Source organism: Ammospiza nelsoni, chromosome 6 (assembly GCF_027579445.1).
Source record: "Ammospiza nelsoni isolate bAmmNel1 chromosome 6, bAmmNel1.pri, whole genome shotgun sequence".
Lineage (NCBI taxonomy): Eukaryota > Metazoa > Chordata > Aves > Passeriformes > Passerellidae > Ammospiza > Ammospiza nelsoni.
In genome coordinates this window covers 26,933,851-27,075,755 of record NC_080638.1, presented here as the reverse complement: position 1 = coordinate 27,075,755, position 141,905 = coordinate 26,933,851, and the positions used below count along the sequence as shown (strand labels likewise).

General features: G+C 44.4%; 6 protein-coding genes and 1 long non-coding RNA gene across 9 annotated transcripts; 3 read left to right on the top strand and 4 right to left on the bottom strand.

Moving 5' to 3' along the window:
- Positions 1-22,418: 22,418 nt before the first annotated feature.
- On the bottom strand, positions 22,419-31,693 carry VPS18 (VPS18 core subunit of CORVET and HOPS complexes). 2 transcript variants are annotated; one of them, XM_059474413.1, is made up of 5 exons: positions 31,599-31,693; positions 28,538-28,679; positions 28,260-28,351; positions 25,685-27,304; positions 22,419-24,978 (listed from the first exon to the last, which is right to left on the bottom strand). In XM_059474413.1, exons 3-5 carry the CDS (start codon positions 28,296-28,298, stop codon positions 24,250-24,252), a joined length of 2,388 nt encoding a protein of 795 aa, XP_059330396.1. In that variant the 5' UTR covers positions 28,299-28,351; positions 28,538-28,679; positions 31,599-31,693; the 3' UTR covers positions 22,419-24,249. The 2 variants fall into 2 exon arrangements, with proteins under 2 accessions (XP_059330396.1, XP_059330395.1); XM_059474412.1 differs by having other exon boundaries at positions 25,685-27,555; positions 31,599-31,689.
- An 8,994-nt stretch (positions 31,694-40,687) lies between these two features.
- On the top strand, positions 40,688-47,330 carry RHOV (ras homolog family member V). Its single transcript, XM_059475089.1, has 3 exons — positions 40,688-41,002; positions 44,144-44,202; positions 44,525-47,330. The coding sequence occupies exons 1-3, from the start codon at positions 40,807-40,809 to the stop codon at positions 44,963-44,965; spliced, it is 696 nt and encodes a 231-aa protein (XP_059331072.1). The 5' UTR covers positions 40,688-40,806; the 3' UTR covers positions 44,966-47,330.
- An 18,224-nt stretch (positions 47,331-65,554) lies between these two features.
- On the bottom strand, positions 65,555-84,176 carry SPINT1 (serine peptidase inhibitor, Kunitz type 1). The gene is made up of 11 exons (XM_059475199.1): positions 84,064-84,176; positions 83,412-83,884; positions 75,641-75,792; positions 74,103-74,241; positions 72,832-73,002; positions 72,133-72,159; positions 71,092-71,217; positions 70,151-70,201; positions 69,184-69,354; positions 68,466-68,522; positions 65,555-67,435 (listed from the first exon to the last, which is right to left on the bottom strand). Exons 2-11 carry the CDS (start codon positions 83,839-83,841, stop codon positions 67,239-67,241), a joined length of 1,521 nt encoding a protein of 506 aa, XP_059331182.1. The 5' UTR covers positions 83,842-83,884; positions 84,064-84,176; the 3' UTR covers positions 65,555-67,238.
- An 8,654-nt stretch (positions 84,177-92,830) lies between these two features.
- PPP1R14D (protein phosphatase 1 regulatory inhibitor subunit 14D) lies at positions 92,831-99,462 on the top strand. The gene is made up of 4 exons (XM_059475196.1): positions 92,831-93,013; positions 97,109-97,204; positions 97,382-97,414; positions 99,394-99,462. Exons 1-4 carry the CDS (start codon positions 92,831-92,833, stop codon positions 99,460-99,462), a joined length of 381 nt encoding a protein of 126 aa, XP_059331179.1.
- Positions 99,463-104,264: 4,802 nt separating this feature from the next.
- ZFYVE19 (zinc finger FYVE-type containing 19) lies at positions 104,265-116,256 on the bottom strand. The gene is made up of 11 exons (XM_059474322.1): positions 116,054-116,256; positions 115,369-115,490; positions 112,879-112,932; positions 112,210-112,370; positions 110,861-111,006; positions 109,867-109,981; positions 109,108-109,317; positions 108,533-108,612; positions 107,720-107,830; positions 106,181-106,323; positions 104,265-104,792 (listed from the first exon to the last, which is right to left on the bottom strand). Exons 1-11 carry the CDS (start codon positions 116,105-116,107, stop codon positions 104,720-104,722), a joined length of 1,269 nt encoding a protein of 422 aa, XP_059330305.1. The 5' UTR covers positions 116,108-116,256; the 3' UTR covers positions 104,265-104,719.
- A 223-nt stretch (positions 116,257-116,479) lies between these two features.
- On the top strand, positions 116,480-123,683 carry LOC132075096 (uncharacterized). The gene is made up of 3 exons (XR_009418712.1): positions 116,480-116,685; positions 118,598-118,667; positions 121,417-123,683. It is a non-coding gene; the product is annotated as an uncharacterized LOC132075096 (long non-coding RNA).
- Positions 118,647-133,712, bottom strand: LOC132075095 (embryonic protein UVS.2-like). Of its 2 annotated transcripts, none has more exons than XM_059475271.1 (11): positions 133,588-133,712; positions 133,083-133,107; positions 132,036-132,173; positions 130,645-130,762; positions 129,916-130,094; positions 126,244-126,325; positions 125,203-125,330; positions 123,373-123,488; positions 122,744-122,969; positions 121,535-121,653; positions 118,647-120,968 (listed from the first exon to the last, which is right to left on the bottom strand). In XM_059475271.1, the coding sequence occupies exons 1-11, from the start codon at positions 133,699-133,701 to the stop codon at positions 120,738-120,740; spliced, it is 1,476 nt and encodes a 491-aa protein (XP_059331254.1). In that variant the 5' UTR covers positions 133,702-133,712; the 3' UTR covers positions 118,647-120,737. The 2 variants fall into 2 exon arrangements, with proteins under 2 accessions (XP_059331254.1, XP_059331255.1); XM_059475272.1 differs by lacking the exon at positions 133,588-133,712 and adding an exon at positions 133,271-133,388.
- Between the last annotated feature and the right edge of the window lie 8,193 nt (positions 133,713-141,905).

The following is a 141,905-nucleotide window of genomic DNA, read 5'->3' as shown; positions in this document are numbered from 1 at the left end:
TGTCTTCCTCTGCCAGGCTAGTGTCTGGCCTCTTCTCCCTGTTTAAATACAGGCAAGATGTTTTTCTGGTAGTTATTTTGTAACAGTTTCTTAAGATATTTCCTGTTTGGTTGGGGTTTTAAAATTTTTTCCTTTTTAACACAAATTGGGTTTTTATGCCTGTGCATTCAAAGCCCAACCCACAGGCTAAAGGGCATCTGTCTTGTTTTGCCAGGTGCCAGAAACAGCAACTGGACTCTACTCACAGCCTGGTGGATGGCAATATTCTTCACCGTTTCTACAGCACTTCCAATTTCCAATTTTGTAGAATTCTCTCCAAGTCTGCTGTATAACACAGATACTGTTGCAAATCACTCTGACACTGATTTAACAACTTTAGTCTTTAGTGCTAAAGTGATCCAGGGAGCAGAGGGTCATGCTGGCAAATTTAACTGAGGCTTGGCACAGAAAACACAAAGACCTTAATTCAAGACTTTCAAACGAACCTCGGGACTTCACATAGTAAAAGGAGATGTATAGGAACATCTGTAATTCTTTCTCTTGCACCCTCTCATTTGGAGCCCTCCAGAAAATCTGTGCCCAGAACAACAAATATGGCCAAATCCATACTGCAGTTGAAACTATAACAAACCAAAACCAGCAGCATAAATTTCTAACCAACACTCATACAAAAAATCCAGTTCTATCCCAAAAAAAATGGACAGAGAATTCCTTGAGCCTTTCTACTGTCACAGAAACAGGCTGGTGCTCTGGGTCTTTTGTCCTCAGTGGAATATGGGGCCACTGCCTTCTCAGATGCTGGGGAGGACAGGCTTTACAATGTGCATAAATTAGAGGAGAAGCTGGAAGATGCACCCTCTGCACTCCATGTGTCAGGCAGCACTGAATCCTACATCCATAAGGGGACAGCTCTTTCACAATCATCCATCAGCTCTAGGGCCATGGAATACCACAAGCCAGCAACCACCCAGCACACGTGTTAGGGCTGCCCATGTCTCTCTGCGCTCCTTTAGACCCTGGAAGCTGCTGCTGTTGCACTTTCCACATGGACAAGCAAGAGTTTGCAGTCTACAGTTTTGCTGCAATCCTGAAAGCAGCTTGAAACTCTGGTGGAAGTGGTTCAATGTAAGTGTCTGCAGCGCACAAGAATCCTTTGGATTCTTGACAAGTGACAAAGCTTCCGTTTCGGCATGAGAAAAAGATGAGGGAGCATCGCAGGGCTGGAAAGGGATATTTCAGATATTCTTATGCCATCCCTGCCTATTTTTATCTGCCTTACAGGTGCTTAACTGCTGATGTAGCCCTTTAAAGCTCTGTGATGCTTGGGTCTGTGTTTTTTAACTTGTGCCATGTGTTCAGCTCCAAGGTGTCCCCTTTCGCATGGCAAATCCATCAATAAGAAAAATTTGAAGACATCTGTAGGATGAGGACTTAAAACTGATCTCAGCCCCATTTCATCAAAGTACTTCAATGCAAGCACTTTAAGTGGGGCCATAAATCACAGTATAGTAAACTTCTAGACTGATCCCTGTCCAGTGTAACACTGCAATGCCATTTTGATATGCACATTGATACACGGCATTAAGAACTTCAAAGATTTTAAAAAAAAGTGGGGCACCTAAACTACTGATCATTTCTAAGCCCAAATAACTAAAATAAAACATCCAAATCTCTGTTTTGTTGCTCTCTTAATAGTATAATTGTGGCCAGATGTATGGTGCCTATTTTTTTCAAAGTAAACTGAATTTTAGAGGGAAAAAAGCTCATTTCGCAATTTGCTGATGCAGTACCTCAAGCTGATGCCAGACAAGATTTGGCTGACATGCAATTTTTCCAGTTCATGCATCTTATGGGTAAATTATCATATTTATGCTTCTATGCTTAGTTCAATACTAGAAACTTTTCTACTGGGTCACTAGAAAACTTTGTAGCATGTCTGAAAGGAGATTATGCGATGCACAGTGCTTTCTGCCACTCGAGTACTGCATTGCACGTGTGTGCAGGTACAGCTCGGTACCATGGTGCTGGACACAGAGCTGTGTCCCACCCAGGACCTCCAATGGGAACCTCAAACGTCCCAGCAGGGGCACTTAGTAGGAACCTGCCTCTGGAGGGGTGAATGAACTACAAAAGGGGTAAAAGCATTCCCTGACATTACACAGCTGCAACAACGTGCACCTGAGCAGGCCCAGCCAGGGAGGCCATGGAAGCCCAAACAGCCTTGAGCTGCAGCAGAGCTCTAATCCCAGCTGCCCCTGTGGCAGGTGACAACTGAGGCAGAGACGGGTATTTTGTGTGCCTGTCGGTCATGTGCCATCGCCACAAGAGCAGATGGGGCAGGCACGGCACGCTGGGACCTGCCTGTGCGACGAGTAAATACACAGAGCTCATTCAAGGCTCTTGCCTTGAATACGCTCACTGGTTCACCCTCAACCCAGTCCCGCGTGTGGGCAGTCGGCAAATTTGGCCTCAGGCCCAGCCTCGAGGCTGCTCTTAAAATTCAGTGTGGCTGCAGCACGGAGTCAGCCTTGGCACGGCAGGGCCCAGAGCCCGGCTCCGGCGGGCACCGAGCGGCACCGCGGCCACACTCAGGCCCGGCACCGTGGGCACGGCCCTGCAACCGCTGCTGCTCCTGCAGGGCCGCAACAGCGGGCCAGAGGGAACCAGACCCTTCCCGACAAAGCAAGCTGCATGGAGGCAGCGTGTTCGCTTACCCCAAACTGTGAATCACTTCTGAAAAGGCAGACCTGTTCCTGGTGTGTTTATACATATAGGGAATCTGCATAAACATGCCACATGTCTAAGCACATGGGCCCAGCCATATGCACCCATGAATACACACACGCTTCCTTCCGTGTGTGTGCATGTGCCTATGTATCCCTCTGCCAGCACCAGATTTCTGGCAGGAGCTCCTTCTGCCCTTGCCCCACAAACAGCAGGCACTAATTCTCCCATCTGCAGGCTTCACCCTTTTCCTTGCCTTGCTTTCTTGCCTGCCAGCAGACATGCCCTCTCTTTACCTAGTCAGTCTTGCAGTCTCCCCACCACTTCCTAAACTGGTGCTTTTTATCAAGCAAATTCTCTGTTGAAGCATGGTGTCGTCAGGGGAAGAGCTGCAGGGGCCAAATGCTGCAGAGATTAAGACAGCATGATGTGCCAAAGCCTGCCCACACCCCTCTCCGACTGGCACCCCAGAGGCACAGCTGGGCACACCTGAAAACCTTAGAACCAGAGCAATAACATACCATTTATCTCTGCCTTGGCTCGTGGTGAATGGTATTGCATACTGAGGATAAAAACACAATAGCAAGAGATCACAAGGAGAGTTTCAAATATGCTGATTTCTGTTTTTCTTTTGTTTTCTAAATTTGTCCATAGGTTATTGTAATTCTGTGTAGCACAGTGATGCTTTGGCTTGAAGCCAAAGGCAGTAGAATTTTAAGGCAGTTGACTGAAGGGTTAGAAATTGGGTTAATACATTTTTAAAAACAGCTTTAATATTAGGTGGTCATCTGCTTTCCCTATTAGATCAGTCTTTTTAATCTTTAGCTATGCTATTTAGCTGCATGCTGTTCATGAGATTTCACAGTTATTTGAAAACCAGACTTTGTCCCGGCATTCTATCTTACGTGTTTCGAGAGACATCTTCAAATCTAGCCTCATCCACTGAAAAGATGAAACCTTCCTAGAGAACTGCCTTAAGTTTAATTAAAGTAGAAATGCAATTATACTTCCTTATCCTGACTCTTTACAGAAGTTTTTTTAAACCCATACAAGTGTTAAATTCACTCTGAGGTGAAGCTGGTGAGAATATTTGTTCTGCATAATTGCTCACTTTTTACCACTTTCAAATAAGAATGAGAAATTTGAGAACAAGTCCTGTAATATTTGTTTTGACAGCATTGCTGAATTAAGAAAGCTTGAAGGACCATCCTGATATCTCTTCAAACCTCCTTTGTATAATTTTATCAGACATGAGTACCATGTCTCTTCCTAGCACCATCTCCTTAAAATAAACAATCAGAGGCAAAGGAGGCTAAAAAGAAAACAGAGGAATGTGTAGATGAAGAAAACTTTTTTGTTTTTCAACAAAACCAGCTCCAAAGCTGGCCAATATGTGTCTCTCACATGTTTTATCCTCTCCCCAGATCCTTCCTAGGTTGTGTCATTTTAAAAACCTGCAAGCTGGGACATCAAAGAGAGTCTGGGCATAAGAGGAAAGCAAGCATGGAGGCACTGTAAAGAATTAATACACAAAGACCTGTGGGATTAGTGCCTGGAGATTTAGGTCTGTTCACAGCCACAGTGGATACTGTGCAGGCAGGGCATGAGAAAAGATCTGCCTTGAATATCAGAGTTTCCTGGTCAAGGGTTTTTTCAGCTCTGCTTTGCAGGATGGGAAGGCAAAGTCAGCACAAGCAGATCTACACTGAAACAAGAACTGAGTTACTGCTACTGCCTCTACTCAAGATCCCTTCCTCGCAGTCAGGGCTGTCACAAAGGCAGGTTTGGTTTTGTTTGGGCAGTTTGTTTTGGTTTTGGAAGGATATGCTTTGTCCCTGAGATTTTTTCTTGTTGGACAACCAACATTTGGGGCAATGCCATAGATTCCATCAATGCGGGAGCCTGCTGCGCCTTTTCTTTCTAGACTGAGCCCCCAGCCTGTGAGACCAGCATGGTGTCTCTTGATCCCTCCAAATGAAATTAGGAAAATGGGCTGGCTGACTTGCATCTGCCCTACACTGCACGAAACGGCATTGCAGAGAGGGCGCATTTGCTCGGAGAAGTAATAAATGTAATTTCCTCCATGAATTAGCTGTGCCACACTGGCTCCAAAGAGGTTGAAGGGAAAACAAGAAAAGAGCCACTGTCTGTTAAAATACCAGCCCCTGACTTATCAAAGGAAATGGGATATCAGGTCATACTTCAAAACCTAATGACAGCAGTTCAGGGGATTTGATCAGACCCATTTCCTTTACCCAATTTTTACGGGGCACTGGCTACCTTAGGGTGAGCACGGAGCCCTCTGTGCCTTTGAGGAGAAGGTGACTGAAGGATTGACCAAAGGGATGGAGGGGAGGGCAAAGCAGGGCACCGGGTTGTAACCAACTGGCTCTGTTGGTGCCTAAAGTGACCTTGTGTAGAAGCAGGAAGAATTTCAGGTCGGCAGAATGTAATTACTTTGGTTGGAAAGTTGCCAAGATTCTGGCATTAACATCCCCATGCCCCTAAAAAATGCCACAGGGCCAGAACTATAGATTTCTCCATGACTGAAAAACAGCACTGGAGAGGTAGAGGAGCCTGTAAGCTTTGTAAGCAGCTTGAATTATTATATAGTGGGGATTGCAAGAGCAGTTAGGTTTTTCAAATCTCTCTTTTAGCTTAAAAAACATGACTAAATGAAAGTAAGATGGTGGATATTCCCTTCTACTCTCCATCCCCCAAGCCCCCCTCCCCCACCCTTTCCTCTCTCCAAGGAAAGCAAGAAGAAATTCCCATAGAACTGTAGCAAATACAACCTGGTAAAACAGCACACATGGATTATTTATCTTCCCCTCTTCCACCAGTGTCATTGCTTTTTGCAAATCAATCTCATTCAGGACAAAGTCTATAGCAGACAGAACAACACTCAATTCTAGCATTATCCTAACACCAGCTAAAGACTAAGAGCTACAGTGCCCCCAACAACACAAAGGTGAGGGGTTTTTTACTAAGCACCTCCTTCTACTTTGTGACAATTTAGAGGAAGCCAAACTGAGTGCCCTACGCTTGGCCAGAGTTTACCAGGACTTTCTGTAGCGCAAAAGGCAATAATACTATTGCAGAGTATTGAGTCATGCTTGAAATTCACTGGCCAGCAGAAACACTTTGTACGACCAGGTGTGGAAGTTTCCTATACAGGTCTCCAAAATCCAGGGGCCCACATCTGGTGCCAGAGGAGAGGAAGTGACACACGCTAGCACAACAGCTGTATTGGATTATATTAATAATTCTCAGAAATGTACCGAAACACTTTCCAGCATGCAAACACTTGTGCTTCAGGATTAGTCTTGAAAAGGCAGAATCGAATTCTTCCCTTTCCTGGCACTCTCCTCTTGACCCACAGGGGATCAATCAGCTTGCAAGCTACAAATGAATATTTGCACACAATAAAGATTCTTTTCAGATACACCATTTGGCAGCAGCTCATTAGAGGAAAAAATGGCACTGATTTAGACAAGGAGTGGCATTAACTTTTCTCCTTGCAAAAGGCAAAGGATATCATTTTCACAGAAAACAGACATGAAGTTCTGAGAACAGGACCCAGTAGAAAAGCCTGAGTGACTCTGAGAGCCCTATGGCATTGCCACAGACTGCATGTGCAGCCATGCCATGTGACAAAGTTGTGAATATGTACTATGTCTTCACTTTTGGGTCAGACCTGTGTCTCTTTATGTGAGCGTTGTACAGAAGAGCTTGAAAAAGCAAATTGGAATAGTCACTGTGACAACTCTCACATCTTTCTTTTCAGATTTGTTTTAAAGCCCAGGCTCTGAAAGAAGACAATGATGAAATATTTGTATTTTCAAAGTTAGCTTCTGTCCTTCTCTGCTATACAATAATGTCCAAAAAATGCTGGAGGCCCAAAACAGAAGCAGCAGAACTTCATTTTGTAAGTGTCAAAATTTCTTGGACTCATGCTCTCTAGCTGGCAAGCTTGTTTGAAAGCCCTGAGGGCTTCTTCCTCAGGAGCTTGCCTGATCTGCAACATCTAGACAAACATGCAGGAACATATCCTTTCATTGCTTTCCTACAATTTTTGCTCCTATAATTATACATATTTTATGAAGGCTAACAAGAGAGGTGAATAGTCTAACTCTCCATGAGGGCTGTGTTTTTCTGAGGGGAAAATCTGTAAGTTTCCACAGTATTGTTGCTCTTGTTTGGACCTAAGGGCCTAATAAAAGTTAACCACTCCTGCACAGATTTTTGGTGGAAGTGCATTTGCTACTTTTTATAACAAGGAAAAACAGAAGCAGACTGCCAAAGAAACTCACGTGACTGACTAAAGTGAATCACCCAGTGCTATTTCTTGTGTATGCATAAAGTTTTTCAGTCCCAGCATGCCCAGTCCTCAGAGAAGGGTCTCCCTCTTACTCTATTTTGACTCACAACAATTGCATTTCTTCTATAGCATCAGCCCAAATTGAAGCCCAAACTGTTCTGCGTGCCAGAGAGAATAATCCTACTGGCCACATTTTAAAAGGCAGTCATGGGATGTCTCAGATTATGCAAAATGATGCCCTGATGTAATCCTGATGTAATACAGAAAACTACTCAAGAAGAGGGTAAGTGGAAAAAAAAAAAGCTAGAAAAACTGACCACAAGCCTGTATTTTAGGCAGGGTAAGGGAGCTCAGCTGGTGTCATTCCAGTATGGACCAACTTTGTTTCACAATTTAAAATGTGTTGTGATTGAAATAAAGCTGTCTATACAAGCATTGCCTGCCTCAGAGGTACTCTGTAATTCTAAGCCCTGGTGCTCACAATTGTTTGATAATGTTTAAGCAATGTATCTGCACCCTGAACCACTGCAGGCACTTCTTTTATAAATAACAATTTTCAAAAACTTAAGTATGTATTAATCAAGGTACAATACTGAATAGGTATATTGCCCCCACAAAGTATTCCTCAGTTCCAGAGGAACATGAAGCAGGAGCAGCAAGAAATCACCAAGGACTTCCTAGGTGCTCACTCTAAGGTCACTGGATTGCAATGAGATAGTCCCAGTGGGACATTAGGAAAGAGTATTTTCTTTTTTAGAATGACAACAGTGTAATTTCCTGGCCTCCCCATGCATGATTGGAGGTCTCGCATTTCTGGATGATCTGGATTAGTGTAACTTTAATCTGTTGCAGCATTCATTCCATCACCAGCTCTGGCAGCAATCCAGGCAGAGGACAGAAAACCTCCAACAGACTTTCTTTGGGAGCCTTCTTTTCCCTATCCACTTCACAGACATGGTGAGAGTGCTTTTTCTGACTCAGAAATAAGCCTGTCTTATAGTCCTGTTGGCTTTGTGAGCCTGAGATAGCCACACAGCCATCTGCCACAGGTATCATTCTTCTTACTTTATCATACCACTATGTGACTCTCAAACCACAGAGCAGGCAAGTGGCAGAACCAGGAAGATGTACTTTTTTTACACCTTCAAAGAACAACAGCATTAAGCAGATGGTAGCTTATCATGAACTATTTTATTTGGTTCTGGTTTGCACCAGTTTTAAGAAAAAGGTGTTGACTGCATGAAGAATCCACTGTTGTATACTGTGATAAGAGGGGAAGAGAAAAAAAGCAGTGCTCAGTTAAAAATAGACTCTCCCCAAAATAGGCTTTCTTTTGGTCAGCCCTGTAAAGTGAGAGCAGAAAATGAAGCCCTGCTGAACAAAACCTAGAATTGTGGTACTTCTCATGTGTGGTGGCAGATTAAACTGTAATAGTTATGGAACAATCCCCCATCTCTTCCTGCAGCCATCTGCCATGTCTCCCTCAAGCAGGGAGCTGCACCCTCACTGCAGGATCAGCTGCAATCAGGTGAAGTGCCATAGCAGCTCCTGTACCACCATCATGTATCAAAGCCAAGTTCACAATGGGGTTTCTTTTGCTATCTGCTGCTAATTATCAAGGGGTAAGATACTCCTCACCACCAGATCCTCTTTCCTACTTAGCAGAGCTGTTTAGGCTGGTCCAAGAAGAGAAGTTGTTCTCTAAGAGTGTGAGCACTGATTTTTCTCTTCTACTCAGATCTTCCCCAGCTAACACCACTGCAAAGCAGCCATTTTGGGAAGGGACAGAACAGCTGAGGATCCTAATCACTTCAGATATCTCAGCTTAATCTGTTGCTTATACACTACCTGCATCATCCCTACTCTGCAGCTCTTAGCACTTCTCTGGAGCTTTGCAGCACTGACAGACTTATGAAGTGTCCTGCCTGATGATGGCCTGACCAAGACTCAGGATGTATAGCAGAGTGGAATGCTTTGTGGAGGACCCAAAAACTTACACCACTCCATGGCTGCAAATCTTCCTAGCTCTTATTAAAGATTAGTCTTTGCAAGTGTCCAGTCCTCTCTCAGAATCACCCACCATATGACACAAGAACACAATCAGTTTCACTCTAGAGTTGGGGCTGCTATGAACAAGCCCCTTTAAAGATGAATTAAAAGTGTGCCATCTGTAGATAAAGCAACCTGCACTTGTGAAGCCAGACATCTTCACTAGGAAGAAAGGCTCTCAAGTCAAAGGCAATAAAATATCTCAGTAGGACTGTTGCAGAGCTAAATTCCCTCTTTGAAGTAGCACACAGGACTGTTGTTATGTGTGCTAATGAATAGCTCAGCATTCTCAGACTAGTTAGTTAAGCACTACAAGGAATTAGAAATGCCTTGTGCCAGCCACTCTTTTCTATGGAACCACTGGCAATATTTTTGTAGTAGTTTGTCTCTGAAGCCTTAGAAGTGGCATTGATGAGGCTTCCCAGAGAAGCAGGGAAGGAAGAAAGTGAAAGCAGGTGTACTGGATAAATAAAAAAACCCTGCAATTTATTTCCAAAAAGTCCCAAGATGCAATTTCAGCAGCAGCAAACACAGGTGTTCAGCAGCACTCTGAACAAACCCATGCAAATTAGGATGAGATAAAGACATGTAGAAATGAGAGTTCCCTATTCCCTCTTAGTCCTTTTGGTTATGTTCATCTGAAAAAAGACTAAGGCCAGAGAAAGCAGTTAGATATCTGTAATGAATAACAAATAACTGCTTTTGAACAGCAAACTTTGCACCTCTCTACTGTCTGAAAAGATAGTGTATGGGGCATCTTTCACAGGAGATGCACAGTATTATTATGTGGACCAAAGCCAGGAGTCAAAGCCAGGATAGCAGCAGAGAGAAAATAACTGTGATAAGCTATTAACAGCAGTTCAGTGGCTCCTAAGCTTAGACTCACTTTTGCCAGCAGGGAAGGTCCTGAATACTACTTCATTGAACATAACTGTCTTAAGCAACATAGCCTCATTTATTTGAGCATCTGTTTCATCTGCTAAAGAGAAGTGGTTTTGGTCTTGTATAGGCTTGAAGTGACAGCAGCCTTGAGAACACTTTCAAGGAAACTTATGGAGAGGGAGGCTCTTAAAAACATTAAAGCCCCTCTGCTTTTATTTCTGTTTTCCAGATGCACTTCTATTTGTCCCCTAAATAAACCCTCACTCTCTCAATTTCTTGACTCAAAAGATTGGTGCAGAAGTCCCAGTATCTCTGTGGATCATTGTAACTAGTGTGACAGCCTCAATCTATGCATGGTCCCTGGGAATTCAGTGGCAGAAACAGTTCTGTTCAACCTCCCTGAGAAGGAGCAGGCTCAGCAGCATTATCCTCTGCCAGCAGTCAAGGAACTCTGCTCTCCCAGCTAACAAATGCAGCTGTCTTTGCAAAGATCAACACATCTGGGATGGGGAGAGATGGACACAGTCCAGACCCCATCTCTCCTCCTGGAAAACCCCCTTCCCCCCATGCAGATACCCATAACCCAGCTAAAGAAGTACCCTTTAAGCACAAGGGACACCTCCCCAGCCTCTGCTGCCTGACAGAGCTCTGCCCAAGAGCTCTGCTCATTACCAGCAGCCTGTGCTGTCACTGTCTCCCAAGTGGCCTGTGCAGACCCAAGTCCTGCCCCAGAGTGCCTCTGTTTCCCATGGCAGAGAATACCTAACCCTGCACCAGCACTGCACCTAAGGTCTGCTCACTACTGCAACCAGCTAACACCAGGCAGGGCCCTGGGTAAAGAAAGATGCATTAACATACAGTGCTCTTTGGGAGAAACATAAAACCCAAAACCAGCTCCCCTCCACCCCCCACACACTTGTTTTTACTTACACTCTGATCAGTTCCAAGAAGTCTGTTTTTCACCCAGCATGCTGCTGTCAGGATACACACAGCCTTGCAGTTGACTCCCATTTGTCATGATTATTATTTCCACCAAGAGAGCTCCTGTCTTGGCAATACACATTATCTTTACATATCCAAACTCTCAGCAGCCTGAGACACAGTAAATTAAATAGCTCACTGTTACCAGGAGATGAAAGTCCTTTCCCCTTTTCTCACCTCTTCTGTCCCTACACATACCTTGTCAGATCTTATTGCCCACTGGTGTCATCCACAAGCCAGAAGAATCAAATGCCAGCTCAGATGCACGTGAAGTCTCTGCCTCAGGCTTTTCTCTCTCCCTGCAGGGCTTCTGGGCAAGACCCAACTTAATCAGGGGTCACCTGTTCAACAGAATGGCTAAAAGCTCCATCTTTCTTTACAAACATCACCCTCTAACACAGGACATGGTTCAGTCATTCTCTTTCCGGAAAATAAATAGAACATGTTAATAAGTGTCCTGCAGGCATGGATGGTCAAGGATGGTCTGTAGGGTTGCAGTGGTGCTAAATTAGGACAGTCATAGACAGTCTCCGAAAAATACAAGGAACTTGGGGTTTTTCCCTCACAGTGACTACTGGGGCTAGTTTTCACTAACGATTGCAGAAGTCAAATTAAAGAAGATAGCTATTATATGAATTAGCATTTGAACTCTCATGTGTCTAGTAAGTTCCAGCATCAGAAGCATTTTTTCCTCTGGCCACAGCCTCCCCTCTTTTTCTTTCATATAGATTCTCTAGTATCTCCAATTCTGAATGTACACCATGGGTGTTGTCTTAGAGTCATTGCCCATCATCTATGTTCAGGAAACTTACAGTAAGTCAGTAACTTTAAATGTATGTCTCAAATAAAATTGCACTTGGCAAATAAATTCAGAAAGCATAGAGAAAAACCACAGACAGAGAAAAAAAGGATATAACAAATGTGCACAAGCTCAGATGCCCATGTATTGTTTCCTTAGAAACCAGGCAAAGGCCAGGAAAATCCTGTAACCAACAGCAATGTCTGTAGCAAGGCCTCAAGACTTAATAGTAAAGCCTTGTCCTTTAGAGTATGAGCTCAAAAAAAATCCTCCCTCTCCTGGAGAGGGAGGATACAGCTGCAACACATGGACAGGAGTAGATAGTGATTGCCTTGTAAGGTTCAGATGCTAAAATTAATAGTGACAAGTGATACAGCTGAGAATGTAATAAATATCATCCTTGCAAAGAGCTGACAGGAGGCTGCTGCATTAACAGCACCCAGAGTAAACAGAAAGGTTTATCAGGGAAAACATCTGCATTTACTATTCTATGGAATCAAGTCTGAATTTCAGAAATCTCCATCTAGATCTTAAAGCAAGGAAGGGATTCCACAAAGTAAAAGAGGTTTGATGGAAATTTGTCTGTCATGTCTGCCAGTCCACCTAGAGAACAGCCCAGCATTAGCACCCACTTGTGTAAGGCTGTTTTTTAAAATCCTTTGCCGAAAGTCACAGTAAATGGCACCAAAATGATTTTTGAGTGAGTGTTATAGGGCTCATTTCAGAGGGACAGTTAGAGTCCAAGCATCCTGTAGATTTCAAACAGTGAAAATCTGTACTACAGATCTGGTGCAGCACAGGAAACTGGTGTTATAAGATATACCACTCCAATAACACTGTTCTAGAGTGTTCCAGAGAAGACTTCTTCCTGCAAGGACTCTGGAGTAGATTAGATGTAGACTTGTGTGAGGCTGTGTCAACATGCAAAGCTGTAGAATTTGTTTGAAGAACTCCAAAACACAGGGAATTGGGAAGTCTTTCTTTCATACTAGGTATTAGACAGTGTAAAGTGATGTTGGTCCAAGGGAGATGGGGATCTTCTTGCCTTGTGGTACAACTGAGGGAAATTGTCTCAGAAAACAAAAAAAGGAAAGTATTTCTGACCAGATTGGTCAGTTAGCAGTCTTGATCACAAGAGGACTGAGCATTCATTCCTAATACTCTGGGTGCAGCCTCTGACTCTGGCTAAAATCCTAATCTGTGTTCTGGAGTGTGTGTGTACCTCCAGAAATCTTAACAGTAGCCGGAAGAATTTGGTTCCTCCCTTACTCTTTCTTTAACTCAAGAGAAGGTGCTGGTTGTCTGACAGTGCAATCTTTGAGCCAGTGGAAATGGAAAAAACCATGAAACCTGTTCACAAGCTGATTATTATGCAGATCAGCAATCATTATCCTTTCTCTCATTACCTCAAATGCTTTCTGCCATCTGTTGGTAACAAACCTGCATCTGGCAGATTACCAGAGGAGCCCTAATCAATGGGTAATTGGGGTAGAGGATTGTGTGGACAATCCTGGCAATGAAAGCACAGAAAAACTTAAGAGTGGGAGAAGAAAGTTGCCCGTTACAAAGGTGAGATCCTATACCCAGCATTTCTCTACCATTCTGACATAATTCCTTCTAGGTGGGAAGTGTGTGGAGGGGTCAGACAGATACTTGTCACAGGCAATGGGATGAATTATACCAGCCTGTGTAACAATACCTCAAGCAAAAGGTTAATTTCTGACAGATTATGCCAGCAAGTGCTGCCAGGAGAGGCACAAGCAGAGCAAGCACAAACATGCATGAGTTTGCATTTCCACAGTTGCCTTTTAGAACCATCTGTTAATGAGACACAGAGGATGCTATGGACTCATTCAAGTAAGGGCTCCTAATCTAGTGCCTTCTGATAGGAAATGCAAAATATGTCCACTGCAGGTTTTCCTTCTCCAGCCATGCATTCAGGGTTCTGCTCCATTCCACATAGTCCCAAGCCTTGATTACAGCAGCTCAGATCTAATATTCACATTATTCCTCTGGCTTCCAAAGGAAACAAAGCTTCTAAAATCATATTTCTGGTGCTGAGCTCCCAGAGACATACTGACAAATTTTAACTGAAATTTCAGAATGAGGCAGAGTTACCAGATTCCTACAATTTTTTGAGGGAAATGACATCTGAGTGAAACAGAGAAACCCAGACAGAATCACCAGCAAGGGAAGGGAAAAGTGAATTTGCTGCTCTGCATTCCCCAGCCAGAAAATGCTTTGGGCTACTCTGCACACGAGGACCTGTCAAGCAGCCATCTCTGCTGATGTCCTTCTCTACCATGAGTACCTAGGAAGTAAGATGAAACTTCAAGTGGCAATTGTAAAGATTTCTGGAAGAATCAGATTTTATTGATTCACCTTTCAAAGAATGGATGAAAACAGAACCAGTACAGTGCTGTTTGAAAGTTCCACCCTTCTGCCACTCTGTAGATCCAGAGGAAATTATCAACCATAAAAATGTTCAGGGCATTTGACTCTCTCTCCATCTCTAACCACATTGTAATAGCGCTTGAGATGTCAAGATACTTGAGTTTAATAATGACACAATAAATCAACAAGGCTAAATAATCTCCCAAAACTAGATCTAAGGGTGTGAAAAAGGTGGTACTTTTTTTTTCCCCTCAGTGCCTTTCAGGCCAGTGCTGTGCTATGCCTGTTTGCACTGGCCCTGGCAGCTGGGAAGGCATATACATAACATCCTCTGCCCAGACACCACCCTAGAAGGGTTGCATTCACCAGTGCATGGAAGAAATCAGAAATTCTTGTAGTAAGAAAGCGGCCCAAAGAAAAGAAGGAAGTAGAAATCCCTATAAATATCCAAGTGCTGCCAATGCCCACACATGCTGGGCTGGGATCCAATCTCACTGTTTTGGGGTGATAAGAATCCATATTAGGCACCTGAATATGGGAGAGGAACACCAACACCCAAATTAAGACATTAGTAAGACTGTGACTAAAAACCAACACCCTCAAGTGATCTAAAATCCAGGCTGAGGTGACTAAAATGTGACAAGGTGAATTTTTACTATTCAGAGGGACTAAAAGGAGACATAGGAATGCAAGTGAAAGTTGGTTTTAGAAGCATGTTCCCAAGAGATACAGATCTTATTTCCTTCCTGCTATTAAAGGAAGGGGGCCTTTGATATGTACTGGACTACATAAGGGCAGAGAGCAACACCCCCATTTATTCAAATCCAACGACTTTGCTTTTTTTTTTTTTAATTCAGTTTTTCAGGGACATTACTGCAATCTCCATCTAACAGCTGCAGCCTGCAACATGTTGCGTTTACGTCCCCACTCAGAAGGCATCTGAACACAATAACTTCTCATAGGCTACCAGCTTGGACTGCTACCAAAAGCCAAAGGTTTTGTACTGCTTGTAACCCAAATTAGCTAACTTAAAACTTTCAGAGAGGGAACAGAAATAAAGCTGGTTGAGAGAGATTTGCCACACTGCTTTTTTGGAGAGGGCTGTTTTTGTTTTCAAGGAGATATTTTGTGGCCCATCTTGAAATGGGGAAGAACAACTCAGTCACTTCTCTGCAAGATCAGATTCCTGATTGTCAATGGGAGGAATAGTTTCTCCAGCCATCTTGAGCCTCCCATACTCATTAATAGTATAAGTCAGAAAGATGGAAGCACAGTGAAAAGCCAAATCCTCTTCACATGTCATTTGTGGCACTGAAAAAGCAGTGAAAAAAAAACACCAAAAAAATCCAGACTCAGTTCTTCAATATGACTATGCTATTGTGGGCAATCTCTGCAGACTTAAATCACAACCTTTGCTAAAACAGCAATCCCATTGCTTTGCTACTGAGACATCTCAGCACAGCTACCTGGACATGCCAGAAGTGGCTTTAGTTCAGACAGGACACTGAATTGTCCTGCTGACACCTCAGGAGTGACTCAGCTGGGCAAGCATCTAAGAGCATTTTAAAGATCCTGAGTATTTCCATATATACACAGTGTTGTTTAGGAAATAAAATCACCTAAAAGCCAGCTATGATAACAGCCTCTAGAAGAGCTGTTTATACACCCTCTTGAATCTAAAGTATGCTCTGTCCTACTCTTTAACTCCTCATTTCATTAATAAAGGAGGTTTGTAGATCATCCTCTGTGCCCGCTGCAAATTATAAAATCTAAAACTCTTTTCTCTTCACAAATCTGTGATGTTCCTGTCTATGATTCAGAGAAAAGTAATACACTCTTCAGAAAAGAGAGACTTGCCAGAAGCAAGAATTTTCACAGCTTGTACTAATTCTGCTGTATTGAAATAAGCATTGCAATACACATCACACTACCCTGGCACAGCTTTGGTCTGTATCCCACGTTTCATCCTTCTGAAATCTGAAACCCAGAGGGCCTCTTGTTACCTTCTTCATATAATTCTCTTCCTTTCTTCCTTAATTTTCAAGCTTAGTGGCAGGGAGCTTCATCACTCCCCATGTATTAATCCTTCCTCTATTTATGCCAGAATCAAACAGTTCTTTGCTGAATCAATGAGCAAAGGAGGTGAAAGAATTAAGTGAGAGACAAAGGTGTCTGCTAAGATGGTGCCTGTCCCAATGATAGAGGAATCAATTAAAATGATTTTTTAGCCATCACTCTTGACTCAGGGTCTCAAATGAAGGTAGTCAGCTCCACCAGTGTCCTAATTTCTGAAGAACAGGGTAAGAAGACAGCACTTTGAACCTCTGCTCAAGGCCCTACCTACAGATTTTTGTTGACCTACAGAGAGTATTTAACCTTGCTCTGACCTAAACAATGCAGATGTGCTGAAGAACTCACAGCAATATCTATGCTGTGTGCAGAAATTCTTCCTCTTTCCTCATTTTAACATGAATTTCTCAAATTGTTGATTTCATTCAGAGCATAACCCAGAGCAGGACAAGGTGCCTGGCAGGTAAATAACCCACACCTTTACCTTTGGTTCAGCTGCCACAGCATCAAGCAAGCAACTCACAGCTGCTAAAACACCATACTGAACCACTCAATTCCATAAGTTACCACTTTCCAGGCAACTTCTCCATAAGGGTACAAGGGCTGTTCAAGATTCTTCTGGAAACTCCCTTCTGTTTCTGTCACCATACTGCAGAGGAAAGCAGCCTTCAGGGAGAAAACTCTGATTCTACACCAGCAAAGAAACTACTGCCAGAGCCCAGTCTTGCTGCCTTCTGAACACTGCTACACATTGTTCTACTACACTATCTCCTAGGACTGGCTGTAGGTACCAATATTAGGTGCATCCAGGTCACAAGACATTTCCCAATCAACAGCCAAAAACAAATTTAAGAAGATGCTACTTATAGACAGAAAAGTCCACATTAATTGACTTGCACGCTCTCAGGTTTACAGAAGATGACATTTCTGTTGACCTTCCATTAGATGTTTCCTGTACTAAAATACTTTTTGCTTTGGAAATCCTGCCACTGCAAGTCTTTGAAGCATATATTGAGGATTACCATAAGCAACTTATCAGAAGAACATAGAAAGATAACATGGTCCTAGTTGTTCCAATCTTGTTAACTGGGCAAGCAGACAAGTGTTTGAAACAGACTGCAGAACATAAGGAAATGTGTTTCTCCCCAAAAGGCTGCTCAGCAGAATGTACCACTGTGACACAAATGCAGGTGTCACTCTGAGACAGTCATACTGTGACACACAGGCAAGCATTCAACAAAGAACTGAGGCATCCAGGAGCATAAGCCTCAAGTCTCTCTCTCCTCCTCACCCAACCACCGTTCAATTCTCTCAAACAACATGAGCTCATCTAAGTCTACAGTCCTGTTATCAAGGATGGCAAAATATTGTTCAGCTTCATGTGGAATTTTTTATTTAGATCAATGATACTGTTATCTTGATAGCTACTGGTAGTGGTAATTAGTCAAAGAGCAATTTTTTACTACCCTTGCCTTCTAGGCTCTTAGCAGAGAATAAGTGTCTTGTTCACATGGTGAAAAACACGCAGCAGCCATCAAACACAGCCAGGGCAGCTGCTAATAATTGTCATGCAGAGTCTGTAGAAAAGAGTCCTCAAAAACTAATCCATCAGCCTTTGTGCTCCTCTTTGCCTGTGACATTCCTCAAAACCACACGGTGTACCTCACTTTTAATAAACATGTGAAAATAAAAGAGAATCTTTAGATAGGAACAACTTCCTTATGAACCCAGTTTCACAGTAATAATTTGTTTACTAGAAAATCTATTCAGCATGTGCACACAAAGAGATGAAAAAAGACTGTTGAATAACTGACTAATTGGAAAACACAGATGTCTGCTTAAGCAGAGTCCAGCAGCCTCCAAGTTCAGGCTGTGTTCTGAAGATCATGCCCCATGCCAAGTGACCAGCACACATGACGTAGGGAATGTCTGGTTTTGGATACCAAACCAGTTGTTCAATGCTTTTCCTCTTAGCCATCACCTGCAATGAACCATTCAGGATGGATCATGAAATGAGGGGCAGGCTATAGTTCAGCTCCTGTGGAACACTTACACTGTAATAACTCTACCAAAAACTAGTATTCTCAGTTCAGATGAAGCAAACAAACCATGTGTTAAATGAAAGGCTGTATCTAATCGTCTTCTGAAGACAACACAGCCCACAGCCAACACAGCAACACAGCAGGAATATATGAACTCCTGCAAAGTAGGGAAATTCCTGCCTGTCTCACATCAGGTATGGCCTGTATGGCCCTTTATAAAGCAAGGGTATTTCTGTGGTGCTAGGAGGCATATGATGGAAAGCTCTGTGCAATGAGGCAGCCTGATATCATACAGACTTATCAGTTGTGCTTATTCCCACACCTACCAAGCTCTGCAGCTCAAGTGTTGAATTAGAACAGCTCTCCCATCAGCACAGGGACCTAGAGGCACTGTAGCAAGTCTGAACCCAATACAGACATCCTCTACTGAGCTGCCCCTCCATGGCAAAGACAGTGTATAGGATTAGTTAGAGATGTACTGTAACCTTAGAATGCTCCTGTAGCTTCCCTGTTTCTAAGCAACCAGTTCTACTGAAACAAACTGCCTCCAATACCTCTGGCCATGACAGAGAGGAAATGCCTGAGCCCCTTTTTCTCTCCATCCCAACGAGTTTCAACGAGCAGATCTAACAAGTTTGTCTAATCCTTTCCCCCTTCCTTTCACCTGAAAGCAGTTGCAGGCCAGGTCGCTTTGAAATTCATACCCTAAATAAGTTGCCTGATGCCTTTCCATGAGATCTGGGAGTGAAAAAAACAGTGAGTTGAGGGGGAAGTATCACAAGTCTCCAAAATCACAGTATTACCATAAAATGTAAATCCCAAAGGATTCAGAAGGTGTAAAGTCAGGACTGGGCATAATCAGAGATAGCAGACAGTTTAGGAGCTGAATGCATGCATAATTCACAATGAATTTAAGGAATGCCTGTAATGTCCCTCTTTAAAGCCCTAAGCTCTTCAATTTTAACAAAGTCCTTATTTCAAAGGAAATTATTTTTCTTCTTTATCATCTCAGCATGAGAAGTACAGATCCATCAATATCACAGTTTCACTGCAGAAGCTTCCCTGAAGTCAGAAACATGAAGTTTGGCCAAATTATTTTACAGAAACCACCATTCCCTTTCCCTTCTAGTGCATCACTTCCTTCATGTACAAAACCAACAGAAGACCCTGGACAGCCCCTCTCTTCTGTGTAGATTCCATAAGATTCTCTCATAAATACTACACATACCACAGTGAATCACATCTTACTCCCTCTATTCTAGAGAAAAATACTTAATCCATCTCAATAGTAAAGACTTAAAATTCAAAAACACCATAAATCTTGTACATTTCAAACCTCAAACTTCAGCTCAGCACACTTACTGTAAGTAAGAAATATAGTTTTGGTCTGTCTTCCCACAGCTCAGTATAGAGTTGCTGGACGAAGTGAAGCAAGGAACAGACTTCCCATGAAATCCCACTAGAAACTAAGAATTTGCACTTGTAAACATAGACAATCTATATGTTGGCCTTGACAGAGCAGGGGTGAATGGGAACTACCCATTCCAAGAAATACATGCTAATACATGACGACAGTCTGAGTCAAACTACATCTTATTTTGATAGAGTACAAGATGTACCTACTCCCACTTGCTGTTTTATGGGGATTATGATGCTACAACTCCAAAGGAAAAAGCAAACATACTAGCTTATCTGTTTGTGCAAGTCAGTGTCCAATGTGACATTACAAACCCAGCTTTACTGGTGCTTTTAACAAGACTAACTAAAAGTGAACTCAGGCAACTAAGGAGCTGCTGTCATGAGAATATGAAGAAGCAGCAAGCAAAGATGACCACAGACCCAAGGCCACCAGATTTTGCAACTCCAAGCCCAGGGATGATCTCTTTGCAGTTTACTAAATCAGCCAGGTCTAAAGGGAACTTACACTAGAATACAATTCAACAAAAGAGGCCACACCTCAAATCCCATGTTGAGTCTCAGGCCTCTCACTACAAGACAGATACTGAGGTGTTGGAGCAACAAGGGTCTGGAGTTAAGAGTGGCCGAGGGAACTGGGGTTGTTTAGACTGGAAAAAAGGAGGCCCTGGTGGAATCTTACTGTCCTTTACAACTACCTGAAAGAAGGTTGTAGCAAGGGGCCAGTTGGCCTCTTCTCCCAGGCCACAAGTAACAGGATGAGAGGAAAGGCCATTTAAGTTGTGCCAGAGGAGGTTAAGTTTGGATATTATGAAACATTTCTTTAGTGAAAGAGTGGTCAGGCACTGGAACAGGCTGTCCAGGGAAGGGCTGGAATCACCATCACAGAAGGCATTTAAAAGGCATGTGGATGTGGCACTTGGAGATGTGGTTTAGTGGTAGATTTGGCTATGTTGGGTTGTGATCTTAAAGGTCTTTTCCAACGTAAATGATTCCACAATTCTATGATACTCATTTATTAACATAGTAAATCCAGCTTTTGATGTTCAAAACATTAAAATCAGTGACCTGTGAGCTGAAATTGCCATTTAGTTAGAGACAATTTTTTAGCATCTTTACCTCAAATCCTTACACCAAATCCAAGCTACCTTACACCAAAGGCTGTGTCTCCAAGCACCCAGCACATCCCCTCAAAAGCACTGAGATCCTGCTTCAGTTCCTCACTTTTGTGCCATTCTTCCTTCAGCTACAGAACGCTTTCAGCTCTCTGCAGCAAACCCCAGTATTTAAATGGACAGCAATGACATCTAGTGGCTGCTTTAACAATTTGCCTTTCTAAATTCCCAGCCTGGGCATTCGTTTTTAGAAAGGAGACAGAACCTACTGCTTTCAGCATTTCACTTAGCTGCTGCCAACTACAGGAAGTGCACCCGAAATTCTCTACAAACTCTTTCAAAACACATACCACTGTCTCCCCCAACTCAGAGCATTTCCCCCTATCCCTTGCTCAAAGCCTAGGAGAGGCCATGTAGTAGGCACAAGTTTGCTTTAGGCCTTGCCTGCACTACTGAATTTCTTCAGTGTAGATGGAGCTACAGATATTTGTTCTGGGTACACAGGGCTGGGGCTTCCCCACACCCTTTTGGTTATGCTGTTCTTCAGCTGCATAAGGCTAAGTGGTAGGAGTTATTCACACAGACAAGGACAAGACCCAAGGCCACAGTTTTGAACAGCTGGTCCAGTTCATTCATAGTTTAAAATACATACAAAGGACTGTAAGTTCTAAAATGTAACTGTGCTGAAGTTACAAGGAGAAAAGATAAAAATGCTATTCTGAATGCAAAGAGGAAGAGATCTTGAAGATTAGATTTATGGGAGAACAGTAAGCAGTTCACTTCCCTCCACCACCACAAACCCACCCCACCCCTCCCAAGAAAAAATAAACCCTCTTACCTTTTTCACTGAGTGATGTTGCAAAATTGCCAAGAAGCACAGGTAAGTGGTTACTGAAACTTTTTGAAGCACGTGACAATGTAAATAAAGTTTGGAAGATACCTTTATGTACCTTTTTGTATTACTGCCACTAGTCATTTAATCACTACTGCAGTCTTTGCCAGCAGTAACACTCTCTATAACCTTGACAGCAAATCAAATCATTTTTCAGTTAACAATGGTGAGGAAGAATGAGATTTGTGGTACATGTATCTGGTGCTTGTGCCTACAGCCCTCAGAGAATATTGCATACTAGTCATTAAAAAATACATACTTCTAGTTTTGTTAACTGAGATCTATTAATACCCATGACTGGAATCAGAGGCGCCTTTCCCCACCACCCAATCTCAGGCAAAGACAAGAGGGTTTTTATTTACTTGCTATGCCTCATTTCCCACAGCTTCTTCCAATACTCTGGACAAGCAGATCACCCTGCGATGGTCTATTTAGTGATGTGATTTCTCTAGCACAAACAGGCAAAATAATGGAAGACTATAATAATTCTAATATACCAGGAAAGCATTCTGTAAAAACCCAAAAGAGATGGAACAAGTGTTAAGAACATGTCAAAATAATGTGAAATTACCCCTGCATCAGAATGAGCTGATACACATGTTCTGCTAAAGGGCAGAAAAAGAGCCAGTTACCTTTGACCAGAAATTGGTTTGGGTGGGAGGCTACTGTTGGTTTGCAATGACAAACCTTAAATATCACACCGCTTACAGGAAAAGATGATGATTCACAGGAATGGCCAGTTATAACAGGTTTAATGGTAAACTTCAAAAGACATCACATTTAGGTCTCATCACAAATCCTCCTGCCAGACCCACCAACTTATTCAAAACAAAAGGCTATGCAAAGCCAAAGAAAACTACAGCATGTGGGTTTTCTGAAAAAGTGCTTTCTGACAAGCCAGCAAACACACACCACGAGGTGCTAATGGGACTGCCTATCCCATGGCTCCACCAAAGAAAAGAGGATCTTGAAACCTCAGGTCTTCCTAATTTCATTTCTGTTTTTTATTACTCATGTCATTTTACACAGATAAAATTAGTTCGTTCCAGGCTGATGCTCCCAACAAAAACATAAATGTTCTTCTGAAGTTCTGAACTCAGAATTCTTAGGTCAGATCCTTGAGGAAACCAATACATATTCTCCTACAATAACATGAAGACCCATTTCTACAACCCTACAAGCAGGGTAAGGGGTTAGGAGATTGAGAGAGGTATTCAAGACAAGCACACATATTCATGTGAAAGAACTGAGGTGGCTTTTCAGAAGACAGTATTTTCTATTGCCTTAATTACAAGAATTGTATTTTGTCTTTTAGAACATTCAATTCTTCTGCCAATCACTACCTTTGTGATTCAGTCCCAAACAGCAAAACCTAATTAAAATCTTATTTTCCTAAAACAAAACAAGGAACCCTTGCTAAACTGTTAATGACAATTTTTTCTTCTCTCACTCACAACATAGTGATTGCTACCTTCTGGGAAAAATTTTCCAAGTTGGAGCAATAGATAGATGCATTGACATGCAGCCATCTCCAAAAAGTGGAAGGCAAAAGACTGTTTAGGCACAAGGTACTAGCTTCAAAGGGCAAAGCAAATTTCACATCAACAGAACTTTTCTGTAGACTACCCTCGAGCAAACCCCTGACTAGATCCTGAGTCTAATGCTCAAGTGCAGAAGAGAACCACAGCAAGATACACAAACAGATTGTGCTCCTGCTTGCAGAGTGTCAGTTGAAACCTTACTGCTGCATCTATCAGTTTTGGTTTGGGGTGAAGAGAAAACCAAGACCCACTACACAAAGGCAGTAATAGTAGAAATAGGATGGGAAGAGGAGTGGTGAACAGGCATTTTGAGAAACAGTACCTACAGAAAATCCAAATGTGCCTGGTCTCATGCATAAAGCTTATGACAAAGAGAATTATACACCCTAAATTGCACGCAAATTACTTTTATAATTTTCCTGCAAGATTGTATAATTGAATAATTGAAAATGATACACATTCTTGTATCACATTGTGTAGAAACATGTATTTGTGTAGCATGATGTTTACAAAATATTAATATGTAAGAGCTTCTGTCCTTTCACGTTCTTTCTATGTATGTGGTTATAGACTCTCAACAAAAAGGAAACAGAGGGCAATTCTAGCTTTGAAAATTATGAATGAAGACTACTTTGCTTAGTGGCCTTCACTGCCTTTCTCTTTCAGCTCGTCTTCACCAAAACAAATACCACACAACAGGGCAGATAAATCACAGGCTGTTCCCAATTCCTTCTGGACAACAAGGCACTCCATTTAGCTTCACACTGAGAACCTAAGAAGAACTGCAAGCAGAAACACCTGCTAAATATATTCCAGTTGGTTAGCTCTAAGTATTGTTAAAGTTCTTAGACAGCCATAGCTACATCTCCCCACTTCTCAAGACTAGTTCTCCCTAACCCTGGTAAAAAGACTGCACTACCCTTTGTTTAGAGTTGCACAGAAGTCACTGTGTTCCTGCTCCTGGAGGTTATATCCCCAGCACAGAAGCTTCACAATTTGTTTGACAGTTGAAGATTTGGAAAATTACAGCCAGCTTTGCATCTCCTCTTCATATTTCTGGGGATCAATAAAAGGCTTGTCAATGGACCGGATCATCAGCTCACCACAGTACACACACTCAGCTGCCACAATGTCATCAATGTCAGCTTTGATCTGTTCCCGGCTCTGCTGCCCCTTCCCCAAGCTAATGGTGTCTGCATCCTTGGGACGATGGTGGCTCTTGGATGGCTGGCTGGTAGCTGCCAGCTTCTTCTGAAGATCTTCAAGTTTTGCCTGCTTATAGGCAGGAAGGTTAGGGAAAACTGCTTGAAGGAGACAGTCATAGTGAAACATGTGACCACAGAGGAAAAGGTAAAAAGGGCGGTTTAGAAGAGGAAAGTCACAAGCAGCACATTTTTCCTGAGGCTCCACAGAGCCATATTTATTTCTCATTTCCTGGATGTCCTCTCGGATCCTCTTGGCACTCTGTGTGGCTTCCTCCATCTCCCTTTTCAGCTCCTCGATGTGCTTGTTGTAATCCTCCAGGGAGTTACAGATTGCCTCCTTGAAATGGTCAATAGTGACAAAGTCTGGAAAGAATGGCAGCACATCCTCAATCTTCAGCAGGGCACAGCTGGAGAGGCAGGCCATTGCCTTCTTGACATCCTTCTCTTCCTGGACAACATGGCGAGCGATCTTCAACCACAGCTTCTTCCGGAGCTCCTCATCATCTTCAGGAAGATCTGCACAGGACTTGGCAAGATCAACATCCACCTAGAAGTTGGACAGACAAGGAAACAGAGTTAAGCTTCCCTCTTTGTTTATCTACCATTCAACTTCAAAGCCTGTTGTCCATTTTAAGAGGCATTTAGAAAACCTCTATTGCTATCTCACTGCCTAGGACAGCACTACTGGCCCGCTCCATGTTTCCATGGCAAACACCTCTCCTCTCCACCAGCACTCCTCACTGAAGATTAGCTTGCTACCCAACAGCACAGAAAGGGCAAATTCATGTTATAGTATCTTTGCTGGCCTCACATTTCAGCGAAGACACAGCAATTCAATAGGAAAAAAATCCAGCATCTCCCTGAAGGTCAGACTAAGCTGACAAAGACTTCTGTGATAATTACCAAAGCTATGAATAGGTAATTAGAATCCTTAACAATAGCTATACAAATCTTGCATAAATGCAGATATGTTAAAGGTATTTTATGTCAGAGACTGAGCTTGAGACAGACAGTGGTCCTCCTTGTAGTATCCATACCTCCACCCTCAGTTATGGCTTGCCAGTCAGCTGCCTACTTGAAACAGTTGTGAAAGCACACAAAAATATTAACAGAGACAGGTCTTTTTTCCAAGCCTCAGCTACACTGCTTTGATACCTGCGGGTCCGTCCAGCTCCTCTCAATGCTCTGCTGTTCAAGGAAACTTGAACAAACTACATTCCCGTGTACCACAGCATGCACAGATACACACATACCTGTAAGGCGAGATCCACAGCCTCCTCATATAATTCCATCACTTTGTAAATGTGGACGCATGCACGGTGGTGCCCATGCTCTGCACACAGGCGCAGTGCATACTTCAGGTCGTAGTGGATCCTGTTTGGGTTGGTTCCTGCTTGCTCCAGGTATGACAGCAACGAGTCTGGCCGACACAAAGCATAAAGAGACAACAGGTAGTTGTGAATGGCTTGCTGGGTTTCCTCCAACTGGTAGACACAGAACTCCATATATCTGATGGCTTCATTGATCTGCTGGGTGCTGGCACTCTGGCTGTAGTTAACAAGGGCTGGAATGAGGTTCCTGGCATCCAGCCTAGAGCCCATAGAAATCCAAGCATCAACCACCTTCTTGGGAATATGCTGGATGAGAACTGGAGAGAACTTGTAGAAGAGTTTCTCGTCTCTGTGCCTGGACAGCACATTTAGAGCCTCATCGTACTCGTCGTGCTGGCAGTGGTGAGCTACTACACGCTCGTAATCCTGCATGATGACTGCAAAGTAGACCATGTGCTCTGTGTCGCCATGGCTTGCCAACAGTTCATAAATAGATGCCCGATTATTAAAAAGACAGTCTTTGTTTTTAGGGCTGCTCAGGAAAGTGCGGAACTTCTCCCGTGTATCCAAATAGAGATTTCGCTGTGAGAGATCTCCTTGCAATATGCCCAGCCAGTTCAGGTACAGCTCTGTCAACCACGTGGTCAGCAGAGTAGTCTGTGTCTTCTCCGAAGGCTTTAGGTTACTTAGCTTCTTAATCAGAAACTCCATCAGGGCCTCCTCTTGCTTGGCTTCAATGAACTTCAGAGCAATTTCCTCAAAGTAGTTCTGGGTCAGCGCATAACATTTGGCACTGTCCAGATACCTCTTATTTTGGAAGCAGTGCTCTGCCTCTTTGGCCAACACAATGTCAAGACACTCTGGACGGTCCTTACAATACTCTTTTGCTAAATCAAATTTGTTCATATTCATATACATCTTCCACACATCTCTGGATTCCCGCTGGACATGGTAGCGGAACACTACTTTCTCAGTGTGGATCCATATCTGCTGGACTGTGGGATCTTTAATCATGCGTGTCAGCAAGCCAAACTTCTCCAGGAACAGATCCTGAAAAACAACCTGTCCGTTCAGAGTGCAGACAGCCTTCACCCGGTCAGGCAGCAGCAAGAGAAAGTGGAACTGGGTAAGCACAATGGATATTGGCTTGTTCACAGTTATGTCGATGTCAGGAGGATAAACCCAGACCCGTTCATCACTCAGAATTGAATCAGGACGACTGTAATCCAAGGTGCCATATAGAACACCGTTTCCCATCATCCAGGCAAAGGAGCGTGGGTTGGAACGCAGTTTCGGAGTGTAAAAGGCAATCTCGCTGAAACCCAAGTTGGCTGGAAACTCCCGAAAGCTGGGCAGATGGTCAGCATGCACAGCAAATATGGAGCTGAAGCCTTGCTGCTCTGTCCCTTCAGGCACCTTGCCAACAAACTGAAAGAGTCTCTTCCTGGTGGTGGCTATAATAAAAAATTTCCCTTCTAGCCCTCGTTCAATTTCCAAGCAGCAGACTGGGGCAGGTCCAGATTCCTCCTCCAGAGTGTAGACCTGTCGGAAGTACTGGTCAGGGTTAGTGCTGAAGAGGCTTCCTTCGCTGACAGAGATTTCAGCCTCATAGATCTGCCCCTGGGATGTCCCCACCAGGATAGGCCCTGTGTTGGTTTCTGAACCAAGAAATTTGTTCCAGCCCACACTTTCAATCAAGTGTCCTTTCCAGCGGGAGAGTGCCCGCACTTTCTGAACACTTCTGTTCAGGTAAAGGCATTCGCTGGTGTTCAGAGCAATCAGGAGATGAGAGCCTGCCAACAGCAGAGGGGTATGGGAGGGAGAAGGAGAGAACTAATCAAGACTGTGCCTAAGCAAGCCAAATTCCTGCAGCTTCTAATCTTAACATTTGATAAATTCCAATATCAACATACTTAATCCAAGACTTTCCCAGGCATTCATGGGAATGTGGGGGATTTCCATGCTGGATCATAACAGTAGTCCATATATTGCAATGTTAAATAACTGGTACCAGATGCTTTAGCAAGAAGGTATTCTGTTTAAATAAATGTTCTAAGGATAAACACTTCCCAGAGTTCCGTCCTATCCCTGGCAGTTGGTGAGAGATATGAGCATCTCTTTCCAAATTTTTGTTCAGTTTTTTTAAATCAGTCTAGGCTACAGTGAACTGTAGACGTTCTATGGCCCTTTTTAAAAATTCCTATATAAACCATACAGCAGAGAGTGACTACAAACCTTCCTTTGATTGGTTTTAGCCTAGCTCAGAACAGCCTAATTGCATGTGTTCATTTCAGAGTCTGAAAACACAACACAGGCACAAGCCTGTGCTTTACTAATAGCAAAAGGGCAAACCAGTGGGCAGGGGCCCTGGAAAAAGACTCTGGCTCAAGCAAGATTGGTCTGTTCTCCTTATGCACAAAGCAGAAAGATAACTACTTCACCAGCACTTGCTCTGCTCTGTTCACTGTCTGTAAATATCCATCACCCACTGCCTCACCTGTGTGGTCCAAAAACATCTTGTAGACTTTGGCTTCATCTTTGCGTCCCAGCTCTACCTGATTAGGTTCATCTGGCTTTCCAAGATCAATCCTGCAAAGAGAAACCACAAAAGCATGCTGCCAACAAAAGTTCACATACTGTAACTCCTCACCTGTTTTCCATATTGGGCTTGCGGCTTTTTATCCAGTTTGCAAACATAAGCTCTCTAACAACTTAGGGGAAAAAAAGAAGGCAGGGGAAAAACAAACAATAACTTCAGGATTCTGGCAGCATTACCTGAGAAGGGTGTCTTTCCCAAGGCTCATACAGAGCTGGTTAGAGGAGACCACTAAGCTGTTAATTTTCTCAGGAGGAGTAAAATCAATCCTCTGCTTGTTAAATATTGGCGTTTCCTTCTCCAGTCGTGCATTGACATATCCTGGAGAAAGAATGTGAACACTTAGAAACTGAATAAGACAAAACCCCATAACAACAACCACAAACTACATCAAAATCCAGCCTAAAATACTAAGAGGATTGTGTCCTGCTCCAAGTTTTACTGAAAAGGAAGTGTGCTCCATGGAGCAGGAATACAGAGGGAAAAAAACCTCTAATTCCAGCCCTACTGGTGTTGAAAAAGACAATGTAGTAATGGAAAGTAGCCTGCTACTAGTAGGCAAGTCCTTTAATTGTCTGTTCTACCAATGCTTTCTCCTTGCCTCTGCCTCTCCTCTAGACCAGCTGCAGAATCCTTAAAATACACTTTTTCCAGAAGAAGGTGCACATTCAGGAAGAGACAAAGCAATCACAGCCTGACTAGGCAGCCTTTTGCATGTGCCTTTTTCTTATGCATTGATCCACACCTTACACACTACCCACTTACACAAGAGTGCATTCCTTTATTTCCAGTTAAGTAGAACTGATGTTCTTCTTTTCAGATTAGGGAGCTGCAATGCCACAGTTTAAATTCGCTGGTATGAACTGCAGTTCAAAACATGTACAAAAAGCTCCCAAGGTACAGATTCACATGATATCACAGCTAACCAATAAATACCTATTTACATATATATATATAAAAGGGAAGGATTACTCTGGAAAACCCACATGTTACCAGATCATCAAGTCACATTCATCCAGGTAATCTCAAATTTTTTTCAGACTGTCACCTGGCAAAGCCAGGTTGACTCAGCAAAGAAACTCAGAGGCAGGAAGGAAAGGGAACAAATAGTACCTGTACAGAGGTAAGGGTTTAGAGTTAAGGAGAAGCTGTTTATGGTTTAATTCTGTCATAGTTCAAGCCAAAGTATTGGATTTCAGCATTCTGGGCTCTTTAGGCCTGTATCCATTACATTTATAACATCCACAGGATCATCACCATTAACATGAGGATTTTAGCTATTGTCCCTAATAGGAGAAGGAAGAGCTTCCTTAATATACAGTTCTCTATACAAAGGACATGTCCATTTTATAACATTCATTCCTTTCAAACAGTCTCCTCCCTCATCTTGCCCCCAATGTCCCTCTTCTGTTTAACCAAGATTCTACTGCATCATTTCACACCCTGATTTCTGGGCAAAGCTACCTATTTCCTCAGACCTTTTAATCTGTCCAAAGATCTAAGATCACCAGTACGGTCTAGTGGGTCAAAGCAGGCTTTTCGAAGCTAGAGCTACAGTACTTTAAGTTCCCAATGCAGCAGGACTTCAGGTTGGATACAGAGTCACTGCTTGTTTATCTACAACCTTGAGAAACAGTACCTGCAGTTAAACAAGCATAAGGAACACTTCCCTGAAACTGAGGAATAAGTTTCAACATCTTCCAATACTGCAAACCTAACATTAAGGACTGCTTTCGGGAAGGTAACTATTGTATCTTTTTACAACATAAATTTACTTACACTTCAGATTGCCCACAACTTTTACCAACCCAAATTTTATTAAAAATTGTCTGTGTGGCCTAATTAAGAATAACTGAAATCCTGATTAGGCTGTGCCTTTGCAACTAAGCAGTTTCCCAAACCTCCTCTGCCAATATCAACTGTGAGCAAACAAGCAGATTTCTCAAGTGTAAGACAGCCATGACTGAAGACAGTGTTCCAGCTGTCAAGAAGAAAAGCTGAGTCCTAAAAAATTTATTTTCCATGACACGACTTGTCCTAACACTGTTCTGCACAACACCTATTCAGGCCACTTATTCTATATCTAACATTGCACAATGAAATAACCAAGCATGTCAAAACAAACAAGGGGAACATACCTACCTCAATATCTAGACTCAGAGTAACTGTGCCAATGTATTTATACTCCATACTATACATAGTATGGCAGAATTTTGATAAATTCTTAGCACGTAGATGAACCTCACAACTTGGTTTCCCTGAAAGTTACCAGTGGGCAACACTACACCAGGAAAAAAACTTGAAAGAATGTGTCCATGTATTTCCAAACTTGTAACCCAAAACCACCAGCTCTGCATAGCAGTTGGTACTACCATGAAAATTCAGGTACAACAGAATTCTCTCATACCATACATTTCCCTGGCACACCGAAAAAACATTGAGAGGTGACATCTAGTAGAAAATGGTTATTGAACCTAATAAATATTGAATTTATCATGGAATAATAATGAAATAAATTTCGCTGACATGAAAGAAAAAACGGACTGGTCATCACACCATTACTTGACACTGATGGGATGCTACACTGAGCAGTGCAGTATAGCAAAGCCTCACACCCTTTGACAGAAAAGTGTAGCAGTGATAAGGACTGCTCTGCTGGTCACCTCGCCATCGTGTAGTCAGCCTAAAGGAACCACTCTAGACAAACGAAGTCCTTGGTAAACTGAGCCTGGGTTAGGAAAGGAGCTCCGTGCAGGAACAGCTGTGCACACATCCGTAACACGGTAAAGCGAGGCTTCCTCAGAGAGGAGCAGAAAGGAGAAGTAAAGTGACGGAGCGTTCATAACCCTCTGGCACAGCTCTAGCTGCACAGGGCTGAGGTATGGCTGGGTGTAATTTGTGACACACAGGCACCTGCGACTCCACGCACCCTTGAGCGTTTGCTCCCGCAGCCCCTCCGGCCGCAGCCTCCCACACAGCACGGCACGGCGGGTTCGCTGGCCTGGCCCGCACCAGCACTCTGCCCAGCCAGCAATGGAGCGCTCCCCGTCCCCAAACACCTCCCACAGCAAGCCGTAGCAAAGACAAGCCGCAGCCGAACGCTTTGCCCCACACGCACACAGTGACACACCTCTTCCAGGCAGCACAGCCTGGCGTGCCCTGCTCCCCACCCGGAGCTGCCGCCTCGCCTCCCCCTCTCGGTAGGAAGGCCGCACGCGGGAGGCCCCGGGGCACACGTACCGGAGTGCGGGATGCCCACGGTGGCGCGGCTCTGCGGCACGGACACGGAGCGGTGCAGCGAGTCCTCGTACTCGTCCAGGATGGACGCCATGGCCCAGCGCGGCGCGCTCAGCTGACCCGCGGCACGTGCGCCTGCGCATGCGCGGGCGGGGCGGGGCCGGCGGCGGGGTCGCTGCCTCACAGCGATGGCGGCGGGACTGGGGTGGCGTGGGTGTGTCCCGACACTGCTGTCCCCGACACTGCCGTCCCCGACACTGCTGTCCCCGGTGTTCCCCCGAAACTGTCCGGTCGCCCTGTGCCCTTGCTGCCGGGCCTTGGGCTGCGCGCGGTGTCCGCCGCTTCTGCTCACTGCCGCGGGTACCGAAAGGCTTATGTCGAATTAAGAAAGGGCCCACTCGAATAAACAAAGTCAGCATTTTTATACGCCAGTAGTAACCAGAAGTTCCTCTAGGTGGGATGTACGCTCTGAGTTTGTTGTTGAATATAACATCACAACTTGAATTTGCCACCAAAGAGGGCTAAAAAGAAGTAGGTTAGCGTCCCACACGACCACTGGAGATCCCTCAAATGACCACTAGAGACCCCTTCCCTGATACATAAGTATGGTAATAAGACCTACACAATTAATCAGCAGATGTAGAAGGCTGCTTGGAAATGGCTGTAAACTTCTTGGAATGTAAATACATATTCATATAAAAAATTGTATGTAGGTAATAGAAATGTGAATCTTAGTGTGCATAACAGGCAGAGAGACACCCCTACGCCCCATTAACCTGGCACTGTGACAAAGTAGTGGTGGCTTTCCAATCTGTAGCTCTGGTTTGAAGGTTTTCTTTCCCAGTTTTCAGTGACACTGTCCTGTTGTGTGCAGCTACATGTGTGAGAAATTACCTCATTAATGCAGCAGTGTGCCCTACTAGAATCAGTCATGATTGCCAGAGCAATTCTACTGACTGCAACTGGGAATTATCTGGTTTAAAACACTCTGTAAAAACTCCTGTGTTGTGGCTCTCGTGTAGCATTGGGTGGCAGAATCTTGGCCTTATGACTAGAATGATCATTGAGGTGCAGCATAAGGGGATCCAGCGTAAGGTGCTCCTTGAACTACACTAGACTTGCTCTGCAAGTTTATCCCAGGCTTCTATGTTGGACCCAGTTTCTGTGTCGCTAAATACTATTTATAACCTGGAGTTTTCTTATGTTCTGGTATACCAACAACTGTTATTTACAGTTTTACCCTATAAAATGAGCAGAGATGTATATGTGTACACTCTATGTGTGCTATACACCATACTGTGACTATACTGTATACTGCATATTAGATACAATCTTCACTTTCTGGAAGCAATGGAGAAATGTCTCTCAGGGTACAGGACAGCTTGCAACACAGAGGGATCCATTACAACACACTAGAGGTCTTCCCAAACTTAGTTTGCACATCAGGTGGCAGTGAGGCACCACAAGCAGCCGTTCCATGTGGTTGGCCTCTCACAAACCAAGTTACACCTCCTTTTGCTCTGCTCTTACTGGACACCACACCCTCATAAACTAGGGCTGTGGTCTGCATCACTCAGCCTCAGGCCTTCTCCCCAGTGCTGAGCCAGACATGCAGGTCCCACGCTAGCTGGGCTCCTGAGGCTCCCATGGCACGCCTCCACAGGGTCACCTCTGCCTGCTTTGCTAAAAACAGAACACAGCTTTTGCTGACCTAGCCTGCCTGCAAGCACCAGTCCCAGCCTCTGCTGTTTACCCTCTTTATGTGGCAGCTCTGAGCCAAAATAGCAAAACCACATTCTTTTGCTGTCTAATCATCCTGATCTTCATAAGCAGCGACTGTTCTCTTTCAGCATCTCAAAAGGCACAAACAAATTACATTAGGTTTAGGGTAATGAGATAGGAAGGGACTTCTTGGACTATCAGATCCATTCTCCCACTCTTGTAGATAACACATCACATAGTAGTCCTTTCTCTATTCCTGTCAAGCTCTGTCTGATAGTGTGGGCATTTTTCCCCTGACTGCTCTAGCTCATAACTGTTCCAAACACTCCCATGATTTCGAGCTCTGATTTCTAGTCTAACATAAGCTGTGGCTAGTCTGAATCCTTTTGTTCTTGTTCAAACACTGATCTTTAGTATACAGGACATTACTGAGCTTTCATTTCCTCAGCAAAATCATCACCAATCATAGCCTTCATTTGGAGGTATCAAATTCAGGATTTATCAAACCAAGAAGTTCCTGACTTCTCTTAAGAGGAGGTGATTACTTCCTTGGAGCATCCTACAATTCTCTACATTGGTTGCAGCTTCAGCTCATGTTTATGTCACAGGGGTGAGCATAGTTGACCCCTCATTTGAGATGAGGTCTCCCCTTGTTGTCTTCAGCAATGATGCTTCTACTTTTCCTCTTTGTAGTCATATTTTAGCAGTAGAAAACTGAAGGGTTATTTGGTAAGAGGGAAATAAACTGTCTTGAAATATATCTGGATATTAGGGTAAATTGACATTAGTGCACAAACTTCTCAGCGTGCAGCTCTGTGGGCTGTTTCAACTCAAAGCCTAGATCAGGCCATGCTTTATAAGTTGTTTATTTCTTGGCCAGGTCTAGAAATGGAAGAGATTTTTGTTCTCATTCTGGCAGATACTATTGCCGTTAGGGCTAATACCTCATGAGAAACCTGTGTCTGATTTTAATTGGTTAAATTGGAAGCCAGATTTTCACCTTATTTGGAAATAAAACATCAGCCTACGGCTAACCCAAGCCCACAAGCCTGCTCCATCCATCTGCAGTATCATCTGCTGTGATTATTTAATTTACAAACATGTGCAATAATTATATCCCAGTGCTACATTCACAGATCTGGTATTCTGAAAAGAAGAGAAGAGCAAGGGTTGCAGAGGAAAGATTTACCAGCTCTTTGATTCACCAGGAATGTGTGGAGAATCAGGTGATTACATTTTGTAGCAGTGGTGTAAGTCTATAAGAGGGACTTGTGTGAGAGAATTTAGGAGATTTTGGTGATATGTTTGGGTTGGAAACCTAAATCCTTGTCTTGCTTTGGTACGGCTGTGGTCACAGCAGCAATTTGCAGTAATTTTCACTCAAACAGTTAACATTTTCTCCAAGCTGTGGACACAGCTATCAATATCTAGGGCTTGCATGGCATGTTATTCTCCTCAAATGCCTAGAGAAACAGGTAATTCTAGATAACTACATTGATAAACATACAATGTGTCCAAGGTTCAGACTCCCAGGAGATAAACCCTGTCTAAATCTGGGCTTCCTCAATGCTGTCTGTGTCATTCCTGCCTGCCGTGTCCAACCCCCTCTTGGTGCACAACAGTTTGTATATGACTGCAGAGTGAGACAGTTCATTGCCCTGCAGCAGATGACTCTGTTATTCCATGATGTAAACATGAGTGCTGGTGCAGAGGAGAGGGCAGGAAGATATGGCTGTGGAAAGAAGTAAGAGCAGAATCTAGTGACACAATTAAAATTTGAATTAAACCCTGGACTTCCTCACAGATTTCCACTACAGACGGTACTGATCATCACTCCACCTCACTGTATATAGAATATTCCTTCACAGTGATGAGCATAACAAATACCCTATGTTCTTAGAAGCCGTAGGCAAATAGGTGTGTAACCCCCTAAATGCACCAGCCTCCATTAAATACTCACAAAGGTGTAACATGCTCCCAGGCTGTGAGACACCCCTGTAACTGCTTTGAGGAGAGTGCTGCAGATACCTGTGTCCCCCACTCAATAAAGAGACCTTGTCCCAAGAGAAGGGACAGCATTTCTGAGTGACCTTTTGAATGCTGTATAAAAATTTAATGCAGTAAACAGAATTTCAGTGGCTGTGTACCCTGGGTATCGCAGTTACCCATGAGAACCTGAACTGGAATCTACACGGGGAGGCATAGGACAATTAGAATTTACCCTGGAAGAGATCAAAGCTCAGAATCTTGCCAGAGCCCGCCTCCTAACAATTAACCAACCTCCCAAGCTCTTCAAACCCATTGTCAGAAACAGACTCCTACAGACCAGTAAACACTGGGTGGAACTGTATTGTGCCCGAGCAGCAATTGCAGACCTGCAGACCGCGGCTCCCCTGGCACTTTGTTTTCCCACAGGTGAACTACCAATGTCTGTTGCTGTTACATGTGCATTCTAGAGCAGGCTGCCCTTTGTAAACCCACCGAGTGCCCCCATGGAAACCCTAGGACGTAACCCATCTGTCCTAGAGTGTGAAAAAAGCAGGATGGGAACATGCTTTTGCAGTGAGAAAACCTTTTTCCCATCACCAGCACCCTGTGGCTAATCCCTCAGTTTTGATCCTCAACGGAGAGCCATAAATGATAAGCCTGAGAACTGAAACTGATAACTTGGCAGAGACAGTGATCTTAGAGCATTTTATGGTTTTCCGATCCCTCTTAAACCCAGCCCTTCACTGTTTAGTGTTAACTGCCTGCCTTTCCTTGCTTCCCAGGAGGTATGTGAACTTTAGCACCTTTCTCTTGCTAATTCCCTCACCCATTCCTGTTAAACGTTAGCGCCTCTTTTGGTTAAAACGTCCGATTGAGTGACATAATTAAATTAAGCTCAGAGCATTGTCTTCCAACCCGTCTTTAGTCTGAAATTTGCTGTTTCTCTTTCAGATTTAAACAAAGTTTTGAACGCCTTAAACTTTGCCTGTTCTTTCATATTCAGCAGTTGATGTATTAAAATATGTACTTTCTCCAGCAGATGGCAACACACTTCTAAATTATTCACAGCATGTCTGAGAGGTAGGACTAGTTCCTAAGCAAGTCAGGAGATGAAGTAGAGTTTGAGAAAGGGACTTAGTGCAATATGGTGCTTGTCTCCCATTGGAACGTTCAAGAAAATATTTTTGAAGCTAGCGGCATTGTTATTTCATTTAAACTTACTATTCTTTAATATGAAAATGTAGTATAATACTGTTCTTGTGGTTCTTTGCCTCCACATTTAACAAGAGTGGCAGTGAACAGGTGAATCAGAACCTCTCTGTGCATCTCTGACATTGCCTTTATTTCCAAAAAGCAATGAACTAGTTCAGAGGCCGGGACAGTGGGAGCTGTATTCTAGTATTGTTTCTTTCTCCTTTTTTTTTTTTTCCCCAAAGGCATTTCGAAAGCACACATCTCCAGTTCACAGCAGAAGTATCCATTAGCTGCTATAGAATTGTAAAGCATTTTTATTGCTGGAGACTCAGAAACTATGGAGTTCCTATTAATCAAAATCTCTATAAAGCAAAGAAAGTACTAGAATGATTCTTCCTTAGACTTCTCCTGTCATATTTTTTTCTATGAATGGGTACAGCCTGATGTTTCACTGACTTTGTGTTGTATCTGTTTCTGCCTCAGAGAAATTGATAGAAAATGATACAAAGAAGCGTTTGACATCACTTCCTGAAGGTTACAGTAACTAGACAAGGCACACCACAAGGGAAAACCAGGCTCCAGCTCTTGTCTTCTCCCTTTTGTCTGTCACTCCTTTTAAGTGGTAATTATAGTTAGCTCGATTTTTCCCAGGGAGGAAGCACACTCAGGTGCATGACAAACACTGGGTGACTCAGAACTGCTTGCAATTGTCATTGCTTGCAATTACGCATTCGACCAGCTGGGCAGCGGCTGCGCCTCGATTTCTTCAGTGTCTCTTGGCATCACGGGATCCAGTTTGCTCTGGCACCTGCACTCCAGTTTAGCTCCCCTCTCAATGCGGATCCCCACCCACCTGCCCTGTGTGTGATGGCCTTGTTGCCTGTTCTCACTGTGCCCCCCTTTCTCGTTGTTTAGGTTTCTCTTGTGCAGTCTGTGAACAGACTCAGGGATGGGATCCCAGGGCACCATTTGCTAAGGAGCCATATTGACAAATGCAGCCCACTTGTACAAATGCAGGTAATGCTGAAGGCTGGGTTTGCTCACTGCCATGTTAGGAGGGGCTGATAATTTTTTTTCCTTTCCCTTGGTGAGAAGGGAGCTATGCTATTTTTAAAACTGCCACCTCCCATAACATACGATGCTTTTTCTGAGGCAATATGAGTAATTTGCTAAGCTTTGCAAAAATGAGAATGGCTTCCACTCTGTGAGTTTCGGACAAGACTGGGAAGCAGAATATCATCCAAGGAGGCAGAACACAATGATATCAGAGCAACAGAATACAAGGTTGTTGGAGGTCAAGTATCGCTCAGGAGCCACTAAAAGTCAGGACCACTATCTGCTAAAAATCCCAGTGTCACCATTTCCCCATATTATAGTACTGCACTTCAGAATGGAAATTATATGGAATAGTTTGAGCTGATCTGTAGTTTCATCCCCACAAGGGACAAGCCCATGTGTCCTCCTCATCCAAACTGGCTTATGTACTGTTCTTGATTTGGTCCATAGATGGACTTCTCCTGCCTCAGCAGTGGTGAGAAAAGTTATTATAATTAATAGGAATGGGCAGAAGTGACTTCCTCTAAATAACTGAGTTTTTTAATAACAGGACTTTGTACAGATGTATAAAGTTACTTTGGTGGTGACAGTCACACACTGCCTGAATATAGAAATCTATTTCCACTGTAAATCACTTTAATGGAGCAGCCTAGATAGTGCAGCCCAGCTGAGTAATGGCTACAAACTAACAGGACCTGAAATCTGTATTTGATCTGCCTGGAAAGAGTTTGATCTTCTGCACTTAGTTCTTGGTGGATAGGAATTCACATAATGAGAAATACCATCATAATTTGTACTAATTATACTTCCTGGGAGTGAGGCCAAATACAGCCTTGCAGACTGTGTATTTCCCACTCAGGCACAACTGATTTTGGCAGAGGAGCACGTCAGGCAAGCAGCACACAATGGGGCTCTCCTAATGTACCTGCTGCCTACATAGGCAGAGCCAGTCCCCAGAACTGTTGGTTCAGCAGCTCAGGGAATGGCACAGACTTTCACTGCAAAAAAGCCAGAACTGTGAAAAAAAATCTAGCAAACCCAAAATATCTGACTGCTCTCTGCATTGTGAAACTAAACCTGCATCCACTGTTAGCTGTCAGGACCAAGGAAAGACCTGAGAAACGAATCCACGGGAGCGGCCCTGTTTGTTTGCTTAATCACTTTGTTTAAATATAGATTAAAAATCACTTAAGCTCATTGACAAATTAAGTGTGTGTCAACCAACGGTTGTCAGAAACTGCAAGGAAAAAGGAGCGTAGTCCAGAAGGAAGAGATTTTAGGTAAGGAATAAGAGAAGAAGGGCTGGATCCGTGTGGAGTGGGGCAACAGTGTATCTTCTTAAGGGAGATACATTCCTAAGCAAGCAGCAAATAGGGAACTTGAACTGTTCGACTTCTCTTCATCTCTTGTCCCTGCCAACAGTGAACAATTTGGTGAATAATCCCTCATTTACATTCATTTCTTCTGATTAAATGGAAATGTCATAGTTCATAGAAAGTCAGCCAGTCTGAAATGCACTGGGAAAGCTTTGTAAGATCCTTGTTTGGTGTGCTGCCTGTCCCAGCTGCAGTGTAGCGTGTCCTTGCTGGTCCCGTTGGAGGCACTGCCACAGCTCACACACTGCAGAGTATGGCCTGCCCCAGTGCATTCTGCCTTTTCTGGAGCAGTTCAGCTTTCACCTGGCTCTGAACTAGCACTGAGGAGCATGGCACTGGAAAAAAAACAGTCTAATGCAAGCCAGTCCCTTGAGATAGCAGCCACTTGCTCTAGCAAGACTACCTGGCACATGTTTTAGCAGCAGCCTAGTTTCTAATACCATCCCCATTTTTTGTAGCTGTAGAAATTCAAGGCTGTGCTATGTGTAAAAACATATAAGGGGTTGATTCAAACAAACTGCTAGAGAAAACTGTAGAGGAAAAGCCTTCTTGCAGTTCCCAGGAAGCTTATTGGCCATCTCCAAAGAGAGCACATGCTTTGTCCACTGAACCTGAAGGGTTACAGTGCTCATGACTTTCTGTCACCCACACAGAAAAGTACTCTAGACTGTACCTGACTTAAAGATTTCTTCTCAAGTTCAGCATTAGTGTAGGTGGAACACCTTTGTATATTTCTCAGCATGGATGCAAACTACAGCAAGACAAACTCACCAACTGCTAATCAGCAGCTGCTTGCAGCAGAGACCTGCCTAGTGCAGACAGGTCTGCCTTGCTGAGAGGACCCTGAAGGACATCATGGTAACTAAATGAGTATTGTTCATTGATAGCCTGAGTCTAGCTCCTCCATTAGGAGGCAGCTCCACATTCAAAGCTAATGTTGCAATATTGGGTATTGCAGGAATTAATACTTTCCCTCCAGTGTTTCCAATCACTTGGAGGTGCTACACTGGTGTGCAGTGATGGCTGAGATAGTGTGGTTGTGTCTCTCCTTTTAAGTGGTGTGTTCCCACTCCTGTGTTTAGTCATACTGCTTTAGACGGCGAGCTCCTCAGGGCAGGGATGGAGCTGTCTTCTTAGCTGCCAAGGGCACAGTGTGGTGTGGGAGCTACCAGAGGTGAATATGAAAAACAGTCAGCAGACTGGGAACTCCTGCACTTGTCCATGCAGCTGGGAAAATACACTTTGCAGCTTTTGCCAGCAGGTAGGAACAGCTTGGCTGGGCCCCAGCAACCCAGTAATGCCAATCATGTAGTTAACAGATGGGATGACTTTTGGCCATTTGTTTTATATTGTCCTTCACAATATTGACCAGCACTGTTGGCTTTACTTCTGTCCTGATTTCATGGCAGAAATCACAGATGCCCCAAACGGCACAGTGGAGCTGCTTCTCTCAAAAAGCAAGCGGGAGCGACTCGGAAGGAGCGCGGCTTTCCCGTGTGTGCGCGGCTCAGAGCCCGGCGTGGCACCTGCCGAAATTCCGAGGGCAGGCGCCGCTCGGGGCCCTGGCGGGGCATGGGGCGCCGCAGCGGGACCCTCGCCCGCGGGACGGCGGCGGGAGGAGGCGGCAGAGCAGGGCTGGGCCCGGCCACCTCCCGGCGGGGCGGGACAGGGCGGGACTAGGGAAATGGGGGCTGGTTTTGTGCGCAGGGCGGCAGGTGCAGTGATGAGGAGCGAAGCTCGGCGGGCTGGAGAAGGTGGCCCCGCACGGCAGCTCAGACAGCAGCCCGCTCTCAGGAGCATGGCAGCGGGCCTGCCGCGCCGCTCCCCACGCTGAGCCCTGTCGAGTCCGCCGTGTCACCGTCAGTGCCATTGCCATGCCTCCCCAGGAGCTCCTGGATTACCCGCCCGCCTTACGGAGACACAGCCCGTCCCGGGGCAGCGGCCCGGAGCTCGGAATCAAGTGCGTGCTGGTGGGCGATGGCGCCGTGGGGAAGACCAGCCTGGTAGTCAGCTACACCACCAACGGGTACCCCGACGAGTACCAGCCCACCGCCCTCGACACCTTCTCCGGTAGGTGCCCGCCCGGGCTGCGCAGGGCACGGGGCGGCCCGGAGGATCCAGTCTGGAGCAGCGAGACCGCGGGAAGCTCGGGAGGAGCGGGGCCCCGGCGCGGGTGGGGGCGAGCGCTCCCGGGAGCACGGGCTGCGCACCGGGGGCTCTGCGGGCACGCAGCCTGCGGGCATTTCTGGGACTCGGACCGAGTCCCTCCCGCGTTTTGTGAGGTTTAGCAGGTGGAGGTCCTCCGTTCTGCATCTGTGTCAAGTTGATTTGCAAGTTCTATGAACTTGGGCATCTTCCTGGTTTTGTGGTGTTGTTATGACTAAATAGAAGGGGGCTTAGATGCTTTTTTTTTTATTGTTAGTGGTGGGTTTTGCTTCAGAAATAGTCTACAGTGTAAGGCTGTGATTTTAGCTTCAACTGATACTCGGGAAAACCATCCTTTTCTCTCCATGTCTGGTGAAGTTTGCATTGAACAGAGGTTGTCAAAAAGTTGACAGGTTTTATAAGTCTGGCTAGAATTGCAAGTTGATGAGCTCTCATTAGTTTCCACTTTTGTAAATGCTATCTTTGTTCTTGTTCTACACTCCTCTTCCTTTGGGCTCCAATTTCTAATATAAACCCCAGCAGAATACAAAGCCCTTTGAAAGACTTCTTATCTTCATTTGATATGAAGAAACACAGCACTACTTGGCAATGTAGATTGGTAGATTAGAGATGTGCTCAAGTCAAACCAGGAATGAGACATCCAATGTGTCATAGTCTTAGGGGTGCTTAGAAGGAGTGTTTTGTTTCAATGTCCCCCCTCAGTTGCTCACGCTGAGAGCTGTTGATTTACCTTCTCCAAGCTATTCCACTGTTACTTGAAGGAACTGGACTGGGAACATGCTGCTGTTCATGGTCCAGAAGCCCTTTGTGAACAGATGTAAGGAATCATCAGTCCTCCAAGGGAAAGGTTACTGCACTCTCTGCTGTCTTTGCATTAATGTGTATGGATTGGACTAAGAGAGGCTTAACATTACTGTAGTTATTAGACTGCACATTTTTGGAAGTGCAAATCTATAATAAAATGGTCCAGAAAGGTGAAGGCAAGATGAATGCAGAGACTTCCTGATTAACAGCAGGTATTCTGAAGATAGCTGCACATGGGTTTAGTTCCAGTCTGGATGTCCCAGTACTGAGTCTGCCTTCAGAGGTTCATAGGGTTTGTAATGATATAAATCAAAAACATGAAAAATGTGTCTTGTGAAGTTCACTTTCTGCTTATTGGGAGGAAATGGAAGAACAGACAAGTTTCCTTTCCCACTCCTACTCTTACCCTGGGTAAGCCTGAAGAAAGTCCCTTTCTGGAGTCAATTATTATGCTTCAGGATCCAGCTCAGAAATTTCAATCCAATTCCTTCCACTTTTGGGGAATACCTACCATTGAAACAGCCTGCAGAACTCAGCAGTTTAAATTCTAACCTTAATCCTGCTCATGGGACTGTGATGCCAATAACAAGATAGGAGAAGGTGTTGCGTTGTCAGGGGGACGTCTCTGGGACAGCGACCCAGCCACATACAGATGTAGTCTGGCTCTACCTCCTGCTGGGTGTCGCTGCCAGCTAGAGCAGCCTTGAGTGAAATGTGCACCCGGTGACCTTTCTCCACCAGGCTATCCTGTTCTGCCAGCCCCTTCGCTATTGTACCATGATCTATCCTCATCCTGAGGGTGTGGACCTTGTGAGGGCGGTATTTGGAGGGCTGTTGCAGAGTTGCTAACGTAGCTCAAGCTAGCAGCAGATGGGATGAAACTCTGTGCAGATGCTGGAGCAGTAGGTAATATGTGTGGTGAGTTTCTTCTGAAGATGGCGAGACATTTCAGAGATGCTAATTCCTTCTCTCAGTGCACTTGTGAGACAGAGAAAACCAGATACTAGAAAGTCAAATGCCTGCTGCCTTGAAGATCAAGTCAGGATCTAGCAGGTTCTTTGATCAGGAACAGGTTTCTCTTCCTCCTCTGGGGCAGATATGGTAACAACCCAACTGTTTCCCAGTCACACGAAGCAATGACTTTCAGCTACGCCGCGAGGAGTGGCTCTGTGGTGGACGCACCCACCCCTTCTTTTTTCTTCCAGTCTTGATCTCCCACCAAACTTCAGTTCATCTTTTTGTCTGTGTCCCCCTTTTTTCCCCAAGACTGTTTTCAGGGAGTAGTGCTCTCCTTCAAAAGCTTGTTTTAAACTGTCTTCTGTCACTTCTCACCTGACGAGTTACTTCAAGAATCACAAAAGATTTATCTTGCTTCTGGTTGTGAGATTTTTTTCTGGGTTTTGGGGGGCTTTTTGGTTTTGTTTCATTTTGGTTTTTGTTGTTTTTTTTTGTTTTTTTTTTTTTTTTTTTTTAACAAAAAAACCAATAAGGCCTCCTCCCTGCACACAGCCCTGGAGCTAACTCATGTCAAGTGTCAGCCATTGTCACCTTAGCCATGATGTCTGCCTCTATTCATCCAAGCACAGCCCCATCCACCTTGTCAGGACTTTTAAAGTGATTTTCAGCTCCACAACACTTTTTTCCCCCTCTCCTCAGTTCCTAGTCTAATCTCTGTGGTGTCTATGCACTTAAACATCTAACAGTTTCATTCCTGATTGCCATCAGAGGTCCTGCCAGCTCTCAGGCTGAGTCAGTTGATACCACATGAAGGCTTACTGTGATTAGGGAGTGAAATGGGAGCAAGCCTTACATGTGTAACTCAGCAGTTTTTTGGTGTGTGGATAGTCTGAAAGGGATTTCACTGATCACTGTTTCCTTAATAGCTTCTTCATTACAAAGGTGGGTTTTAAGTGGTTCTCAGGGAACTGTTTGGCTAAGGGCTCTCCTTATCCAGAGGAGCAGTTGTCCAGTAACATGGAACTATTCTTTCAGAATTCTGGAGACGAGCACAAAACACGTGAGAGCTAACAAAACAGGTCTGCTGCAGTTCTCTTAGTGTTTCCAGTGTAAGCTTCAAGTCTTAGTGAGGTTTGGGAGGATGCTCAGCTAGGAGGAGATGTGAGTGACTTCAGTGAGTCTGTTCAGCAGGGTATGAAGCAAAGTGCTCAGGAAAAACCTTCAGTGTACTTGTGTATGCTGGCCAGCTGCTTTAGACTCATCCTTATTCTCCTTCTGCTACAGTTCAGGTCCTCGTGGATGGAGCCCCCGTCCGAATTCAGCTGTGGGACACTGCTGGACAGGTAAGCTTTATCAAAGCAGCTGTCTACTCTGGTCCTGTGGGACAGGCATTGTTTTCAGGCTTTGAGGAAGGAGGTGTTAACTGGGAAGAGAGGAAAGGCACTGGTCCAGCACCAGCCATTTGCTGGTATGGCAGTCACAGACAAGTGAATGACAGATGCCCACAACTCTAAAACTTGTGTCTGAAACATGGCATGACCATGAAGTCAGTGCAATGCCCTGCCTCTGTTGCTATCCTAGTTAACTTGTAGAAAAGCTACTGCAGCATCATGCTGTTAGAAGAGCAGTCCAGTGAAGATTTTTTTTCCCCTCCCTTTTCTACAGGAGGACTTTGACTGTTTGCGCTCGCTTTGTTACCCTGACACTGACGTCTTCCTTGTCTGCTTCAGTGTGGTAAACCCAAGCTCCTTCCAGAACATTACAGAGAAATGGATCCCTGAGATACGAACTCACAACCCGCGGGCGCCAGTGCTGCTCGTGGGGACACAGGCAGACCTGCGGGACGATGTCAATGTCCTCATCAGCCTGGATCGCTACCACGTGAAGCCTGTGCCCCGGCCTCAGGCAGAAGGTCTAGCTGACAAAATCCGGGCTGAAGCCTACCTGGAATGCTCAGCACTGACCCAGAAGAACCTTAAAGAAGTTTTTGACATGGCCATTGTCAGTGGTGTTGAGCACAAGGCACGTCAGGAAAAGAAGATGACTGCCAAAGGCATCAAGACTCTCTCTAAGTGCCGCTGGAAGAAGTTCTTTTGCTTTGTCTGAAGCTGCTTTGAGGGAGGGGAAAAGAAACACCCAATGCCAGAATTGGCTCTGCACCTTCTTGGAGTGACTGCTCCTATGGCCCCAGCAAGGAGGGTATGATAAGCTGCTGGGCTTGGAAACCTGTCTCTTGCTGGGTACAGTATCATATGCCAAGGAGACATGAACTAGATTTCCATGGTGCTGAGATGTGGAATGGTCCAGGCAGCTGAAATACCTGCTGGACGCGTCTGTAGTGTCCCAGACTAATGGGAGCCGTTTGTACATCAAGACTCAGTACCCCAGAACAGGCAGGTTCCTTACATTGTTCAAAATGACCAGTTTTCTGGTTGAAACTCACACACTTTCAGAGTTCTGATGCAGCATAATAAACATGAGGGACTTCTGAAATCAGCCTGTGTCTTGGCTGATTTACAGGCGTGGCAGAGAGTAGGGCAGGGGCAGTTACATGCAACTGCAATGTGGTCAGGCATGGGGTGCAGAGTTTGTAGCATGAGACTTGGGTTCCCCCTCTGATTCCATTTACCAAAATAGGTAGAATTCACTTGGATGTGAAAAAGCAGCTCTCTTTCTTAAAGGTCCTGTACTAGGAGTACTCTTGAGAAGTTGTTTCCTAAATAAAGGCCATTAGCAGGCTGAAGAGAAAATGCACTGGGAGCTACAGTAATACTTTGAGCAAAACCTTCTCTGAGAGGACTCTCTAGTCCTCTGGGTGCAGATGTTACAGTCCTATCCTAAGAGGTAGCTGTGGACTTGGAGACCAACTTTGAAAGGCCTTTTGTGTGTGTGGTGTTTCAAAAGAAAGAAGAGGTGAGGAAGAGTGAGGTGTGACTCTGTCTAGCAGAGAAAAAATTGGGTCAGCAAAGGGTCAAATGTAGATGGAGGGAGAAGGAAGAAAAGGAAGCAAATAGAATGGAGAAAGATGGAATGAAGAAAGGTAGAGGGAGAAGGAAAGGAGAATGAATGTAGTTAAATTAAAGTTGTGATTCCACTTAGCTGAGATGCTAATATGCAGGGCAACCTTTAGGGACCTGAAAATTTTGCTAGTGATATGAATTTCAAAGTAATATTGTCAATACATTCAGTTCTGAATCAAAAGGAGGGGGTTGTAGTGAGAGAGTTTCTCTTTATTAGTAAAATCTTCAATTTCAGATCTACACTGAAGAATGGAATTTACCTTGTACTGCTTTTCCTGAGGCTGCAGAACAGGAACAGAGGACTCAGGGCTTCTTTCTGTTATGCTTCCCTTTTTTAAAAGCCACTGCTTGATCTGCTGAAATCAAAAGCAAAGGAAATCCATGAAGTTTTTACTGGAGAAAATAATTCCTCTGGTTTCACTCCCTTCCCCTCTCACCACTTTCTCAGGGGATTAATACCTCAGAGAGTCTATTCACATTTTATTATATTTTATTACAAAACTTGCAGCAATTTCTAAATGTTCTTTTGCAGAGACATTTCATCTTGGTTTATGTAGCAGAGAGCATGACAGGTCTGTCAAGAGATGCTTTTGATACTCAGGGGGTTCTCTGCATCTGGCCACAGCCCATCGCTTTGAGGACACTCTGGAGTAATGTGACAGAAAGAGAACTAGCTGTGAATGGTTTGCCCTTGGCCAAAGGCAAGCACAGGTGAGCTGGTGAGCCTGTAGCAAGGCAAATGTGACTAATGCAGTCTGGCTCCAAGCAAATGCCTCCCAACAGCTCTCACAGCCGGCTGGTTTTGTATTGCCGCTTATGTAGTTCCCAGGATGTGAGACAAGACTGCTGTCTCCCTGGGCAGTATTGCAGGATAAAAGAGATGAAGTGTTCCTGGGAAAGGAAGTGGCCCACAGCCTTGGAGCTGCTTCTAGGGTAAGGCTCAGAGACCCGATAAGGATGGTGCAGCAAAACAAGCTGAATGTTGAAAGGACTCCTCCATCTGAAATGCCATTTGGGTCCATGAGGAGTCCCAAGAGATGGTGAGCACAGAGACAGTAGCTAGAAGTGACATGTCTGACACAGGTCTAGGTAGGACACCTGACAAAACTCTCACTCAGCAATGCATCCCTGTGTGCATATCCTACCTGTACAGGCACCTTGCTGCATCACTAGTTCAGGTTGTCTGTTGGGTCTTTACACATTTCTTTAGCCTGTGAGAACAAGGGCTGTGGTGTGACCTGCCAAAGAGCATGCCACATCCCTGTGGAGCAAAGCCACAGGTGGAAAGAACACCAGCCTCCTTCCTGCCAAGGACAGCAAGAATTGTCCTGCAGTAGCTTGGTATGAAACAGGGGTTATTTCATTCTGGAAAAGAAACTGTACTGAGAGCTAATTTCATTCTATGTGATTGTGTCTAAAATTTGTTCAAATAAATTTTTTAATGTCCACAATTTGTGTTCATAATTTTGTCAGTGCAAATTAAGTTGGACTTTAATTTGGAGAGGGAGTTACTCCATTTTACTGACAAAAAGCATAACAGGGAAATGGCCCCACTTCTCACTCTGTGTCCTAACCCCCACTAGCAATGGTAAAAATCCCCTCATAGCTGAAACTTTCCAGGTTCCTTCTCTTACCTCAGTTAATCTTTCTCGACCTCAGCAGCCCCTCAGTATGGAGGCTGCTGAGGGGGATGGAGTAGCAAACATGCAGGATTTTCAATGCCTCTCCCCAGAAGCCACTCTCTAGGGACCGGTCAGGAAGCCCTCCCAGCCCTCACTGGGCCAAGCTCATGCAGGACTTGCATTTGGAGCCTTGATGACAGCATGCTGCTCTGTCATTAGGCTGATGGGTAATTTAGGACCAGCTTCACTTCGCTTACCTTGGCAGTTAAACGCAGCTCAAGTGCTGAAAAATTTTGCCTGTGCCACATAGGATGCAAAGGCTCCATCCAAGACAGCTCACAGGACTAACACTTTTAGCCTTGTCTTCAGTATTACAGGTAGGCCAGGGCTCCTGCCTGTCCAGATGTGGGGCCCCATAGCTGCTCCAGAGTCAGAGGGCTGGAAAGTGAGGTTGCTGAGGGCGGAGTATGGTGGATCAGCAGAGAGCTAGGAAAGAAAATGGACAAAAATCAGAGTAGCAGAGGTAATGGGGAAATTTAGAAATTAGAAGGGAATAGGAAATCACTACCAATACAACATGATTTGGGAACTTGTGGTTTGGGTGAGGAGGTTGTTGGGATTTTTAGGATTTGTTTGGGTTTTTTGGGGGGGAGGGGGCATGGCTATTTACCAAGTCTGCAATCACACTCTCCTTCTACAGACCCACTGTTTACTAGGTGTAAAGTAACCTATGGGAGTATTTGGAGCTGGCTCCCAGCTTTGTAACTTCCTGGCACTAAATCTTACAGAAGCACCTGTGAATGGAAATAGCAGCAAAGTGTGAATTAACTTTACAGGGAGTGAGTCATTCTACTGAGCCATATCCTGTCATATGCACAATAAGCACTCTAAACTCCCTGAAATCCGTGAACAAAGCTGAACTTCTGGGTGTGGGGAGGTGAATCTATCTCATTAAATGGAGCTTCCTACCAAAGCCACCTGAGGTGTCTGTAAAGCCTTGCTCTCATCCTCTTACGGCTCAGTACTGGATCTGCGCTACTACCTGGCTTTGGTAGAGTCTGGGCTTGTTTCTGTCTTGCAGCGCTGCTTGACCAACCTGTATTTTCAGATGCTGCTGAGAGCTCAGAGGAGTTCCTGGGAAACTGTTGCTAACACAAGCCACCCCACCAGGCTGGGTGAAGTTAGCCCAGTCCATTGGTAGGCCAGCACAATTCCTCACAAGTGCTGCTTAGCTTCTTCCACAAAGGATTCTTATGATTAGTTGATCTGACTTGTTCCATAGCAAAAACTCAGCATCAAATGCTAAAAGCACCAACATTTCCACAGGGTAGAAATTTCCTAATACCTTCTTTCTTGCTCAGGGCTTTGACTTGGATCCTGGGTAGTAGACTGCTGCATATCCTTGCTTCCCGCAGAGTAACTGATAAGGAAGACTGTCCTTACTTACTGGAGAATGCTGGTTGAGACTAACAGTACAAGTACTTCAGTACAGGTACTCACCATGCTTTTTTAAATCCTCAAGAAGCCAGTGTGCTTGCTGCCGTTGCCAAAGGACCTGAGCTTGGATGTCAGCAACAGAAGGGACACAGTATGGAAAGGACCCTTTAGTTTCCTTTTTCTGTAGGTATTGCACCCTAAATGGGCTTAGCTGTGCCAAAAATATTTCCAGCTAAAACACTTCCCTTAGCTTCCACTGAGCTCTGACTGGGAACTAAACCCCAAAATAATACCAAGTTTCATCTGACTCAGCACATCCTCATTCCAGCACCAAAAGGGCAAGTCTGAAAGTCCTTCTGGAGATGTTTATGCCCTGTAGGTTACATCCTATTTATTTTGAAGGGACAGGCTGAACTATTACCAGGTCAGGAGCTGACATGAGCCCAGCAGGAGGAACCCTGCTGAAATGCAATTATCTGGGAATGGCATCCTCCCCCCATTTCCTGAGAGGGTGTGATTACATTGACAACCTTATCACTTTCTTAACACTCCCCAATTTAATCCTCAGGTGCTAACTGGCTTTTTCTTCAGGTTGCTCCAAGTTAGGTCCAGCTTGGAAGCAGGGTCTGACTTTTCTCAGCTCTACTGGCAGATAAGTAACCTGCTTCAACTTTGCTCCTAATGCATTCCTACTCCTAATTTGGCCTAGATTGGTCCTTTCCCATGGTCTTTTCTGCAGTCCCTCAAAGAGCAGTGTGGGAATACCACAAGAGCAGAGGCACTGCTCAAACAGATGCTGTCACCACAAGGCATGTTTTTCCTCTCACAGCCTGTGTGCAAACTGAACTGCTGCTGTTCTGTTCTGCTGAGAGTCCTTTTTGCCCAGGATGCTGCCCTTGGCCACACGGTCTGCTTGTACATCTCGAGTCAGTTTACATCATTGCCTCTCTTTGACCCTGCTAAATCACTCTGTAGTGAGCCTAGGAAATAAAGCATTTCTCCAAAGGAACCACTTGAACTTTACAATATGGCTCTAAGACTGTCCTTCCTGTAGTGGAGAATGCTGGTTGGGGCCCAGCACTTGCTCTGCATCTGCTCCCAGAGAAGGAATCAAAGAGCTGGCCCAGCTGGCACCTGGGCCTCCTGGAAGCTGCTTACTCATGCCTCTGCAGAGTCCAGCCCTGGGCTCCCCATTCCCACCGTATAAGTACAGCATTGTACTTGCAAAGACCTATTGCACAAGAGGGCAGGGTATGTCTCAACTTATCCCTGAGACAGGTTCCCTCTGCTGCAGCCCCACGTGATCCTGGTTCCCAGGGTGACACCATGCCCTTTCCAGCTCCCAGACTGAGCTGCTTGGCATCCAAACTTGCAGGACTTGTTCTAGAGGAGCAGGAGATGTGGGTCCCATCCTCCCCCTCCAACCCCTTATCCTCAGCGCTACCCCTAGGGCAGTGTTGTGAACTAAAATACTCTGGTTTCTGCTGCTATGGAGGAACATCAGGTGCAAAGAAATTTGGCTGTGGGACAAGTTTCACCACGAGTCACTGAGCCAGGCTTTTCTTTCCCATGAGATAATCTTGGGCGGGGCAGACAATCTCTTAAAATTAAAATACAATGAAAATACACGGGCTTCCCAGGGTCTGGGGTAAAGCTCTCTTTCCTTGTTTTCTCAGAAAGTGAGCCAGGCGCTGCTGAAACCTTCCCCAGGCTCTCAGGGCAGAGGAAAGCACTGCAGCGGCAGCCTCAGAGCCAGGCCTGGTGCCTGCTGCTCCCCAGCTGGCAGCAGGAGCCCACCCATGGGACCTGGCTCTGCTGGTCCTGAGGGTGGAAGAGCTCGACCTCCTGTGGAAGAGAGCCCAGTTTAGCGAATCAATCACACACAGCAAAGTTCCCTTCCTGCGGCTGCACTGTGCCGCTGGCATGGTGGAATTTCCTGGTGGGGACAGCACTGGAGATTCCCAAGCAGTTACCAACATGTGAATGGTGATGGTGGTGCCATCACAAATATTAAACTCTGCAGGGAGCTCAGGGCGCTCAAGCCGTGGGCTTGTCCCTTCCTCCACCATCCTCATAAGCATCTCACCCTGCCACAGAGCTTAACTCTCTGCTTCTCCAGGTAAACACCTGGTTACATTGCTCAGTGGCAGCAGGGACACAGGGATGTAGCTGGAATCTGCCAAGGATCTAGCTGGGGTCTCCCTTGAAAGGTGGGTCAACACCTCAGCCCTACACACTGGAGATCCTTTCTCCTCCAAAGGGGAAAGTCAGCATCACCTGCTGAAGGACAGCTCATCGTGGGAGGACTTGGTTTTCCCGTCAGAGGCTGCATCCCTGCAGGGCTGGATGGGAGAGAGGCTGGGAAAGCGCTGCCCAAGCGGTGCCCATGGGTTTCTATGGTGTGCAGAGCCCTCGCTGCTCGCCTGCAGGGAGCCCTTTGCCCCTCCTGGGGAGCGGCTGTGCCCGGGGACAGCCGGGGCCTGCGCTGGGACGGCTCTCCCCGTCCGCAGTGAGGCGGCAGCAGGAGCACGCAGCTACGGGCAGAGCTTCAGAACGAGCGCATTCATCTTCCCTGCCAGCGGGGCAGGGAGCGCCCGGGGCAGGCTGGTGACGCACGGCACACCTGAGATCATTTTCATGGGAATAGACCCGTGAGAGACTGAGAGAGGAAGAGTCAGGAAACTCTCCCAGCGCTTCAGTCAGTGTCAGCATTCACAGGGCAGATTTCACAAGATAAACAAAAGCCTTTAATAACCGCAGTGGAGGGAGACTTTGAAACCCTGTGAAAGCTCTGCCAGGAAAGGAGAGCAGCAGGCTTCTTGCGGAGTGCCAATGCCACCGGCCAGCCAGAGGCTTGGCAGGCACTGAGAAAAAAGGCTTGCAAAACCCAAACCATAAAGATCCAAGTGTGGGTGCCCAGGCTGTATTCCCAGCTGTGAATTGTTTTACACATGGTGCTATACATAGCACAGAGGAATTTTCATTCCGCTTGCTAAGGGGTTTTAATAACATAGAGTAGATGAAAGATGTCAGCCACCCTGGAATATTATCTGGACGGCAATGTCTAATTTGAAGGGAGGGTAGGAGAGGATATCTAGTGTTGTGATATCTTCTGCAGGATGATTTGGTTTTTTTCTTGTAAGCCAAATAGATTTGTAGAGCAATAAGTTATTAGCATCTAACAGTAAATCTTATATGTACAAAACTCCTGTCAAAGGATGCTGAAATTGAAATACAGGGACTCTGTGCAAATAAATAAAATACATCCATACTTTGGGAGGAAGAGGACTTCTTGCAGTACCTGCCTGCCTTGTGAGTACCAGTAATGGCAATATCATAGCTTTACATGCAGTGCACTTATTCACTATCTCCAAACATCTCTTTTTGGATAATAAAGATAGTGTATTAGGTGTTGAGGGAGAAGATAAGTCTAAATATAATTTAGGTCATCAGAAACCTGGAAGTGCTATCCCAGGCTTTAACATAATTTCCCTGTGCAGTTTTGGGTGAATGACTTCCATTTTCCATTTGCAAAATGGAGTTCCTTTCCCTTTTTGGGGTATGATAAACATTTATGAGCTGGTACACAGACGGTGCCATAGGAGGGGAAGGGTTATTGCCAGGAACAAGACAATGCATTTTTTCATGGTCCTTAAAATGAAATAAAAGTCCTAAAATGTGTCCATTATTGCCCTTCATGAGTTTCCAGAGAGAACTGGAAAATCAAACCCTCTTGGTTATACCTCTAGCTCTGAGAGCAATTATCTCCAATATATCTTTATAATATGTATATTATAAAATTATATTATCTTTATAATATTATATATTTATAATATCTTTAGTATTGCTGAAGGAAACATGAATCATATGGTCTGCAAAGTTAGGAGATATTAAAAGGAAGCTCTATGCCTATTTGCTACTCAATAGTGCATATTGCACCTTGGTGATGTGGTGGGAGAGGAGGAAGACTGAAACGTGATGTCTCCACGCAGCTATCAAGTCCCCAGATAAAATAAAGAGATGGGCTCAAGAGCAGAATGTGGGACATTCATGTCTGTTCTGCTTCTTCCATGTGATGCCTGCAGCACAGGCAGAACTATCTGAGGACAGCCACAGCCCATGTGGATGAGAGGACACCACACAGGAAGTCCAGGAGCCCAGCAGCAGCAGCAACTCTTCCAGAACAGGAGTCTGAACTAGCTTTAATTATGGGTGTAGAAACGGCATCCCATTCTGAGTCTATCCTTTTTAGGAGGGGCAGAGGAGGAAGAGGCATTCTGAATACTGAGACACCTCTGCAGGCTTCAGTAGCCAAGAGCAGCTGATGAGCAGCACAGGCTTCCATGCAGGCCAAGGTCTCTGGGTAAGCAGCTGGTGCCCGGGCAGTCATGTCCAAGGCCACACTGAAGTCTGTGCTGCTGTCACGACACTCAACGTGGCTGGACAATGTGAGCTCAGCACCTCCAGGCTCCCACCACACCTCCTGACTGAGCTGCAGACAGATGCACCCAAGGGGCATGAAAGCCTTGTGCTGCCACTTGCTGTCAAGTATGGCTTGGACCATTCCCCTCTCCCTCCTCCAGAGGTGAGACCAGAGTGGGGCTGCTGAGCACCTGGGGTGTTCATCAAGAGGAAACAGCACACTCTGGGGGCAGCCTTCTTCCTGCCTCATCCACATAAATAGCCAGTAAAGATGTAGTGTTTCCTCTGCTAAATATCAGTGCTGACTTCACTGATGCTGCCCTTCCATGTTTTATTGGCATCCACTGGAAATCTCTGGCTACCTCTGTTGTCTAAATAATTACAGCCTCTGAGCAAGAAAGGGTGAGGGGGCAGCACAAGCATTTAAATGCTACAAATGGGACTCCACAGCAATCCTGGGTTGCTCTTCCCTAAACTCCTTTCTATACATCAAGGATCACAAAAGAGTAGGAAGACACCGAGTCCTGCTCTCAACCCTCTAGTCTAGAGCATGGCTTTATTGGTAATTAAAAACTACATCTCAGCTTAATTTTCTTCCCACACTTGGCTGTACTCTATCTTACCCCATCTCAAAGAGGCATGTCAGTCCTTTCATATCCTCATTGGAGTTCACAGAAGTTTGCCAGCATTAATCAGAGGCAATTACCTTTGCCTCTTTGGGCAGGGATATCAGACCTAAGCCGAGGGTGACTCACTGCAAGATCGCTTCCCCCTGCAAGGTTCTTCCAGACATGTCCTTTGACTGGAGTCCTCAGCTGTTGCCTTTGGTCATTCTACTCTTGGGAAACTCTCCTGGCAGGGAGCAAGCACCAACTACTACACAGCCTCATGTACTCTGCATACCTGTCTTTTCATCTTACACAGCATGACTGATAAAAGGGTTACAGGCTGGTACTGGCCAGGAATTATCTAATCAACATTTTCACATTTTGATCAAGTATTTTTTTCCCATAGATTTGTGTATGGAACAGTCCCATTTTGGTGATAACCCATTGCAATGCAACCAGGGCTGCTGGATCACAGGCCTGTTCTCAGCAATGAACCCTGGAAAAAAGCCAACCACACTGACCATTCCTGATTTGGTCATCTTCTGGATTCTTGGCTTCCTGCTGAAAAGAAACAAGTTGCACCTTCAGCCCTTGCAGCTCTGATACCATCAGAGCCCTGGCTGGAAGGATATCTCTTTCAAGATCCCTTGTGTCTGTGGGAAAAGAGATCTCTCTGAGGTGAGCACACCATGCTGCCTCTTTCATTCATGAATGAAAGGATTCAAGGTTTCCTAGAGGGGAAGTTTTCTGTCCTACAGAAATCCTGGGGTTCAGTGTAGCTCATAACAAAAATCTGCATTGGAATATTTGCCAGAAATATTCCAAAGCAGTATGAATATATGCCCCAGAGAAGAAATCCAGTTCCAGCAAGCTGCAGCACTTGGAAGAAAAGTGAAAATTAGTACTATGCACAATATGAAGTAGATACTATGTTACTGTTAGTAACTAATTCATGTTTTTGTTATTCAGCTCAGCCTGCCAACACACACTCCTGGATGCTGGCTGCAGGCTTCCTTACAGCTGAAGTCTGTGCCAACCTCAGAGACCCTGACTGTAGATAAACACTCAGGTGACCCTGGCCTACCAGCCTGCCTGTACCTCCAGAGATCCCAGCAAGCATTTGCAGGAGAGCAAAAGAAGCCTGGTGGTTTAAAATTGCACTTCCATCATGACTTGCAGCAAAACCTCTCTGGCTGGTCAGGAAGCAGAGCATTTCACATCACACCTGTCACGCTATGAAATGAGGTGTTAGGAGGAAAAGTACAGGTGTTAGGAGCCTGCTGGGATAGCTCCATGAGGATCACTGCCCTTTTATTTCTTCTCTTGCCCTCCAAGCAATCCATCATCTAGGACAGAATTCTGCTCTTCTGCAATAGCATGGATGCACTTTCTGTAGCTCTGGCTGCTGTGTAAATACACTGCTTTGCTGTTCTGGGGCAAGAAGGAAAAATGAGCAGGAAGAAAAGCATCTGAATGAAAATAAACCACATCCCAGAAAAGAGATGGAAGACTGTAAGGGATAATCTAGTTTTGTGTACAAGGGTCAGAGTTCTAAGAAACCCAGGGAACTGGAAAAAGGCCTGCCTTTCACAAAGGCTGGAAAGCACCTTGGAGGGACTCATTCCATATGTGAGGTGCTGCACAGAGGGTCCTGCCTAAGCACTGCTGAGTGAGTAGGGCATGAATGCTTTACACAAAGCATTCCTCTGCAAAGTAAATACTGCTCTGGGTATAAGGAAGCTGCCCAGTCATAATATCCATGGCTGGTTGCAGAGTTGCACAAGAAGAAGCTGGTTCTGACATAGGTGAGAGCAGCTCTGAGAGCACCATGGAATGGCAGGGCCTGGCTGGGCAGCATCTCACATCCCACAGTTTCCCAGATGATGCTGAACACAGACTTCATTTCAAAGGCAGAACCTCAGTGAGCAAAGAGGAAAAATGGACATGAGGAAAAAATGTAAATGTCTTCTGCACGCTACTTAATGACATGCACAGATGTGCTCCACTGCTGGCAGCAAAGGCAAAACAAATGAGCTGTCAGTTCCATCCCAGGCACTGCTGGTGACAGGGAAATCCTTTGATAATAGGGACAGATTTGCAATGAGAAGAACATTTTTTTGCTTGGCACTTCCCTTTTTACTAAGACCTTTTTTTCATCTCCTTAGCCAGCAGGTACACCCCTGGCTTCTGTTCTTAAAAAGTGGACAATAGCCTCCTTACCAGCAGGAATTACCTCTGTGCTGTGAAGAGGACAGGGACATCAAAAGCAGGCTTCTCTGACAGGGCAAGTCTTTCCTTCACAGCAAAACACTGCAGTGCATAACAGGCTACAAAACTGTTTTGGTGCCCATTGTTCCTTTGCATAAAAGCCTTTGAACCAGAGTCAGTAATTATGGGAGCCGCACGGTGCTCAGCTCCTCAGCTGCTGATACGTTTATCAGCAGAGCATCAATCTGACTTGCTTCCTGGAGGTTTAGATGGCATGGGGTCATGCTTGCATCAGTTAATAAACTCCTCAGAGCTGGGCTGATCTCTTTCTTCTGTATCTGTGAAGCAGAGAGCATCAATGGAGTTCCTATTCCTAATTTAAATAGCAGTCTCAATTCAGCAGGGACAACCTGCAAGGCTTTAGGCTTGGGGACTGGAGAGTAAAGGGGTGGGGTGCTTCCTGAGAGTCTGGGGAGGTTGAAAATGGATGGGCTTTTAAACTAAATGAGCAAACAGGTCTTGCTATGTTAAAATATATTTTGTCATGAAAACATGGAGGTTTTCTTTCCTCTCACTCTGTCTAAACCTTGGCCAAGTATGGCTGGCAAACAAGTGACTTGGAAAGAGTCACTGGCCTTGGCAGAATCCTCTTGGACACCAACCCTTGCCTGAGAGGAACAGCGATGCTGGGATAGCAGGGTAGTCCCTCTAATTTGTCCTAGAGGTGATCAGCACTCTTAGTTTCTTTAGACACCCCAAGAATTTCTGAAATCTCTCTAATTTTGTGAGATTCACTGCTAATACTATGGAGCCAGGAGGTCCATGCTCTAACGATTACACACTGCAGTTTGGGACAAACTGCAAGGAGCAGTTGAGACATAGACACTGGATAACCTCATCATGAAATTCTCAGCCTGCTCATGCTAGGAATAGAAAAGAAGATTTATAAACAAAAGAGCAATTTTGGACAAAAATTAGGTGGGTATGAGCTGGACAAAATTCAAGACAGGTTAGAAAGCAGATTTTTTTTTTCATCACAGACCCTGGAGGTTCTGGAGAGTTTAGCAGATGGAACACTGTAAGGACAACCCCTTCCCTGGGATACCAAACACGTATTGTTTGTGAAAACTACTAGATGACGAAGTTGTCTAAAATAGAAGGTAAGTGGACATGAGTCAGGAGGCCCTTTCCAGCCCTGCACTAAAAGCAGTTTCAAAGGACTGCCATGCCTCACAATTACAATCAGGCTGGGGCTGGCTCCTGAGCTCTGCCCAGCTCCACAACACTCATCTCTATGAGAAATTTGGACTGTACCATATGCAACGTGTATTATTCCACTCTAATTGCAGCACAAACGAGCATTGACCTGGTTAGGAACCAAGCATGGTTTGTCTCAGTGCTTCCAGTGGTCACTTTTAAGATGCACCATGCATCATCTTTTCCCTTGTAACAGCGTCCTTAGTGAGGAGCCTGGGCTCCTGATTTTCCAGGAAAAACTGGGCAGAGAGCTGATTTGGTAACTGCTTCAGCTGGGGCAAGGAGTCTGCCCCCCAACAGGTTTGGTCTCACAAAACTCTACCCAAGACACCCGCAGCACGCTCTCAGCAGACAGCCCCAAACCTGTGCCACATAAGCAGCAGTCAGGTCACAAGGAGGTGGCTAGTCAAGCGCTGAACATTTTAAGGAGGAGTTGTTTTGTCTTCTGCTCTAAGAAGAGGAAAGGCACTCTGGAGGCACATTTTGGTTTGTATTTGCTGAAAAGCACCGTTAAGCTGGATGAGAGAACAGTCAGGTCATTTTTATCTTCACACGACTGCTGGACATTGCCCACAGATAGGAGCTGGAGTGTGTGTCCATTGTGGATATACTGGGGTGAACATTTCCTTATCTTGAATTTTGCTGTTTACTCAACTGAGGTTGGCTTTCTTCAAATCAGAGGCACTTTTTTTTTTTTTACAGACAGGTGTATTTTCAATCATTAGGGTTCCCATGGAGATTTCTGCAAAGTTTGCAAGTGTCCCACCCAGACAGCTATTGCAGTGGTTTGCACAGTGCCAAAAATCCCCTTAGTGGTTCAAACTGGGAAAAATTATTATAACTTCCTTTTTTTGACACCCTTACATCTGGTGCAGAAGGTTTACCATGTCCAGGAACATACAGAGAGACATGGGACTTCTACACCTTAGAAAGATGCTATCTCCTGCCTGATGCTGTGATATTTACATTGTGCCACACAATCTGGCAGTTCCAGACATCTTGCAATGCATATCAGAAGTCTCTGGGGGAAAAACAGAAAAACAGGAAAGGAGGGTGTGCTGAGAGTCAAACAAAGGTAGAGTTTATGGGAAAGTGAACGGGAGAGGGGCAAAGGAGCAATAGGATGTTAAGACTTTGAACAAGCCCAGTCATGACTCAGGTACTGGTTCTACCTGTCTGCTGCCTGACCACAGCCCAGTCTGCCCAGTGACTGCAGTGGCAACTGGGGTGCTGAGCAGCACAGAGCATGGGGCTTGCTTGCTGGTTGTGTTCCTGTGGGGGAGAGGTGGCCAAGACACCCTGCAATGAGTGTGCCAGTCAGCTGGCAGCCCTTGCCACAGGTTCATGTGCAGGAACCAGAAATGGCTCTGGAGAGGAAACACTGATCCAGGTGTGGCATCTCCATTGCAGGACTTGGGAAGCAAGTGGATGGTGACAGAGGAGGTTTCAGTGATCTCTGCAGTCACCTCAAGGTGCATATGCTTGCTGAAAGGGATGGCAGAGGAGGCCCTGGCTACAGGACCAGGTAGATTCCCAGTCATTGCAGTTTAACATGATCCTCTCTCCACAGAAGACAAGTGACCCTATCCAGAACATTTGCCTTTCTCCTACCCTACAAAGTACAATCTTTGCATGGTCTGACCAAGCTCTGAGTTTGGTAAGAAGAGGCAGCACTCAAAGCAAACAGATGGGCACACAAGCTCTTCTCCATTTTGAAACAGAAACAGCATACTCCAAAGCCAATTACAAACTGAGATTAACTGTTCTGGATTTCATTAATTACATATCAATTATGCCATCTCAGAAGGAAAGCTATTAGGAGCTATGAAGTGGAAAGGGCATTAGGAGGACAGAGTCAGGAAAGACAGTTATCTCCCAGGTTAGGACAAGCATCCTGTGCTCTCTGCCATCCTCATTTCCTCAGTTTCCCCTCAAGGTTTGAAGCCAACCACTACGCATTTCTGCTGTGCTTCTGCTGAAGACAGCAAGTAAAGGGAGACTCAAGAGCCCAGTCTGCAGGTTTTCTGAGATTTGCGATCAACTCAGCCACAAAAACTTCAGGAGGAACTTTATTGAGCACAGGAAGGGGAGCAGGGACAAAGGGCTTGGTTCCCTCCAGCCTAGAAACCTGACAAGCTCTTCAGCACTCCCGAAAAAAAACCAAAAAGGCTTTTCTCCTGACCTGCTGATGGTCACACACACAACCCTGCCAGGAAATATTTGGCCTGCTGTCTCAGGTGACTTATGCAAAATCACTGGTCGCTTTTCTCCCAGAGACAGGTTCTACTTGACACTGCACTCCTGGGCGTTTGTAGCCTGCTCTCCTGCTGCAGAAATCCAGGCTCAAGAGAGAAGCTTTTGCAGTTTCATATGCAGGTTTCACCACCACTGTTTCCTGGCTCTTCCCTCATGGTTTCCTTGGAAAAGACAGTCAGAGGAGTTTCCAGCCCACAGCTAACTAATCACGCCCAACATAACATAAACCTGAATGTAGTGGGGGAAAAAGAAAGCTGGGAAAGCCCCCTTTTCTCAGCAGCTGGATGAGGCAATTTGCAGAAAGCCCGGAGGCATGGGGGAAGCAGGAGCCTTTCATGAGGTTGCTGCGGGTCCATGTGAAAGGGCAGATGAGGGCAGTTTAGGGCAGCACTTGGGCTCCCTCAGCTTCAGTGCTGTGGGCCAAAGCAGGACAGCAGGGAACACCAGCCTGCCCAAACACCAGCCTGCCCGAACACCAGCCTTGCTACAAACGGTGTAGGGGAAAGCTCTGAACCATGGGGAGGGCCAAGAGCAACATGACAACAGACAGAACCTGGATGCAATTTCCTGGAGCCTCAGTCCAGCACTGCAGAGCCAGAGCATATGGGGCATGGGGGGATGTCAGGACCGATGGGTACAGTTTGATGTTTATGGGTAGCTTCCCTCAGAGATGCTCTCCAAGCCATGCTCCTGTGGGCTCTCTTCTGCCAGCACTGGTGCTCAGCTGGTGCCCTGGGGTATTGGTTCAAGGAGCTGTACTAGAAGAAAACAGATTCCTGAAAAGTGAATTGCTTTTTTCCAGGATGTTTCAGGGACAGCAGCACTAATGTGAGGAAGGCTAAATGAGTGCAGAGCTACTCCTTCAGCAGGGGCTAGCTGTAGGACAGACTGAGTTGTAATGCTGAGCTGCTCCTTTGGACTCGAGTTTTACCATCAGCTCTGCAGGCTGCTGCTCACCCAGGGGTCCTACCCTGCCCTGCATCCTTGGCTGGAGGCTCCCACCACACAGAGGGTCAGGACAGCCCCGCAGAAAGCTCACCCAGCAGAGAAACCATGTCCCTGCAGCCTGTCCCACCACGTGGACCTGCCTGACACTTGGCAATATAAAGACTATTGCCCATCTGAAGGAGCACAGCTCGCCTCCAGTGCACAGAGACAAACATGTTCTGGAAGAAGTTGCAGTGGATTGTGAAACACCAGCTGTGAGGCACAGCATGTCAGGTCTTAGATCAGTTCTTTGAATCCAGGGCCTTGTGGAGAAAGAGGGGCCTAGTGGTGAAAAAACACTGATGAAAACAAAAAGCTATTTTCTTGGTACTTGGACTTCCTTCTGGACCTCACCCACTTGCCCCAGGGTTTGCCAACAGTGGAAGTTGACCCAGTACACAACGCTTTAATATTTAAATTGCAATGTCTGGTACATTGACTATTTCCAAGCAGAGCCCTCCAGATGCTTACTCATTTTGTGATGGCCGGGTATTTGCATGGGTTTTACAGCCTTGAATACTTAAGACAGTGGTAATGTGATGGGAATGCAAGAGAAAAGAGAGAAGATAAAGCCTCTCTGGCTGAGAATGTGCATATACAAGGGGATGGGAAGAATGGCATTGGGCACATACACCCTGTGCCATCTCTTCCCTCTATCTGAGGGGTTGTGCTCTGCACAGATTCTGTGTCTGGCCAATCCCCTGGCTGCTGTATGGAAGTAGGATGGAAATTGCACAGCTGAGCAGCAGAGGAGTGGTGGATGGATCAGCTAGCTGAAGACATGGCAAACAAGAAGCAATTTCTGGGGAAATTCATTTTCCATTTAAATCAGACTAGCCCAGACTTTGGGGTAAAGGGGAGAAGAGCTCCTCCATCCCAAAATACTAAGAGGAGAGGGAACGGAAAATTCGTTGAGAGGGTGTAATTCTACAGCATAAGCAGGGATAGTTTCTAAATATGAGAGAGAACCAGTTCAAACTGGTTTAACAGAAACTCCATGCACCAAAAACCTCTAGCGAGGACATTAGAATAAGAGCGATGCATCCTTGCCGGCAGCTCCTGTCTGCTCGCCTGCAGAGCTGCATGGTCCAGCAATGACCTACAGCTCCCTAGAGCTGCTGAGCCACCTCAAGTGTGTCACAAATGCCCCATCATCCTCTAATGCAGATTTGCAGGGAAGGGTTGTATGGCGAAGCTTGGAAGACAGAGCTACCAGCTTCCAAATTTGGTGACAGCCTAGTAAAAGAATTGTTTTGGCTTGTTTTTGTTTTAATGAAGGTTCTACTGCCTGAAGTCCTCTGATTACTGGGAAAAAGTCTCTTATTTCTTTCAAAGTGTAGTGTGTAAGTTGGGGACAGCAGTAGAGCAAAAGAAATTTGGGAAACTGATCCAAATAGCTAAAGAAAGAGAAGCACCCACGTGGGTTTTTTTTTTTTTGTAAAGTCGCACTGATAAGTTTTTGGGGCTGGACTGGTGACCCCAGTATCTGGGGCTTCCTCTGTGTAACCCATACAAAACCAAAGGGAAGTAAACCCAGGGCACAGGACACCCACAAGAGGTGTAGGAGACCATAAGTCAATCCTCTGTTCTTCTGAAGGTTTTACCACCTCTCCCCGTCTGGCAGGTGAATACGATGCTTTGAGACCTGGGGGAGTATAATACTGACCATAACATTAGACCATGATATAGATGGCGATGAAGGGAACAGGACCTTACATCTTATGGAGCTCACAGAGGCTCACAGCTCACACTCAGCACCAACTCCGGCAGTGCACCATGTCCCTGCTGCTTCGACAGTACAGTGTCCAAGGCAACTCCAAGAGAGAGATTAAGAGATTGCTGCCCCCCTCTTGTGGACATCTCAAAAGGAGCTGGCAAACCACTCTGGGCAGCTGCTCTGGCTGAACAACACCCAACACTGAATAAAAAAATGCAGCAGTGCAGCCCGGAGCCCATGGCAGAGGCAGAAGTCTTGGGGCCCCTGGGGATGCAGCTGAGGGAGGGAAGGGCTCCCACAGTGCCTACATGAGAGGGACATTATAGTTTCATTTAAAGAAGAGTTTCTGGCTGGGGGAGTCCCAGCAGCTCAAATTTCTGGACCTATGTTTTGCTTCAACTGCTCACAAATATTTTTTAACAGTCCTGAAGCAGCTGTCATGTGGGTCAGGTGTGTCAGGGCAGAGAACAAAGACACAGGCTCTTTGTATGCACTGAGACTCGTGGAAAAATTCCCTTCCTATCACAGCACCTGGCTGGCTCCAGCAGGGCTCCTCTTGCTCTGCATCTCTCATCAGCTGCTCACTGTCATTTTGTGTATCCTCTCATGTAGGCTGGCTCTGGGCAACCTGGCCAAGATGGTAATTAAACATTGGGTGGCCTCTGCAAAATCTTCTAAAGCTCTTACAGGAACTGATGGTTAGTTTCAAAACTCCTGACACAGCTGGAGATGAGGACATCTCGGAGAGGCAGCTATTGAATAAGGGCCACACAAACTCTGTCACACCTCATGTGGCACCTTGCCCAGGAAACACTGGTCAGCCAGGTTTCCTTGCAGAAAGGTTCCTCCATGCCCTGTTAGGGGCTGCAGAAGAGATCAGAGGTGCTAGAATTTCTAGAGGTAATTGTATTTCTCTGTGACTACAAGCTACTACAATAACATGCAGTTCTATGCTTGATAACCAAGGGACAGTATTTACAGTTTCTCTCTCCGTGATTACAAGGAGGAAAAGAAAAAACAAAAAACCAAAACTGTCTGGGAAGTTTTCACAGGCTATTTCTCACACAGGCACTACTTTAGTGAGCAAGGTTTGCTTACCACAAAGCAGACAAGACTTCAAATCTGCATGTGTGCCATTTAGGAGCTCAAAGCACACTCCAGTAGGAGCAAGTCTGGTCATTCCTACTGCTTGAAGTAAGGTGGGCAAAAATGAGATTCAAGATCTGTCTTTACATTATGCAGTGCTTGCATCAAACTGTTCCTTCTTTCCCCCAGCTTTAGGACTCTTCTTTTTAACCAGAATGAACAGTTTGGTCTCAAAACCAAAATAATTTCTTCCTTAGGCAATAAATTTATTAGGCCTGAGGGCCAAAGCAACTTATCAGAAAGTTTTTACCCCAGTGCAGCTTTTGTGTGTGGAACAGTACTCTGGCCAAGGGAGCCATCCCTTGTTGTATCAGGGCAGCTGCTGCATTGGTTTGCAGAGCCACGGTGCCCTGGGGAAGCCAGAGACACACACGATGTTTAGCTGTGAGCTAATGCTTCCTGTACCCAGGCCAGTCAGCCACACAAACCCTGTGAGGTCCCCTCCAGCCTGCTGGGATAATCTCAGCCAAAAGCTCAGGCAAATCCTCCTTTCTGACTGTCCAAGCAATGTGACTAAACAGCTTTGCTGGTCAGGAAGGACAGAGAAGTTCCACAGTTATCCTTCTGCAGAGGTGGACACCACCAGTAGGCAGACTGGACAATGTGAAGGAGCAGGAATTTCCCCTCAGTGAGGCAGCAGCTCCTGGGATCTGGCAGGAGCCTGGCTCCTCAAGGCTTGGAACAACCCTTTGGAAAACACTGACCAAGGCATTGTCTGTGTACACTGCAAGGACAGGGGGCAGGTGCAGAGCTCAGAGCCTCCTGCCCTGAGCCAGCCAGCAGCTTCAGACAGCTGCATGTTCCTGGCAGCTGGGGAACATGGAGGATGTGCTCCCTGTCTGACACAGCCAGTGCAATGGGGCAGCTCAGCTGTCACTGAACACTGCTCTTGCTTGGGCAGTAAGGCAGGAAGGCAGCCTCCCCTCACTGCTGGCCCCTGAGGAGTGGGATTCCCATTTTGCAAAGTTTCAAACTCTGGGCTCTTGTTCCCATCTGAAAATTTCCAAGAGCTAAGATTTCCTGGAAAGCAGGAGCCCTTGTGTCAGGTGGGGGTGCAGGGGCTGAAGGCAGGTGGGATCTGGGGGGAGCAGGCCCAGAAGCCTCACGGGAAGGGCCAGGCCAGACCTGCAGCCTCCAACAGGGCTGTGTCCAACACCAGGGACACAAAGGTGTGCTGCGAGCCTGCAAAGCACGTACCTGCCTCTCTCTGGAGACTGTCACGAGTGCAGCACTCTAGGTTTCAGTGGCGCTCCCAGGCCAGGGGTCACGGCCTGGAGGGGAGCAGCAGCCACATCAGCCCAGCTGAGCCCCCGGAGCAGCACTTCAGGGGACAGGAGGGAAAATGTCTGCACTCACACCTCTAAGGGGCTGGAGATGGCACGATGGCAGGGCTGCTGTAGAGTCGTGCTCAGGCCAGAGCAAAGCCCAGAGCCCAGAGCAGTGCGGGCAGAAAGCGTTCCTGCTGCAAGCAGCACTCGGAGCCCAGCCAGAGTGGCCGGGTCAGTGAGCAGGGCAGGCCCACCTGGTTGCTGGACAAACCCACTGCCAATTAGCCAGTTACACTTAGCTGACTTTACATGGCAGTTCTTGAGTGATCACCGGCCTGAAGACACAGTTAGAGCAACTCCTGTCTAAAGAATAGTGTCTGCTTTTGGTTTCAGACCCAAAGCCCAAACCAGTCTGACCAGCTGGAGCCCAGTTTCAGGTTACACCCTGCCTTGCTCTCTGGGTGACTTAGTGGGTAATAATCTTTCTCCCAGAACACCTCCTGCAGGAGTTTCCTCTTCAGGTACCCACAGATGTTGCACACCCACTTGCAGCCCTCCCCACTGCTGCCAGGGGCCCGCTGCTGCAGCAGCTCTCCTGAGTTCCCACAGCTGGGGCAGATGAAAGGCTGTGAGATAGCAGGGATGGGAACTGTACCTGCACCCTCTGCGGGCCATTGCTCCTCAGACACCACTCCCAAGCCAGATAAGACAAACATCTCTTTATTATCAGAGTAAGCACACAAAAAATAAATCAAGACATTAGGTTTATTGCATAGGCCACGATAGGCTGTGGGAAAAACAGAGAGATGGAAGAAATGATACGAGATAGGTCACAAAAAGGAGGAATCTGACCCAGGAATGCTAAGGCAGATGCCTGTGATGGGGAGAGCCTGCAGTCAGAAAGCCAGCAGACTCTGGGCAGCAGTTTCTTTCCTTTCAGCCCAGGCATCAGCCCAAGGAGGCAGCTCTCCTGCCACTGCACTTGAGAGGACCTGAGCAATGTCCTGAGCTGGGAATGCCTTCACCAGAGCACTCCAGAACCACTCTGCCCTTGGCCCTGAGAGTCCCAAGCATTTAAACTGAAGTCTGTACATAGATTTATGCTATGTTCCTTACACACACACACACACACACACACACACACACACTGGTTTCCTCTCTCTTCACAGCAGTTTTCCAAGAGCAGCAGGCACTGGAAGTTTAGGGATTGGTGCCAGCCCCACAGCTGACAGCACATCAGGCCCTTCACAAATAGCTTCTTCTGCCTCAACAGAAATCCTTAGCTCACTGAGGTACAAGCCTGGACCAGCAGATGCAGGACAAAGCTCAGAAGCATCTCATTGCAAAGGGACTACAGGGGAACATATAGGACCAGGACTGGGAACAGGACATTGACAAAGAGGGGATTTCACATGCTGCCTTGCGGCCAGACATGAGCTTTGGACCTGCCAGAGCTGGGCTGGGCTCATCTTGCATCAGAAGGGACAAGCCAGCAGGAGTAAGGAAGCCTGTGGATATTAGCTGGTGGTATCCAGCCCACTCCTGTGCTCTGGGAGATGCCAGGGACTCAGGTCAGGCAGTGTGCTCAGAGGAACATGCAGTGAAATCAGAGCTGCAGCTTTCCTGCACAATCAGCAGGAAAAGTATGGACGTTTACTTCATGAGAGAATAAATAGATATTTTCTCAATGTCTTTGGGTTCACTGGGAAAGTAACCAGGGCAACTCACAGAAAGAAAAATGGTGAACATGTACTGTACACAGGAGACTAAAACACAGCAGCCAGCCAGCAAAATGTCTAGGTGCGCTTTTCTGTTAAAAAACAAAGCCTAGTGACGTAAGCAGGTATTTCTGTTTCTGTCCATGTTGAAAACAGGAACTGCCAGAGAGTGTCAGAGAGCCCTTGGATCAGGTCTGAATGATTATGTGAATCCCACAGACCTCAAGGGATGCACCATGACCAGGTAGACTGCTGAAAGGCAGAGCACCTCGCTGAAGAGGAGGAAAATACAAGTTGAGTGGCAGAAGGTGACACTGAAAACAAATTGCTGGCTGTGGTGAGCTTGCACCATTCACCAACATGAATTCTACACAGATCCAGTTCCAGACTCCTTCAGGAAGTTGAGCAAAGTTGTGCCCCAGGTTTGAGCAGGAAGAAAGATGTAATTCAGAGTTTCGCTGGATTGTTTGAGGTTAGGAATGGATGGATGTCAGAGAGCAACAGAATGCTCCCAGCTCCTCACTTTGCAGAGAAGCCATTTAGCCTAGACAATCACAAATACTAGTACTGTCAAATCACAGTTAAATCTTGGCCTGATGCTCCAAATGTCTTCACAGAGAACGAGTCCTTCAGGCACAGACCTGTGTCTAAAAACAGAACCTCAGAAGTTTTGGGGAGTGCCCCAGTGCTGATCTGGAGAGAGAGGCTGTAGGTCAGACTGGTTTGATGCCACTGCTGTAGAACAGATGCTCAGTGTCCTCTGTGGTGGAGAGGGTTGAGTTGGTAGCAGTGGGAGGCTGACGGCGGTGGCTGCTCTTCTTCCTTTTCTTCAGGAAGAAGTAGCCAATGAACACCAGGACCACCATGATGCAGATCCCGAGGAGCACAGCAATCACCACCTCAAAGGCACCTGCAGGAATACAAGAACGCGTTAGAAGGGATGCTCCACAAACTCCAATGCAGCAGGAGTGGCCAGGATGACGCAAGCACAAAAGCTGCTGCAGAAATTGTGCCGGCAAAGAGGCAACAGCCGACACAACAGCGCGGTGGTCACTGCACAGCCGGCAGAGAAGGAAGATGGCAGCTGCACGTCACAGCCAGCTGTGGCTCCCTAGTGATAGCTCCTAACCTTTCCCAGATGCACCACGCCCTCTAAAGGCTGTTCCATGACTTTGACAGCCCTAGGAATATCAAATCCTTCTGCAGCAGCAGCCTTGTGCCATACCTCAACAGGGAGGCCACCAAACGGTGGTCACAGAAGGCAGCTCCTGGCTGGGACAACACCGAGGGAGCGAGCTATGGAGGATAGGCTGAGTTTGTGGGAAAGTACTCTTGGCAGGGCTGTGGGCACTTCTCCAACCAAGCAAACCCCTGCCTCATCAGTGGAGACAGTCAAACATGATGCTTTTGAGTGTGAATTTAAAGATTAAATCAATCTCTAGGACTTAAGAACAATAACCTTCATGTGACATTTTTAAAAGAATTTGTATTTCAGTAACATTGGACTTTTTTAGTGCTGTAGAGAGGTTGTATAGGGTCATCACATTTCCCCCCAGTCTAGCACTTGATATAATTCACATATCCACTTGAGCTTTCTTTCTTGTAGAAGTTAGTAGTCCTTATGTGAAACTGGTCCTTAGGAAGAGTTTTACTTCCCATTTTTTGATGTTGGACAGTGGAACATTCATGCAAGTTGATGGAAAGAAAAACAGGAGTCTCTGTAAGAGCTACTGAGTCACAGACACAGGAAAAAATGGACCACAGCTGTACAATGCACAGAAGCAGCTCTTGCCACTGCCAGCGTCCCATAAATCCCACACTGCTCCCCCAGCCTCAAAAGGGGTGTGGGAGAGAAGACTACTCTTTGCAAGGAAAGACAAAGTATTTTTCAGGACAAGGAGAAGCAACAAGAAAGACTGGTTGGGAAAACTGTTACTCACTTAGCATAGCAGTTTGGGACTCAAATGATTCCCATCTTCGGCCAATGACATCTGCTTCTGAATTGGAACACAGAGGGAAGAAAAAAGGTTTTACAAAGAAGGCTGGGAACAAGGGATAAGACAGGTTTCTGAGGAGCATATTTCCAGTGCTCTGAAGTGACTGAAGGCACACAGCATCCCTCCTTGACAGCCATGGCACTGAGCCCTCAGGGTGGGCTGTGAGGCCCTGTGTAGCTGAGGGAGGCAGCTTGCCTCTTAACAGGTACAGTTTGGCAGTATTCTTCCTGTTGGCCTCCAAAGCAATATGTACTAAGTGTACAGTGTAACCCTTTCCCTGCTTTGTTTAAAGCTTCAGGCTAGTATGTGTCATTGAGGATTTTCTCAATTTCTCCCCTCTCACTTGGGGAGACCTGGAGCCAAGATACCAGGTTAGATTCTCTTCAAAGCAGATATATCTCTGGCTAGTTTTGTTATCTTCCTTTGTCTCTTCTTCAATATCAGCACCCAAAATGCTTTCCAGCTCTGTGAAATGACAGGCTGCATTGCAGAAGGGTGCTGTAGATCCCCCACAGACCATACTGTGGGTATGGCCAGGGTTTGACAGCAGAGCAGCTTTGAAAGCTCTCAAGGCACTGCCTCTTTGGGACCACAGAACTTAATCCAAAGTGGGTTTCCCAGCTTGATCAGTAAAAGTCCAGCCCTCACTATGTATGCTTACTTGTGATGCCTGAACATGATTTCATGCACTCTTCCTCTTGCTCAAAGTTGTTTCTGTTGCCCCCACAGCCCCCATAGGTGAAGGGGTCACATTTCTCCAGGAAGGGGTTGTAGTACCAGCGGGAGATGCTCTCAGTGCACTGTCCAGTATCAGGCAAGTCCAAACAGTGGCCTGGCAAAGCAAGGCAGAGGTGCTTTAGCCCAAGCAGTGTCTTCCCAGAGCAGCAAAACTTTCTGCTCACAACAAAAGAGCACAAGCACCATGGCAGAGGAAATCCATAGCCGGAACAGCGGCTCTCAGGTCCCCACTGCTCAGTTGCCAGCTGGTCAAATTTGCAATGCAAAGGTGAGCTGGCACCTGCCATAAACCCAACTAGCAAGCAGAAAAAGGAACTTCAGAGTAAGGAGTCATGGTAAACCCTGGATTCACTCTCCTGTGGAAATGACTTGTCCTCCCTGGGAGGCAGAAGGGAACATGAAGAACCTGGACACAGAAACCACAGATCAGCTCAGGTCTCCTGTACAACCCAGCTGCATTTAAGTGACTTGGAATATATTCTTTTAGCCCTGTGATAGGTCTACTGTCTACAGTTTAATAAACAAGGCAAAGATATGGGATCAAGCACAGACATTGCTGTGTCCCCCACACTGCTTTGGTTGGCACTGTTTAAAAAAAAAAGCAAACTGTGCTGTAGGCTTGTGTACAGGCCAGGTACTGTGCCCCACAAGCAACATGCATCAGACCTACCTGGATGGAAAAAGTTTAGGCAGGAGAGTCAATGCCTGCTGCCAACAGCTGCCCTCAAGGTGAGAGAACAGGCCCTTGCTCATTTTCAGTACAGGGACTATCCAGATGCTACACCTGGTTTTGGATTTATAGAGGGAAGCAGTTTTACCATGGAACAACAAACTGAAGAAAAAAACCAAAAGCTGGCAGAGGTCAGCCTAGGTGCTTGGATGGTACATACCTTGCTTATGTGTGACATTGATTTTCTGCAGTCTGTTGAACTCACGAGCATCTGCAAGGGAAACATTTCATGTTGCTTTTCTCACCAGTTGAAAAGAAATGCCTCTGTCCATGCAGACATGGGCAGACAGGGCTTTCCTGCACCTTCCTTTGCTATCACGAGCCAGAGGAAGGGAGATATCATTTGATGTTCTTACGTATCTCAAAGCCATGAGAAGAACATGGGAAAAATAAAATGTAGTAACAAGAAACTCTTCCCAATTTCCAATTCACATATACAGAGACAAAACTCAGGAAAATAAAGGCTGCTCTCTTATTTTGGTTTTCCATCAAGAAGTATGGAAAGTGCCACTCCAGGTTTTAAGAAATATAAAAGGGCACTAGTGCAGAATATATGAGAGGGCGAGAGAGATGCATCATAGGCTTGCAAATCTAAAAAGGCAACCAAACACCCACACATAGGAAAGAGATTATGGGAATTCAGAAGAGCTGAGGAGGGATGGAAGAAGGGAGGAGATAGGGTGCATTTACATTAGCGTAAGAAGACCTTAAGGGGACTGTGCCACGGGACAGACTTGGAGAAATAGTGGTTTCCTTCCCCATTTCCCCACTCTAAGAGAGCAGGTAAGGTCATTCAGTGAGAAAAATATTGAAAGGAGACAGAAAGGCAGGCCTGAAGTCTTACAGATAGGTGCAGAGAAGAGAGTCAGAGCCCATTAAAGAGGCAGGAAACGTCACAGAAGGAAAGTCATCTCTTGCAGTCAGCAGAGATACAGGACATGGCAGAGCCTGCAAACAGTAATACTGTGGAAAGAGATAGTGCAGGGTCAGGAGTTAAGAACAGAAGACATCAAACAGTGTTGACTCAGCACCTGTAACTTACATTGGACCCATTCCTGGGCAGATGGAAAAGTTGTCTGAGCCAGAACTTAAAGTACTTACACTGCTCACAGTACATCTCATCCGATTCATCAGCACAGTCGGGAGTTTCATCACACTCCAGATAGGCATCAATGCAGCAACCATCCTTGCATCTGAAGAAGGGGGCCTGACAGTTCCCATTGCATACTGCATCAGAAACAGTTCAGAGAGCTCATTAAAATTCATTGCTTCTCCCTGCCAGATGCTTTACAAAGGACTTAAAAGCTGCTGATAGGACTGGCAAACAAGAAACAAGGCAGACTGGTAAAGGTCTCTTCTCAATGCCACCCTAAACCCAAAAATAAAAAAAATCCTGTTTATAAAAGAAACATTACTCTGGAAACAGCCATGTTTCCTCTCAGAAAGAAGTACATAGCAGGTGAAAGCAAGAATTAGTTACTCAGGAAGAATATGGAGACATTGCCCAAGCATGGGGGATTAAATTAGGAAAGCCAAACTGAAACCTGCACACTGGGCTGCAAAAGCCTCAAGCCTCTTTGCTCTAGAGGTGGTCCCAAGTGCTGAGTACTGTGCCCAGCTCTCAGCTCCCCAGCGACAAAAAACATTGGCATACTAGAGTAAATCTCAGCAAGAGCCTGGAGCACAAGACCTCACATGAGAACACAGAGATTGTAGAAGAGACATTCATTTTGGAGCACAGTAGCAGGATGAGCAGCAACAGACAGGAGTTGCAACAAGGGAAAGCAATCCAATATAAGGGGAAAAAATTATAATGAGGGTCATCAAACACTGGCATGGTTTGACCAGACAAAGTGTAAAATCTCCGTTTTCAGAGATACCCAAAACTGAACTGGATAAAGAGCTGAGCAACCTAGTGTGACTCAAACCTGGGCCTGCTTTCAGTAGTGGGTTGGATCAGTTGACCTCTAGAGGTAATCCCCAACCTAAATTATCCTATGACATGAAAGTGAAAGGCTTACTAAAGAAATTACTCTCCAGTGCCTCACTTTCCACAGAGTCCTAATCAAAAGCCACAGGAATGGACATGAGACACTCAGCCCAAGCTTGCAGTAGGATTACACTGTCCTATGGGAGACTCACCTGGCTGTTGTCGCCCACCAACAGAACCTGAAGAGACAAGGGGAAAAATAAAATAAAATAAACTTACCACAGCATTTTTTCAGCTTAAGAACAGCTTTATATTGCCTTCATGTATCACATGAGAAGAGCATATTTTCTGGAAGGAGGCCCTGGATTACAGAGGTGAAATATGGATGCCCACCACTCAGAGATCCAGATGAGCTGTACCTATGTGAGGCCTGGAGGAGTACAGGGGAACTTCCCACCACAAGGTAGACCATTTCCAAATTGTCTTTCTTTTCCCAGGCTTTAACCTCCTTCTTAAGCTGTGCACTGCAATGGGCCTGGCAGAGGCTCAGCCCATTTATCTGAGCAGCACTGAATTGTTCTCAGTGGCTTGAGGGTGGCAATGAGGGAGATTAACTTCATTTCTGGCACCCAGCTGCACGATTTTGCTCTGTGAATTTAGGCTTCAGATGCAACACAAAGATTGGATGAGGGCTTCTGCAGCCAGAGGAATACCAGGGACACTGTCCAGGGCTTCAGGAGCTGGCTCAGATACGTTGGCAGCTCAAGGCAATGACTGCCCATCCACAATTAGCCCAGTCTCCTCTGCTTGCTGGGCTCTAACTAAGTATCAGCCAAGAGGCTGCAGTACTTGTCCTTAGGGTCATCCCAATCCTGTGAGAAAGAGGGATGCTGGATTTTTGAAGGACTCACCTCTGACATTCTTGCAGGCGAGTTCGCACTCCTCTTCCCGTAGGTAGTTATTCTTGTTGGGCTTGCAGCCACCAAAAATGAACTCCTCACACTGCTGAAGGCTCGGGTTGTAAAACCAGCGTGGAAAAGATCCCCGACACCAACCCACCTTCTTTGGAGTCAAACAATGCTCTATCAAGAAGGTTAGCACAAAAGGGTCTGGGTTAGATAAGTCCTTTGGAAAACTTTCTGTTTTGTATATGTGAAGGCAAACAAAAATCTTCCAAAAGACATGTCTGAAAGGTTTGTAAAATCTTGACCAACATGGAGAAGGAGAGTAGGAAATAATGGAATTATTTTTTTTATATGAAAGGGAGGGTCACAAAATCTAATTAGAAGGTGCTACATCCATTAAAAAAAAAAGGAGCTGCATCCCCACACAGCTCATAGTTAAGCTGTGCAACTCCTTGCTTCAGGAGGTTGCTGCTTTTCAAAGATTACATGAGGCCAAAAAGGGATTCATACATAGTTATTCAACACAAAGACACCATCTTCTGCTCAAAAACATCTCCCAGCTGCAAAATCCTTGGGGATTACTCAAGCATAGTAGAGATTTGCTGACAACATTTAATGTTCTTGCACTCTTTCCAAAGTACCAACCTCTGCACACTGTTGAATGCAGTGTATTGGACTTTGGTCAGACCTTTAGCATCACTTGACATGGCTGCTCTTGTATTTTATGGTACCTGAGGTAGGAGACATCCCCTGTTTAGCTACTAGTCCACCATTTGTCCAAGAACTCCTCACTCCTACTACACTTGTAATGCTAAACATTTTCATCATTAAATAAAGCTATTAAAGAAAAAATAAATAAATCCAGGGATACATTGGATGTCCTGCAGATGACTCCACCTACCCTGCAAGCTAAGGGCTTTCACAGCAAAACCCAGAGTCAACAAGACCTTTCACATTCTCCTGTTCTGCAACCTCAGTTGCACCCCAAGCTTCATCCACTCTGGTGTCACCCAGCAGAGAGCAATGACAGGCAGAGCAGATGGGGTTATTGCAGGCACCATCTCCTGCAAGGGTCCATGAAAGCTCCAAAATAGATCACTAAGAATGCAGAGACCTTGCACTACTAGTGCAGGCTATTACTGGGAAAAGCTGACATGCAAGTCCAGGCTCTTGGTTGTGCTCTTCTCCCATGCACCCCTCTGAGAAGAGCACCAGTAATGCCAGAGCAGCACCCAGGCTCGAGGACTGCAGGTAGGTATGTGTGGGCTCAGGCTCACCTTCTGTCTGCTCAGAGCTCAGCACCACGATGGTGATGTTGGTGAAGTCTTGCTGCTGTGCCGTGTCCGTGACAGTGAGCTGGAAGACGTAAGTCCCCACCTGGAGGTTGGAGATTTCTACCTGATCTTCTTCATGCTTCTGAGAATGCAAAAGAAAGGCTTATGTAGGAGAAAACTACATCTAAGAAAGAAGTGACTGAAGCCATGCAAGGTCCATGTTCCTGTATTAGGGAAAAAGGAACTTGGATGGAAACCTTCAAGCAGGTGTCTGGCATGAAAAATGTCTCAGGACTAGACAATCCCCCCAAACCCATGGACTGGTACCCAACTGCAATAGAGAGATACCAAGTACCACAAGCAGAATCAGATACTTCATGGTTTGGGGCATTGTGAAAGCACAAGGGAAAATAAAACTCTTTTGAGAGAACAGAAATACTTGTAGTTTTTACTTAACTTTTTAAAATTCAAAACCTATTATGAATCATTTACTTAGTACATAGGGAATAAGGTAGCTGTATTTAATTATTTTGTCAGAAGAGAAAGCTACAATATTATTGACACAAACTTTTCTTCTATATTTACAATAGAATTGGACATTCATTTCCATGCTACCTCTGGTTTTGATTAGGTTTCAAAAGAACACAGCCTTGTCATATATAATTTTTATGTAGTTTAAAACAGCGTAATATTAGGGGACCTCCCCCCCTCCAAGGGAGTTGCCTTGGTTGGGCTAGGGCAAAGGGAAAAGGAAAGGAGCACTTGCTGGATTACACAGACCCCTTGGCACTTTAGAGTTCATCACTGCTGATGTCCAAAATCAGTTGAGGGCCTGATGTACTCGTTAGCTAATTCTTCCAAAAGGTGCTGCAAGAACTCCGCATCAACTCCATGGCTTTCCAGAGCATTTTGCAGAAGTTTAAAATAAATAATTTGCCCTTCTAAAGCCACAATTCACTTTTAACATCTAGCAAATAGGCAGCGTGCACACCCCAGAGATCTTGGATCTCTGCTCCAGCTCAAGATAAAATAGGAGGAAGAAAACAATTTAAAGAGAGGCAAAGTCCAGGAAAAGCCCCAAGAGAACAGAAGCAGAGCCCGAGACCAGATTGTTCAAAGACAGAAGAGGAAATCAACTAAAGTGGACAGAGTAAAACTAAGAGAAGGCCCTTCACTTAACTACGGGATCTTGGGACCAGAGGCAGCTCCTGCATGGAAGCTCTGCCCTCTCAGCTGCTCCCACTCAGGCAGGTCAGGTGTTGCTCAGGGTGGCTTGTGACAGCATCCTGTGCAGGGAGCCTGAGACCTAATGAGGCCAAAAATGACACTTCTAAATAGTGTGTGAGACAGGGAGAGCAACCGCAAGGACCGCTCCATAGTTTTTGGGAACAGGCTCCTGCATGGACTGGCTTGAAGAGGGAAGAACAAGGTGAACTTTAAGTCAAGCTTTAAGGTGACCTTTAAGTCAGGGCTCTGACTGACCAACCTAGTGCAGAACACAGGTGCCATGAGCAAGCTGCTTATTCCCTGCAGCTCCCTACCTTCATCTGCGCAGAGGGGTCGCCAAGGATCTGCTTCCATTCATAGCTGACTATCCCATGGTCATCTGTGCTCTCTGTGCCTCTCAGCATCACTGGCTCCCCTGGCTGTACCCGCATGTCCTTGACAGCACGGGCTATTGGAGGGTGGTCATCTGCAGAAGAAATGTAGAACAAGGCTTGGGTAAGAGGCTGAAGGGTCCAGTCCTTGTCTCCACTACAGGAAGACAAGGGAAGGGGATTCTTCCAGGCTAAATCAATCCAGACTTTGACTGCTAAAAGGAAAACATTTTTATACAGCTGTGCCCCTTGTAGCCTGAGCAACCAACAGGCAAACGGTACTGTTATTAGTGCTCTCACTAATTTAATAAGTCCACAACCCACTATGGCAGTCTCTCTGAGCCAGCTGGCTCCCTGGGCACTTCTGTCCCCAGGAACCACCATAAAAGGGGTGGCCCTGTGGCTACAGCCATTGTGCCCCTGAGAGTGGGACCACATCCTCGCAGAAGAGCACAGAGCAATGCCTGCCCTTCACTTGGCAAGATGGCCTCATGTGGGTGGTGAAGAATGTGGAACTGACTCCCATCATTCCTCCCACTATCTCTAAGCACTCCATTAGTGTATTTAGCCAGAGCTATACAATGTGGGACTTGGATGGGAAATATTTCTCTTCCAGCTCATCTTCCACCCCACTCTCTGACATACACGCTTTCAAAACAGCACAAAAAACCATTCATGAGATTGTTATTTTTGTACTGTTCCACAGATTATCTTACCAGCAACTTCCACAATCTATTAAATGTTTTTCCAGACTGTAAGTACAAGAGATGTAAACTGATCCCTGCCCATGCCAGCAAGAACAGGCTATACAATGACACTGGTGAGCCTGACTCATAGTTCCTTCTGGCCTGAACGTCTCTGATTGCAGGCTTTGTGCATTGCTCAGCCCATAAAACTCCACCTGGTAGCACCTGTACCAAGTCCAAGACTCAGAGTTCCAGCTGAGCCTGAGTCTTTTGTAAAGGCACAAACCATCACTCGTAAACTAGATAGAAATCACTCTGCCATTACACTGTTCTATCGACAGTGACTGAAGGAGAGGATTAGAGGCCAAACCCCTTAGAAAATTACTCCATTAGCTGATTATTTTCACTGATGCAGACTTGCTCCTAATTTCCTGTTTGAATTCTGTGTGTCTGGATTCAGATCCCAGCTGCTGACTCTTGCTGCAGTCTACTGAAGGGACATTTAATACAAGGCATACGTACAAACAAACCTGACATTAAAACAGACCACTTAGCTCTTTTGTCACCTTGTACACACCACTGCAAGCTCTGGAAAGGGGTCACATTCCTGCCATTCCTGCTAGGCAAACACCAGGAGCCCGGCAGGGAGAAAGGCAGCCTACTCCCTGCCACTGTCCTGCAGGGTGAGCCCAGTAGGTGGGTGCAATTGCACAAGGAAAAGACCAGTTTTTCAACAACACAGGGGCTGATCCTTAACTCGTGACTCCAAATCATGTTTTTTCCTTGACATACGTAAGCTCGTACACTTAAAACAAAAAATTGCAGGCCAAACATCCAGCTACTTTGGGTTGTGGGTTGCATGATCAAGTAAAAGCTCAGTTCTATTCAATGGGTCAGCAACTTCTCCAGTTCCCATCTCTGATTAGCCAAATTTACTGACTCTCTTCACACCCAGAAGAAGAGTCAAGAGTATTTCTTTATTTGTGGTGACTGCCAAGGAGTAATGCTCACTAGAATTTAAGGACCTGTTTTTCAAGTCTATCTCTTTTCTCCTTAGGATGTCTTAAAGTTCAGTGACTTTGGAGTATTTCTGCCACAATGACTGCATGAAGCCTTCCCTGGCAACATGGCTATTTTCCACCTGAGCTTCAGAACCAAGTGCTGACTGACCCACAGTGAGTATCAGCAAACTGCTCATACAACAGAGACTCCACTGTTTTGCTCTGAAAGTCTGTAGGAAAAATGAAAGTAACCTTTGCTATAATGCTCTTTCGACCATGGAAAGTTTCTGCTGTAAAACTCTGTAATTAGCAGGGAGGTTAAAGCTTTATGATGCTGTCTGTGGCATGCTTTTTACTGTGAAACATACTCCTGGAGTCACATTGTCAGCAACAATTTCCTCTCCCGTTTATATAACACATTACTAGGGGATGTAGCTTTTCTTTATGATTCCAGAGGAAAGCATGATAGAGGGACTCCAAATTGCTTTAAAAAGTTTTATTACTCATGCTCTATTCATGCCTGAGACCCTGATTTTTGCTTTTTAAAAAATTTCTTGTTTAAAAGCTCATGCAGTCAGTGGCTTGTCTGGCTTCACCTCAAATGAGTTAGCTTGAACCAAAATTGATGGGGGAACTGGAATTCAAAAGATATTAATTTCTACAAGGGCTTCAAAAATAAGCATCTAAGTGGGGGAGAGACCCCACTAGGGATCTTGCTATGCAGGCACCATTGAAATCCCATGGCAGAATGTATTTGCAAAGCTCACAGTTTGGAGGTTTTTCTCTTCTGGAATTCAGATATTAGCTTTTGCCCTTGAGATCTATAGAAAACCAGATTTCCTCCATTCCAGAGCCCATGCAGATACACCCTGAGTAGCTGAGACTACAAAGCAATGCTTAAAAATACCTCAGAATGATTTGAGGTTGTCACTAGAAAGAGAAGCAAAGCTTTCTCATGGTGACTGAGGGGCCCTTACAGCCCTCTGTTGACTCCTGCTTTGCAGGAGCAACTTGCAAACGAGACAAGTGTGGTTTGCACCAGGGACAAAAGCCACTGCTCAAGCCACTGACCGGGCCAGGAGCAAAGACAGGAGCAAAAATGAGGCCACCCAAATTCCAGCATCCATGAGACACAGGACCTTGGAGATTTCAAGTGTCAGAAGCCAGCAGAACCTGTCTGCTGCAAAGGAAGGTGGGCAGCAGTGTGGCTCTTCCCACAAATGTTAAACTGCTGCTGCATTGCTTCCAGGGAACTAATTCAAAAGTGAACAGCCATCCACACTAGAAAACTCTCCATTTCCATGGGCAGAGGTAATAAAGGATGACACTGCTGCCACAGTAGTACTTTGCCTGAGGTGGAAAGAGAGAAAAGGGAACAAGGCAATGCAATGCAGTGCCTGGAGAAAGAGAAATACAGGCTCTTTCTTTAGGGTTTCATCGTGGCTGGGCAGCAAATACAGTCATGATAAAGCCATACAGTTTTCTAACAAGTCATGCACAGCCAAGCAGCTCTCAGCATTAGTTTCTAGTGGTTTTTGTAGTGGTTTGTAAGTGGTGCACAGAGCAGATCAACTTAACCTCTCTAAAACAATACAGTACGACTGAATGGATTATATTTTCAGAATAACATAAGATGCTGCTGTCACTCAGTTCCCTTCATCCTTCCTCAGAGTGTGGGAAACCACTCCTATCTGCTTTGGCAAGCAGAGGGAAAGACTCTCCCAAAGGTATTTATGCTATTTTAGTGAAGACTGGTTTGTGCCTCCAGGCTCTTTGAGGAGACTGGAGCTCGGGAGACAGGACATGATGTAGCCACTTCAGTAAATGCTGCACGACAAACACTCATTTCACAGCAAGCGGAGTGGAAGGCCTTCATCACCCACTCTGAGCAGGGAGCTGGACCAGCTGGTCTTCCAGGACCCTTCCAGTACACATGAGCCTCTGAACCTGTGCTGTGGGTACTGACTGTGCAAATTCCCATCTGCTGGCCTGAGCTTAAGGATGAGCAGCTGGCTCGGGGCTCAACAGCATCCCCCAAGGGGACCTGTCCCAGCCCCAGCTGTGATACCACTGCTGCTCATTTTAGTTGTCCACAGAATGGAAACCAGCATAGGACCAAACATTTGAGGAGGGATGAGCTTTACTCTTGGGGAGCTCTCCTTTTGAATTGCATTATCAAAGTTTTAGCCTGCGAATCTCCCTCCATGGTGAGGCAGGAGCAGACATATCTGATCAGAGCCCTGTGGTTCTTTCTGTCTCCCACTCACAAGCCTTGGATTCAACAGTAGGAGAGTGTCACTGAGCATTTCAAAACAACCACAAAAGGTTCAGTTCAAGAAATGGACAGAGGTTCAGGAAGGTTATTTTCCAGTTTCACACCCAAAACTGGTTTGCCTAGACCAGAATAAGCTGGGCTAGTTACTTAAACACTGGGCTCCATTATAACCAATAAAGTGCATGGTGAGCCTGCCCCTCCCGGATGAGCCAGGCAGAAAACTCGCACCAAAGTTCAGGCTCAGGAATCATTTAAGAAGATTGTGCCTTTTAACAATAACATCAGAGACTTCAGGCTGTATGTTAGCTGAAACAGGCAAGAGACAGTGCCAAGCTGTCGTCACCAGCTTATGAAGAACTCAGAAACTCCTGCTCTGCAAAACACTGAAAATACATTCAGAAGATGTGCAGAATCCAGATTTCAGCTGTATTCATTGTTGACTGTACCCACAGGTTTTTCTGAAGTCATAACAATGTAAGAGTGGCAAGAGTGGGTTAGAACAGGTTCCCCTGTCCCTGTGTTCACTTGCCATCCATCGTTGCAGATTCCTGAACAGAAGCAAGAGCACTGCAAGAATATGCTCTTCCAGCTACTTCCATCAGGCTCCAGAAACACACCAAGATTAAATTTGTCCATTCAGCAGCCCCCAGCTGTGTGCTCTCTTTCAAGTGTTACCTAGTCTCCTCCTAAACATATATAAACCTCTTAATTCAACAGGTCTGCTCCCTGTAGTAGCAGTAGTAGTGTGGGTCTTATAACCTGTGACTTTTTTGTTTAATATCACCCACTGGAATCACTCACTGGGTATTTCATTATTCACTAGAAAAAACATGCATTTAATTCTTATCATTGCAGAGGGTGTTGAAAGAGTGATACAGGTAAAGGCTCCCAGGACACCTGACAGCAGGCATACAGGAAAGGAATGCATGATAAAGCAGCAGATAAGCTTCCTGCAGGCCCTTAGGGCCAGAATCAGGGGGCTGATAGTAACATGGGATACAGAGTAGTCACAAAACTTCATGTTTTAGCAGTGATACAGTGCAACAGTAGGAAAACAACACAGTTCTGTCTCCAGTCCAAAACCTGGACCAAGATTTTGGGAGGAAGACCTGACATGCCAAAACCAGCTTCCTTTAACGCTTGTTTCACCCGGCCTCTTCAGGCATCCCTAAAAGGCCCAGAAGCAAAAATGCTGTAGAGCTTCCTTATGCTGCCAGGCAGACACGCTCAGTGCCCAGAGGCTCCTGCACCTGCCCCATTGTGCCCTTCCCCTGTTCCCCCTCACTGACAGCCAGGCATCCACCTTCCTGTCCAGACAGGTCCTGCATGCACCCAATTCCAGCATCATGGCTGGAAGGGCTTGGGGTTTTGCTCTGGATTTTTTCGCTTTATATCTGAATCAAAATGGACATCCACATTTTTAAGTATCTCATCAACTGCTGTAGGGAGGAGGACTAAGTTATTTACCCAGTAACATAACTCCCTTGGTCTCTTTCCCCTGCTAGCCCTCCAGTGTCATTCAAAGTTATTCAAAAAGCTTTTGGTATCAAAGACAATGCCTAAAATATTCAGAGAGGAGGGAAACACATTTCCAATAAAAGCACAGCACGAACATTGCAGCCTGACCCAAATAACAGTGGTGAGTGCCCAGTGTCTGTCACTACAGCTGGAGATCTGCCTGGCACCCAGCACCCTCTGAAAGACAAAGGCAGCTCTAGAAGAGACCAAGCCCTTCCTACACCCACAGCAGCCCGAGGCACAAGCCCCATGTGAGTAAGGAGAGGAACCCAAACTGCATTTCTGGAGTGCTTTTCACCTCTCACTGATAAACCCTCCCGGGTCTTCCTGCTCCACCACAGCCATGCCAGGATCGGTGAAAGGAGCACCAGGGGAGGATCTGGGGTGCTGCAGCTCGGTGCCATATTTTAGCAAACATGTCACTGCTGGTCACACAGAGAGGTCAGTGACCCTGGGACACTTTCTAAAGATCTGCACACATGGAATGCCAGGTCCTGGGACCAGCCAAGGGACAAGGGCCTTGCAGTCTTCTTGTATGAGGCACTGCTCCACAGAGGTAAAGAGGCTGAATTGCTCAAGAGTTCATTGTATTTTAATCTAATCTTGTGAAATCAGGATGTACTAGAGATGATGCATTCCCTTTTCCTCCTACAGCAAAGCATATAGGAGTTTAGATAGCTGCCAGCATGCCACCTCCAGTCTTGGTGATGTGGCATTCAGTTCCTCCCTAACTGCAGCTCCTGTGAAAAGGATTTTAAGCCTGGAACAGAGATGTGGGGGAACTACTGAAACAGTCAGACCCCTGACAAAAAGCCCTAAAATCCAGTAGGAAGCCATGAGTAGAGGATCAGGAGGACCAACACTGCCACACTGCTGATCAAACCAGCAACACCCAAGGGCCGCTTCAGAGAAGTTGTGCCCTGCTCCAAAGCCTCACACTGCTACTCAGGATAGAGAAGTGGTCATTGTGGAGCTTGGGGCCATTTCCCACTTCCAGCACCCACGAGGCCTCAGGCTGGCACTTCCCAGCAGAAGATCAAAGATCTATTCAGCTCACATCATCAAGCCCTTGCACCCACCTGGATGCTCCCCTTGCCGTCTTCACAGATCCTTTCCTTCCCACAGGTGGGCTGGGAGGGGGTGTGAGGAGGATTACCCATAGAGATATCCTGAACAGCCCTGCCCAGGGACCAACAAATGATAAACTGGTTACGGTTGCCAAAGCCCCAGCCAGGCTAGAAACATGTCAGCCTTCTTACTCTTCAACCAAAACAGAAGGAGGCAAAAGGAGAAGCTGCTGTGGTTTTAGTGTTTCTGAGCACACTGCAATTCTTTGGAGATGGCAGGTGACCAGCTTCAGATTAGTTCCTTTTCCACCTGGCTCTCTGTGTCCAGGTGCAATCTTTTCGAGCAGGGAAACGGATTGCAGAAGAGAAACCCACCTCCAAAGGGGAAATGTTACAACCAGCTGCTCCTCTCCCAGCAGCAACAAGCAGAAACAGCCCCAACAAGCAGAGAAGTACAGACGCACCTCACCATCCAGGCTGCTGTTAAATAAAGGTAAGTGGATTGCATCCTGCCTTCAGCCCCTAAGCAATTAAGAGATTAATGCAGCCCTTTAAAACCTGGTGATGTGTAGCTTTTTAGAAGATTTCACTTTCCAACCTCAAAGGCCCAAGGGAAGGGAGAAGAAAAATAACACCTTTTTCTCTACATTGCCAAGTAGCAAAATCTCTCACTGGTTAATCACACACTCCACCTGCTTCAAACAGGTTAAAGAGAGATTCCTTATTCATTTACTAACAAGTAAACTGAGGCACAGATCTTAAAAATGAGCATTGGGGTTTGGGAAAAACCTTTGTGGCAGAAGAAAACACAGAAACACCATCTTTAGCATCACCCCACCCCGAGTGTTTGGCAGCACTGCTGCTCATAGGATGGCCGGAGGAGCTGGCACCAGTGACCATTAATGCTCATAGGATGGCCAGAGGAGGTAGCACCAAGTGACCATTAATGCTCATAGGATGGCCGGATGATCTGGCACCAAGTGACCATTAATGCTCATAGGATGGCCGGAGGATCTGGCACCAGTGACCATTAATGCTCATAGGATGGCCGGAGGAGGTGGCACCAAGTGACCATTAATGCTCATAGGATGGCCGGAGGAGCTGGCACCAGTGACCATTAATACTCTTCCAGACCCGGCTTGCAGGGATCCATTACGGGCACCTTACCACTAGGTCTGTGATTCTGCATTGCCAGGTAGGAATCGTACACGTCCTTCTTCAAGAAGTTGAGAAAGCCGATCTTCCTGGCAAACCTGCAAACGAAAGCCTTCTCATAGAGGCAATTGAGGAGAAAGCAGCCCTGGATGCGGTCTTCCTCCGAGCGCGGGCCCTGCTCCACGAGAGCCAGGTTACAAGCGGGGTCCTTGCAGCAGGCTCGCATGCAGTCCCTGCTCCTGTGCACCATGGGGGACGACAAGAAGGTGGCTCCATTCTGCACGGAGGCGTCTGTGTCCAGCACCCAGTCCGGCAGCCCTGCCGTGAAGTCCTCCAGGCACATCTCACCGAAGGGTTTTTCCTTCTGCCCTTCGCCCAAGCGCAGCGCCAGCACCAGGCAGACCCAGGGCACAAACCACGGACCCGGACTCCTTCTGGCCATCTTGGCGCCCCGATTCTCACTGACTTAAGACTTCAGTCCTTTCCTAAAGGGAGGGAGAAGACATATGAACCTAAGAGGGACAGCGTTCGGGAGCATGACCACCCGGGGCGAGGGGGAGCCGGAGCTCGGCCGAGGCTGCGCTCCGGATTCCGGCTCGCCCCGAGGCAGCCGGGGTGTCCCCTGTCCCCGTCCCTGAGCGCAGGCGTGTGCTCTCAGCCCCACCTGGGCGCTCTCCGCTCAGCTGCTGCGGGAGGGAGCGGGCTGTCCCCGCCGCCCCGCTGTGCCTTCACCCCTCAGGTGCGCCTTCAGCTGCGTCCAGCCGAGACAAAGGCTCGGCGAGCACAGGAAGTGAAAACCAACTCCCTGAGAGAGTGGAAAAAAAAAAATCAAGTCACTCCCTCGCATGCTGAATTGCGTAAGAGGAAGGGGAGGAGAGGCAAGCTGATACGATCTTCTACTCCCCTAGGAGCGGAGCCGAGCTGGATTCTCTCGCTGCCGCAGGTGCGAGCGCAGCCGCTGCAGAGGAGCATCCCGCCTGCTGGGGGCTAGCTGTATCCCCGTGCTAAGGATGCTCCAGAGGGACTGAAAGCCGAGAAGCAGACGATCTGTGTCCTGTGGCAGTCGCCCTTGTGCTCGGTGTGGTCACCGGCACCATTAGCCCTTGTCTCGGTAGCCCAAATGAGTCAGCCTTGCAGCCCTGCCTGCAGTGCTCACCGCTGCTGCTGCAAGAGGTTTTGTGCTCAGCGCAGGCATCCCGAAATCATTAATTCCCTGCTCTTGGGACACAGTATTTTTTGTTTTTACAGCGAAAGCCCTTGGGATCGTACCCGGAGGCTGCCTGAATGGCAGGACCCCTGCTACCCCAGCAGTGAAAATCTAAAATAATCACCCCTGCACTCATGAACAGCCCTTCATTGTTCTCCTCAGTCTCGTACAGGTTAGCCATGGTCCGTTTGGAGTGCCCTTGCCTCGCAGGACGGTGCTCTTTGGGGCCACACGAATGCAAAGGCTGCCTGTCCATATATTTAATTTCCCCCTTCATGCTTTTACTTGCAGATCCATGATCAAATTCCTCTGTTCAACACATTCACCTGTGTCATCCACCCCTCTATGTGTAAACAGTCCTAAAACCCCTGGGCAAACTGCTCTTATCCCTCTGTCATTGTCCTTAGGAAGGCTGGGAGTGTTGGCAATTTGCTTGGACATTATTTATAATGAAATACTTCATCACTTAAAATAACAACAGCAAATCTGAGATGGCATTCCATGGTATGTCTTCAGAAAGAGGTGGTGAGCAGCAGCTATGTATCAAACAACAGTTGGCTTTGTGGTTTGTGAGACCACTCTGGTGTCCAGCTTTTCAATTCTTGCTGTTTCTTTTTGTAACTCTGATCCAGGATTTCAGGAATCCTCACAGGATTTCTTGGGAGGCCTTAGAGACATGTTTTCTGCCTCCTGGCTGTCACAAGCATGACAGGAGGATAATGTAGTGGGAATATAATTTTTCCTTACCTCTAATGACTTTCTATGGCACCTGATGTTGACATTTGTATAGTACTGGCATCTGTTAGGAAAAAGGAATTGCTTTGATCTGGCAGGGGTAAAGTATAAAATAAACCTTGAAAATTGATAGAGAAAACATGAATATCTGCAGAGAAAGGAGATGTTTTCTTTCCTCATTGGCTTTATGAGTCTTTGTCAGAAGAAGCATGGGTGTCTCCCACCCCATTTACAAATCAGACCTTTTGGACCTGCTTGCAGAGCATGCAAGCAGTAAAGGGGGAGCTGATCTTGCTTGTTTTGTTGTATTTGAACATCTCAATAGGTGCAGAAGAAACAAAAATGGCAACAAGGTTGTCTCCTCCTTCTGTTTTGCACTGCCTGAGATGCTCTGCTGGGAACTCTCTCTTGTGTTTAACCTGGAATAGATTTTTCCTGGATAAATATTCAAAGCCTTCAGAGTGGAGCCAGGTAAGGCTCAGTGCAGTTCTCTGGCAGAGGAGCAGGGAGCAGTTGGCCCCATGGCAAACCAGTGACTGTGTTTGGGTATCTCCACTGGCAGAATTGTGCCTAAACACTGCAGTTTGGTATTTTTGTCTCACTGACAATAATTTAATCTGCCTCAGCAGTAGTGTTGTGTGACAAAATCTGTCACAGATTTCCTGCAAACCTGAAGGACATGATGTCTCTTCTGCTTGTGCCAAACAATACAGGAGTAATGTAATTCCTACAAACACAGAACTGTGAGGATTCACTGGCATCTCTAATGTCTCCCCCCACTTTAAAAAAAAATATTTGTGAAGGCCTCTTCATAAGAGGATGAAGCCTAGCCTTTAGAATAGGTGTTTTTATTGGCTTTTGGCAGAAGGCTTAGCTAAATTCTGCTGCAAGGTTTTCTGCTGTTCACCCTGACTGTCTTTACAGTCACTTCATACTTAGTTTTATTCAGTGTATTCAGTAACAGTAGCACAGTTTCTAAATATGCCCAGTTTATTCTGGAGGAATTCAGTAATTAAAATTTTACTTGAGATAGGGCCCAAGATCAAGGACTTCTACTAGGAGCCCCTCTCTGTGGCAGCACCTTTTCTTCCAACTCAGTAACTCCATTTTAGCTCTCCTAACCTCAAAATCCCATTACAGACCTCATCTTCTGCAAAATGAATAAATTCCCATGGCTTCAGCTGAGACATGTATTACTCATGTTAGCATGAAGGGAAAGTAGGGTGTGTATGATTTTATAACTCGGGAGTGTTTTTAAGGGGTCCTGAAACAGTGAGTCATTGTTAACTTTTGTCTGACTTTAAAGTGTCTGCTCTCAGTCTGGAAAGAACTATTCCGACAATGACTCAGGGGGGTAAATCACACCATAGTTTAATATTTGACTAAGATTAAAAGAGGTCTTAGACATGCATGCCTTGTAACAAATGCATTGCAGGAGCCTCTATCACCTGCCTTCTTTCTCTGTGATTACTCTTCAGACCACAGCACCTTTGGCAGCTGGATGCTCACCTTCCAGGAGGAAGTGACTCCAACAGGCAGAAAAATAAGGAAGGCTTGATTCGGGTTCCCCTTTGCTCCGCTGTGCAGCCCAGCTCCATGGCATCATCATCTGCAATGACTTCCTCACAGCAGCTTGTCCTACCAGCTACTGCAGGTGAATCCATTCTGCTGTGTTTTACCTGGGAACTGCTCCACGTGTAATTAAAACTTGGGAGACAGGTTTGCTTGCTTGTTTTGTTGTATTTGCCTCAGGTTAAAGCTCCTGGTGTGGTTTAGGGGTGAGACCCGGATGCGAGGGGTGGCACAAAGATGTGGCAAAGGAAGGAGACAGGAAGGCATCTCATCAGGCTATGACTAACCACTGGTCCTGTGGAACAAAGCGGGAGAAAGGATGACAGCCTGCTGAGTCCTCCTGAGAGCCGTTCCCATTGCATCGAGGTAGCTTTGGGGAAAGGAGTTACAATGAGGCTATATTGTTTCTTTGGGGATGTTCTTGTCTACGGTTTTGTGCCACTGGTTTTTATTTTAATGTTGTTGGCCAACATAAACCCTTAAAGGCAGGAGCAATGGGAAAGGAAGAGGTGGAAATAGTGTCTAGACTGGTTACACCAAGAAAGTATTTGCATTTTTATGTGCTAGGCTTTTACAGGGACATAGGTATGAAAATGTGAAGCAAAAACCCTTCAATTTGCAGGAACTAGAAGAAACTTGCATTTCCCACTGAAGTTCTCACAGACAACTTGGTTTGTTCTTCATTGCACCAGTGGGCGGAACAGGATCGGCCATAGGGTTCCCTATAGACTCTCTTCCATTACTTCCTACAGCAACTGCATCACCAGAAATCTTTTTTCCACACCTTCAGGCCAGCTGCCAGTGCCTTGTGGGAAAGTCTGCTCTCCCCTCTGCTTGTAGATGGCATTTTCCCTGCAGGTCTGAGCAGTACAGTCCCTGCAAATGGAATGTACCCTTTCAAGAGGACTGGGTCATAATAAACTTATTGGTGCAAGAGCTGTACAACTTCTGCAAGCCTAAAATGTTGAAAGCAGGCTGGAAAACAATTAAGATCCCCTTCAACTATTCCGTTTGAATCGTGCTTTTATTGTCTCCAAGTCCACCATTCAAAGACTTGCTGAAACTTCTGTGTTACATGAAGGCAAGTAACACATGTCAGTTATGCTATCAGTGTCTCAGACCTTTTCCTCTAGGGAACAGCAGTAATGAGGGAGAGCAACAAACAAGAGGGATAGAAACAAACAACATGGGCAGGTTTTCAAAGATCTCCAAACAATTATTTTGGCATCTAATTCATGCTGTTAGCTTCACTAGGTATTCAAGGGGAAGGGGGCCTTCTTCCTCAGTGGAGATGCTTACTCAACCTGCTACCTCCAGCCAGTCTGTGGATGGACACAGACAAGGAAAATTGGTGTGCCAAAGGAGTAGGTGCAACTATTTCTCATTTACCCTTCTGAACTGCTGATGAGACATCAGCCTTTATGCTTCACTTGACTGCTGGTAACTGAGGCCAGAGGAAGGGCAGGTGGGCAGGCCAGCTTACCTGACCTCTTTATTGCTGAGACCTCTCTATTATCTGAGACAGTGCCAAAGAGTGCAATTTGGGTCAATCAGTCAAATTGGGAAATGTTTTCCTCTGGCACTTGTCATTATTCCTTCCCAGTGCCCTTTCAGTGCCTTATGAAAGGTGAGCCTGTCAGGAGAAAGGAATAAGGCTGATTACTGACACCTGGCTTCTCAGTCTGTGCTGATGGGAAGGTGGTAGTGCTTCTCAGGGGAAGCTGGGGACTTCATGAGCTGGATATTCCTTTCTGCTTCCCTAAATCTCCAGAAGCTGAGGGTGAGAGATGATGCATTCTCCCTCTACTTGCTAGAACTCTAGGGCGATGATGCAGACTTTTTGGACATCAAGGTGCTGGGTGTACTGGGCTTGCTCAGCTAGGGCTGGATTTTTTAAATCTCCAGTCCTGGTTACACTGTCTTATTGCACAACATTTTTTCTGTGCCTATTCCTGTTCCCAGGAAGGAACAGAACCTTGTGACACCTTGTGGTGTCACTGTAGTATTGATACAGTCACCTCTGCTGGCTTCTCTGGTTTAATTTGTGTTAACTATCACACTTACAACCACAGGGAAAGTGATTATTTTCTAAAGCAGGTGGAGAGTGGCTTCTGCTGTATTGAAGGGAAATGTTCTTTACTCGGCTGGGACTCAAGGGAAAGGGGCCAACCTGGTTCTGTGGAAAGATGAGCTGGGCCCCCTCTGAATTATTAAGCACACACCAGAGTCATCAGCTCAGGAAGAAAGAGAAGCACCAGCTTAGGTCACAGGTGTGGGATGGAGATTATTAGCTTCAAGAGCAGAGGAGTGTAACTGGATCTGACTCATGCCCTTGGATGCTCTGCAGCCTGGATCAATGTCACAGCTGTTTGGTATTGTGATGCCTATGCTCAGCTGGGTTTGGTGGCCCTCTCTGGCACCACAGACAGCCATAAAAGTCCAACTCCACAGTACTGAATCCTCCCCTCCTTTCAGAGGCACTGCACTTTTAGGGTAGGGCTGGAGGATCAGCAACCCCAGGTCACACACATGGAAACTGAGGCATAGTGCTTCTTTCAGTCTAACAATTCAAATACATTGGCCATGTTTAAGCTCCCTTTATTCACCAACATAAATGATGTGCAGATTTGCAGAGAAGATGATCACAAGCAGCTGCGGCAGGAGGTCCATTGGAGCTTACATGTGCACAGCTCTTTTGAAAAAACAGATTGTCTGATTAGATGACTTAGTTGCCCAAGTATGTGTGTTCACTCCAGAAATTTTGCTCCAGGTTGTATGCCTGAGGCCATAGGGAGAAATAACTAGGCTGAAAATGAGATTCCATCTCCTAGCCATGCCTGACATCTCTGAGATTCTGTCCAAACAAAATGGTGAATGTCTTTTTGTCTCTTTGGCCCGTGAATCTGCTGTATGCAAGCAAAGGACAGGATGGGGTGTGGCACTATGAAGGAAGTCTTGGAGCTGCGTTTGTTTTGGTGGCAGCTGGCATTTACCAGCACTAGCAGGTGGCACCTGTAGGAGATGCTGCCTCATTCAAGGGGACAATATCCCCTACCTTGAATGAGGCATCCAGTCCTGTTCCTGCAGGAACTTCTGCCACACCTACTGATCTTGCACTGGTTTTGCTTCTTCTTGCTTTAATCATAGATTAAAACATTTTATTACTGGAGGAAGCCTACTTTATCAGTAAACATGTGTTTCTATATTGCCACCTTCTTATTACAACAAATTCATGACTAAGCTGAAATAAGCCCAAGCAGTATGATGAACATCCTGTAATCTGGCTCATTTTGGCCTGCAGCTTTCCTGAGAGGGCCTCTGACATCATCCTCCGAACGTCTTGTTCAGCTGTAGGGTGGCACTGATGGAACAGCAGGAGGGCTTGTGCCCCTTGTTTGTTACTGCTCTGATGGAGTACAGGTCCTGGGGTGAGTCTGTTAGTCAGTGAACAGGCCTGTGGACCTTTTCAGAGGTGGCATCTCAGCTCAAGTGAGGTTACAACTTAACAGCAGTTCAAGCTATTTGAAGAGCCACTAGAGCAGGTTATGTTCCCTTTTCCTCATTTTCACAGCTCCCCTGTGAGTTCTGGATCCTCTGCTTTATAAATTCAACCATGCTGGCAGAATATTAACAGGGCAAATCCTACCTTTCATGTAGAAATTTACTAAACTGCTCAAGAGCACCAGAGTTAGCACAGGAGATGGAAGAAAGGGGCTTCCCTGCCGGCCCTTCAGCCGCTGCAGACATTTGGAGTGACTTAGAGATAACAAGTAGCTTCTCCTTTAAGTCTGGTCCTCTTTTGCTGGTCTTAATGCCAGCCTCTCTGGAGATTCTTGGGACCAAAGAAGTACAGTTTCCCCCTCTTTCCCCCCTTCAAATATGTCAATCCTTGAACACCAAAATAGAGCACTTGTATTTGGAAACAAGAATTTATCACCTGAATGTGTGTCCTTTGGTCCAGACTTACTTTGTGAATATCTGCCCATTTTAGGCCATATTAACCTTTGAAAAGTCAATAGTTGTAAAGGTATTATAAGTTGTTCAATGGGATTTACAAGGTTTCCACTAGTTAAGAATCTCTGAAGAATTTGCACTCACTAAGTGTGCTACAAGCCTCTCAACACAGATTTTTCTGTGTAACTTTGATCGAAATAAGAAAGTTTTAGGAGTGGAATTAGAGCAGGGATACAGCCAAGCAGTAAGGAAAAATGGGCAAAACTGCTAAAATTAAATAGCTAACAATTGTCTTCTGGACAGAAGTTTTAGGCTGTCAGAGAAACAGAGGAGATAATATCAGTTTCAGGTATAATTTAACACTTTATTCTTCACATATGTGAAAGCAAATTGCAGAATTTCCAGTCTGAAAAGGGTTTTTAAATATTTTAATTTTAATTTTTTTTTTTTTTTTTTTGCTCACATTAAGGATGAAAAGGGCTGTAATGTCTACTACCCTGTGTACAAGATTTTGCTGGCTGGCTGTACCACCATCCCTCTGGGGATGGGGACAGAGCTGTGCCAGGGAGACTGAGCAAACTTTTGAGAGACCAGCCCCCCTACAGACTGCCTCATGCTGCCTGGCAGCACCTTTCAGCAGGAGAAGGGTCAGCTGCTTTTCCTTTGGCTTTTCTAGCTCTTGGCCTCCAAACTGGAAACACCTTGGCTCCTGACAGCAAAGGTTTGCTTGCTTTTTCCACATGAATCATGAGACTGGAGGTGCTTGATCTGCTTCAGGATGGAGAAGTCTCAGTTGGTTTGTCCATGTGGTGGGGCAGCTCCCTGGGAAGACTGCTGAAGGGCTCTGGGAACAGCTGGAAAAAGAGGTGTCCTGGCACCCTGTAATCACAGCCAGCCTGATTTCTGTTCCTCTGAACAGAGCAGCAGTGTGCACTTCTCACACATATTCTTCTAAATGTCATAGGGCAATAATGCTGCAGACCTTTAACCAGGTGGGGAGGAACTGTAAACCAAGCATTGATAATATATAGTCTGATAGTCATTTGTGATGCCTCAGCAGGTGAACATGTTTACCATGAGTACTCTTCTGTGGGAAGGAGATGGTGCTATATCCCTAGTGAGGTCTTCCCCTGCAGTGCCATCACATCAAATAGTGCTCCTTTTGGAGCACAGATATGTTCTTTTATCCCAAAATTTCCTTGCACAAATAATTTCAAATTCATGATACTGGGATTTCTACAGAAATTTCTGAGAGAGCTGGAGACTTAACTTAGAGAATATAGAATGAAAAATGGAACTGCTGAGCCCAACTTTGTGTTGCAGTGTCATTTCCTGACCTACTGCTGTAAAATAATGAATGAGCTGCCTGATTCCAGACCACTTCTTGTCTGTGCTGGGTCCAGTGCTTTAGCTGGAAAATGCCAAATATACCATCTCAAAGGGAGCTAAACCCTGTAGCTGCAGGCAGTTTACTGAGTATGAACTGCAGCAGGACTCAATGCATTATGTATGGCTCAGCCCTCTGGAATTGCACATGTGTGTAAGTTATGCCTGTAGGAAAACAGTAATTTAAAACCTCCTTCTTCCCCACCTCTCGGACCTGACTTGTGTTAAATATTAACAAACATGGTTCATCAATTCCCTGGTTCACTTGGCTTCTTTTAACAACAGATGTTATTACAACAACTCTGCCTGCCTCCCTGCTCCTGTCAGCACATCTGATGGTGAAACACAAGAGTCCGCAGCTGTAACTCAGCCTGCAGAGCCTGGCTGCTGCCCCAGCCCTGTGGCCACCCCTAACTCTCTCCCTAGCATCACCAATGCCTGCCAGCCCTGGTGCCTGTAACTAGCTTGTGCTGGGAGGCACTGCTTGCAGAGAGGCTTTGGTAAAGGAGGCAGAGAAAAGGGGTGAGAGAGCCCAAAGGAAGGAGAGTTCCTGCTGTCAGAGGAGGAGGCACTGAGGATGGCCAGCAACTCCAGTGCACTGCCCCGGGTGACTTTCCAGACACCAGAGAAACCTGGGGAGGAATCATCACACAGGAAACTGGGCAAGCTGACCATAAAGTACAACCGCAAAGACCTACAGCGCTGGCTAGACCTGGAGGAATGGATCAACGCCCAGCTGCAGGAGCTCTACCAGTGCCGGGTGAGTAGCTGGGGCACACGGACCCCTTGCTTGTCAGGTGAATGGATCTAGAGGCCCTGTGTGCTGGCAGAGAGGTTTGCTTGCTCTGCTTCACTGGAAATAGTTCCTTGTCTTCAGCTTCCAGCAGGTTATCTCCGTGCCCCCTCTGCAGCACTCTGGTGTGTCGGCAGGCAGGGAAGCTTGCACTGATGCAATCCAGCTGGCTTTGAACTGCCTGGAGCTGCATCCACTGAGGGGGTGTAGCTATTGCTCAGCATGAGTAGCACAACCTAGAGAGATGTATAAACCTGGGATGACTCCTGTTGCTGAGCTCCATGTGGTGAGTGGCTTTGTGGTGAGCAGTAGCCAGGCTAGCTGGGTTAGAATGATCAGTGTATCCCTGTTCTTTTGGGACACAACAGTGAGGCTCTACCTGCTGTTTGAATGAGACACTTCAGAATGTGCTGTAACTGCAGTCTGCACACACTACTGGCAACAGGGGAGATTGGGAAAAAAACTCCTTGCTCACATGTAGAAATCTTATGCCTCCATCTTCACCAAACCTCAGAGCTGTCTCCCTTGCCTGAGCTTTCCTTTGCACCAGGAACGGTCCCTCCCAAATTTTTCCTGCCTGAGAGCTGTCCCAGTAGGAAAGAGCCAGGAGTGCCTATAGCATCTGAATGGTACAGGATTTTACTTCAGCTGTTGCATTTTTTCGCTGGGTTAGTGACATTCAAGTTCCAGCACTGCCAGGGTATACTGAAATTTTAACCCTGTACTATCACTTCTATTCATATATTGTCCTTAGATGCATGATAGTTATGCTGGGTGCTTTCAGAAGCAATAGCATTCTTCTGTGGTTGAGATAATCCTTTGGAGTGTGGTACAGTAAAAGATGAAAGCTTTTCCTCCATTGTACATCATGATCTTAAATACATTTAAATAGCTTGATTAAGGATTTTGCTTTTCTCTCTAGGGCAGTGGCTGATACAGTAAGAAAATACAGCTTTCTTGACTCACAGAGAATCTCCATCTTCAACAGATGACACAAATGGGTTTAACAAATTGTGTAAAACTGCTTATTTATGTCCTGGATGGGGATGGACTAAATGAACTGCCAGGCCCTTTCTGCCCTGTACTCTATATTTGCACCCCAGCACAGTGTTAAGCACACTTTTGAGACACAAGGAAATAAGAGCTGATGATATTTTAGAGCCTTCCGCTCTGAGCATCAGCAGTTTCAAATTGCAATCAACACTGAAGTGGACATTCAGAACAGGCCATGAATGGTGTGTTTCATGCTACTTGCCATGATGGTACAGAAAATTTTTTGCCTGCCCAGGCTGATTTTCTGGGCCTGAGAACTATAGAATAATGTCACCTTCATAGCTGAAGACCCAGACTTCAGGAACTGCTTTTAAGTCTGTCCTTATTATGGTTGTTGCTGTTGCTTTTATTATTATGATCATTATTATAATAATTTTCTGTGTGACTTCCTGTGTGACTGTGTATTTGATATTTGTGTGGGAATGTGCCAGATTCTCATGCCATGTTGGGAGATAAAATATTTCTGTTTTAATTTATGCCTTATGCAAAGAACAGGCAGAAAACAAATATGGAGAAAAAAGTCCTTTCTTCTTCTGCAAATGCATGGCTCCTCTGAAAATGAGTATATTACTGCTTCTGTTCAGTTAACTAACTGTTTTAGATTTCCCAAACACAGCTTGCCCAGTAAAAATTACTAATCTCTTCAAGTTAGTTGTGAATTTCCAGTTGTTTTCTATAGTTTATTAAAATGATAGTAAGAAATACTTAGCTGTATCTTATGCCTCTTGATAATGCATTATGAAACATTATACAGTGCACATGGGAGCAGAAGTTATCTGCAGACCCAGTCAGACAGGCAAAATTCAGTGTGTCTGCAAAGTGCTACCGTGGTAGTCCTGCTGAATGAAGGCTGTTCAAAAGAGTGGCAGTGACAATATTGCTTCCCAGCCATCCTGCACTGGCATTTGAGGGACTGTCCCTGGAGTTGGTAGCTCAATTCAGAGTTCTTTTCCTGACTGTTGAGGTTTGCTAGAGATAAACAAGGAGAATGTCTGCTGCTTTGAGTAACAGAACATCGTGCCCTTTGGAGAATTACTGCAGTTTTAAAGAGTTACATTTTTGTCACTTTTTTTTCTGAGACAGACAAGAAGCACTTGGTATGACCAGTAACATGACCCAGGATGGGGTCCTCCATGTGCTACTCTTACTGCTGAAGTGTACAGAGATAGACCTTTACACGTCAAAGGTGTCAGTAAAACAAGTCAGTTTATGTTCAGTTCTGTTTTCCAGAGAATGAAGGCTGTTTACTGTCATCAGAGCAGATGCCCAAAGGGGATTCTTTTTCCCTACTGCAAAATCCCAGCAGGCACAAGTGAGAAACCCAGCCATGCCCTTACAGGAACACATTGCCCTTGCTAGTATCTCTTCAGCACAAGAGATTTCCCTGCTTCCTGATGTATTCAGGCCAGCATAAGAGATTTGCTACAAGGAACTACATAACATAATGTCGTGCCAGGTCAGAGACTGTTACCAGGATCTCTTCAAATACATACATGTGCCACAGTAAATTACTTGTAATCACAGAGATGTCCAGCAGGTCATCCTGCTCTCCTCTGTGCATTGTGACAAGATTATTTAGTTGCCCTGCTTCTTTAGGCTTCCTTGTATCCATCAACTTCCATTACATTTGTCTCTTTGTTACCTCTTACTTTGCTCCACCTGCCCTTGGCAGTGCACAGTTCCTGGGTGTCTTCCAGAGACTCAAATGACAGCAAGGTTAGCTCAAACATTACCCCCTGATGCAGGGAATGCTACCATGTTTACTGTCACGAGGCTTTTTAGCAACAAAACTAAGACTCATTTTCGAGATGATTCCTTGCACATGGAATCCAGGAGAACATCCACACTAGGAGTAAAAACCACATGGATTTCCTACCCTATCTCACCCTCCCAGCCTACTTAGCTTTCCCAGCCTACTTAGCTTCTTAACCAGAGACAAAGTCAGCCTGGATCAACACCTGTTTTCTAAAAAGTCACATGAAAAATATTACTTTTAAGAAGAAATACTGTGTGGGTCACAGTGCAATATATTTAACTCTGGTTTATTATTTATTCTTAAGTTAGCTGTGTATCAAAGTTAAACAAGGGCTTTCTACTTCCTCTCTGGCTTAGTATCAGTGACTGCCCAGGAAAAGTTTCTTTTTTTCCTGTAAGTATTGTCTTTAATGTTTAATGTTTTATAGACACATCCATAAATGCCACAACCTGGCAATCAGAAACTGTGCTGTTCACCCAGTATCCTTATTCTACTGATTACTATGCCAAAATATCACTAATCTTGTGTTGTGAAAGATTAATTTTGCAAATACACTGGAAAAACACAGGCGGCTTTCCTTGCAGAGATTTGTGAAGCTAAAATGTGTCTGTGATCAAGTGTACAAATGTTTCCAACTAACACCCCTGTGCAGTACAAGATTATCACTCCAGTCACCAAAAATTGGAGTCCCTCTCATATTAAAGGAGACTATTATATCCCTCTCATATCTATTAGAGAAATCTGGCAAAATATTGTTAGGTTTTTCAACAGCATAATTTTCTCTCCATTACTGCCAAGAGCCTTAGTATAAATACAAAGTAGATGAGTGTAATTAGCATAAAACCCTAAAATCTCCTTCTGTTATTTATGCCTCTCTAAGATTAAGCCTGTTGGAGTTCTGTTTGGTGAACTCCTCATAGAGGAAGGGTGTCACAGGCTGGTATATGTGGCACTGCAGTTTGATATCCTGGAAATGGTCTTCCAATGGTGGGTGATGATCCCTGAGCCATGTAGTGCTTGGAAAAGATGAAGAATGTCTATGTCAGGATGTGTGGCTGTAGCAGACACTACAAAGGGGCTGGAATCCATGCCCTCATTACAAGAACCTCCCTTTTTTGAGATGATTTATATCTTGACCTCAACTTTGCTGCATAGTTTTATTGCAACTCAGCTGCTTAGTTCTTTAAAGATGGCCTCTAGAGTTCTTAAGAAGTTTGAAGGTTAATTAACTCTGGTGATTTCTTCCCTTTTAGCTAAGGGAGGAAACAGAGGCAGCAGCTCCTGAACCACAAATTGATCTTGAAGATCTCCTGGAGGTCCCTAATGAAGAACAGAAAATAAAACTACAGGTCAGATTGAGGGACTTGGTGATTTTAAGTTTAGTGAAGTTCTCTTCATAAAGACTAGTGGCATGTGGGGTAGAGAATAGATGTTGGTAGTGTTGCATGATGCTTTCTTGTGCCTTCCTCTTTGTAGGGAGGGGAGAACTCATGAAATACTAAAATGATGACTCCTTGTTTTTTTAGGAAATCCTCCATGAGTGCTCCAGCCCCACAGAGGTGAGTGAAGCATATAAATTTACATGTGTACATGTTATACTATTCTGTAACGGTGTCTTTGCTGCTGCTTGGCTGAGTAGCCAAGACACTACTGTGCTGCAGATTTGTTTAATCATAATGGGAGGTGTTTGCCACTTTATTCTGTGATTGTAAAATTACACATAAATGCACATGAATGAGCTGAAGGCAGAGCTAGAGCAAATAAGGAATTATGCTTTACAATCACAGGAAGTTCTTTTCATGTTTCAGACATCCTAAGCTGATCAGTCTGAGCTGCTGTTTGATCCTCAGTGTAGAAAAGCCATAGACAGTGCCATAACTCACATAACCATTTTTACATTGTTAACTGAATGCATTCTTAGCTTAAAACACTAGGGTTATGAGTGACAAGGATGTAGAACGGCCCTTAGGTTAGACTGGGCAGATAACTGCTGAGCAGTCGCCATGTAGGTTAATTTTACACATGGATTTTTTTTTCCCCACATAAATTTGCAAGTTTTTACTTTGAATTAGACAGTTAAATCCCACAATGTCCAGACAATTGGAGGCAATACTGTGTGCATGCATCACACAGGGACTGCCTTTGCTGCACTGCACACCTGTGCAAAATGTGGTTCCCATCACTGCTTCAGCCCCATGCACTGCATGTGAACATTCTGCTTGCACATCATCCATCAGACTCCACGTGTTGTCAAGCTGATGTGGCTGTGCAGTGCTGAACATACAGAAAATGAGATGAATGCATGACTGAAATTCAATCACTGAATCAATATTAGTATCGCTGAAATTTTTTTAAATTAAACTGGGCTGTAGCAATCATCACAGATACTCTCCTAGCAGGGCTTTCAGCAAAGCTGGCAATATGAAATAGTTTTCAGAGTGTCTGAATGTCAGATCTGAGGCAAGAATTTCACATTCCCAGAGCGGTAACAGAAGAGAGTTTGCTCTGCTAAGTCAGAAGCCATGAAAGTACCTGCTGAATATAGATACTGCTGCCCTGTTGGCAAAAGCACATACTTTCACCCTGGGGATCTTGAATCCAGTCCCCTTGAAAGATCTCAGGAGTTTAACTGCAGAAGACAGACAAGAAACTGAAAGGACTGACTGAAAAGAAAGGTATGATCCTAGGCATTTACTTCCAGAGCATGATGTGGCAACCTCTGATCACCCAAGTGAGGATGCTGGGATTCCACACAGCACAAATGGTAACAAGCTGCAGTATTTCCAGTGACCTTGCCTAATTACAAGAACATGTAGCAATGTCTCTGGGTAAGAAAGGCTGCACACCTCTTTATGGTGGTGTTACTTGCCATGCAGAGGGTAAAGTTTGCACATTGCCTTCTGCTTGGAATAACCAGATAGGCCAGTTTAGTTCATAGTCCCTGGCTGTGTCAGCAAAGTAGTCAGGGTTTGTCTCCATTAACTGCTCATCTATCTGCTCTGCCTGTCCTCAACCCCTGCTCAACATTATCATTAGTCCTACATGTTTTGCTCCACCTCTTCTCTGCCAGCCACTTCCTTGTAGAACTGGCACAGCTCCAGGATGGTTTGAAATTCACATGGAGCTCTACTGGTTCAACAAGAGGGACAGCTTGCTTTGTCCTAGATTGGGAGGGCAGCAGAAGTGGGCAGGAGGTTATGGTGGCAACAGGAAGCAGTGGAACCTAAAAGAGAACAACAGCATCCTGAGGTCATCTCACGGTGGGAAAAGCAGGTATCTGGGATAAAGAGGGTCAGGCTAGCTCCTGAGGAGAAAGTAAACATGGCTGTTCCAGAGGGAGACAGGGAAAGGGGAGGAGCTTTTAGACCCTTCTCATTCTTTCCTAAGCTAAAAGATATGTTTGCTCAATACATGTCAAAATTGTGGTTTCTGCTCAATGTAAGGGTGAATGTGGGAATGATGGAAACGCCAAAGTCGCTTTGGGCTGGTGAGTGCTGGAATTAATACAACATCCTTTTCCAACCAACTCTTATTGTAGGACTTCATCACGGAATTGCTCAGTCGATTGAGAGGTCTCCGAAGAGTCACCAATCCTCAGAAGAAATGACCTTGCTCACATGGAAACTCCAGCTTTGGTTACAAGGAAACATGTATCTTCCTGACAAAAACCAGGATCAGCAACAGAACTTCTGAGTATGTTTAGGACTTATTATTATTATTGAGAAACTTCAGCAAGTTTGTGAACTTTGTACCAGTGGTTTGAAGTCTCCACTCCTTCCAAATCTACACACACAGCAGGGAGCTAGATTGTACATTTTCCTGATTCTTAAAGAGTGTGTTAACCTGAGGAACAGGACAAGATATCCCTCCTTTAGATTCTTCTAGGAATTTCCATGCTGGCCAAGGAGCACTGAATACAATTCTCAGGAGTTCATCAAGACTTCTTTTTTTCGTCCATTGCAAGGCAAACAAGGCATTCGTTATCACTCATTCATCAACATGGAAAATCAGCCACTGTTAAGCTGCACCTCATTTTAGTCTGGCTTAAACCCAATTGTGATCTCCTGCCTGTTACTGTTGTGCCTGACTCTACAGCATTGCACATACTTTGTAAGTCTTACTAAGCCTCTGTTATTTATGAAGATTGGACAGAAAATATATATGATAGTTTGAGTGCACCTGGTCTACTTAAGGGGAAGTTTGTGAAGCAACTGCTACAGCAAATGGCTATTTTTTTTCCATTTTGTGGGATTTAAGACTTAGAAGCCTTTTCTAAAGGAACAAGGTCTGGGAATGATTTTTCTCCTAGTTCAAAAAGATGTTGGAAAAATACCTATTTTATATTAAAACAGAAAACCAGCCATGCACTGCTTGATTTTGCTCTCTCTTTAGATTCTAAAGAAAAACTGAAGTAAAAAATACCTGCTCCCAACTTCCCTTCAGGGAGCATCTCAGAGGGAGTCTTTTGCAGACAGGTAGGTCGCGCAAATGAGCAGGGAAGTAGGACACAGTACTTTGCTGCATAAACTCTTCTGGCTACAACTAGTATTTGCCTGGAAAAATACAGAGGAAACTACATCCAGCCTCTCAGCAAGTCAGTAACTTGACACATGGACTAGGAAATAAGACAGCAAATGAAAGCTGATTGCTGAGGCAGTGCTCTCACATTATGCCCTGTCCCTATGTTGATACCCGGCCATGCAAACATAAGAGATGAGTCACATCCAGAGGAGCTCCTAAAGAGCACAACATTCAAGGCCAGCTTTTGAGTAATCTTTTGTCTGTTTGGTGAGTCAGGCAGAAGGGACCAACTATGGAACCAGAGGGGCATGCAGGTTAGCTAAAAAAGACAAACAAGGACTCTTGGGCTGGACCAGTAATATCTTAAACCCAGTAGCCTTTCCATCTTTATCATTAGCAGTGTGATGACTATTATCTTGTTCTTCCCTCCTATTTTCCAGCTGTCATTGAAATTGTAGGTTGTGTCCTCTAAGAAGACAAAATCCAAGCTGCAGTACCAACTGTGATATAAGGGCCTGCTTCCTTTCACATGCTTTTCTTGTATCTGATTGGAAGTTGGCAAGCCATGGACCTCATGTTTTGTTCTAAGGCTGCTCCAAGATGTTCTAAGCCTCACCCACTAGGCTGGAAAATGGTCTTTCTTTATAAGGTCCAATATATGTCTTTGATGGCTCTGGGAACATGCCAATTTGGGCTTAATAAGGGGCCAGTGGGACATGCCTACCCTCATGAAATCTCAACTTAATCAGTAAAATAACAACAAAAATCCAGACCTGCAATGGGTGCAGATCTGGCTTATGGATGACACCTGCTACTCATGTAACACACCCCTGGAGAAATGAGAGCAGCATATCGACAAAAAGCTCTGAGCACTGGTAAAAAAAAGACTAGGATCAAACAGAAGTTCAGGTGGAAGAGCTAGATGGACAGGACATGAGGAGAATGTCCTAAACTAGAGATGCAATTAGCTACTGCACAGCAGTATAGGAGATCAGATTACTTACATACCCCAGTAAGAGGTTCTGTTTTTTTCTGCTGAGTTGCAACAGCACAAAAACATGACATGCCTCTCCTCTGGCCCAAGAGAAACAGTTTCTTCGCCCAGGAACTGTTCTGTATTTCCTCAATATGGAGTGAGGCAAAAGGAATTTTTGTCTGTGCTTTAAGGTAGACATTGTTAAAATCAAAACCAAAGCAGGTTCTGAAAACTCTGCTTGACCAAAGTTGTCTTTATGCTTATTCTGCAAGTAACAGGAAAAGAGTAAGCTATAGGTCCTATCATGCGCAGTTGCTTCTGATACATAAGGAATTCTGATACATAATGATACCTGAGAGCACTTCAACTGAGCACACTGAGATTAGGGGACCAAGGCAACATGTGGCCAGTGCTAGATGGTTTATCAGCTCACTGGTGCAAAAGAAAAAACAATGTAATGCAATCAGAGTAACTTCTTTTTTGTTTCATTCTTAAACAGTAGTAAATCGCATTTGGTTTGGTTGATGTTTTAGCTGTTCTCACACTAGACCACAAGGATAGATTAAAATCAATGCTTGAAAAATTTTCGTTACAAACATCTTCCAGTAAACTTTGTTGTTTCTCAGCACCACCACTAGCATAAGTATGTAGATTCTGTCTAAGAATGTTGCTTGAAAGGAACTTTGCCCTCTTGATTATACCAAGATAATCCAATGTATGAAAGTTCATGAGCTTTTCTAATTTGAATTCTTGTTGGAGTGGAGCCCACATTTGATAATTCACATACAAAACATTATGAGAGGGAAAGAAAATCCCTCATGACTTGCTACAAAGACAAGAGCAAACAAGTTGAATCTCTTTCTGGAAGATGCCAAGCTGTCTTCTGTGCTTGAACAGCTATGACTGAAGTTGATCTGGCCTGTCAGGAACTGACTGATTACCAGTGTCTTTGTTTACCAGCACCTTTTCAAAGACAAGGATAGCGAGTAAGTAACAGAGCTAACAGTGCACTGCCCACTTAAAGGTCATGCAGCATTCCTCTTTCACAACACAGATTCAACTAGGTGTGCTTCCTGCAGACAGCCCATCTGGATACCCCTCTGCCCCTCCTACATGGAGTTCACTGAGGCAGCAGCTACAGTGGGAACAGCTTTTCAGGGGAAAGTGATTGGGCTACTACTAAAATGCCCCATTACATGCAGAAAGTGCAGCAGCCACAAAAATGTCCATTAGTGGTGCAGGGAAAATAGTAGCTTGTGTCTGTATGACTTGAAGAGAGTCTTCCATGTATGACTAAGTTCTATTTCAGGTAATGGGTTGGGTGCATGTCTAGATTCCTTGGGATGGCCCCACAGAAACCAATTTGGGAATCTAAATAAACGGCTTCCGGCTGCAACCTGCACCATTACTACTGATGTGAAGAGGGCAGGGCTTACAAGACAGAGGCTGCCTAACTGCAAGGGAGCTCAAAGTTTTGTCGTGGCTGATGAAGCATTCAAAATGTTGCAAGTATCATACCAGCTCATACTAAGATATTGAAAAAACCAGCAGCTGTAAATCAAGAAACAAAATTACTACTAACTGCTTGCGGAAGACACTGGCTGAAGCCCAAAGCAGTGGATCAATTTAGGAGAGAAATAAAAACAGATAGTTGTACCTTCCCCTGTATACATAAAACATGAAGGCTTTAACCTCAGATAGAACTGGGTTGTCTTACTATCAGACTAATTATCCATGTCAAATAGCAATGAAAAAGTATCATGATAACATAAAAAAAGAACAGCATTTTGTTTTGATTTTTAAGACTGCAAGCTCCTCAGGGCTTACTTAAATAACTTACTTAAATTTTGTGTGTCACAGGGTTAATTGCAAGCTCTTGCATCAGAACAACTCAAGTAATTTTCCCATCTACCTGTCCCAATGAGACAGGCACTGGTGAAGCAAGGGCTGCCAGGAGAAAGAAGGTCCTCCACAGAAGTTGGATTTTGCCACCCCTTCCTAAGAGAAGGCACTCCTGGATACGCTTGCCATTTTTAGTGTGTTGATCTAAAGTATTACCATTCTACATTGTTTGAATCAGGTTTTTGTTGAAGAGTCTGATCAAGAGCAACACATTAGCAGAAACCCACCTTCAACAGTGGTTTAATTCATTTGCTGTCCTCTGACCAGAGGTGCAGGTAAACACTGTTTCATCACTTCACCTCGGAGGCACTGACCTTAAGCACGGGGGCAAGGCAGACTGCTGGGAGTGGCAATGTCAAACCAGACAGGCAAGATTCATTGGAAATTCCCTGTCAAGGGCAAATCCTTCATTTTCTTGCAATCGGAATTTGTCAGCCTTAGAGAACTCTCTCAGAAGTCACATTATTTGGAAAGAGCTCATCCTGACCGAATAATAGAGCATGTTTACAGCCAATTTACTTGGGTATTTGAAGCAATTCTGGGTGTTCTGGGCACTGGCAAGTTCCACTTGCATCTGGATTGTCTCCCAGGAGAGATATGGACATATGCAACTGAGCTTCTCTCCTAACCAGATGAAGAGCATCACACAGGTAACATTTTTATCTTACCAGGTGACCAAATAATAAAGTCAAATCCTGCTTTCAGACTTACACACAACTATTTCAGACTAACATGTTGCTCTTACAGCACATGCACAGTGGCACAGCCACTGCAGGCCACAACACTGTATCAGTAGCAGATTACCTTTTCAAAGGATCCTTCCTTTCATGTCAGTGAGCAACACTGCCCTGCATCTTTTCCAGACACACCACAGAAACATTTTTGATGACTTCACTATTCTTCATTTCTTTCCCTAAGCTGCTTGACACTAGGATTAACGTACCATTGTAAGAAACCAACACTTTGTTAAGGGCTATCAGGCATTTTCAGGAGAGACTTTAACCACAGGCTTCTGTAAATATTTTTATTATGCTTTGCAAGTTCCCATCACACATGTGATCACAATGCAAACATTTTTCTCAGTGCAACGTGCTTTGCTGCCTGTTGAACCAGTGTATAAGCTGTTAGTAAAAGCAGGAAGTTATTTATCAGCCAGTCAGTACTGCCTTAAACACACATCTTTCCTGCTACCCACATTGTTTTACCATCTGTATTTATGGACTTGTATCCATCTCCTCATATCAAGTCCTCATTTATTCCCAAGCATGCACAGCAAACCCTACACTTCTCAGGTGTATTTGTGAAGACCAAGTCACACGCCCTGCAAGCCTCTCTCAAATTACAGCACACTCTGTAACTGTCCAAAACATCACCCGTTTTGGCTGCAAATCCACTTAGATTCTTCCCATCTGGCTAGCTTCTCTGTTTTCCCATTCTCCAGCTCCTCTTCTGCCCATAAGTGTGGTCACTTATGTTTGCAAGGAAGATGATAGCGGGAGGTCTGGTGGTCCTTCAGGTCAAACTCCTCATGGCCTTCCCTAAGAAGCAAGTACAAATTGCAGTCAGAAGCAAATACCCAGGCCAGGAACCCACCCTTAGCCACCGCACAAGATATCTCCCAGGAGCCCCAGGCTGTGAGGACCTGACTGGCAGCCATGTGGACTAACTACTTAAGATATTTGCTTGCAACAGAAATTTCTGCGATGCTTTATAGGAAGGTCTACTCATCCTTGTCAGCTGGATTTGAAAATGACAACAGGTCCTTCTGTTTCTTTCCCTCTTGAAGAGATTAATGTAACTCATGGTTCATTTTCAGCACTGTGTCTGTGATTCCAGGGACATTAGCAACTGTGACAATGGACAAAATGAGTCTCCTCCAGAAAACTCTGGAAAATAACTGAAAAGAATGCAGTGCATGGGCAGCTGTCTTAAGCATGCTCAGGAGCAGGCATGCTTAAGACAGCTGCCAATACACTGCAGTCCTGCATCCACAGTGTGTGGATGATAAACTCACCTGCCAGACTGTTAAATCTGCTTTTACTGATGTTTGCTGTCAGATAATTTTGTTCATATGCTTTGTTTTTAACAATCTAACATTGCCAGTCATATGTTTTCTGAACATTTTCATATGGATTTCCCCCACTGCATTTGCATTTCCCTACAAATACATTTGTAGGAAATGAGAGAATATGCACAAAAAGCATACCTTATTATCCCAACCACATTTTTAGCAACCTCCTGTCTTAATGTCATCCAGCACTAATCTGAGAACCCAGCCAGCTATCCAATACTTCTGAGGTATGAAAAAAAGAAGTCACACAACTTGTCAGGAATAACTTTGTATTTAAATGAATTAACCCTACAAATCTGAAAATTATGTCAAAAATCTAGCTACGTGTGTTTAAGAACAAAGACAACAGCTGCTGCAAGTCTTTCACCAGCCTGACTGGTGTAAAAAGGCTCACACATACATATTTCAACAAAGAATTTTTTAATATGGCTTAGGATTGCAAAGTCTCAACATAAGAAAACCCTCAGGAATTAATACTATCTGATCTCCCCCTTTAAGGGAATCCAGCCTAGGTCATCCATCAATGGCATTAACAAGCCATAGGAGTCACTGAACAATGGTCTCATTTATCCCATCCCACGTAATGCAGCATTATCAGCTGCTCCAGAGGACATTCAGACAATGTGCCCAAACATTCACTCAAGCATTTCTGCCTAGGAACAGTTTAGTCCCTGAAGCCTGGGACAACTACTGATCTCACAAAGTATTTCTCTAACAACTAGTATTCAGCTCAGATCTGGATTCCTCAGATCTTGCCTCCTACTGCCTGCTTTTCTGCCTAATGACAAAAACATCCAAAGGGGGCCAAGCTTACCTCTGACCACCTCTCAGACCCAGAGGAATTGGATGACTCACCAAAAACAGCGCTGACAGTAGAGGTCCCCGTCACAGCCATGGCAGCGCAAAGTGGCATCTTCGTTGCAGATGCAGCACCAGGGTAACTCATCCTCATCACTATCATCTGCCCTTGCAAGAGCTGTGGTGACTGGAGTGTGGCTCTAATTCACATAGAAAACAAGAGACAGAGAGTTTAAACCCCAACAGGGGCAATAAAGGACCTTAACTGTAATACATGATGGCCACAGTGACCTGTCCCATTGCCAACAGTTTCCTCTCTGTTGATCCTAAGTCTGTGAGATGAACTTGCCCAGAGTGCAGGGACAGGCTCCATATGCATCTAAATTGTTAAATAAAAACCCAAGGTACTTTCTAGAATTTGGGTTAAAATCTATGTTGCTTGGAATGTAAACAGGTATTCAGCCTCATTTAGTGTCTACAGTGATGTACACCCACATTGTGTGTGCTAAGGGCATAAAGCTCAGATATTCTGGCAGGCACCATGACAATACCATGTGACAATTCCTGCTGCAAAAGCAAGAGATCAAACAGCTTTGCTGAAAGGGGCTATGTGGGAAGGGAAAGGAATGTGGCGGTGGGGGCATTGTTTTCTCCCTGTTGTGGGAAGAAAAGTGTGGGACAAAGGAAGTGCTTTGCCAAAAGGCCCCTACTATGCATTCATACCTGAGGCTGGGACAAAAAAGATCTTCTGAAATCATAATCTAAATATATCCATACAGCCAACTATGGCCTCCTTCTCCCTTACAGAGAACTCTTGTACAGCTGAAAACACACTGAGGCATTGTGCCTGGACACTGGCAAAGGCAGCTTCCTGACACAGTCTTTTCCTAACACTATCTTTTGCATCAGTAATCCCAGAAATGCAAGGTGTCATACCTGAGATGGATGTTTTTGATAATGTTTACAATTATATAATTTCTTCCACTGGGAGCAGGCCTGACAGGTGCTTGTGAGTCACAGGTGCATTTAATTCTTGTAATATACATTAGAGATTATGTATATATTTCCACAGTAGGCCAGAATCCACTCTAAGCATAGAGTATCCTGCTACTAATTCCCTCCTCTGACATTATATGAGAACATGAACAGTAGAATACTATCTAGAGGTTCCATTCTGCACATGCTGAAAGCACTGGGAAACCTCCCATTTACTTTGGTTCAGATTGTATGGTACATGGCCCTGTTGATCTTATTATGCATATATATGTATAATTCTCTAATATCCATATTGTGAGGTGTCTACCAACTTCTCTTGGTTTACACAACTCTGTAACATTCAACTCAAAGCCAGCTTGAAACAAATTGTATTCCAGGGAACAATTCCTTTTATAATTACAAAGATGATTCACAGTTGAGTTCAGAGCAGGTCAGCCTTGCAGAAGCTGCTTGGCTTGTTAGCTCTGAAGAAACTGGTTATTTAATTTTTTTTTCTGCATCAAGCCTAGGATACAACAAACTTCTGCTGCAGAACTGTACTCTCCTGACACCCTGGAACATTCCAGACACAGTTCAAGAGATCCTGACCATTCCACTGACCTTCTGCTTTGCTTGCTTACACAGGTTCTGTTGTGAGGATCCTGGTTGGGTGGTTTGATCTGGGGGAATGTTGAATCCACTTGCTTCATCCAGGGCTGCTTCCTCTGTGAGCTGGTAACAACACAAAGCAAGAAGTCTCTTGTTTCAAACACAGCTAGGAGCCTCATTCCAGGCCCTAAACCTCCTGCACTCAGTACTCTCATGCAGTAACAGGAGATGACAAGTCTGAATGCAGCTGGTGTTACCCAGCCAGATGTAAGGTCACTCTGCACTTGGAACACTGTGTGTGCATTGTGGACAGTCTGCAGCAGCAGGAGCCTGCAGCTCACACACTCTGCTTTGCAGTGCAGCTAACAGGTCCTCAGCATCATGCTAATCAAACACATGTGACATATCAGACAAACTTAAGCTCAGGTCTGCCTGCCAGACAATTCATATACATTTTGGGGAGAAATGTAGGTGTAAGCTGAGCTACACAGCACACATCTCATCATCCATGTTCTAAGGGGCTGGAGGAAAACAGAACAAGAAGAGAGGAAATACCAGCAAAGTGTGTTTATACAGGAGACATACAGACCACAAGAGACACTAAGCATGAATGAGAAAGACAGTGTGACAGACTAGAAGTATTGTTTTCAACTGCCTGTCAAATAGCTGAATGGGCCATGGGAGCTAGTATTGGAAAAGCACTAGGAAAGTAAGGAAGAAAACTTCTCAGGAACAGAAACACAACCTTTGTACACTCACCAGGTAACACACACACAAGACAAAACCAAGAGGAAGAAAAACAAGGCCACAGCTGCCACTTCTGACCTGTTTCAGCACTCGGCGAATGGCCTCCTCCTCAGCCACTTCCTCATCACTGTCAGGGAGCCTATAGGCTTCCAGTGTAACTGTAGGAGTAAGAAATGTGAGACTGTAACTCACACCTGCCTCAAGCCTTGTGCACACTAATGTACCAGAGACAATTCTTTGTGGTGTGAGCTGGCTGTGGCATTCTGGCTCTGACCTTTTAAGGTGCAGGTTCCTCATAAAGGACATTACTGTTTATTTTCAATACTTGGAAGAGAGATGGAAAAGATCCCCACCAAAACCAGAGTTTTCCTTTAAAAAAAGTTTTGTTAACCTCACCAGAGCATGCTAGAATTATCCCAAAGAAGGGTGCAAGACAATGCAGTCTGACCTTACAGTGCCAGCCCTTACCCTCAAGTTAGATCTTTTGTAATGATTTCATGACAAACCAACCTGTACAACTTTGCAGACAGAACTAAATCTCAGTCTGTTTCTTGCAGAACAGAAGAATTAAATGGATAAACACTAATAAAAAATTTACTCTGTCACAGCAACTCGATTCCTCTCTTGGCACTGTATTCTCATCTGCTACCAACCTTTCTCTGGGTCCTCGCCTTTGAGTGCTGCCAGTCTCTTGGCAACCTGTAGGATCTTTTCCTGCCTAGTGTTCTCTTCCTGCAGCTCAGCAGCAGCTTCTGCTAGAAGTTTATTCTTCTCTTCCTCTAGCTGTTTTGGGTCCAGATTTGCAAGGCAAACACAATCTTCACTTCCCCGATTGAGATCATTCAAACTCTGGCTACTAGCAGCTGCAGACAGACACACAGAACACACTGGTGACTCAGCAGCCATGTTCCTTGGGCACAGAAAACACGACAAATAATGCTATGAGAGCAGCTTGCTGCTCTCCCTAAAACTGGATAACGAGAGGAAAAGGCATGCCAGTAGGATCTTCACTGTACATGAAGAGAAGAAAATGAGCTAATCTGTGGTTTACAGTGAGATTACAGAGAAGGCAATGTAGCCAGAAAGACAATGGTATGCTGGATTCTGATGTTTTGTAACAGTGCACAGGTGCATTAGCAGTAGCAACAGCTCCTCCCCAGAGAGGAGTCACTCTAGAGAAACAGAGAATCTGAATAATACAACCCTGACAAGAAGGAACTATCTCCAAGCAAAGACACCAAGACCCAGTGAGGAGCCACTCTTGGTCAGTGCAAGGGATTATAAGGGGAAGATATGGACAAACTGGACATTCAGCTCACCTGTTAAGTTACATAGAGAGGGACAAACTCCTTTCTTAGCATAGCACATACATTATTAGATGTAAACAGATCTTTAGAAGCCAAAACAGATACCTTCAGGCTGAGCACTTGGTCTGTAATGCTTATCAATGGCAACTTCCTCAGACAGTTGAGTTAACAGGTCATCTGTCTGCTGGACCAAACTTCGGGTATCCGGGGCTTGGTGCACCTAAGGAACCAGGGGAGTGTGGGAAAAGGCAAATGAGAGGAAAGTGGCGTACTCAATCAAATTTGGCAATCAAGATCACCCTAGAAGGGAGCTATACAAAGACACCTCCACTAACATTGAGAATCTCAGTTTACAGTTATGTGGTGTAAGATTTGTAAGGGCTTCATTTTCAGAGGTGCTGAATGCACACAGCTCTAAGAGCAGTCACCCAAAGAAGGCAAAGGGGTGCTGAGTGTAAAGAAATCTGTATTGCTGGGTCCCAACTCCAGCTCTGCCACTACCTACAGTGTAAACAAAGCACCATTCACAACAGTGCCAGCCAGCAAGCCCCATGGAGACCTATGATGGCATGCAGCTGAAAGAACCATAAGGAAATGGTATCTTGGGGGACAAGATCATTCCTATAGGCTTTCAAAGCATATATCCAACCGGTTCCTCTGAAAACTCAGACAAATCATGCTAGGCTTCCATTTCTGTTAAAATTAACAGGTTTCTGCCCAGCTGGTATGCAGTAACAACTAGAAGATGTAATTAGAAGGTAGAGCTGATAAGCCTCCAACACAAACAGCTCTGAAAAACTGCGACCACTTATGTACATAAATGAATTGAGAATAAAAAACCCTAACATCTATTATTAAAAATATACACACAAACTACATCTGGCATAAAGGAACATGCTGCATTCAAATTAAAGCAGTGAACGAGTAAAGGCTGGTGATTTGCTTCTGGAGCAATGACACAATCAGGAAACAGAGATTTCTGAAGAAAGCTACCCGGACACAAAAAGGCTGAAGGAAGAAAGAATGGTTAGCATGTTGTGACACCAGTTACTGTGTCAGCTCAGAATAAATTGCTGACTAAAGAGCTGAGAGAGCTTACAGGTCTGGGAGCTTGGGAAGGAGGATCTCTACCCTGCAGGACAGCCAGCCGGTCCTCCATTTCCTGTGTGGATGGAACAGGTCCTCGGCCATCCTCCTTCAGGGCTGCCAGCCTAGCTTCGATCTCAGCCTGAGTAGGGATGGACTCTGCAATTCACAATAACACAAGTGAGGAGATTATTCTTTTTACTGAAAATGAAAAGCTACATGTTTTTTCTCCTTAAAATTGTATTTCTTTCTGGAATCAGACTTGGAACACCTGAGCAAAAACCTTGCTCAGCCTGGGCGTGAATGAAGGGTCATACTGCAGTGACTCCAAGACTACCTGATGCTAACTGCTATCCCTTTCTTCCAAGCCCTTGCCTTCTTCACAGTTTATCTCCTAGCCATAACACAAGTATTAGGGTGATGTCATCTGGAAATCAGCTGACTTGGGATTCTAGGGACAGGCAGAGAAATTAGTATAATTTAGGCAGTTCAGTCCATTGGTCCCACATCTCCCAATGCAATCCCAGCCTTATCAGACTGAAACTCCTCCCGGCCACATAATGGATGAGAGGCAATGGCTGCAAGTTATTCCGGGGTGGTTTAGATTGGATATCAGGAAAAATTCACAGAAAGGGTTGTCAAGCCCTGGAAAAGGCTGCCCAGGGAAGTGGCTGAGTTACCATCCTTGGAGGTACCCAAAAGATGTGTAGATGTGGCACTTTGGGATATGGTTTAGTGGTGGACTTGGCAGTGGACAGTTTGACTCGATGATTCTATAACCAGGTAACCACTCTGAAGAGTGTTCTTTTTCTTTTAGAGACCATATATAACATTTAAAATAGTTTAAACTCATGCAAGCACCTCAAAGCAGTCCCAGAACCTGGCAGTTGTAGACTGGGATGAAAATCCTTTTCCTTCTCTGTGAGAAAAGGCTGGTCAGAATATAGTCCCACAGAGACTGGAACTGCTGTTGACAATGACTCACAGGAAACCTTCTTCAAAATAGTTTGGCCAAAGACTTTCATTTCATTCTACTCCAAGTGGGTTTGACACATGTTTTTACCCCAAAAAATGGAAAATGAGGAAGTGATTTTACTTGGAGTAAGACACTGCTCCAAAACCAAGTAGTAGTTTCAAGAGAAACCCCAAGAAGCAAAATGAAACTGGAACATTGATCTGAAATCATGGTAGAAGTTGGCCATTGTGGCAGCAGACCTTGGATGCTCTGTCCTATTTTTAAGCCTCCATCCCCCTAATATCACAGCCACTTAGAGCCCAGCACTTCCCTCTCCCTCCAGGTTCATTTCTTCCCAAATAGTAGTGTTCCCACCCATGGTATTTATGGTGTTCTCTAAAACTCACTTGGTTTCCTTTCCTCCCTGAGCCTCTCCAGTCTCTCTGCAATAGCTCTATCCTCTTTTGAGAGTCCCTGGTATCTGCAGCCTGCTCGACCTGGGGGCTTTGCAGCTGTCTTCTGTTGGTCTTTCAGCTGGTTTTGTTTAGCCTCGAAAGCTGCTACACGCCTGTGACAAGGAGGGAAAAAATACACGTCAATGAGAACAGGGATTTTAACCTGGAGATAAGAAAACATCCTCTGTGAACCCAACAGGCTATCTGAAGAATGCCAGTGCAGAACAGAAATTAAATTACTCTCTCCAATATTAGCACAATAAAGTACTCCTAAGAGTAAGGCAAACCTTATCTTACAAGAACAGCAGCACTTCCCAGCAGCACTTCCCAGCAGACAAGGAACATTTCACCACAAGGTTCCTGTTTCCAAGCCAACTCTGATCAGCCACAGATAATTGTAGGCAGGTGGCTGTTCAGGAGTCCATTCAAAAGGGCATAGCCCCCACCCCTCCAAACAAACTAACAGCCTAAACAGCAAAACAAAACGTCCATCTTTAATCTAACTCTGAACAAGCCAATACCCACACCACAAGTCCCATTTTTCCTGGGATCCACAGGGGAAGAGGAAGCCCTAAAAGGCTTGTCTGCAGTAGAAAGAACTGCTTGGCAAGTGCAACTCACTTTTTGTAGTTTTCTGGTGGTGACCATTTTGCTGAACTGCTTTGAGATTCTTCTCTGAAAGACAAAAATGATTTCTCTGAACTCAAGATACTGACAATACTTGACAATACTGACAATCATCTAGTCTCTCATCTCAAGACGAATCAGTGGGATTTTCTTGACCTCTTGGTACAGCCCCTTTCTTAACCTCGTTAATACTGAGAGGAATCAGCTTATGCAAGGGATTAAGACAACATAGCTGTCCAGGACAGCGGGAGCCTTCATCTCTGTCCTTTGGTCCAGTTGTTTTGCATCTGGACAGAATGTGACTTAATTCGGTCACCAGTGACCCAAAGAGGTGGGGCTGAAATACCCTTGCCTCCCACAGCCTGCACCTCCCAGCTCAGAGGGCAGGCAGGGAGTACTTAGGTGAGACTCCCAGGGTAATTAGCTTCCATGCAGCAGGACTCTCTGGAACGACATGGGGCATGCAACACAGAATTATATAACATACAAGTAAAACAAAGTGTTACAGAAGTTATTATATAACATCCTACAAAACACTTGAACACTGCACCTAAAACACATCTAACTCTTCTACTTTGCTGTGCTCAGGCTGAGGGACTAAAGTAGACACTTATGTAAGTTAGTTAGCATATTTTATTTGTTCTTAGAAATCACAGCTAAGGCCTATATAGTAATGACTGAATGCAACATTGTTGGAACACTTTCGAAAGTTCTAAGGCTTCAATTCTGAAAGCTATTTGCATGCAGAACAACATATGCAGCTTACAGAACTGCAGCCTATGTGTGTTACCTGCAGGACAGGATGCCATCCACAGGCACCTGGACAAGCTCAAGAAGTGGGGCCTTGGGAATCTCACGAGGTGAAACGAGACAAAGTGCAAGGTGCTGCACTTGGGTTGGGGCAACTCCTGGTATCCACACAGGCTGGGGCACAAACAGATCAAGAGCAGCCCTGCCAAAAAGGACCTGGGAGTGCTGGTGAATAGGAGGCTGGACATGACCCAGCAATGTGTGCTCACAGCCCAGAAAGCCAACTGTGTCCTGGGCTGTATCCAAAGCAGCATGGCCAGCAGGGCAAGGGAGGGGATTCTACCCATCTCTTCCTCTCTCATGGAACCCGACCAGCAGTGCTGCATTCAGCTCTGGGGTCTTCCCAGAAATTTCCAGAAAGATGGAGAAGGACTTTTTCAGAAGAGCACATAGTGACAGGACAAGGGGGAATAGTTTTAAACTGAAAGAGCACAGGTTTAGATTAGATACTAGGAAAAAAATTCTTTACTTGGAGAGTGGTGAAACACTGGAACAGGTTGCCCAGAGAAGCTGTGGATGCCCCATCCCTGGAAGTGTTCAAGGTCATGTGGGATGGGGCTCAGCAACCTGGTCTAGTGGAAGGCATCCCTGCCCACAGCACAGCAGCTGGAAATAGATGATTTTTAAGGTCCCTTCCAACCCAGACCATTCTATGATTCTATAATCTACCTGCTATCCAGCCAGGGAAGATTGTTTTTCTGCTGTAACTCCCTAGTGCTGATATTAAAATTATGAGGAAAAAACACCCAGAGGAAACGTCAAGACAGGTGGTCCTGTTTTCTTAATGGCTTTGAAGTTTGAAGGAAATCAGAAAATTTCAAAACTGAAAAGACTGAATACTGTCCTTCACTGTTTTCAGCAGCCTGTGAAGATGAAGACCTTCACTAATGAGGCTCTTCTCCTTTAGACACCTGCAAAGCCAGAAAATTCCCCCCTTGCTGGTGAAAATTCCATGCTATAGGAGAAAAGTGAGGAAAAGAAACAAGAGAAATGTAAGAGAAAAAGGAGGACACAAAAAAATTGGTTGACAGAGGAATTCTGGTGTACACCTGTGTTCTTGTGTTGCTTGCTCAAGTCTATAATCCTGCTGCGACTGAATTTTGTTTTCAAAATTTGTGTTTTGTTTTCAACAGGAAGTCTACTGGTTATGATTGCAAATAATTTTTGAAGTTTTCTTTTAAAAGCAAAAATTTTATAGATTTTAGGCTACAAAACTTTATGCCTTCAGGCCACACATAGCAGAGATCCCTCATTGTTTGCCCACAGAATTAATAAGATTTTGAACATCTTATTGTCAGGCTACTCAACTATTCACATCTGAGAAGACTGCCAGAACTGTTAAAGTGGTATAGATTTCTGGCTGGCTTAACCTCAGCCCATCTAGTTAAGCTGTCCACAGGAATTCAGTGTCCATCCATGAAGATTTAAACCTGATGCTTTCAAACTACTTTGTCAACCATAGAGGACAGGCACAAATCCTGATTCCTATGTTAGGACTGCACAGCTCATATAACAACAAGTTCAGAAATGTCTTGATATTCTGGGGTACAGGCAGCATCCCTGCACATATGGAAGGCAGAGCTTTCCTGCAGAAATCGGCAACACCACATGGAATGCAAACTGAAGGAAAAAAGCAGCAAACTGTCTTTGGGTGAAGAAACATTCCCATCTTACCCAGTTAGTTTCCCATAGCACTGCTTGCACACCTTCTGCTGAGTGTTTCCACAGCGGGGAACAACAGCGCTGAAGCTCCGGCAGCCCGAGCAGAAGGAGCGTCCGCAGTTCTTGCAGCCACACTGCAGAGACAGGAGAGAGGGGCAGGAAGGGCTTCACCACCTGGCCACCACACCGCTGCCGCTTGCGGGCACAGTGCCCGTGCCGAGCACACACAAAATAATGCCGGGTAACTGCTGATTGCTGTGTGACAGAACTGCTTCACCAGCTATGATACGGAGACTCAAGAACTGTTTCACCGGCTAAGATATGGAGACTCAAGAACCTTGGAGACTCAAGAACCTTGGAGACTCAAGAACCAGAAAACTCCTGCTGGGAGCAGAGTCACCACTTCACCCCATAGTTTAGCGAAGTGTGTGTGTGTGAGTTGTGTGAGACCATGACAGAATCCTGGATTAGAGGGATGGCATTCAATGACTTTTTGCGTTTTTGGTCAGTAATGAAGACATATCAGAATTAGGCACCACGAGAGCTCAGTAAGCAAGGACAACAGCGCCAGGATGCTGGCCGGGAAGCGTGTCTCGGCGCCGGCCGAAGCAGCTCCCGGTTCCCTTCTCAGACCCTCGCACGGCGGGGGAGGCATCCGCGGGACCAGCCCGTTCCTGACCCCCGCAGCCGGACTTGCCTCTTTCTTGAAGACAGAGAACTTGGACGCGCACCCATAGCACCGGCTATCCATGGCGCTAGCGCCCCAGCCCGCCCTCAGGCACGGCGCTGCATCCCCGCTATCCCAACCTCCATGGTCTGCCCGGTGCTGCGGCTGCCTCAGGCCCAAGGATCGGCGGCGAGCGGGGCTGTCACAAGCCGGGAGCCGCGGCCACCACCCTCCCGTCCCCTCAACGCAGAGCTGGCGACGCACGGCCCTACGGGAGTTGTAGTCCTTTGCTCCTCCCTACCCGCTTTCAGACGCCAGGTGGCTCTCGCAAATAAACTACACTACCCAGAGCTCCACACGATCCCAGTGGCCGGCCGGCTCGGCTACCATCGCCGCGCGATGCATTGTGGTACGTGCAGTCCGGTGCCCTTGCCCGCCCCCGCCTGAGGCGCTCTGGCCCGGAGGGCATTAGCTGTTCTTGGGTGTTAATAAAACAAGAAAGTGTATTCTCTCAGGCTGACAGTGTTGCTCTCAAGCTACTCTGGGTGGTTTCTTTTTGTCCGAAACCTGTGGTAAGATCCTGGCTCAGAACAGCAGGAATCAGCCGAACTGCAAAACTCCAACCCATCCTTCTGCCAGTGTTGATCCGCCTGCCCTCAGGAGTAAGTGTCCTGCAGTGTTTGCAAAAAGAGTCACGGAGTGCAAGTGAGTCATCCTGTTAACTGCGTGGGTTTACAGGTGCCTTGTGCATTCTTTCCAGTTTAATATATAACCCCACGTTGTAAAGACTCACACAATTTAATTAGGAAACTCACTGATTTATTCCAGGAAGTAAAATTCATTAATATATGAATTAAGCTGAATTTAAAGGGAAAAAATGGGGGGGTTCTCTCTCAATCTTTCATTTTTGGCATTTGTGTGCTTGTTGGGGTTTTTGTTCGGTTAGGTTTTTTAATGGTAAAAAACATTAGAAAGACAGCTGGAAGCTAAACTTCTTACCTGTCCAGCAATTGTGTTAGAGACCACCCGGACATTCCAGGTATTGTAGGCATAAAGCAGGGAATCGGGACAAAATCAACTAAAAGCTTCATTGTCTTTGCTATTGAGCTGCTCAATGGGAAAACAGGACCAGGAGACTTCAGCCTTGATGTTACAGTGCAACCTACCGACTGACGGGTGGAATTTGGAGTGCAGCTCTGGAAGAGAAAATACAAGCAGCAGCCCAAGGGACCCTTCCCGTCCATGGAGGAGTGCGGGGGGATCCCGCTAAGGACACGGAGTCTCCCTGCTGAGAGCGCCTCGGCTGCGCACGGAGCCGCCCGGAGCTGGGGCCGCCCGGAGCTGGGGCCGCACGGAGCTGGGGCCGCACGGAGCTGGGGCCGCCCGGAGCTGGGGCCGCCCGGAGCTGGGGCCGCACGGAGCTGGGGCCGCCCGGAGCTGGGGCCGCCCGGAGCTGGGGCCGCACGGAGCTGGGGCCGCACGGAGCTGGGGCCGCACGGAGCTGGGGCCGCGGCCGGGCCAGCCGGGAGATGGCTCTGTCCCACCTATCTGTAGAAGCGGCGCTACACGCTCCCATTCCCGTTCCCTGCAGGTGTCCGCCAGAGGGGGCCCGGCCCCCGCGGTTCTCCAGCTCCTGAACCGAAGGCCATTTGACAGCCGAGCAGCCCCAGCTTTCCTTTATTTCTCTTTTTTGCCCGCGGCTGTTTCCCATGGTAAAGCGAACTCGATTATAAACTCCTGGGTGACAATTTAGCCTATAAGGTTTTCAATTTCTATTTGAAGTGCAGGAGAGATTAAAGGGAGTTTTTGTGTCTTCTTGCCAAACTCAGTTGTTGAGCAGTAGGTTGTACATTCTCTGTCTTACAAAGTTATAGCCACTCTGCTCTGGGCAGCTCCCACCTGGAGTGCTGCATCCTGGTCTGGAGTCCTCAGCACAGAAAAGACAAGGACCTGTTGGAGCACATCCGGAAGAGGGCCACAAAGATTAGGGAGCTGGAGCACCTTTCCGATGAGGACATGCTGAGGGAGTCAGGTCGAGTCAAGCCAAGAGATGAGAAGGCTCTGGGGAGGCCTTATTGCAGCCTTTCATACTTATAGGGGGTTTATATGAGATGGGAGCAAGAATTTTAGCAGGGCTTGTTGTGATAGGACAAGGGACAGGGACAATGGTTTTGCACTAATATAAGGAAAAAAGTTTTTATGTGGGTGGTGAGACACTGTAGCAGAGAGATGGTGGATGCCCCACCTCTGGAAATATTCCAAGTCAGGTTGGATGGGGCTCTGAGCAACTTGGTCTAGTTGAAGATGACTGCTTATTGCAGGGTTTTGGACCAGGTGACCTTTGTGTCCCTTTCAACCCAAACTATTCTATGATTCAGTAACCGGGGCTGTAGTCATGCAAGCAAGTGTCATCTCAACCACAGTTATTTGTTTATGTAAGGAAAATGCATCTTAAATTAAACACAGAAATAGACCTATGAGTAGTACATTTTTGTGTGCTTCTGTAATGCTTTATTCTAGGCCATTTTTTCTCCTGCAGCAATAATTGACAGATCTCTGTTCTGGTTCTTACAGACTACAAAAGCACAGCACTCAAAGGCTCTGATTTGTCTCCCAGGCAGGAACCAGGACAGTCTCAAAGCAGGTAAAAAAGGAATATGTTGGCACAAACACTCATTTCTTCCACACACACAGGCTTCTGGAAGTGGATCTCTTTAAAAACATCTTGTTTTGTATGCAGTTAAGGTAATACCTGTTTATGTCATGAGTTATGTACATCTATGGGAATGCAAATATTCCTCACTGCTAGATACCTCTGTGTTTTAAGGTTAAATCCTTACATTTTGGATTTCAAAAGTGTGTTGAGTGCTGAACTTTAGTTAGAACTTCTGAAAATCCTTCTATTGTGGTATTTGAATCCTAAACTTTTGACTGCACTGTCCCTTGTGTCTACTAGCTGGTCAGTCTTCCTTCATATAGTTCAGAATATGAGTGTATTTATACATGGACAATGTCCTACTTAAAACCATATTTCTAGGGCCAAATTACAAGACCAGTATTCCTGTAGGTGGTATATTGCTTTTGGAATATGCTGTTGTTCTTTTACCAAGTATGGGTAAACATCTAAAACATTGCACATCTGTAGAGCTCCACATCAGGCCAAGGGAAGGGAATCTAAGGTAATAGTCAAGTTACAAAGTTGTTCAGCGCTGTCTGTTTAAAACAGGGACCTGTTAGCTTCATTATATAATCAGAGTTGTCATGGGGTTGTTACTTTTGCACCTCCATCAAAGTCCTCAGAGTCAAGGAGAAGAATTAGCATTTTTATAGTCTGAAGCTGAGCTTAAAAATAGAAGTAGAGTTTAATTTTCTGACATGCTGATGAAATGGTTACATTCTCCAAAAATATGCCAATCTAAATAGTGAGTCAAATTAAATGAAGCAATGCTTTTTATAGCCAGAAGACTGGAGCTTGTAAGAAATACAAATATTTGTTGCCTGCTGTGCATGCACTTTCCCACCATGATGCAAGAAAGCTCTAAACCTTGATGTTCACAACTTATCAATTATCATTCTTCTGTGGGTGAAAATTACCCAGTGCTTAAAAAGCAAAACATTACAGATTTTAAACCTCTCCCCACCACTGCTACAAAGTCATCATAATTCAAAATTTTTTTGGTTGCACCAGGAAAGCAAATTGGCAATTTCTACACACTCTTCTTCACAAAGACATAATTTCAGCAAAGTCTTTTATTATTCATTATGCTTTGGCATCTCCCAGTTTGGCACTAGCATTTAATTCTGAATACATCAAGTCAAGGCAAAGTGTTAAGTGTTTACAGTGGTGATTTCTTTCTCCACTCCAGCCATCTCTTTAGAGGAGGAGCATTTCTCTCTACAGACAAGGTATTTCACACCTAAAATGCTTTCCAAAGAGAACATTAAATGGTCTTTGCATTAGGTTTTCAGGCCTCATTTTTAAAAATTATTTTGGTAACACCTTATGAACAATTTCAATATCCAATTCAGGCCACAGCAAAGTGACAACAGCAGGTACTTCATTCCATTCCCTCTCCCTCAGTGCTTGTTCCTGCTACTCTTAACTTTAGTTTCTTTAAATATGTTCCCTGACCTGGTCCATCTTACAGAGGAATAGTGCAAATCTTTGAGTTGAGGTACTGTATGTCATACTGTGCTATGACACCACTTGTTTAGGGTCAAGTGGTGATTTCCAGGCTAAGCTCTGGTGCCTATATGAACTGTGATCTTGGCTTCAAAACATAAATAAATGCGTCTGAAGATTTTTCTGTATGCATGCTGGGATGCACATTTAGGCTGGGTAATAGCATTTCCCAGAATACAGGTTAAAGTTGCTACACAGCCATGTTCTGAAATTTTTTTATGGGCACTGTTTTAACCACTAGAAGTTCTTGAAAATCTGCTTACGTAGTTTCAGCTCACCAGCAATGAGAATACTATAACAAAAAGCATACAGTCTCAGACAGAAGCATCCCATGGGCAGGAACATTTCTGTCCTTGATTCACCATGGAAATTACACCACTGTAGATGTAAGACTAAGAGGTCAAACTTCATGCTTGTTAAAGGTATCAGGCTATATATTTTTTTTCTGAAATTGGTGGCATCTTCACTTTTACCTGAGGCTAGCTGGGCTCTCACTCTCATTCTGTTTTTCAAACCCCATCTGTATTATAGTTACCTAGCAAATGTATAACTCATCACAAATCCAGGCAACTCCCACACTAAATCACTGTGGAATTCAACCAGCACAAAGTTCCCAGTGGAAGTAAAGTCTGCAACCTTCTCTGTCCCACAATAACGGCCAACTGCAGGTGACATAGGGCGGCTTCCATCATGAATGAGCAAGTAGTCATAGATGCATCTGTCGCTATATTCCAGCTCAAAGGATAACATTTTGAGAGATATCTGGAGAAAATACAACCAAAGCACTTTGTTTCCAGGTTGCAGCCTTTTCTCTTACCCATTTTTTAACAACAACAAATACTCTAAACTCCTTGTGTGCAGGCACCATTTTTTTATTCTGTGTGTGCACCACATCCTGATCCCATATGGCAATGCAAATTAGTAGCAAATTATTTGCTTGGTTCATCAGTATTTGGATTGGAAGGATAAGCAAGGGACAAGATTGATCTTCTATGCTTCACAGTCTTTCCTCTAGAGTAATATAAAATCAGCACCTGTGTGGTGTTTCAGTTTTCTAGTGGGAGCCCTAGCCTAGGGATTATTTTGAACAAAGCCTTGTGATACGGGCTAGATTCATGAGCTCACTTGCACATGTAAAGGTTTTTCTCTTGCAGAGCACCTCAGATACTAAGATTCAGCATAAATTCTTAAAATGAATTTTTGCTTTCAGATTTTTACTCTGAGGAGATCTTCTGAAAAAGTGACATAACAGCTCTTATTCGTCAAGAGAAACAGGTTTCATCAGAGAACAGTGATGAAACCTACAAATGAACTCTTCTGTGCCTTACCTTATATCCTACTGGAGAAGTGATGACCCAGAAACATGCTCGGTTTTTGGGGTATTTATTGGGGTAGTTTGGAGAGGTGATGACTCCCTTTGAATCTCTGAAAGTGGCTCCACAATTCACTGAGGAGAAAAGGGAGAAAGCCAGATATATTAACAAGAGCATTTTGTCAGTAGAAATAAGCTTGCTTACAGCCTACTATATTATTTCTTCAAACCAAGAAAAGATGTGCTACCATGAAAACCCACTGCTGAAGTACTTCATTTCTTCACTTAGTATTTGTATCAGCAGCTGTACTGAAGGAACTAGAAACATGTCTGATGAATAATCTATGGAGGACAGGGAACAGCTGCATCTAAAGCTGTATCTGACTTTCCAATCAACCGTTGCCATGTTAGCATAGCATTCTGATGGCACTGACCGCCCTTTAGAAAAGAATCAGCTTAAGTATTCAAGATTGCATTATCAAGCTAGATCTAATGCTTTCTAGAAATTACTCCATTGAATAAAGTAAAAAGTGTAAAAATAACACTTTTCTAAGACTTCTTCAATTTATGCTCTAAAGAAGCTTGGATTTTCAGTTGAAATACGGCAACTTTGGGCTACTGCCTTCTTGCTGAAAGCATGACACAGGACAACAGAATTTGGTCTAGCAGTCCAGAATGCATTTTTGTGTTTGCAAAAAAGACACCCCTCACATGATTACAGGAAGCACAGTGTTTTGTGTATATAACTTCTAATAAAGTTTTTAATTCAGAAGGTGTAAGGTACCCAAGGTCAGTACCTCTGCTGCTGCATAAAATCCCACAAAACCTTGAATAATATCTTGCCCAGATCCTGGCTTTGCATCTCGTTGGTTGAGGTCTCTTGTTGATTCTGCAGTCTTTGTGCTCTTTGGTGCACTGCTCCTATTAATTTCAGTCAGTGCATTGTTTTTATTTAAAGACATTGTTCTGGAGATATGAATAAGGCTCTCAGAAGAATTTGAATGAGATCTCAGGATAATTAACATGGCACCCATGTGACATCCCATTTTCTGTTTCCTGTGAACCTTTAGGCATATCATTGCCCACCTTCTGCATTTCCAAGTGCTCTAGAAGTGTGAAGAATGAGCAAAAAGCCCTACTCTGTAGTGTATAGTAAAAGTTTTCAGTTCTTCTGTACAAATACTGCTAATGCTGTTCTCCAAGCTTTGTAAAGGAGTGTTCTTACCCCTGTTGTAGGAGGCTCTGAATCCTGTGGCTGTAATGCTCTCATCGCTTGCAAACTCCACCAGCATTGTGGATCCCGATGCCACCAGGGAGGGCAGCGGACCCTTCCCACAGTACTTGTCCAGCAGGACAGGGGAGCTCTTGCTGTTCCCGTTGTAAATTTTTATATAGTCAGAAGAACAGCCTGGGGAGTGCTGGAGATCAAAAGCCTCAAACTGCAGGAAGATCTGGGGGAACAAAAAAGCAAAAGTTGGGTTTAATGTTATACACAGGGAAAGTCTCAAACCTTCCCATTCATTTTACTATCCATCTATTACTGAAACCTTACTTTCTATATAAAAACAGCACAGAATTTCATCTAGCTGTCCTATTACTGAGATCCCAGAGACTGATGTTTCACTACTGCTTGTCTTTGAAAAGCCATCCTATCTGAACTGGATAAAAATTGAGTGAAATAATCCCTCTAATAGTGTTAGTTCTTATGAAAATTGTTGAGACTTTCATTTACTGCGTAACAAAATAAATGTCTTGATGCATGAACTGACTCCCAGGGGTTACTCATGGTAATGAAATAATGCTGTGTAGCCTGGATACTGTGCTTCAAACTGCTTTCTTCCAAATAAAAATTACCTTACTTCGACGGATGCGGATCAGCCACAGACAGTTGCTGTTGTTGGGGTATGGGGATGGGTAATTGACAGAGGAAAACGAGCCTTTGGGTTTAGACAACACAGAGCTACAGCAATCTGAAGGGAAGAACCAAACACCGTTGAAGAGAATGAAAACTGCACAAAAATATTCCCATAATGCCTGACAAATCTCTCCAACCATTTGCAGCAGTCAAGCTTGTATAAATTGATTGTACTGCTTACAACTGTATTGCTGTTCCTAGTGTAAAAATTATTGAAAACCTGCAAGTGAAATAAAGGTAGTACTTAGAAGTACTTGCCTATTTCAGATATTAATATTTTTTTAAAGACAATAGGGCTTTGTTCACATATATTAGCTTACTAAAAGAGGCCTGGATCTTTCATGAACTTCCTTAACTTCAATCACAGAAGTACATTCAATGACAGCACTACAAAAATTTCCATTAGCAACCGTGTGTATGCATAAGTGTGTTCAAAAATCAAGTTTGAAAACAAGATTTTGTCAAAGCAAAGACAGATAGTCACTGAGGGAAAATGGTAACAGAGCACTGAAGTCAATCTACAGACCTAGAGACTGGTATAAAAAGTCTGATCTCATCTGTCTTTTGTTTTTCCACTTCTTCATTTTATGTAGTTTTTTGCATTTTATGTAATTCCCCAAATTACAAAATATGAATATATGACATCTGCTCATAGGAATTTTTGACTTTTTTGTCTTGCTTCCTACACTTCCTGAGACAACCAGACTTTTTATGGTTTTTTTTAGTCCCCAAGTTTTTCTCTCTTTTTAAAATTTAGTGCTTTTCTTCCAAAACATACAGATCTAATTATGAAATTGCATAGTAATGGTACTGAAATGTGATTCATTCCCAGCCCCACTGTCAAGAATGAATATCACAAAATACTTGTTATCACTATCTTTGAGACACATAAATTGTAAAGTTGTCTCATCTGCAGTTGTGAATGTGGAGTAACCACTCTCAGCAATGATTTCTGTACTTAACAATCCAACTGAAGGAATGCTTATTCCTTCTAAATTCTAATTATTTAACTAAGTTCTAACACAAGAGCAGAATTTAGTACACTAATATTTAGATCTTGTTAGCGCTTCTTGCTGTTTTGTTGAATAACATCTCAGAAAAGTCAAATGCCATGTTAATCAATTAGCCTTTGTCCTGGGAGTTAAAGCAAAACCCATGCAGTGCAGGAGCATGATGTTAAACCTGTTTTGTGCATCTTGGCTGAAGAGTTCCTGTTTACAGAGGAATGTTAGGTATTTCTAGACTTTAAGATACCACAGGGATGAGTTAAGAAGTGGGTGTGGCAAAAAAGTAGACATCTATACAAAATGCCTATGGTTTTCTCTTCCAAGGGGTTCTGATCAGGCTGAATGGCACCCATGCTTACAGCTCTGCAGATATTTTGTAATTAAGAGAAATCACAAATCTGCTGGCACTTCTGATGCACATAGCTCTAAGCTATACTCATGGCTGAGGAGAGCTTACATGCTTTGCTACCTTCAGAGCTTTCCTGAAATGAGAATTTGACAGAGGTAGCAACAATGAGTTCTCTAATGGATTTTGCTTATCTCAAAGAGCAGGGATTAGGTGAGGATAACTCAAAATGAGAGTGAATTATTGAAAGCAAATTGTCCTTTCCAAGAAGGCAGCAGTTTGGCACAGGGACAGTTCTGTTTCCTGTTGTAGGGTGAGAGGTGGTGAAGGACTGTGTGCCACATTCCTTTGGGGGATGTCTGTCAGTGCCTTCAGACATCAGCTATATTCATATACCTTTTATCTACAGCACTTACTGCACTTGTAGAGCTTGTTGATTTTAGCTACATCCAAGTTACTCAGCCCATCTCTCTGCCCAATAGGTATAGAGGGGTCAGGAACTGGTACAATAGTTGGTTTTCCTGGAGTTCTGGAGAAATCATACCTGTAGAAATATGGAAATCACATTTCTAGATTGCTTTTCATAGACAGGGAAGTTCTCTAACTGCATTATCATTTCTCATGTACCACATAAACAGGGTTTTAATGGAAATGGACAAGAAGCTTCTCAGGGACCTGGTAGCCTTCCCTGAAGAGGACCAGCATGGCAGATACTTGATGTTCAGCAGGTGAAAGCAAGCAAGTAGAAAAAGCTGCTCTGTTCTGAGTGAAAAGGCCTTTCACCAATGTCCAGGAAAATGGACTGAATCCCACCTTCTTGGTTCCTGAGGCAGAGAAGCAGAAATAATTCTGTCTCAGTTACTAATTGCCTATTTGCTATCTGCAATGTCCTGCCTTCTGCTAGTCCAGTTTTGTATCGTGGTTTTGTTCAGAAATTATTACTTGCTTGGGGAAATAAAGGAGAAGGTACATGATACAAGGTTGTGCATTATGGACTAAAATGCAGCCTTAGACAGTGTTCCCAGATTAACAGAAGGCAGCATACAACATCTCCATAATATAAAAAAATTCCATCTTTCTTGCCTCTACACTTGAATGTTGTTGTCTGTGATCAGCTGTTACTGTGTTCATGAAATAATTTAAACTTCAGAACTGGTTAGAATCAGTGGTTCAGTAGAATTCAACTTTGGGCCAGAGCCCTGTCAAAGGCCTTTAGCAGGAGGCAAAAGTACATGGGAAGAAAAATGTTGTCCTATGTTTTGTTGCTATCCATATCAACTCTTGTTTTCCAGGAATCCTGCTGACAAAGGAAGTATGCTCACCCTTAATTATGTCCATGCACTCAAATGAACAGCAAAAGTCACTCTCTGCACAGAGCAACTTCTTCTTCCTAGAGCTGAGCAGAAGATCTGAAAGCTGTTTGCTCCTTTGAAAGGATATTTCCACCATCAACTTACGCGCCATAGTGCATCACTGAGGAGTAGTCATAGGGAAGGCCCAGGTTTTTGGAATTCATTTTTCCAAAGTTCCCTTGTTCCCCTGTAAAGTAGGAAAGCACCATTTCAGTCAGAACAATTATTACTGCTCTAATACAGGCAGTACACTGCCTGCTGTCATAATCCAGAGAGTAAAATATATACTAATACATGTTCTAATGAGATCTTGAACCTATCAAAACCACCAGAGATTTTTGAAATCCATGGGAACCCATTTTTACAGTCTAGCAGGTTTCAGAATATAAAGTTAAATAAGTTTTGATATAATCAATTAATACATTCTACTCTTCAAGTAAAAGTGTTCCTCTGTCCCTCTTCATTAGGGTGTCTCCAAACACATTTCAGTGCATTATCTTGAATACTATAAGCATCCAACCTATGTCCCCAAAGCTACATTCATACCTTGAGGGGGAAATCTGGCTGACCATCTAGATGAAAAATTAGGAGCTATGCATGGGTGATGTCATACTGAGTCCTAACGCCACAAAAAGAAGGAACATATTTTCCCTCTTACTTGCCCCAGAGCCCATGCTACCAGACATGTTCTGGCTTTGTCTCTGGTCAAACCCATCAGCAGCGGCTAGAGTGAAGTGATATGACTCATATGAAGCAGAAAAACAAATTCTGTCAGAACAGCTGCTGAGCATCCCATCACTTTTCATCAGCCTTTAAAAGCCAATATGAGATAAGATGTTACACTGATACAGGGCTGGGGCCCAGGGACAGAGACAGGATTTCATGTCACCTAGCTTTATTTCAAGTTAGGCACTGAAGCTATTCCTCAAGGCTTCCAGGACAATCAGAGGAGAGGGAAAGAGACACAGTTGGAGGGAGTTTCATGTGAAGAAGGCACTTCTTTTTCTCACTGAGTGGAGATCATGAGTATGAATTATGTGCTGGGTCTCTTCTCTATGGTGAGACAGGCAAATAAGCACTGTCAGAGCAGGGAGCTGAATGCAGCCAGCCTGGCATTAAGACTAAAGCCCTAGCCACTAAGCACTCCTTTCCAGTTCTGTACCTTCATTATTGTAACTACAAGTGTGGTTTGTAAACCACAAACCATCTGGACAAGAGTTCCAAGTTGGATGTTCTTGAGATCTGCACAACTCCGCTGGCAGGCTTCCAACCAGAGCAAATCTCAGCCAGTAATGTCCTTCAGCACTGGTCCTGGGCTGAGGGCTAAGAGATGCAAAAAGATTTGAAATCCCAACTAATAGAAAATTTGGGAATAAACATGAATTTGTAGCTTTTTGTAGCTCTAAAACACAGTTAAGGCTTAAAATGTTTCTCAACACCATTGGCCTTCCTCATTCTGTTTTAATCTCAGTCCTTCTTATCTGCTATACTAACTTCAGAAAGAATTATCAGCAAGTGTGCAGCTTTTTTTGAGGTGATGAACAGAGAACACAGTTCAAACGTGGTGAAGCACTGAAGCATATGGCTACTGCTTGGCACAGAATTGCTTTGCTGAATTAGTTTGCTAAAAAAAGAAAAAGTGACAGCATCTTAGCTGGACTGAGGTGCTGCCAGCAAACTACTACCTACCTCATCACATGCCAAAGAGATCTGGCTGTCTCGACCTGCACGTGTTTGGGGACTTACCCCCTCTTTTCCACTCTCAAAAAAGAAAAAAAAAAAAAATCTACCTCTGCCAGAATGTAAGTACAATGACTCAGAAGAGCTGAAAAGGAGAAGACTGTCTGAAGCCTCTGAATATATTTTTTTCCCCAAAAATGTAGGAAAAATAAGCTGAGTTTCAAGTAGCTAAGTGGACAGCAACCAATCAGGCTGCATTTTGTCAAAACAAAGAAGTAGGATGGCTTCCAAGGTAAATTGCTGGATAAAAACAAAGCCCAGAAAACATTCACGATATGAAAGTCCTGGCAGGAGAAAAACTGCTTCTGTATGAGAGCTGAGACACTGGAGAAGGTCTTGAGGTCTAGTTCTGCACCACCAGGAACTCTGCCATCAGCAGGCTTAACAGCGGCAAGTTGTAACATTACTGTCCTCATGAACATAACTCTTTCTCCATTTCCTTTTCCCTGCATATCTTTGCATTTTTCCCTACAATGCACACTCTGCATTCCAACTCCCATGCCACACAAATCATCTCATTCTCCACCCACGGTGAACACTCAAACCACTGATGATACACCTCATCTCCTTTGGCACAGCCTTGTCTTCTTTACCTCTTCTTCCTCATTTATCATTTCATGACTCTGTGCCTGAATCACAGTTTAGTTACATCTGTATCCTTCAGGAATTATGACTTCTGAACCTGTGGAGTTCCCTTTGCAAAACTGTAAGACTATGTGTGTTTAGCATATATAACTTCATGATTTCAACCTCTCTTTCTTAGCACATCCTTTGCTGACATTTCAAACATGGCACACTCTTGTTGTGCAATGGCAAACAACTCACAGCAAAATTACACCTTAACACTGGAGCTGAAACCTCAATAAAGAACAACACAAATGGAATTTACTTAGGATATCATGGGAATAGCTGAAGAAAGTCTGGAGAGCTGTGTGTTAGGAATTCGCAATAAAAACAATCAAGTTCCATCTGGAGAAAAAGATGGATATATTTTTAGCTGTGCATGATATTGTGTAGTTGAGTGTCTTATTTGTTGAAGAGACTTAATAGAATTTAGTATTCAATTGTCTGGCCTCATTTACTGTTGTTTTCCATAATGAACTAAATAGACTATTGCATTTTTACAATTGTTATGGATTAGTCAGCTCTCTAAACAGTTGTCAGACAAGTGACTCCCTGCATACTTTCTTCTGGTATTTTTCTTCTGTATACCACTTTTTCACTTTTCCTTGGATCTCTTGCCATTCTCTCTACCCTTTCCTCCCCAGAGCCTGGAGCTCTTGTGTATGATGAGCCCATGTTCCCAGCACACGGATCACGGGCACGTGCCCAAACAATTCATTCTGCATTCCTTTCCATAAATAGTGTCCACTTGTTTTTCCTCTACAGAATTACCACTCCTGATTGCTTCCCATGGCTCCTTCTTTCAAGTGTCTATGATCCTGTCCACAAGGAGGAAATAATTGCAGTCTTTCTTCTCACATCAAGCCAGGTCCCAGAATTTTGGAAATGCTAATGGTTGCATATGCTTCCAATGCCTCCACATTGAGCCCCTTGATCATATACATTTTAGGATATGTGCATTTCACTCACACCAAGATGCCTACTGGCTGCCTTCCACTATTTCCCTGGCTTTCCTGGGATACAACTGTTGTGTGAATCCCCAAAATGATCTTGCATGTCACACTTCACCCCCCTCAGTTAAGGATCCCATAGTCTTGCCTCCTGGCCAAGTCTTTGCAGCAACATTTTGTAATCCTGATGATCCTGGTATTTTGGGGTCTGGGCTCAAAATGGCAAACAAAATAAGAATATAGAGCTACTTTCATGCTGCATCTTTCACAGTGCCATAGGTATAGCCACAGAAATTCCCTTAGTACAAACACTGAACAAGAAATTCCATCATACTGAATGTTCTTGCTGCTGCTGCAATTCAGCCAGCATTAATCATGCTTCTTATTTGCATTGTTGTTCACAGGAGAAATGTTCTCCTTAAACTGTAAGTATAAATTTTCTCTTGAGATTTAGTGGACATACCTGCCACTATGTGCTCCCACATAATCTTGACAAACCTGTCCCGATCACTCCGTGCCTGTTCATGGATGAAACCCAGTGCATGGTTCATTTCATGCTGAATTGCTCCTTTATCCATGCAACCATTTTTCACCAGGCCTACTGCTTGGCGTCCTCCAATCTTTCCAAAGTAAGACCAGCAGCTAAGAATAAGCAATCAATAACCAAAAGGATCACATTTAGTAAATACAAATATATAGATGTATTGATTATGTCACCAAGGTTCTCTAGATATGCAGCCACAGCAGGGGACATGCAAATAGTCACTGGCATGAGATATCTAGACTTCTGAAAGCTGCCAAATGACATGGTGGGAGGGAAATAAAGCCTTTGTGATGAGGATGGCAAATTTTAAACCAGTAAACTGGCTATATCAAACTAAGGCAAAGCAGTATAAAGTATTAAGCAAAACCTGAAACAATTATACTTATTTAAATTTTTACAACAATTAAGGAAAATTTATTATTTTGAGTTATACACCATTATCTTTAAATCACACACACATTTATTCCTGCAGCCTATTGCTGATGTAACTACCAGTATATCTAAAGAAAAATGAAAAATTGCATCTTGTCTCTAAATCTTTACTGCTAGTGTGAAAAAATAAAGCTATTACTTAAATCCAAAACAAACCAGAAAAAAAATTGAAAAGAACTTTTGAGTGCTGCCTCTCTCAGGAGACAGAAAGCTTACCTCTGCCCTCGTTCAACATAAACATAGTCTGTTTCTGTAGTGCGATTTACAAATTGCACACAGGTCAGCGTGGAGATCTCTTGCAAAGCATCAGCAATCCAAGACCTCTCTGTTATTGCTAGAAGGAGAAGGGGGCAATCTTCCTTGGTTAATCAAAAAGCAAAGTGCATTCATGGGATGCATTCCTTAAAAACTTCACCGCACTCATTAGCTCTTTATTATACAAGTACAGTAAAAAAAGGGTACCCAACATTCAGAGATCTTCAAACTTATTGGACTTTTATAGGGAAGTATAAAATTACAGCTATCCCACATACATTTTATTTAGGAGACAGCTGATGGAAAGCAAAAGATTGGCATTGTTCCTTCCATTAGGCAGAACAGAAGAAATGAGGCAGTTTCAGACACGAATAGTTGGATTAGAGTATCCCAAATAAGCCAGCTGATTGTAGCTAAGCACCAAAACCCTATTTTGTTTATCAGAAAGAGCAAATGCCTGCCTCAGCCCCCTTGGAATCACTTGAGACAGCCAAAGCTCAGGAACCAAATAAAGATCAGTGTGTTTATCTGCTTTGGAACATTTTGGTTTAATTTGGCTTCCTCAGTTATGAATCATCTGCAACTGATGTGTATCTCAATTTCCTAATATTTAAACTTTGGAGAAAGGCAGATAGAGAAAATAACCCTCACCTATCCACAAAAGTATATACTGCAGTTCTGGAGGCACATGGGCAGAGAAGCAGCCTAGATAACACAGAGATTGAGCTTTTTCAGTTCCTTTCCCTGAGGAACAAGAATCAGGCTCAGGCTGTATTTTACTTCTATGCCATTTTCTCTCAAGGGAAGCTCTTTGAAGAAGGGTCTGAATGGAATTCATTCCTGCAGCTTTTTGCATAGGACAGAACTACATAGACTGACTAGAGGGAATCAACAAAGGAAAAATATCTCCAAGGATTTTTGCTCCATTTTTGCCTCTACAGGAGTTCTAGTGTGGGAATATTTCTATGAGAGATTTAAAAGAAAATTATAGCATGAAAAAACCATGTTCCTAGGGTGATTTTGGCAAAAATACATTAATAATGTAAACAAATTGTGCCTCTTCTAATGTACTTGTTAAATGTCAAAGTGCATTGTGGCTAACAGGAGCAAGCTAATATTTTAAATTACAATTAATTACTATTGGCCCAAGTAACCACATATTTTAGTGTGATCTGTTTGGAGTCTTAGCCAAATTTCCATGGGGCTAACAGGATAGAAAAAGAGACACGTCAATAAATTCTCACTTGTACAAAGGTTGCTTTTGGTGCGTGCCAGAGAAACATAAAGTAACAGAGAGTTAGGGACTGGAAAAATCAAGGCTAACTTTAGAGCATCCATTTGCATACACTCACAGAAATCAGAAGAGATATTAACTGGAACCTTGACCAGTCCATCTTGTGATTTGGGCCACAAACAGCTGTCACAGTTAATTGCACTGCGTCGCCCTCTTCTCAGGAGGATGTCTCCTTCATACACAGCTATTTCACTACCTGGCAGGAGCAGAAAATAAAGAACATACAAGGCACTGAGAAGGCAAATACATGTGCAGAAAGGGAGATGAGAGCTACACACTAACCACGATTTTGCATCTTTGGAAATTCCTTTCACTGGAGTTCATTTCCTAATAATGTGAGGAAGGATTAGTATGCTAAGACTGGTTAGGTATGCCTTGCTTCCTGGATAGAAACGTTTAGTATTAATATAATGTCATAGTGCAGCTGTGATCAAAGTTGTGACTAAATAAACTTTAGCTTAAGAAGCTTTGGGAGTTTTCAGAGGGGAACACTAAGTGTTATAAGTCATTGTCCTCTTCACTAGAGCTTGTGGAATTAAAGAAAAATCATAACTGACGTCTGCAAAAATAGGATTAATAATACATTACTATTAAATAAATTACTGTTTTTATAATGCATATTGAATGTATGCAAGTTAATAATGTCCAGGTTAACTATGGATTTGACATAAGACATTGTGATGTGCTCCTCAGTTCTGACTCTAAAATACTGGGAATACATTTCTCACAGACAAAAGCTATCTGTTAAGCAAAAAATTACAGAAGTTTTGGGTATAGCAGACAGGAAAGTACCATATATCACATAAGATAGAAAACAAACTGAAAAATACTCTGATTTGCTAGAGCTACATATGGAAAAGAACATTTCATGTAGCAATTGTTCAATAATTCTTCATAATTTTTTCATCACAACAGCATAAAAAATCACAATGAATGTGACGTTAAAACACATTTGAGTTCTGTGAATTGCCTTCCACTGATGGTGGAAAAAAAACCCCAAAACATTTTCAAAGAGAAAAATATACCAAGTCATGATATTGAAGTATACAGATGTAGCTCCACCAAAACTTGCAGTAATTTATATAATAATTATAATCAAACTCACCTAAATCATTCTTTCTTGTAGTTTTCTGGAAAAAAAATATTATACATATATTTTAGTACATGCTCATCTCCATAGCAGAAAACTTGTATCAAGTAGATTCACAGCAGTAAGAGTTTCTAATTAATTTTAAGATAGAGCAACTCAGCAGCAGCAATGTAAATTCTCAACATCTCAGAGCAGGGACACACCTGGACGGGTTTACTTAGTGCAAAGCTACAGAGAAATGCTAAATGAGTTGGCAGAAGAAAGTACTGCATCTTCAAATTTCCAAGATGAACTTCTCTGCTCTGCAGCACAGTTCTTAAAATTGTGGTTAGTTTACTTGGGGCAAGTTTTATGGGAAAGCTGCTGCTGTTGTTAACAAGCGTAACAAAATTAGATAACAAGAAGTATTTTACAAAACAAACAAGCTGCAGGACCTCTCAAGAGAATTTCCAGGCTCTCATTTCTTATTTATCTTTAGAAAACAGAGGAAGTGGAGCAATAGGAAAGAAAATTCAGTAACCTTTAAGTGACTCATCTTTAATTCTAAGAAGAAGCCATGAGCTGCTGCAGGTCCCCTCACTGCTGACCAAGGGACAGGATATCCGGCTGCAGTCTGTTTACAGCCAGACTCCATCTCAAGGAACTCTTTGATCCATCCACACTGACTACCTGTAAAAGTAACTCCTTAGCTTGCTGCCAGGAGACACCCTGCTCTGCAGAGCCCATCTATCTGCCTGTCCCCTCTGTGCACAGCTCCCAGCCCAGCATTTCTGGCCTAGAGCACTGAAAATCTGTTGGAGTCAGAGATTAATCTGATTGTTGACAGAAATTGTTTTTTCAACGTGGTATCTTGCAATATAATCATTGTTGACAGAAATTGAGTGTCTTTCTGGAGTCTACAAATGCCTAAAAACACCAGGTCACGGAGTTTTGGCTTCCCAGCTTCTGGGAAGTCCTCCTTCCTTTGATGTCCATGAACAGAAACAAGACTAGAAAAGCAGGCTCAATCCTAGAAAACTCACACTGTAAGAGTAAGGCAAAGAATTAGAATATTCATGCTAAAGCCACATGAACATCACTATAGGCAGGCAGATCCTGTTTTCTTCTCCCAGCTTCAGTCCCTGCACGAATACTGAGGAGCTGTAGAAAATGGTGAAGATTTACTGTATCAGATCTTTAAGAAACAAGCAAGAAAACCTTTGACATTTTCTGCAAAGACAATATTTTGAGGAACCTATGTGTTTCACAGTAAATCAAGATGGCATGGCAAGTGCCTTTCCAGAGAGATATATGGGCTGGTCTATTGTTTTTAAGGAGTACTTTGCTAGGAAATTTTTAGCTGATATTATGTAAAGCTTTGCTACTAATATTTTAATTTTACCCTACTAATAGTTTGCTCCTCAACTTTCTAAAACAGTCCACATTTCTGTGACTTCCACAATTTATCTGCATTTATCATTTCCATGTAGAAAAATAATGAGGTGCAGATAAAAAGGACCTTTTTTCTTTGGCTGATCAGAGGATGAAGTACAGAAGTCCTCATTACTTTTTTAAAATCATTAACCAGAGGTTCTCCAGTACAGTTCCAAGCAACCTCTGTGTCTATTCAAGATCAGGCTCAAAAGAGAGGCAGAAGGAGACACAGGAGTGTATTTCTGCCGCTACACATCACAAAATGACAGAGGAGAGAGAAGAAGTTATTAGGCAATAAAAGCAAGAGAACAAGACCAGATCACTGTGGAGAGCCTGCAGCTGGGTCACTCCAGGTGTGGAGTAAGCAGGGATGGGAGGGCCCTTTGAAGTTCTGCCATAGAGTTTTGCATATTCATTCCATGGGGAAAAAAAAAAAAATAAAAGCAAACCCTCAAATCAAGAGATTTATCCCATGGTTTAGTTTTCCTGACTGCCAGAAAAAACTGGGTGTTTTTCAAGGCTAATTTATAGACCAAAGTCTTGTATCACCTGATAACACATTATCAGGACTGGTCTCATAGATGCAAATTTCCTTTTTGATGCTGCTTGTCTACATTATCTGCTTTGATATTCTACCAGAATACTCTTCAGGTCTTGGTTTCATTATGTCTCCAAATAATTTGACTACACAGTTCTAACTTGCTTTACTTCTCCCATATTCCTTTTCTTACATTGCATTTGACAGTTCTCATTCTTAGCCACACTGTCCTTGATCTGCCACATATTTTATCATTGCTATTTGTTAGAAGTTTTAATATTATGTTTATCACATTTTTGGGAGTGCTTACTTAGTTTCACCTTTATTCCATGACAGAATGGGCACTTCTTTCACCACGTGATCCAAATTGCTCTTGGCAAAACATTAAATGACAAAGAAATAAAAAAACCACCTGAAGGTGTTTAAGTAGAAGGTTTTTCCCTAGTTCTGTTTCAGTAACAAGCATTAAGTATAGTATGTCCCATTTTTTTCCGTAATGAGAAAGTACAGAGGCATTTGGCTAAAGCATTAGAGTGAATGAACCTGTGAAGGGAAGCAAAATTCAGGAGGGTGAATGGCCATGTGATTGTCTAAGCAGCCAGTGGAATATCACATTAAAGCTCAGTTACTCAGATATTCACTCAAAGGTTATGCAGGCAATTTCTAGTGAACAAACAGTTGGCATAACTCACCAGTGTGTTCACCTTAAGAAGTTTATTGCCTTTGAGGAGGAATCACAGATATCTCTACGTGTTTAAAGAGGCCAACTGTCCGTACTACATTAAAAATCCAAATTTTTAAGGTAAGTTATAGAAAGAATTGCACTTACTACATGACAATTCTTTTTAAGGCTGTTTTGAGCCAGTCTGCATTTAGGGAGAAGTCAGGTTCTGCACAAGAGCATTTTAAAATAACTTTGTAGCCATTAAATGAAGCTATTATACTACACTATAATAGGCTGAAAAGAGTTAAACAATAAAAACATACACAAAAAATCCTTTGTGATTAAAATTATGATATTTGAGGGTTAAATGCTTACAGATAGTTTGTCTTTCAGGATGCTAGGATTAGTGAAAGCATGCAATTCATGCCTCATTAACTGATTGAGAGAAGAAAATGAGCTTTCCTGCTTTTGAGTTGTGAGTCAGTTAATCAGTTTAGAATAATTAAATCATTGACCTTGATCAAGTGCAAAAGTGTTTTGGCTTTTGCAAAAATGTCAAAATCACAAAAATAAGATTTAAATCTGGTCTCTGGTCCTTACTTTGTCCCAGTTACCAGGCAGTAAAAGCCAACCTTTCATAGCAAAGGTTTTGAGCAAAGCATACACTTGATACAAAAACCTTTGAATGCTAGTTTTATTATAATCAGTCAATTGAGGTGTATGTTACAGCATTTTATTCCACGGCATATATTGATGTATTTCCACGTTTTGGGCATGTTTTAGTTTAAAAGAAATATTTATTCTTTAAAAGAAAAAAAAAATCACCAGTGTCAATACTGAGCTATGTTGAAATCAGTTTAAAACCACCATGTGGGCAGATTCTGTTCCTCCCAGACCTCCTGCAGCAGTGCAATCTCTGCTATTTTACCACCACTTACCCTTTACCTTTCCAGTGTCAGAATGATACAATCATGTTAGAAAGGAGAGGCACAAATCCAAAGACTTTGCGCTGGAGATAACTCCAGGGATCAATGAGCCTCAGCCCCCGATGAGGCCTAGAGACAGTAATCAGCTGAAGCATTTCCAGCACAGTCAGTTTTCTCTGATTTGGAGTAGCTGTAAACTGAAGAGAACTTTACTATAGCTTTTGAATTTGATGCATGGGGAAAGCTGAGTTCCTGGAGACTACAAAGGCTGTTTTCAGTGTTTGAGTATTAGGTACCCAAGGACTAAGCCAGATGAAATTGGCTGGTCTATAGCTTCCCTGGTTCTGGTAAAATCTGGTCTGAAACCAGTGTCCAACTGCAAACATCACACTAAAGCATTGTTTTACTTTCAGACACACAGGAGAAGTCCTGATTTAATGCTGCTCTCTAGTGGTTTGCCATTTGTACAAGTGGGACACATTTCCAGAAAGAGTTAGGAATGCCCCATCACCACTCCCAGCCTGTTTGCTCCTTTGATCCCTGTCTCAGCAAGGATCACTAACTGCTTCCTGCAGAAAATGCTTACAGGCATGAAGTGTCTGTCCTGTGAGCTGTGCTGAGAAGTGATGCATCGGTTTTAGCCTGAACCACCTCAAAAATTTGGTTTTGCTTCTGCAGCTTGTGGCTGCAGTACACACCTCCTCCAGACACACAGATTATACATACAAATGCCACAATGAGTTTCTCAGGTGCTTTGATGGCCCATTAGCAAAATGGGCCATTTAGCTGCACCATTTTCTCTAAGATTCTCAAATCTCAAGATTTGTTTTATTGATGAGTGGAAGCCAAATAATCCTCCTACTCTGTTCTAGCTCCACTTTAACTACACAGCAGAGGTCATTGCCTCTTTCCTGATTTGCCTTGAAAGAGAACCAAGACAAATGGGTCAGAAGGGGACAGCCTGAAAAGGGCAACTCTGTAAGGGGGGCTCCCGAGGGGAGCACAGCCTGTTTGATGTGAATTGCACCCAGAAGCCAAAGGCAGAGACAAGACTAAAGACAAGCACGCAGCATAGATCCAAGGTCCAGGAGAGAGACCAAGACTAGGCCAGAGACACAGTATGGAATGAATGCAATTGCTCATCCTGGATGCTTTTCAAAGTTTGATTGATTGCACTTTCCTGTAGCTCTGGCCCTGTGGTGATTTAAGCAGAGCTTACTGAGCTCACTCAGCAGCTGAGCAGTTTCATATGTAAGTTGGCCCTGAACTCCTGGGTGAGCATCATCTGCTCCTAGTAAGCTGTTACTGTTTACTGCACTGATTTGTGCAAAAACCCTTTTTTGCCAGCAGTGGTATTTTCTCTGAGACATTCTTCTGAAACATGAGATTTCCTCAGATCAACTCCTGTAAGGAATGTTTTACCAGGAACATCTCTGTTCTGTTTTGTAGCATATCAGCCTAAGGGATGCACTGCTTTACTGCAGTAACCTTATCTTCCCCTTTACTACTTGTTTATCTACTGACTCCCTCAAGTTTGATTGTTTTTTGCTGTTTTGGTTTTTTTAAATTCTCATTTAACCCATGTTATAGGATGCCATTTGTCAGAATTTACCCTGCTTTTTTTTTTTTTTTTTTACTATTCAGATCTTCCATTCTTTATTTCTGCTGCTTCCTGTGTCTAAGCATGATTGTTGCATTTTTACAATGCCCGTACACATCTTATTTCCACTTCAGATAATGATTTTTTTTGTCATTTTCAAGTTTTTGTTCCTTTAGTTGCTCCTTTTGTCTAACTTGTTTGCTTTTTGGGAATATTTTTAAAGGTTCATATTACAAGTGCGCATTTTTCAGATCTTTCTCTACAAACAGAATTTGGACCTTATAAAAACATAGAAACATATATACATGTACATCCATTTCCACAGCAGCTTTCAGGGCAAGAAAGAAAAATGGTTTCATACAGAAGAGATTATTTTCAGATGAAATTTCTTACTAGGTAAGCATTGAGCACCTGGAAGAAAGCAAGCATTTCTTTCATAAATCTGTCAGGCTGATACTTCAGAAATCAAATAGGTTCAGTTTCTCTGAATATTTGTAGGGACAGCACATGTTTTGGGACTACACTACTAAGCTAAAAAAGGTTCAAAAGTGGATAATAATGTACAGAACTTTCTTAGCATTTCTCATTCAAATTATTATGAAACGATATTAAAATATTACACTGAAAAGTGGGGTGAATAGCTGCATTTAATCAATAAAGAAATTTAGATGCTGACTTTCTCAGCAGTAGAATGAGAACTGAGTCCCTTGTCCTCACTCTCTATGTGGATTGCTACACATTCCTGACAAGCAATATTTGGTAAAGGAACAGAGCCTCCAGTTTTTAGGCATTCTCTTGTAAGCTCTTACAAATCATCTGGGTACTTTTATCTCATCTCTACACAGAAATTATGGTAAGACCTGAAACAAGGAAATCTGAGAACTTGCTGTAGAATCTTAGTGCTGGTTGATATTTAAGTCAGATATTTTAGATGCCCATGTTCCCATGTAGGAAAAAAAAAAAAAAATTCAGTTGGTCACTGTCTTTCTTCTGGAGATTAAAAGGAGCTAAAACCACTATATAAGGGTACATTTCTCCCTCTGTCAGCTGAAGAACCAGATACCTCATGAACAGTAAAATTAAAGCAAGGAAAGAAGGAAGAGAAAACTATGGTGACAGAATCTGAGTCTGTTGTATCTGAACTTGTGCTTTCTGGCAGCTGTGGCATTGCCACTGCATTTTATGCAGTTCTGCTATGCAAACTTAGCACTTTCCCTACTGCAGTGGAGAACTGACACCTTTAGCATTTTGCTTTTAAAATAGCTCATATATTTTTCAACAGTTACTAGAATCCATAAAACTTGCCTGTGCTTTTATCTCCAGGGCAATGCTGGTATCTTATCTCCATGGTACCTCTATAATAGGCAAACTGAGATCAATTTTTTTCCTTTTAGAGCTATAATTATCAAGGCACAGCCCATTTAGTGGAGAATAGCATGGAGATGAAAGTTCCCTTTCATGGCAGTAAATGGTCCCACCACATTTCAACAGGCTCAGACAAAGGATTAAGTGTATTTGCTAATCCCCATATGCAGGCATAAAAGCATAAATGCAGAAACAGAGTTTTGCATAGGGGCAGCGTCTCTTGCAAGCACCTAAGCAAACAAACACTCACAAATATTTGCTCAGCAAGGGTTTTTTTAAGAGTATCTGAAATCTGTAACAAGCATTTAAACATTCTGTGCAAAATACTTCTTGTGTTGTTTTGTGGTGAAGCCAAGGTATGAATCTCGCTCCCCTACCCCCTCCAAGCCACTGCTGTGAGCTGGGTCTGAGATGGAACTGGATTCCTGTCAAAATGATGGTTATGTATTATGTCATCAGCTGTAAAGCATTCTTGTCACCCACTTTGGTGCAATTCCAATTAAATATTCAGAAATACATGAGAGTGGATCCTTTGACTAATGTACTGCCAGGCAATTTTTTAATGTGTGCCCCCATCATTCCTGTTCATATAGCATCCCCAGTGCAAGGTCTAATTCTCCCTCTTCCATGCAGCTTTTGCTTCAAGTAATTATCTGAGAGTCTCTGTTCTTACTAAAGTGAGACCAGCACCTACAGAATGACAGACAGTCCTCTGGAGTTCGTTTATCATCTGAAGACTGGGACTTGCTCTAACCCTAATCTATAAAGAGAGTCAGTCACCTGTGGCAGCTTGCAATATCTGTGTTGGCTGTAAACTGCAAAACCTACACATGGATTGCATATTACACCAAATAAAGGAACACCATTCTTTGCTTAATACTAGTCATTCTGGGATTGCATATAGCTGCTTTGAAGTGTCCAACACTCTAGACACCATTCCAGGTGCTGACATCTGCCCCAGCTTGACATGATAGGCAGCTTGAACACAGACTTACCTCTGTGATGCTGTCTGGGGGATTTTCAGAATATTTTACTTGATGATTGGACTTTGCCATCAATATTAAAGTGTATTGTCAGCTGCTCTTGCTGGAAACTTGTTTTGAGCAGAAGCTGTTGACCGTGGGTAGTTTTAAAAGCTACACAAAGCATTCCTGTGTGAGAAGTGAAGCATCTCTGGCAGTTACTGTGTCAATGTGGTGACACTGACTGTCATTTTTCTTTTTGCTATTTATTCCCAGGTAGATGGTCTCTGCCTGTTTCCAGTGTTGCAGTTCAACAACACTGTCACTATCCCAGAGGGTGTCTTGGAACATTAATATGGATCTAATGCAAGGCAGTGGGTCAGTGGTCAGAGTGGAGAGATGACCTGGGAGAGGGAGTAAGAGGGTAGGACAGAGAGAGTTGGGTAAAGGTGCAGTGGACAAGCAGACCTGGACTTAGCTACAGCCCAAAATACACCTGTAGCTCTTAGGAAAGTTCACACAGTGTCCAGCAGAGAAACAAGACACTGATGTTAATCTTTCATCTCTAAAAGAACAAGGGAAAGGAAAACTCCACCTACTCAAAAGGAGCACAGAAACTCAGCAGAAGGCTAACCAACTCAATGTCTCTTTACATCTTAACACTGAGAGGTACAATTTATCTTGGAATAAAAGTGTATCTCAGTTCAGAGCCACTAGTATTCTTTCTGGACCACAGATTCTAGGCTTGAAGGCAGCTAGTTGATTTTTCAACCCTATTGTCAACATTGAGAAGAAACTTTACCCTGGAGAGGGGAGATCACACAATGGACAATAAATTCATTAGAGGATATTGGCCAGAAGCACAGATTATAGGAAATACCATAACTCTGCAAGCATTATCATGTCAGTGTCTCCTTTCTGTAAAAGAATTTACTGTCTGCGTAGGTGGAAAAAAAGTACTTAAACAGGTCAAAAATACCCTGTAAATAGAGGAACCATCATATGAATTTTATTGTTCATGATAGGGGTGAATTATTATCAAGAGCCTTGTTCTGACATCCTGAGAAAAAAATCACTGGTCATTCCAAATGTCAGCAGAATCTACTAGCAAAGCTTTGCTGCCTGTACAGTTCCAAGTCTTTGGCATGAGTTCAAAGTAAAAATGAATCTGAAAATTCCTGAAATCTGGGAAGCCCATATGTGAATCCAGTTATGTATCCTGGCATTTTGGCAGAAACAGTTTTCTATTGCAAGACTTTGAAGCCTACATAAAAATTATATTGCCTTTGTGCTCTGTAACTAAAGGCATATTAAATATAGCAGCTTTGTTTAAGTGAAGCCAAAAGTTCAAGCTTGCTTATTTCAAGTTT

Coding starts and splice junctions, on each gene's coding strand:
- VPS18 (XM_059474412.1), bottom strand. CDS start 31,689: ATGGCGTCCATCCTGGACGAGTACGAGGACTCGCTGCACCGCTCCGTG. Junction 28,680..31,598: donor CGTGGGCATCCCGCACTCCG/GTACGTGTGCCC, acceptor TTCTTTCTCCAG/GATATGTCAATGCACGACTG. Junction 28,352..28,537: donor GGGAAAGACACCCTTCTCAG/GTAATGCTGCCA, acceptor TTCTCTTTGCAG/GATTGATCTTGGAAAGCCAG.
- RHOV (XM_059475089.1), top strand. CDS start 40,807: ATGCCTCCCCAGGAGCTCCTGGATTACCCGCCCGCCTTACGGAGACAC. Junction 41,003..44,143: donor CGCCCTCGACACCTTCTCCG/GTAGGTGCCCGC, acceptor CTTCTGCTACAG/TTCAGGTCCTCGTGGATGGA. Junction 44,203..44,524: donor TGTGGGACACTGCTGGACAG/GTAAGCTTTATC, acceptor CCTTTTCTACAG/GAGGACTTTGACTGTTTGCG.
- SPINT1 (XM_059475199.1), bottom strand. CDS start 83,841: ATGGCCAGAAGGAGTCCGGGTCCGTGGTTTGTGCCCTGGGTCTGCCTG. Junction 72,160..72,831: donor CGCCTGCAAGAATGTCAGAG/GTGAGTCCTTCA, acceptor TTGTCTCTTCAG/GTTCTGTTGGTGGGCGACAA. Junction 68,523..69,183: donor ATCATGTTCAGGCATCACAA/GTAAGCATACAT, acceptor GTTCCAATTCAG/AAGCAGATGTCATTGGCCGA.
- PPP1R14D (XM_059475196.1), top strand. CDS start 92,831: ATGGCCAGCAACTCCAGTGCACTGCCCCGGGTGACTTTCCAGACACCA. Junction 97,205..97,381: donor AACAGAAAATAAAACTACAG/GTCAGATTGAGG, acceptor TTGTTTTTTTAG/GAAATCCTCCATGAGTGCTC. Junction 97,415..99,393: donor AGTGCTCCAGCCCCACAGAG/GTGAGTGAAGCA, acceptor CTCTTATTGTAG/GACTTCATCACGGAATTGCT.
- ZFYVE19 (XM_059474322.1), bottom strand. CDS start 116,107: ATGGATAGCCGGTGCTATGGGTGCGCGTCCAAGTTCTCTGTCTTCAAG. Junction 115,491..116,053: donor TCTCTGTCTTCAAGAAAGAG/GCAAGTCCGGCT, acceptor CTGTCTCTGCAG/TGTGGCTGCAAGAACTGCGG. Junction 109,982..110,860: donor CTTCCCAAGCTCCCAGACCT/GTAAGCTCTCTC, acceptor CTGGTTCCTTAG/GTGCACCAAGCCCCGGATAC.
- LOC132075095 (XM_059475271.1), bottom strand. CDS start 133,701: ATGGAGTCTGGCTGTAAACAGACTGCAGCCGGATATCCTGTCCCTTGG. Junction 132,174..133,082: donor TACAAGAAAGAATGATTTAG/GTGAGTTTGATT, acceptor TGCTCCTGCCAG/GTAGTGAAATAGCTGTGTAT. Junction 130,763..132,035: donor TAATATCTCTTCTGATTTCT/GTGAGTGTATGC, acceptor TTCTCCTTCTAG/CAATAACAGAGAGGTCTTGG.